The sequence below is a fragment of the Tympanuchus pallidicinctus genome, unplaced genomic scaffold, assembly GCF_026119805.1.
Source record: "Tympanuchus pallidicinctus isolate F22 unplaced genomic scaffold, pur_lepc_1.0 scaffold5, whole genome shotgun sequence".
NCBI lineage: Eukaryota > Metazoa > Chordata > Aves > Galliformes > Phasianidae > Tympanuchus > Tympanuchus pallidicinctus.
This window is the reverse complement of record NW_026294769.1, coordinates 66,397,517-66,541,695: the sequence shown is the minus strand read 5'-3', so window position 1 is coordinate 66,541,695 and position 144,179 is coordinate 66,397,517. Positions and strand designations below refer to the sequence as shown.

The following is a 144,179-nucleotide window of genomic DNA, read 5'->3' as shown; positions in this document are numbered from 1 at the left end:
ACACTAACCCAGTAGGAACCTCAGAGGGGGAGGATGTGAGAGGAAGAGGATGCTCAGATACCACAGGGATGGGCATTGCGTAAGAGCAGGAGTCAAATAATGAGTCCTACACCAGCAAGTGAAAGTGGCAGAGAACTAGGGAGAGACTGAGGTTGTGAAATCTGTCTCAGTTGGATGGGTGGAGAGAGAGTGAAGAGGTAAAGACCATGCACTGGGACTCCTCAGCTCTGACTGGCTGCTCCTAAAATGTTTCAAAAAACATTTTGAGAAGCAGAGGGAATGATTCTTGGGGTGAAAAAGAGATCTTTGGCTCTCTGTAATTCTCTCACTCCTGCAATGAAAACAAAAGAAATCTTGGGCAGATCTTGAGAGAGTGAAATCAGATACTGGAGATTGCTTTAAAGCATCTCCAAAAGAACTAGCTGACACCACACGCTGCAATGAAAACCTGATAAGCATCAAGTACTCAACCTTCAAATAGAAATAACGCGCTTCTTTGCACCCAAGGAGTGAGTCTCTGCCCACATCTCCAGAGCCTGAGGTGCCTCGGGTGCTGGTCGTGCCACACAAGCACTGCACACAAACACCCCAGTTTGCCAGGGCCCCAAGCCACACTCAAGGTGATGTGTGCACATGTAGGTGGTGAGGACGTGTGAACACATCCCGTCTCCGCTGGTCATGGGGACAGCATGTTCTACCCTGCTTCTCTTCTTGCAGACCCCACCCTGGCATAGGCAGGTGTTACCCTCAAACAAAGCTGAGAGCAATTTTTCAAGTCAATACAAAACTGTTCTTTGTCCATACCAAAAAAGTAACTGTTTTAAAAAGAACTCTTCATGTTTGTCAGTAGTCTCATGTGCTATTCTCAGTATGTGCAAGTGCAAGAAATTGGACTACATATATGTTTTACTAAAATTACTCTGTCGGGGAAGGTGTGTTTTCTGGGTTTTCTGGTGAAAAATGGTATTGCTTTTGAAAAGACACTTTAAACTGCATTTTTACTTCCCAGGTCAAGTTGTAATATGCATTGGATCCAACCTGGGCTACCAAAGTTTGGTCAAGTACACGCAGATGTGTGGAAGTATCATGGGCATAAATAAATTTGTGCAGATAAAACTAGATGGTACTGATGGAAATTATAAAAAACTCATCAGAAGGATTGTTGGTGTGATTGGTGCTTTCACAGTGAAGGAGAATAGCTGCTATTCATGTCACAAAACATTTTGGGCTGAGGTTAATAACTGTCCCTCACTAAACAAAACACTGCAATGATATAAGACAGTCCTATGATGAGTTCTATGGGTGTAAATACACTAGCACAATTTTTAGTGTAAATTTTACTCTGCAAACAGTGAAGTTGTGAGGAGGTGTCTGCACCATTTCTTCCTTTCAACAGATTTCAAATGGCTTAACTCCTCTGTCCCATACAGTGGTGAGGAATCCATGGTACGTAAGGCTGCAGCAACATTCTGTGTGGAGTGAGTAGACAGTCCTCCTTCATCTGGAGCTGGTTTTGCTGATTGTCCTTGCCTAGCAACTGCAGGTGACCACCTTCAGCTCTTCTGCCACAGCAAAATGTTTTGATTTTCCCTTCTCCAACCCAAATCTGCTTCAGTTCAATTATTTGCATTTTTTTAATTGACCAGGTGCAAGGGGACAGCATCTTTCCTAAAGACCGCTCCACCAGCGGCCCGTTGAAGGCTACTTTTGGCAGAGGGATAATGACAAACTGGCAGAAGGCACTAATGAGTTTGATCATGTATTTTTGCAGCCAGAAGGTTCTGTAGTTGGAAGGATGCTTGCAGCTAAGCTGTGTTCTTAGTGACAGCACAGAAAATCTGTGGAAACTCATCAAGCAGTGGCTTGCCCTCATGTTCACTTCAGTGTTCAGCATTAGAGGTCTCACCTCTGAACCACCCACGGGGACTGTTTCCAAGTGGGTAGGAGTAAAAAGGCAGTATGAGCATAGACATAGCTTAGTAACAGTCCAGTGAAAGAGTTACAAAAGGCAAAGACCTAATCAAAATCTGGAGGAATTTCAAAATGTAGGGAAAATTACAATGTAACATTTCAGAAGAAAAATAAGGGCATAGAAAATTTCTGAAGTGCAGAGAAACAAAAAAAAAAAAAAAAAAAAAAAACAAAAAAAAAAAACACCACTGAAATAATTATGTTTGACTATTCCTTACTACTTACAATGCTTCCTAATGCTTTTTCACAAGGAGATCCTGTAATCTTTGAAAGCCTGACCAAATCTGGATTTTTAGAATTGGAAAAAGCAGCTACTGATGTTTGGTACCTGTGAAGCATAGTCTGGTGTCAGTGCCCCAGAAAAAGCAGAGATGGTCAGATATTCTAAATTCCTGGGAGCATAGTGGTGACATGAGCAGAGGCTCCTGCACCTGGAGGCACACCAGCTACATTTCACTGTGTCTGCTATGACTTGATGTTGTTGATAGAAACTGTGTTTCTTTGGACTTTCTCCTTTATGTATGTGCTCTAGAACAGTATTTCCTGGGAGCTTAGTCTTCCCTAATCATTCGAAAAGCAGAGAGGCGAATAAACAGATTTTGACATGCCTCCTTGGTCAACTCCTGGGAAGTGGATAACTAATTACAGCTGATCATTCCTTCTGCATTTTTTTCCTCTGAAGACCGGGAGGAAGCAAGAAGTATCACACCGCAAACTTCTGCTCCAAAGGAACACTAAGACTCGTGCTGGGAAGACTGGGGTAAAATCTCATGCTACTGTAGTTTTGTTGCATGGCCTTGGGATGATGATGACATGGCCTTGCCTAAGACTCCACAGAACATGAACATGTCTGATTTACTATATGTAAAACAGTTTGACAACATAAAGTACCATATCAGCATGAAGAATAACTCCTATGAGTTAAGCTTTGCAGTTCCAAGCTTCCAGGCAATAGATTGAAAGTGTCCTACGAATTTTACAATAAACCTTTGCAACTGTCCACTGACAATGAAATTGCATTACACTTCAGTGGGCATTTCTCCTGCTAGAGAAGTGTGAAGGAAATACCTTTTGTTCTCTGCTGAGGCATTAATTTATGTGCAAATGTTTTTTTGCATTTCCTGTGAATGGGAAACCAAACACCAAGGGGAAAAAATCAAGCTCACACTTAAAAGAGGCATGAACTTTGATTTTTATCGAAGCATCTCACATTCCTGGTGCTTTACCGCAGTGCATATTTGATGAAATAACTCATCAAATGGGAGTGAAAGGCAACTTATGTAAATAAAACAGTTCACAAAAATGTATTGCATCTGGAATGGCAGGAAAGAGTATCCCAGTGTGGGCCTAAAGTTTCGTAAGTAACTATTAATTTCAATTAATTAAGGGGTAATGCCTGAAAGTCCTTCACTTTCAAAAACTAATAAGTTGTCAGGGATTGCTGGAAGATTAACCATTTTCCCAGGTAGATTTGCTCTGGACATCAAAAGGAAAATTAGAGGTTATTAGAATTAGATACGCAAATAATTTGGGAGACCTAGGTCTTAACTGCTCCAGGCCTCCGTGTCTCAGTGTTTAGGGGGCAAAATCTAGGCTGCCTCTCATAGAAATACTTCAGGAAATACAGCCAAGAGGCTCTGAAAACATCATGATACTCCTGCTTCTGGAAGAGATATTTAGGACTAATTGAATATGATTTTATGATTCTCAAGCAGAAGAGTGAAATTAGCAAACCAATAATATTTAATGATTTATTTCAATAGCAAAGATCATTTCATTTCATGAATAATAGTAATCATTACAGTATATTAATATCTAAAGACTGAAATGGAGTTAAAATGGAGAGTACAGATGCATTGTCATCAGTAGTCCTTGATAGTGTAGTAAGGTAAGTACTATTATTACCAGTTACATGAAAAGGGGCAAGGGTTGTATGGAGTACCCAGTTTATAGGCATAGTTCATAAAGCACATATAATTTGGATTATATGGGAATTTTAACGAAAAAAAATATATGTGTGCTTTTTATTACTTAGAGGAAAAGGTAAAAAGACCTGTAATAGCACTATAGGTCTTGTTCTTTAGTCTGATAACAAACTGTTAAAACTTCCATCTGTTTCTGTTAAGGTTGCACTGAAGAGCAATGAAGGGCATTTAACTTGTCATTTATACTAGATGAGCAAACAATACTTCTACGATTTTCAGAAGAGCCTTCATATGAATTCAGAAAGCTAAATCTTACCAGAGTGTTTATGTCCATCTTTATTAACAGCATACAATATAAAAAAGTTTTACAGTAATATCCATAGCACTGCTGATAACTACATCAGAATATATAGTCCAGCCATCATATGTATTTTCAAAAAGAATTGTAATAAGTGCCAGTTCAGAAAAAAAAACAAGGATAATGTGCTTTATCAACTAGATCTATTAGAAGCATGGTTGCAGTATAAGCAGAGAGTTTGAATTAGTTTTAGGGATTAATTCAGGTATCAATGTTGATGCTTAAGCTAAAAGATAATTCTTGCCTGTGCTCATGCTTGCCTGATTACAGACAGCTTGAGTGTCTCTGCAGATACCCACAGCTGCACTCTAGACTGCCACAGTGACTTTTTAAACCAAAGCCAGGAAGAGATTCAGCAATTTGACCTTAGTTCTATTGAGCATGTCAACTCTGCAGACGTTAAGGTCAATGGCACTAGAGAAGTGAAAAATTAAAAATTCACTTCACAGAATCAAGGCTTATAAAATGTACTAGCACTATCAAATGGTCTGTAGATGACCAGAAGTCCATAGACATTTTGAGAACTGACTCTTCGAGGGTCTGTCATTACAGCTGAAAAAGACCTGGGCATGTAATAACTCTTCTGAGTTTTGCATCTGTCAGAAGGGAACCATATTGCCCCAAGTGTTCATGCTGCAAAGCTGCTTGCACTCTCACACTCCGAGGTACACCAACCTTATGCCACTAATCATGTAGGACCTTGATGTCTGAACACTTAAGTGTTTACATACTAGAAACTCAGCCACACTGACTGAATCTCATCTAGAAAGGTGTGAGGAGTTCATTTGTTAAGATATGACTACTATTAGCAGAGTGCCTCTAACTGACATAAGCAATTAATTAAATTAAAATTAAAAATATTCTTAACTGCCTCCCATAGACAGAATACATGTTTGGCGGGCGGTTCTAGGTAAATCCACGTTTCTCCTACCAGCAGATGGTAGTGGAATCCTGTTACTGGAGGACCACATTCCCTCTCCACTAATTCACACCTATGTGGTTCTGCTCTGAAAAATGAGAATTGCTGCTGTATAAAAATGAAGCATTTGTCCTTTGGTAATGTATTCCTTACAAAGTGCTGGTTCGGCACAGGAGAAGAAACAGAGGACTTGACTATTGCTAAGACAGTACTTCCTCTTGAATTTCCAGTAAAAATTCGGGATTAAAAACTAGTTCCTCTATACAGTAGTTTGATTTAGCAGAATTACACATATGCAAAAGTTCCGAAAGTAGAGCAATTCCATTGAGGATGAAAAGCTGCTCCTAAGTCATAGGTTTGCTGGAAAAAAAAAAAAAAGAAAAAAAAATTGTACTTGTTTAGAACGTGGATTAAGTTCATGTTGATTCTTTGCTTCACAGTTGAATCTGGAGACCTTAATTGTGTTATATCCTTTATTTTACAGTGTGCCAAATGAATGAAGAGGTGTAGGGATTTGGCTATGGTGAAATAGTTATTTGGTAGTAGTGTTGACAAGAAACCTGTGCTGATACATGCCAACTAGCATGGCCATTCTTTGTTAGCAATACCAGGTTCTGGATCAGCATGAATACCCTTCCACTACTGCAGCATCTTCTTTTGACAAAACTTATTTATTTGAGGCAAACAAATCCATACTTTGAAAAATATCATAGAATCATAGAATGGCTAGGGTTGAATCAGAGAATGTCTTGTGTTTGATTTTATGAAAGAAAACTTAAAAACAAGTCCCAATCTCCATGCCTTGGGCAGAGTTTGCCTAGAATACCTAAAGCGATGGGGCATCCACAGCTTCTCTGGGCAACTTGTTACTGCATCTCACCATGTGAATAAAGAATTTCCTACTAATGTCAACTGTATCTTCAGAGGGACAAGTTGTTACTGTACTCAGCCCCAAAATAGTTTCCAAATTCTAGAAATTGTTGTAAATCTCAGAAAGAATCTGCAGTCTTGACTATAGGAATAACTTCCACCAAGTTCTGAAGATTTGGCTCTACAGGTTTTTAACTTACCAAGTTGTACAGTAGAAGTTATAATCTTTACCTTCTTCATTCAAGGAATACAATTTGTTACTTAGTGCAGTAGTAGTAATTATACAAAATCAAGAACTTGCTGGGATCTTTCAGGCAATATTTGTGTCAATAAATGAAACAAATCCAAGATTTATTTCCCAGGCAAGGGAGCTTGATCACTATTTATGTTCCCTGACATAGTTTGGGTTTGTTCATTCTCTGGAAAAAAAAAATCCCTAGGTACATTTTAGAGGTTACCATTGGCCAAAGATCATTCCCAATAGGCAATTTGGATGTAGTCAACCATTCTGATATGATAAAACAGATTAACCATAGGAGATGGGACATGTGGACCCAATGCCAGAAAATGGTCCTACATACTATTACTCGTGTGGACACATATTCAAAGAGCTGTTTGAGCTCTAATTGCTATTTGAGGAAAGAACAAGGCAATTTGTTAGAGGTTTTAAAACCATATTTATCACTGCCCTAGTCAGACACATAAATAAACGCACAGGATGTTGCTATCATTAAGTAACCTGATGCCAAGTCTCTGTGGCTATGTCTATACTAAGTAAAAAGGCCAGAGGCTGTCTCAGGATGGGATGGCTGATGCCCAGACAGCTGGATTCCCCCTTCTCCTAGCAGCACCACTGAGTCAGCCTGCCTGTTGCAAAGCTGTTGGCTTGGTCTGCCCCTGAACCGTGCCAGAATACTGCCTAGGAGAGCTATCTGGGGTAGGCTTTTTGGATGAAGATGTGACTGGGATTGACCTCATGCCTTTACAATAACAGTTTATACATAGCTGTGTTCTCTGGAGCTCTCTGAAAACACAGACCGTACAGCAGGATGAACAACTATTAACTTCTGCTGAATATTTGCAGCACAGTAGATTTTCATTCCTATTTTCTTTACGTTCATAGCATCAACTAAGCAGCCCTCCATGAGTTCTGTGTATCTCTTCCTCATAATGAAATTCCTCAGCTAGTGAAAGGTGTGATAGAAACAGTCCAGGGCTCCAAAGGAAAATCCCTTCTGCGGAAAGCAGGAGGCAGAGGTGCCCAGCCGTGGATCGTTTTTGTGTTGATTCAGCACTATGAAAGCTATTTCTGTCCTCATTCTAGAGACTCAGAATTTTTTTAGCATCTATAAGCGCAGAGCTGAAAAGTAGGTCAGGTAGAATAAGCGTAACAAGACAGGCCATTCCTGGGGAAGTGGAAAGTTCAGCTATTATAAGGACAGTTGTGACAAGTTTAGCTTTGGCATTCGCTGATCAGGATCTCTCAAACAGCTAATAACTTCAGCCTTCTCCCAAAAGGACAATGGGGCTGTGCTTGTCCTTAAGCATTTTGTGAAGTTAACAGCAGAACGGTGAGGATATATTTTAGGGACTGAATATTCAATTAAATAAGCAATTTCAAGTTACTTAGGACAGGATAATAAAGTAGCTTCAGAAATTACTCTTTGCATTACACAGTCAGTTACAGGGCATTTCATTTTTAACTACAATATGTTAATGTGAGGGATCTGATTAACAATGAACCTAACAACTGTGTGTGACATGATCCATGCCTATTCAGATGTATTAATATAATGTAATGAAATATTTTCCAATCGTAACACTATTAATTATGTGTAAACTATCTAAACTCAGTTTTTGGTATGAAAAAAGAGCAATAGTGTTGTTACTTGTTATTTTACTTACAAAATAGTTGCCAGCTTTCAGAAACATCTCAGTAAATATGAAACTCTAATTTAAAGCTTCATACCAGCAAAGCTGGAAATCTTATGTAATTTATTATATAAGGATATCTACAAAAGCAAAAAAAAACCCTCCAAATTCCAACCATAACATTTACAAGCTTGACCAGTTAAAAGTTAATAGATATTAACATAGAGGCTGTTCAAATATTTTTGCAGTATTCATGCCAGACCCCTCCCACATTCAGCGCCACACACATCTGGCTCAGCTCTCAGTCGTGGCATAGATCAGCTCTGGTAAGACAGACACAATCTGATGATCCCATTAGAAGGCAAAAGTCTGTAGCATCATAGCCAGAAAGACTAACAATAGGAGGATTGTTGACTCAATGGGGCACTAGTGAAGAATTTTGGAGATATCAGTTCTCACTTCACCTGAGTCACAGGTTCTACGTCATGGTTCATCTGTATTTAAGACTCCCTCCGGAGAGTGTGAAGAGTAACATATGAGGTGTGTCAGTGACAAGGGTCCCACGAACATGTTCAGTGGTTCAATTCCTTCTTTTCAACCTTCTTGCACTTAAGATGTACCTGAATGCTAACTAACTAGGATGTTGATCTTCGGATGGCCTCTAAACAACCTGAAAATTCACTTGAAATACATAAAATTTTCTACTTTATATATGAAAAGTCTACAAATTACTGGCTGATTTTTCTTCTTTCCCACAAATACCAAAAGCCAGATGTGTTTTAAAGTAGAGTCAGAGATTCTTGCGTTAGTGAAATACCAGAACAGTTTGCCCAGAGAGGTGGTGGATGCTTTCATCCCTGGAGACATTAAAGGTCAGGATGAATGGGGTTCTGAACAACCTGATCTAATTGTAGCTGTCCCTGATCATTGCAGAGGAGTTCAACCAGATGACCTTAAAGGGTCCCTTCCAACTCAAATGATTTTGTGATTCTATAACTCCCTGCTAGTACCATCATGCTGTAGAAAATCCTTATCCAGCATCCCACCACCACCTCTAGCTTACACCACCACTCACTTCCCTAGAGCAAAAAGGACTGGTAGCACTTGTTTTGGCTATGCCCAAACCTGGCTAATTTTTGGAGATCAAAACAAGCTTTCAATCTCACTTACACATCTACAGGCATATTGTACACAGCTTTAGGTGATGCTCAGAGCCAAGAGACTCTCTTGGGAATAGTTTTTTTTCAATTAATTTTCTCACACATGCATTGCCTGCACAGGAAACACAGAAAACATGATAAACTGTGTAGTTAATAAAATTACCAAATGTCATAGAATTTTTTGTGATTTGCTTTGCAGGCTTTTCAGCTGAAGAAAGTCATCGACAGCTGGGTAGCTCCAAAATACTTTTCAAATTAGAAAAGTTACATTTAACATTTCACAGTCACTCAAAGATCATTAACCATTGCACTTCACATTCTTCGTACTTAATAGCATCTATTAATAACAATCTGATATTCTGAGTTCCCTTTCACAAGGAAAATATGACACATCTCTCCTACAGCCATGAAAACTTGTGAGATACCGTAACATTTGGAATTTCCTAACTTTTCAATGCTTCATCTCACATGAATCAAATGCAGGAAATACTGGGCAATTTTAAGACTGGCAGGAGATTAGGGGGTTCCGCTTTTGTTTTAGACTTTTCTTTTGAGGTAGGAATTTGTTAATTTTTGTTTTGCATATAATTTCATAAGTATTTTTAAGCACAAAATAAGGAAACAAGAAAATTTGGTTCAGTGTCTAAATTGTACTTCTCAGAGTTTTAATAGGCTTTTTCTGTACTAACTCAGTGGGTAAATTTCTCTTCTCATACATGGAGAGTTTTATATTTGTTCTGTTAAAACTGTATCCTCAAATGATGATCTTATCTGATTTTCCCAGAATTTTGATTCTATTGTGAAAGAAATGGTGTAACAATAAGACCTGCACACAAGTGACTGCACACGTGTTAAGATTTTGGTGGAGTTCTCACATGAAATAGCAGTGAAGCCCACATGATATAAATTGGCACAGTGCCCTAATTTGATGGGGCTTCACAAGCACAGGCACATATTTATCTCCAAGGGCTGCTTTTACAGTAATATCTCCTATTTTATTATGGTGGCCTCCAGCATCAGAGGCAAATGTTGGTGGTATGGCAGTAGGAGTTGAACCTTCCCACCAATACTGTTACATGTTTTTTGCAGAGGGACAGTCTGACAGAATGGCAACTGATATGGAAGTTCAGATGAAGCAAACAGGATGCCATTGAATCCCTCCATGTGGAAAAAATGGAACCCATTGACATTCATCAATGCTTGATGAACATTTTGGAGATCAAGCTGTGGATGTCAGCATAGTGAGGTGATGGGTGATGCATTTCAATAGTGGCAATATTGACAGCGGGTGGATTTTTGCAGGTGTAGCATGAAGGCTCTTGTTTATTGCTGGTGATAATAGTGGTGACTGCATTGAAAAATGGTGTTTTCTAGGTCAGAGTTTGTTCTATCAAACAGTGTTATCATGCTCTCTGCTGTAGTATCTATGGAAATAAGAAGAAGGCATTACTCTTCAGTGACCTACGTAAGTAAGCATGTGTTTACCAGTGTGTAAGATCCAGTTCTTCCCCAGCAAAGTGGAAATGTTTACTGCTGCTGTACCTATCACTTAATTGCCATTCATCATTCATCAGCATTCAAACATACACACTAGACACATCCACAACATGAGATAAACAACAGTATAGAGATACCTGAATCAGGAGAGACATCAAACAGCATTTGCCTGTTCACAGATAAACTTATCTCCAAAGACATACTAGACATTTGCAACCACATACAATGTTCATAAGGCATATATGTTGACCTCATTCCTCATCACAGAGCTCACAGAAACGTAGAATTGAGTTGAAAGGAACCTTTAAAGGTCATCCAGTCCAACTCCTCTGCAGTGAACAGGGACATGTACAGCAACAGCTGGTCAGTTAGAACCCCAGTCAGTCTGACCTTGCATGTCTTCAGGAATGGGACATGCTCCACCTCACTGGGCAACCTGTTCCTGTGCTTCACTACCCTCTCCAAAGAAAACATTTCCCTTTTATCCAACCTAAATCTCCTCTCTTTTAGTTTGAAAAAATTCCTTTTGTTCTGTCACAACAGACACGCTGAAGAGTCTCTCTCCTTTCTTGTAGTCACCCTTTAGATACTGGAAGGCCTCTATCAGGTCTCCTTGGAGCCTTCTCTTCTCCAGGCTGAAAAGCCCCAGCTCTCTCAGCCTGTTCTCCTAGGAGAAGTGTTCCATCTCTTGTATCATTTTTGTGGCCCTGCCCTGGATGCAATCCAACAGGTCTATGTCTCTCCTGTACTGAGGACTCCATGTCTGGACGCAGTACTCCAGGTGAGGTCTCACCAGAGTAGAGGGCCGGATCACTTCCTTCAACCTGCAGACCATTTTTATTTTGATGTACAACCTACACATGGTTGTACCACATCAAGAAGATATGTTGGCTTGTTCTGTATATGTTCATACAAACACATCCAGATACATATGAGCAAGGGTTACCAAAACAAGTTTACAACTGATGAGGTGTGAGCTACTCTGACTTGTGCTGTAGTATGTCACAGAGCCAGAAGAAGCCACAGCAATATTGCCTGTGCATGGCAGAACTTTGGAATCCTCTGTTTTATAGACTCCAGAAATAAGCTCATCTTCTGGTCAAGTCCCATCCCGGGAAATTTCATGCCCAGACAGGAATTCACTTGATAGCTATGTGGTTATGAATAAACAAGGGTCCTTGAAGGATCTCCCTGAAGGTCTCTCTCAGACATACATAGGGACTTCTTTCAAGTAACGTGGTTTTGTTTCTGTTTTTCTCTGTTTAGGACACTAAAACTGTAAGTTTTGTGTCTTCCCCCTGTGAACTCCCCTCCCACCTTCCCCATTTCTTCCGAGAAAGAGAAGCTGAAAATGGCTGCTTGAGATTTTCCTTTCCGTCGAACTGAAAATGAGAGAAAAGCTAAGACTTTCTGGGTGCAACTGTACTTTCCCAATCAATAGCAACTGATCGAGAGCCTGAAATGTTCTGCACAGAGCAGTGCATTTCCTGTCACAGCCCGAGGTGAAACCTTCCACTGCCTAGTGTGATGATTCATTTCCAAAACTTCAGTTATCACAATGCAGGTGACCTCCGATTTTCACCCATGTCTTTTCCCCACCCTTGCTTTCTTTTATTCTGTTTCTATTAAAATGTGACTCACTGTGATGGAATTTTGTCAGAGTCCATTAAACCTGATTCTCTTCCTCTCTAAACCCTGTTTCTAATACATCTGTCACAAACACATACTTTAAACCTTGTTATTTGGCTCTGTCATTTCACTGGATATGTCTGCACCTTTCAGAAGCTGAATTCATAAGGAAATTTGAAATTCTATGTGATAGTACCTGCTGTAAGATATTTTAATTACTAATTAGCTATGTTGTGCATTTGTTATGTTATATTCGTCCCTGTTTTCAGCTGGGATTTCAGCTGGAGGGGAAACCTTGGAAAAAAGCCAGAAGACTGCAGTAGATGTCAGCAATGCACTTTTCATGGCAGAACTGGACTGTTGACCCCATTTGATGGTAGTTATCCCACTGTGATTCTGTCTTGGATAGCATCCTGAGAAGGTGACACTGCTTGTGCTCATCAGAGCCTGGAAGTCCTAACAGCAAACTGCAATGTATTAATTCAGGCGTCTAAGTGAAAAGGAAAATTTTAAAGAAAATTTAATGGAAAAGAAAATATATTTTCTCATTAAACTGACATACCTATTGAAGAGGCTACCAGGAAACCTTTGGCTTAAGCACTCTTGGGTGAACACTTTCACAAAAGAAAAAGCTTATCACTTTCCCAATCTATAATGGTCTTCACTTCAAGTGATAATAGCCAGCAGCCTGATACATAGGCTACCACATACTCGTGGAGCTAATTGATGCAAATGGCTTTCAGGAAGATCCTCACTGTCCTCATAGTACATGCTATGGCACAGCTTTGTTAAACAGGTTACCTTCACAAGACTTTCCTGAAGGAGAGATGAAATATGGCTGAGAAACTGCTAACAAAGCCAAGTACTCAGTATTTGAAAAATAAAGTTAGGTGTTGTGTATTAACTATTCTATTGCTATTCTCTTAAGCACCTAAGAATAGTTTTTCCCACATAAATAAATAAATAATCAATCTTGTGCCTCTGATGCTATGTCTTCATTTCCAAAATTACTCAGGTGAAGCTGTTGTCTCTTCCAGTTCATAGAGAAACCCAAATCTGGGTGTGTGCTTTTCATTCACAGCAGGATTACCAATTGAAGCTCAGACTCTGTTTTCACATGGACATACACTATTTCACTACTGAAAAAGTAGTTACTGCATTTGAATACTGTGTTCCCCAACACTTTCCCAGACCTCTCTGTGCCCCTCAATTTGCATGTACCGACCTGGGTGGGATGCTTACATCATCATCTCACTTTCTAACTCACCCTTGGTCTTGATTCTGATTCTCTGATTCTCTGTACTGCATGATTAATTCACCCCCATGCCACTTTTGGAGTGTTCTTATAAGCAAAATTGAAGTGTTTTTTCCTAGATATTCTACTCTGAAAATATTTCCCAGCAGATTCTACAGATAAGAATGAACTAGAATTGTTTTGTTCTGCTCTGCATAGTCCAACGTCTTTCCTTCAGGCTTTGAATACTCAGGCATTTCCAATTTTATCATTACACTCATAATAAATAAAATACAGAATTATATTATATATAGGATGTTGCTCTGATGAGTTAAATGACACACAGAAGTGCATAAGTTGTAAAAAATGTGCATAGAATATGACCAAGATTTGCAAATTTGAGATTAGCTCTATGATGAAGTCTCCTACATTTTTGCAACAATTATCTTCCTGCATGATTGGAAATGGTTCTACCAAAGTATGCAGTGGCCCCCACATTGAAACTGTGTCATGAGTATGACAGCTTCCTTAGATGAAGATTCTGATGAGGGGAAAGGCCAGGAGCACAACCTCAGAAGATTTTACGACGCAGACTTCAGCTGTGAAGTTTTCTGAGTGACAAACTTTGCAGGCAGTACAGTGACGGAGTCCTGTTACATGGACTATTTAACTTAGTCCTGATTTGAACATGGACTTCCTTTCATGATACTCTTCTGCACATGTTGCTTAATTAACATTTGAGACTAACCATAATTGGGAATCTCTTACCTGCAGAGAAAACACAAACAGCAAAGCTGTCAATCTGCTGTTTGAAAAATGACTTTTCCACTAGCTTGGATCAGACTCTTTGTCAAAATTTTTCCCACACCCATAAGATCCCAAACTGATGCTGAGATTCGGATTCCACAAGACCTGAGTGTTCCAAAACTTGGAAAAATCTGATTGGGTTACTGTGGTCTGTACTGTGACAGAGGTTAACACTCACTTGCAAGCTAAGGTGAAGAAATTGTCATCATTACCATACCTTACTAATGCAGAAAAGTGTCCTGATGTCAGTGCAGGTGGGAAGAGGTGGAAGATCCCTTCTATCCTGACTCCAACTGACAGTCCTGTAGGCAAAGTTGTGTGCCTTTAGTGCAAGACATTTATGTTTGGCTGAACCATTTCTATTTATTTTTGTACAGGACTTTATCTGTAGTGTTTCGAGCTTTGAGAGAAATAACTCATTGTGCTTTTATCTCTATTTTCTGAAACCCTTAGATCTTCACATTTGTCTTGGACATTGTCAAGCACATGTGCATGAAATATCTTCTTATTTTTTACTTTAAAAAAAAAAACAAAACAACAAAAAAACAACAAAAAAACCAGAAGTACTATAAGAATATAAAAAACAGCTTCCTTACTTCTGCTTTAGGCTCCCAATAGGAGGAATTACAATTCTCCCAATATGATCTGTCCAATAGCCAGCTTTTCTTGTTCTTTTTGTCAGTTTCTCCAACTTTAGCTGAGAAGTTAAAAATGCTGTAATGGAAGAGCAAAGATACACAGAGAAGTTTGGTGGAAAAACAGTAATTCAGCTATGCTATGCTCATACAGAGAGAGCATAATATAGGTGGAAGACTCAAGAGTTTCTCGTACTCCATATTTGGTACACTGCACTAATGCACAGATCTATTAATTACAGGGTATTTCAATACAAAAGAGGGAGACAAAAAAATCTCTTCCTGAGCCTGCCCAGGGCCTTGTTTCAATAGCAAAATATTGGCAGGTTTTAGATCTTTGTAATCATTTTGTTTAAATAAAATTTCTCCCAAACCACCTCAAGCCATCTGGAAGAAAACACTGCTGTAATTGGCAGCACGGCACATCCCCAGTGCCTGAACACACACAAAAGGTGCCAGGCAGCTTCATTTAGGACAAAGAAACATCTGCAGCTTCTTCAGCGGTGGGGCTCTGCTCTCTCATGTAATGTCAGTGGCATTTTTTTCCTTCTCATCAGAAAATTAGTTCAAACTACATCAAAAATGAATGTGACTTTTAGTTGTGGAGGCATTGTAATCACAGGTAGCTGGAAATCTGCACTGCAATAAGGCAGGAGATAAGGAGCTCCTTCACATCTGGGGTAGCCTGCATATCTCCTTCTCACTTTCAAACTAAGCAAATGTCTTTGCTAAATGACAGCTATAGAATTCAACAAACCATTGGCTCCATGTCTTCTTGCATACTGTAAATATCCATATCAGAAAGCCCACAAACACCCACATATATTGGAATCTGTGCAGATAAAAATCAAAGGAGAGATACTAAAGTCTGGTGTCTTCATCCAAAGCTGACTGAAGGCAATCTCTTAAATGACTTGGTATTTATAGCTATCCCTAAATTACCCTTCATTCTTGGGGGAGTGTAGTAGAGGCTGAAATCTCTCCAAAACAGGCTGAAGAAGCATTCATGCAATACATATATACCAAGTTTGTGTCACCTTCCTCATACTATGCTCAGAAAATCTGTAAGACAAGCTGAAGCCTACACGTATATCATCAGCCCTAGAATTCCAAGCTTATTATAAAATAAATAAATAAAAATAAAAGCTTGCCTAGTTAAACTACCCCTTTTCAAATCCACGCTGCTGACAGAAACCCTATTACCAGTCCCGCACTAAGTGTGCTGATGTGAGCACTGCATATCATTTCTAACATGAGTTACTGCCCATTTTCAATGGTTTGTTCAATCAGTGGGTTTTCTAATTGCTTTGGGGATTAATAACCCAATGGGAGGCCATTTCACATTGGTTGACAATTATTTTATCCAACTGTATAAAGAACAGGTGATAAATTAATAAATTATAATCAGTCAGTTATTAAAGCTTAATGGCAGATGGCTGTAACAAGAATAAAGAGAGCCTGAGCCTCACAAAATGGTATTTTGATAGTATTTTTCAATGTATTTTTAATGAGAGGCATATAAAATGCATAAAACTTATAAATCATTTATAGAAGAACAAACTACGGAGTAGAATGGTCCAGTTATAATGCTGTGATATTATTAATATCACAAGATCACACAGCAGCCGGCAAATCTGCTGGAAGCACATCGTACCAGGCACTACACAAACAAGCAGCACTGTCCAGGAGCCATACAGCTGCAACTGGAAGGAGGCAGAGATGGAAAGTGACCTGCGAATGTCACAGCAGATCCCAGGGCTTAAACTCACTTATCTATAGATATCTTGCACTCCAGCTCTTAGCAACTGCTGGACCTCGTCTAGGACTCTGGGATTTTAACACTGATATGGGCTAAACACAAATTTCGTATGGATTTTGGTGTGTAAAATGTGCTGACCTGTGAGACCAGAAAACATCCCATATTCAGATGGGGAAATGGATGTTCAATAATTTTTTCTTTCGTTGTTGGTAGGCATATGCTTTTTCACAGCACAAATGTATGTGCTTGTACTCTTTTTGGTATAACATTCTGAAGATGTGGTCAAGCAATTCAGTCTAGAAAGTCTACTGCTTTCCCAATTTTCTTTGAGGCAATGTGTAACTCATGTATAGACTTTATCAGTTTTGTATTTTTGAAAGAAATTTTGGCCCATCTTAGGCTGATAGTACAACACTTTTTCACTATAGCTAAGTAGATTGGCTCTACTTTCAGCTTTAGAACCTACAGAGTATGATTTTGTCCAATGAATTCACACAGCACCTGCACAAATAACACCTTGGAATCCCAGTCCAATGAATATGTTAAGAACAGATAATAGTCTCTGACATGCTTGCTAATGTCTGGCTCGGTCACTTAAAATTTAGGATATTCCCCATGGGCAATTTGATGCTAGGAGAACAGGGGAACTTAAACATATCTGTGCACAGGACCTTAAGCTCCTCCACCTCAAAACTCATTTAACACAAAATTTGACCTAATTTCTCACCAGTAAAGTGATTTAGCCAACATTAACTTAATATTCCATTTCCCCAAAGCCAGATGCATTCCTCACAGAGCAGTCATTGCAGGTAATAACCAAATGTTCATATTAAGCCACAGATCAAGAACTAAATAACCTCTGGAAACTCAAGTATGCTTCTTGTCTTGGAGGTAAATACTTTGGCTCTACAAAACGTTAAAACTGTGAATGACAGCTGAGTAGGTATCCAAGAACGTGTTCTGTCACACTCACTGTCTCTATTTTTGTGCCTTCTCACAATGTTCTCCCTCCTATTTCTGGCCAGCATTGCTGGCTGCTTGCTCCTATCTCTAGCCCACATCTAAAGCTCTGCAGGAGGCAGCTGTCTTTGTTTTCAGTTCTTGTACAATCATGGGGAGAATCTGGTCCTTGAGAACAGCCCTTCCCATGGCACAAACCATAAAACAAGGATAAATACTCAAGAAGTTGCTTGGCAACATCTCCCTCACTTTCTACACCTAGTCCATGGATAAATACAGGAGCATCAGTCAAGCACCTTTTGCAAGAAATGGCATTTATGCTGCATCTTACCATTACATGGCCTTGACGGGCAGAGCAGTCCTAGCAATGTACTGGGCCCAACTGCAAGCTGGCCCTGTGGAGCTGAGTGGATGAGGTAATCATAGAATCATAGAATCATAGAATTACAAGGTTGGAAACGACCTATAAGATCGTCTAGTCCAACCGTCTCCTCAACACCATTGCTACCACAAGCACTAAACCACATCACACAGCACGTCATCCAGACGCCTCTTGAACACTGCCAGGGACGGTGAATCCACCACCTTCCTGGGCAGCCATTCCAGTGCCTGACCACTCTCTGAGAGAAAAAGTTCTTCCTTATGTCCAACCTAAACCTCCTCTGATACAGCTTGCGGCCATTGCCCCGTGACCTGCTCATTGCCTGGGAGAAGAGGCCAAATCCCTCTTCACCACAACCTCCCTTCAGGAAGTTGCAGAGTGCAATGAGGTCTCCCCTGAGCCTCCTCTTCTCCACACTGAACAATCCCAGCTCCCTCAGCCGCTCCTCATAAGGTTTGTGCTCCAGACCCCTCACCAGTTTTGTTGCCCTTCTCTGGACATGCTCCAGGACCTCAACGTCTTTCCTGTAGTGAGGGGTTCAAAACTGAACACGGTACTCGAGGTGCAGCCTCACCAGTGCTGAGTAGAGGGGGATGATCACCTCCCTGCTCCTGCTGGCCACACTATTTCTAATGCAGGCAAGGATGCCGTTGGCTCTCTTGGCCACCTGGGCACATTGCTGGCTCATGTTCAGCTGAGCATCAACCAAACTTTCCTCTTCACACTCATCCAGCCACTCATCCCCAAGCCTATAGTGCTGCATGGGGTTGTTGTGGCCAAAGTGCAGGCCCTGACACTTGGCCTTGTTGAACCTCATCCCATTCACCTCAGCCCAGAGGTCCAGCCTGTCTAAATCCCTCTGCAGGGTCTCCCCACCCTCAGGCAGATCAACACCACCTCCCAGCTTGGTGTCATCTGCAAACTTACTGATGCTCAATGTGAGCTTTACACAGACCTCATCTGTGATCGATCTCCCTCCAGCACAGCTAGACTCCTTCTCCTACATGCTGTCTACTTCACAGGCATAATATCAGCTCCAGGTGCCCATCCTCTTATGTCTGAAGAGTGATATGGACCCAAGCTTGTGCCGAACTGCAAAAGGACATTGTTGAAAGAAACATGTATATGAGGTACCTTCAAAGCTCATTAACTTTCATACGTATTAAAAGAAAATAAAAGAGTATTTTCTTCTCTGTAGTACCTGCTTTCGTCTTTGTTCAGGAGGGAACAAAACCTAACATAAGTCACAAGGAAGCTTCTGTTTTCTCACATGAGCTCTCAGAGTCCAGACTGTTTCTTGCAACCATAAGAACATGGTGCAAGGTTTTAGCAATCAACATGGAATTTCCGGTTATGTAGAAAATTGAGGGACTGGATCTTCTGCAACCAATGAAGAGCATAGCTAGGTCGAAAACATGAATTTTCCCAGGCTGTGAAGGAATCTCCAAGTGGCTGAGAATTTGTAAGAACACCCTTCCTCCCAGAAGAATACTCTGCATCTCAGAGACCTGACGGAAAAGTCTGACATCGCTGACAAGTCACTCTCAATGATAACTGAAAAGTCAAGGAAGCTCAGGTGAAGTCTCTGGTGACCGGAAAAAAAGGCAATAAAGGACTCATTTTTAAGAAGGGTAGAAAGGATGACTTGGTGACAGGGAAGATCATGGTGCAGATCCTCCTGGAAGTTATGTTAAGGCATATGAAAGAGAGGGAGGTGATATGGGATAATTAGCATGACTTCACCAATGGCAAATGCTGCCTGACCAACAGTGCTGCTTTTTATGATGGCATAACTGTGTACTGTCAGTGTATAAGAGAAGAGACATTGATGCCATCTATCTGGATTTCAGTAAAGACGTGGTCTCCCATACCATACTTCTCTCCAATCTGGAAAGATATGCATTTGATAGGTGGACTATTTGATGGATGAGGAAATGGTTGTGAGATCACACGCACAGGGTGGAGATCAATGGCTTCATGTTGGATGGAGATCTGTGATGAGTGGTGTCCCTCAGAGGTCACTACTGGGACTGGTGCTCTATCATCTTCGTCAGTTATATTGACAGTGGGATGGAGTGTACCCTCAGCAAGTTTGCAGATGACAAAAGCTTGTTGACACACACAAGGGACCAAGTGCCATCCAGACAGACCTAGACAAGCTTGAGCAGTGGGCCCAGGAGAACTTCATGATTTTTAACAAATCCAAGTGCAAGGTCTTGCACCTGGATCAAGGCATCCCCACTATCAGTAAAAGCTGGGGGATATAAGGATAGAGCATAGCTCTGCTGAAAAGGATTTGATGTGAGCCACCAATGGGCCCACACAGCCCAGGAAGCCAACCATATCCTGGGCTGCATCAAAAGTCTGGCCTTCAGGGTTAGGGAAGTGATCCTGCCCCTCTGTTCTGTGCTGGTGAGGCCTCACCTGTATTACTGTGTCCAGATATGGAGTGCTCAGTTGTAGCACATCCAGAGAAGAGCCACAAAAATGATACACAAGACGGAACACGTCTCCTACAAGGACAGGCTGAGAGAGCTGGGGCTGTTCATCCTGGGGAAGAGAAGGCTCTGGGAAAACCTGATAGCACCCTTTCAGTATCTAGAGGGGGACTATAAGAAAGAAGGGCACAGCAGTGTCTGTTGTGACAGGACAAGGGGAAATGGTTTCAAACTAAAAGAGGGGAGATTTAAACTGGATATAAGGCAGAAGTTTCCTATGGGGAGAGTAGTGAGGCATAGGAACAGGTTGCCCAGAGAGGTGGTGAATGACCCATCCCTGGATACATTCAAGATCATACTGAACGGGGCTCTGAGCAACCTGTTCTGGCAATACATGTCCTTGTTCATTGCAGAGCATTAGAACCAAATGAATTTTAAGGGTCTCTTCTAACTTAAAAGGTCCTATGATCCTAAGATTTAAAATGAACATTCATTGTAGATTCTTAGGGATTTGCAGGTGGAGATCATGCTCAGATGGTCTTTCAGCCCCTGGGATTATCAGGCAACCAAGCTAGCAGCCCCATGTCTTCCACTGGGGAAAAAATACTGGTCCTGTGCCATCCCCTTGCTCCCTCGAGCAAGATTAGCCAAGATGATTAATTTGCCTCCACATCCCCAGCAGCCCCATGGTCACATCTCAGTACTGGCTCCCCTGAGAGCTCTCATCCTCCCTGCACTGACCAGCTTCACATGAAATTCTGCACTTCCCAAGACAAAATGTGTGTTAATCTCCTCTTCATATCACTCCTCTCAAGAATAATGAAGCATTTAAAACTCTATTTCTGCAAAGATCTGGGAACTGCAGCTCCCACAACTCCAACATTAAAGCTGCCAATACACAAAGAAACCCCTTCTCCTGGTTCAAGGGTCTTTGGCTTATTGTCATGATGCTGCATTTATCTGACCTTTATTGAATATACCATCTGCTGTGCTAGAAACTTTAAAAATCATTTAACTCCACTTGTATCTAATAGCAATTTTCCTCATTGCCCTCCAAATGTAGCACAATATCATCTGCAAGTGCTGTGGATTCAGCTGAATCACAAAAGCCAATTACACCAATAATAAAAATTTAATTTCTTTTAAAGAAAAGATTAAAAGGCAAGTATGTACCCTGGATTTCAAGAACTAAGAAATAGCTCCACTCCCTTCAGGTTTAACTAACAGTTAATTTCACCTTATATTTTTACCCACTCTGTAATGCAGGCATCAACCCCGGTCTTTCTTAACAGCTTTATTCCCCCAGCCCACTGAGGTGCACAATGCCCACAGTGAGTGGCCTTTTTTTTTGTCTCCCTCGGCAGCAATATCCTCAAAGAATTCCAGCCAGTTAATGAGGCATGCCCTTCCCTTCCTGAAACCATATTAGATATCCTTAATTAGGCCATGCTTTTCTAACTGTTCCTCCCTTAGTATCTCAAAAGAGGAGCTGAAGACTTTCAACTGCACAGATCTACAGCTTCCCAGTGCATCCCCAGGCCCTTTATAAAAATAGAAAAAGAGATCACATTACCTCCCCCTCCACCCTAAGATATCTCTCCCCTGAAGGAAGCAAACTTGTAAAAATAGCAACTATGGCTTCTCCAGTTTCCTAACCAGAGAAATAGCTGCCTCAGTAGATGTGTATTTTCCTTTCCTCTGAGAATGAGCCTCAGAAAGGTTGAAATGTATTTCAGATGAGGATGGGAAAGCAAAGGAGCACATGTCTCTGTTTGTCCCAAGCACGTCTTCATATTGTTTACTCTGATCACCTGAAACTTTGTAAGATAATTTTATGGTTTTCTAAGACAGAAGTTTCTTCTGTTTTTCTTGTTCAGAGTTCTTATTGCTAACCAGAACTGAAACATAGCTCTTCAGGCATGTAAAGCTTTGACTTTGCACCGGAAATAACCAAAGTTTCTGGAATTTCTTCTATTTTTCTAGAGATGGGCCCAACACACACTCAAAATTCTCTTGATTTCTAGAACCTGATTTATAAATAAGGTTTTCAGATCATAACCTAATTGACAAATCTCACCCAACTGCTACCATAGTTTTCTCTCCAGGTTGCCTCTTGGAATTGCTAGCAGTAGAGAGCAATTTGGGGATTGGTTTTGCGAAAGTAACCCAAATTTTACCCTTCTCTACCTGCAATTACAGTACTATTCAGTTCTTCCTCTTCACTTTTTTTTTTCCATGTTTATCCAGCAGGGAAAACAATTTTCTGCGATGATCTCTTCCTTGTCTCTCCTGTATCACCACAGATTTCAGTGATGAGTTGATAGGAGGGGTGACTTGTTCAACAAACATGGTTCTCTTCTCTTCTCTTCTCTTCTCTTCTCTTCTCTTCTCTTCTCTTCTCTTCTCTTCTCTTCTCTTCTCTTCTCTTCTCTTCTCTTCTCTTCTCTTCTCTTCTCTTCTCTTCTCTTCTCTTCTCTTCTCTTCTCTTCTCTTCTCTTCTCTTCTCTTCTCTTCTCTTCCCTTCTCTTCCCTTCTCTTCTCTTCTCTTCCCTTCATCCCTCCTCTCCTCTCCTCTCCTCTCCTCTCCTCTCCTCTCCTCTCCTCTCCTCTCCTCTCCTCTCCTCTCCTCTCCTCTCCTCTCCTCTCCTCTCCTCTCCTCTCCTCTCCTCTCCTCTCCTCTCCTCTCCTCTCCTCTCCTCTCCTCTCCTCTCCTCTCCTCTCCTCTCCTCTCCTCTCCTCTCCTCTTCTCTTCCCTTCTCTTCTCTTCCCTTCCCTTCTCTTCCCTTCTCTTCTCTTCTCTTCCCTTCATCCCTCCTCTCCTCTCCTCTCCTCTCCTCTCCTCTCCTCTCCTCTCCTCTCCTCTCCTCTCCTCTCCTCTCCTCTCCTCTCCTCTCCTCTCCTCTCCTCTCCTCTCCTCTCCTCTCCTCTCCTCTCCTCTCCTCTCCTCTGCTCTCCTCTGCTCTCCTCTCCTCTCCTCTCCTCTCCTCTCCTCTCCTCTCCTCTCCTCTCCTCTCCTCTTCTCTTCTCTTCTCTTCCCTTCTCTTCTCTTCCCTTCCCTTCTCTTCCCTTCTCTTCTCTTCTCTTCCCTTCATCCCTCCTCTCCTCTCCTCTCTTCTCCTCTCCTCTCCTCTCCTCTCCTCTCCTCTCCTCTCCTCTCCTCTCCTCTCCTCTCCTCTCCTCTCCTCTCCTCTCCTCTCCTCTCCTCTCCTCTCCTCTCCTCTCCTCTCCTCTCCTCTCCTCTCCTCTCCTCTCCTCTCCTCTCCTTCCCTCTCCTCTCCTCTTCTCTCCTCTCCTCTCCTCTCCTCTCCATCCTCCCTTCCCTTCCCTTTTCTTTATTTAAGATTTACTTTTTTCCTGTTTAATAAGAATGATATTTACCAACCCAAAACACAAAATAATACTGAGGTCCACCATCAGGCAACCCTGGCAGATGTGTGCAGGACCCAAGCAGAGCCTAAGTCTCGCACTGTTGTCAGACAGACTGAGCTCAGCCTTCCCCGAGGTGCAGGAGGTAGTTCATCTGATTTTAGGAGTATTTGAACTCCAAAGCGGTTGCAGAAATGAACATCTGGTGCTCAGGTAAGGCCACACAGACATGTAGGACTGGGGATAAGAAGGTGTGAAAGCAGCTCAGATGTGATGCTGTAGATAGGAAAAGATGAGTTCACCACTGAGGCTGTGACACTGGGAATCAGTGCAAGCAGTACAGATGTTTCAGCAGCAGGGTAGGGTTTCTGCCAAAAGAAGCTTCCTGTTTACTGATGCCTGACATTTCCTTATGCAAATGGCACCAATAGAACTCAGGAGTAATTTTTGTGACCAATACCTGCACCACAGAAAGTATTGTCATGAGGAGCTCCAGATTCTGCTGTTGCAGCTCGATAGGCTGGTAACAATGATTACCTGATGAAATTACTGAATTTAGCTCAGCTCAAGAACTCATTGAACTCAGGTAAAAAAGCTACTTTCAGTACAGTGAAAACTTTAAGAAATTATTTACTCTTTTAAAATAAACTTGCATTTGCCCTTGATCCCATTGAACATTGTTGATATTCCTATTCCAAGTAGGAGGTGAAATGGGAACTATCCAGAGGTCACAGATTTCCAGCATTTTTATAGGCCTCTGAAGTACAAGCAGACATCTGAAATCTCATGAAAAATATATTTTGTTGGGTAAATTTAAGACATAAAAACCACTAGCTAGAAATTGATTTCATAATGATGGTCTACTAAGAAAAGATATTATTTATGACCTTTGAGAAATAACCAGAGTGTTTGAAGCCAACGAATATATACCACAGTCAAAGGCAGCCATATATGTGTGTACTGTTTCTATGTGGGAGACGTTCACATTTACCTCAATGTGTTACAATCAGTCGCTACCATCAAAAATGTCTCAGCTGTGCTCCTACACCAAGAAAAACATTTCTTTCCCCACCCTGTGTCATTTCTTGTTATTAGCGTGAGAGAAATTTAAAAACTTTCTGTAAACAAACCATACATCGCATTTCTATCATGCTTGATTCTGTGCATCTTATTTAGTTGAGGGCAGTGCTGAGCTTATCTTCCTATCTCTGTGGCTAATAATCATTTCTGTTTTTCTTTAGGGAAATACATTCAAGGCATCATGCTGTAAAAACACAGCACAGAGAAAGCATTTCAGTTTTACCTCACGGTAAAATCATAAAGGTCAGCATTAAATGTGGGTATGAACCTGACTCTAAGTAAGCCAATCTTACATTTAAGTTGAAGTGCCTTTAGTTTCTTTTATGTGTATGCATCCTGCATGCCTGAGAGGTGCTGGGTACCCAAATCTATGTGCCAGAGAAGCATTGGTTATCCATCTCTGTATGCTCGAGAAGAGCTGGGTACCCAATTCTACACTATCACCTGCTCTCCAACCTGTTATTCATTCACTCCAATGAAACACAAAACTTAGCAGAGGACTTTCCCTGGGTTTCTATGTCAGAGAAAGCCCCTATGGCAATATCCAGAAGCTTTAAGTCAGTATACACAGCAGAGGTTGACATGAGGTGTAGAAATGTATTTTGGACTCGATGATTTCTGGAGGTCCCTTCCAACCCCTACAATTCTGTGATTCTGTGATTCTGTGATTTGCTTGACAGTTTTATTTCCAGATCATGGTTTCCCCTCTGTTTCTGGATTGATGGGTGCACACAGAGAGCTCTGGATGTGCTGCTTAGGCTTGTCTGTAGTCTGCGGAAAGATTTTTAGCTCCCCTTTTCTGTTCTGCACTTTAACTTTTGTCACTGTTCATTTTCCTTTCATTGCTGTGGAAGGATGTTTCTTGCAGTGCCACAAAGGCTGCATCAGAAGCAGATAACACCCTGCTGGAGGCATGACTCCTTGGAGGTAACCCTGCTCTGCAGAGAGAGGGCATTACTGCATCACCTTCCTTCTTGAGCCAAGCCACCCACAGTGCTGAGCAGCCACCCTGTCAGTCTGCCTGCCTTCCTGCCACCACTGGTTCTTGCTACCCTCATTCCAAGGTATCAGAGGTCAAAGGGATCATCCAAACCAAAATCAAAGCAGGGCTCTCTTAGGTGCACTTGTGCCCAGCTGGCTGGCCTCACAGTGCTTGTTACACTGAAGCCTGATATTTCTATCCATCTACATTTTAAGTCTAAGTATTGGTAGCACTCTCATCATCTCAGTACCAACTGATTCACCATGACTGTACTTCACAATATTAAGGAAGAACTAATTGCCCTTTGTTATTAATGAAAACAGAGAGTGCCCTAATCCTAATTCAGACCTCCTAAATCCAACACAAATTGTTGGATCTACTACATCTCACTGATTTGTTCTATTCTACAGAGGTAGCTATTGAATCACAGAATCACAAAGTTGTAGAGGTTGGAAGGGACCTCTACAGATCATTTAGTCCAACCCCCCTGCAAAGCAGGCTACCTAGACCAGGTTGCTCAGATAGGTGTCCACGCAGGTCTTGAATATCTCCAGAAAAGGAGACTCCACAACCCCCCTGGGCAACTTGTTCCAATGCTCTGTCACCTTCACTCCAAAGTTCTTACGCACATTTGCGCAGAACATCCTACGCTTCAGTTTGTGGCCATTTCCCCTTATCCTATCACTGTGTACCTCTCACTTGTCCCTTTGCCTCCCACAGATGGAGAGCTCCAAAGACAGATTCAGCACTGGTTGAATACACTCCTGGACAAACAAGAAATTAATTCATAGAAGAGCACGCATACCACTCCAGCCTCTACATGACTTCCTTCCCATCCCATTCTTCCGCTCCACCTCAACTGTTAAAAGTGTTGCAATAGCAGAAGTAGTAAAAAATAACCAATTTAGAGGAGTCACCATGGCACATGACAAGCCTTTTTTTCTTTTTCTTTTTTTTTTTTTCTGGAGCCCTCAAAAGCCCCATAAGCTATTCATTAGGTGAGAGTGAGTAAGCACTTAAGAAAATGTCACCCTAAAATCAAGTTAGAAAAAACATTTTGCTTCTCTTTCTGTTTTACACTGGAAATACAAACGTTTCCTTTAATATGCCACAAACACCTATTTGGAAAAAAAATTAAGTGACATTTAGCAATTCCCAGGAATATTTCAATTCAGACTGAAAATGTACTGGAATAAATAGACTTCTAAGGGCAGTTTACATCATGAAACACACCATGGAGCTATCTGAATATTGGATAAAATCTGGATGTGTTCCCTGAGTACATCAATGATTCAGAAACTCTGATGTGTACCCTGAAAAAAGTGTTTGCATTAAAAAATAAATAAATCCTTATATGCAATGTTATTAATATTAAATGTGCAGAATATTAAAAGTAAAATGCATCCTTCTAAGCAACTGTAAAATAGAAGTAATTCCATGGAATTAAATTACCAAGTGTTGGAAATTAGGGTAGGAATGAGACAGAGGTTGTCAAACCACTGTTATCAAATCGTTTGTGTTGTGAAGACATCGTTTTGAGACATGTAAACATATGGAGACGACCTCATAAGAATTTAAACTGTCATACCCACACATACTTAAGCACTGCTGCAAGGGCCTAAGTATGTAGGATGACTGTGCAATAGCCTAAGCCTAACTGTAGAAATGAGGATGTGTCATTTATGTCACATGTGAACTTATGGTATCACTCCTGCTGCAAAACTGGCCCTTATAATTTTGCAAAAAGGGGGAACAGACAGACAACATAAGGAAAAACTACACCAAGGCAGACAACCTGCCCCCTAAAAGCAATCCTGATGTCTGTAAACTCAGTGGCTGAAGTTGGAGGCTAAGATGGGAACTGGGACTCAGCTTTGGTTGGGATCACATCTGTTGCAGCCTAAGCCTCACCATTCTGACTGTGGTTGTGGAGACACAGAAAACAGTCAGAGCTACTAAAGCAAATGCGAAGTCTCCCTTATGAATTAGCAGCATCATGCTTTGTACAGCTTTTACAGATTTAGGCTTGCTACTAAGGGTCCCAACCTCTTTACATGAGTTCTTACTCCTTGAATGTTAAGCCACAATAAAGCTATAATCACGAGGTAGAATCACAAAGATGTATGAACACAGTAACAGAACTGTAAAATCAGACCCTGTAACGTTATGTTTTCTTATAAAATTGCTTGGATAACATAAGAAAAGGGGACACATTTTCATTTCTGTGAAGAAGAATAAAATTCCTTTAAAGTGACCAGGAATTCACATGCAAAAAAAGCACACCAAAAAATAATAATAATTTTATAGATTAATTAAAAATGAACTTTCTTAAATTTTCCTGTTTCCTTTTTAACCATAGAACTTCCCATACAAAACACATCCAGCCACAGCATAACTAAGCCCGTGACGTTATTCTAATTGCAAAAACAAAACAACAGTTGCACTTTGTCTCCCATGGTATGAAATCCAGAGCGCAACAGAAACAAACCAATGAGGTAATCCTTTTTCCTGTTTTGTGCTTCAAATCTCCTGTAGCTACACACATTACAGCCTAAAGAGTTGCTGCTCATTTACGCTTTTTCTTCTTGCAAACCATAAACTGCACTTTAATTGGTTCAAAAGGCATACAGGCAGGTAGGGATTAGCAGAATCAAAGTCAGATAAGACAGGGAGATTTTTTAAGACTTCCAGTGGCAAATACAGGCAAGAGGGTAATGCAAACACAATTAAACTCTTTTGATGCAAAGGAAGCAAATGCTCGCATTGTGTCTTTGAACAGAATGAGTCAAGAAATTAAGACAATTGGGCTATGTCATGTTTTAGCTCACAGTCACTATAAAGTCTGGGGTTATAAACTCTTTCCTTTCAGACAAGCAAACAGTGAGAGCTCTGTTCTGTTTTCAAGGAATGGATGCTATCACTCAAACAAGATCCAAACTCCCAGTGAGTGATAAAAGCTTATCACTCCCGCGAACAACATAGCCCAGTAACTGGTGGGTGCCTCTATCTCACAGTCCCAGCTGCTGGTTTCCTCTGCCTTGAAGTGAGGGGAACATAAATAAAACAATCACCATATGGATATTGCATTATGTAAATGGCAGCGGTTGTAAGAAATGCAGTTTCATACAGTATTAGCAAAGGGCTGAATTCATCACCAGCAGTTTTGGGGCTGATTGAACCAAGTGAAACATTTCTCAGGCACGATTCTCCAGCAGCAAGGGACATCTTAGCATTATCTTTAGGACACAGTCTTCCTGGCTAGCTGACACAGATACAGGGCTGGAAATTAATAGGAGGAGTGGCTGAGGATGGATGACTCAAAGAAACATCTTGAAAGGACTTGGTACCAGAGGATGAAGTGTTGCAGCTTGCTTCTCGCTACCCTTCCAAGTAGCACCAGTCTACAATATGCTTATGAAGCAAAGTGTGGTTTTGGACTAAGAGCTAAAGAAAACATCACCCTAGGCCTGATTCTCTCTCCAAGTTAAAATCAGTGATAACAGCACAGAAAGATGAAAGATAACTATGTGTTTTGACTCTCAGACTGCAGCAGAAAGATCTTTTTTAAGTTGTTCTTTACAATGACCCAAAAGGTGGATGTAGTAAGGTGGGGGTCAGCCTCTTCTCCCAGATAACAGCAATAGAATGAGAAGTAATGGACTTAAGTTGTGCCAGGAGAAGTTCAGGTTGGATATTAGGAAAAAAATTCTTCTCTGAAAGAGTGGTGAGGTGCTGGAACAGGCTGCCCAGGGAAGTAGTGGAGTCACCGTCCTCAAAGCTATTCAGGGTCGATGTCACACTGAGTGACATGGTCTAAAATGGTGGCAGACATGGGCTGATGGTTGGACTAGATGATCTGAGTTGTCTTTCCAACCTTAACAATTCTATTATTCTAATGTCTTCCTCAGCCTATCTCCATTTCAGCCTTTTCTGTGCTGGAGCTGATTTGCTGCTCATCTCCATTTCCAGCCAAAGTCTGTTATTCAGTTAAACCAATGCAAATCAGGAGAACCCCCAGCAACAGTGATGAGCCCTCTGACTGACATGAGTGTAGGAGCCAACAGCTTTCTGCCTGCTGTGGCCAGTGTTTATTACCATAAGCAGAGAGTTGCTCAGCTCAGGACAGAAGGCTGCGACCATGCTGGTTTACATGTTACTCACAAGCAAAAATCAATTTAGGATTTAGGAATCTAGAACTGGACTTAAGCTGAACTTGGGAACCTAGATCCCAAACTGAGAGCAGCACTCACCTGCACATTCTGTAAGTGCAACTTCTTTGAAAAATCTGTGGGCACTCACGTGCCCAGCACTGTCCCAGGTTGATTCATGCAGGGTCAGGGCTCACCTCCACCACAGCCCAGGGCTCTGCTCCATGAGCACATCCAAAGTATGCACAACATGTCTTCAGAGGTAAATAGCTGAGCAATTGTAAATTCTATTCCAGGGCCTACAACCAGGGGATTGCAGAGCCTGTTATCAGACCCAGCCCCTATCTTTGTGCCTGGCTGCCAGCACAGGTGTGAATTTCACCCTTAAACAACTTGGGCGACTTCATTTAAATAAGCAGCTAGTCTGAGTCCCCTTTGAACTCTGAGATAGGGGATTTTTGTTACTTGTATGTTCTGTGGTTATAAGAATGAAAAATGAGTGGTCAGACCGGTAGTTTGCAGTTATATTGGCTGTTTCCTTTTCCAGAGATAATTTTTTACTCAATGAGTTGGTTTTCTTAATGACTTGCAGTGAGGCGCTGTTTTTTTTTTAATCTTTCATTGTAAGTAATAACTCTGCACACATTTTTACATAAGTGTGAACGTTCAGCTGTGAACTTCATGCAAACACATCACAGCCCATGGAGGAGACATGCAAGTCTTAAAACTGACAGAGCAAAATGAACAAACCTGCTTACATAACTCCTGCATAAAGTAGGAGGCAGCAATTGCTTGCTATTCCTTTCATTACAATTAAAGAAAAAAGTATAATACAGAGCAATGGATCTCTGGAATCTCCAATCAGGTACAAAGCTTAGAGAAATCCATCCCCACCATTCAGTGAAGGAAATCCATTCCACAACTGAGGGAAATTATCTTCTAATAAATTTAGAAAGTACATAGCAGTATTGGTGACCATCCACGGTTTTAGAAACAAATTACTGGGGTTCTTCCCTTCTGTTACAAGCCAGTGTAACTAATAACACCCTTATCCACTACGGGTGATTTTTGGACCTCCACTTTCCTTTCTTCTGCAACAAAGTCAATACTATAACAAATTGGAGATCAGAGGCAGCGGGGCCTCAGCTATCAATGTGATCCTAATGCCTATTATTCTTTCTAGAGGATATGTTGCCTGAAAACTGGGAATAGGAAGGGAAAAAAGATCCTGTGATCCTTGGGTTACACCTAACACAAGTTAATAGCTTGGAACAACCTTTAGATGAAAAGTTGAAAGATGCAAAGATCTTGCATCACTTTCTGCATTATCCGTGGCCCTTTGAGGTGATGCCTATCCAGGCCCTTCAGACACACCCACAAAAGAACTACTTTCTTCTTCTACTGGCCTATTTTCTCTTGCCAACACTTGCACTTTCTCTTCCATAAGTAGGAACGTGGTTCCTGGATTACTCACAAGGTATGTAGAAGACATAGTCATTACTGGTAGCTCAGATTCACAGACAAGGAATTCATTTCAGGTTTCAGAGCAGCTTGTGAAGAGTAAACGCCCATGCAGTTAGTCTGCACAGAGATGCTTGTTGCAGTATCTACTTCATGTAGAGTCCAAGAACTAGCTTCAATCTGGCTAACTTATAGGTGCTAACATGGTCCTGCAAATAAACAAATAGTTTCCTGGAATGTTTATACTAAATTCTGTTTTACTGACGAGAGCCATGTTATTTTCATTTCAGTGCTCTTGAACTAAATACAATAAGCCCAGCAAATTTTCAGTCCTGAATAACATTTGTAGCACAGGGAAGAGCATCAGAGCCGTAAGAAGTGTAGATTTAACCACCACACTAGTGGAAGCACTCACATCTCCCTGTAGTGCTCTTTAGCTTGATTTCAAATTTAGAAGCCTGTAATGACTGCCGTGCTTTTGCATGCATTTCAAACTGAGGATTTCCTGAAAACTCCATGAGCTACCCATCTTCATTACTGCCACAAGCTGCTGAGAACACAAAACCTTGCGCTTACTGTTTTCAGTCTGATAAGAGTTCTTTTACTTTAATCCATCAGCAGCAGAATGAATTACGACAACTCATGCATTTTCTTCCCATATATAGATTTAGGCTGAATGCTTTTCATTCTCTATATGATGAGGCCAATGTGAAACTGTGAGTGGCAAGGAGTAGATGAGTAGGGAATGATTATTCATTCTTTCCCCCCAAAACCAGAACTAGAAGACAGTAATGAATTATCAGATAGAATATTTAAACCAATGGAAGTACCTTCTCATGCAAAGAAAACTTTAATAAATAGAGTCCTCTGCTGCAGGATCATGTAAGTGAATTCTCCAAGGTGAATTCAAAAAGCTGTTAGGCAAATTTATGAAATGGAATGTTACTAGTGACAATGAAAAATACACATACACCTTTTTTATCAGAAGTAGCTGGGAAGAGATGTCAGTGGGAGTGAAACTGGATGCTTGGCATGTTATTATACCTTAGACATCACAGCAAATGAATGTTAAAGGAAGAAATCCTGGGGTAGATGAATCCTAAATTTCTGTGCTTAAGTTATTAATATTCATTCCTCAACTAATGTCAACCCAACTTCTTGAGCCAATTCTGCTAACAAATGTCTTTACAACTTCTTATAGGTAATTACTGATTCCTTAAAGGTAATCTTGTGTGTTTTAACATTTGTTATTACATTAGACCACAGCCCAGGAGTAGAAGCTGCCCACAAGATGAAGCCTTGTACACTTGAAAACTGTCCTCAGAGTTTTTAATTTTTTTCTTTGTTTTCCAAATCTGCTCCAGCAGTACTTGGAACTGGCAAGAGAATGCACTTGTAGAGAGAAGTATGTGCTAACTGCAGCCACAACTCCCACATCACAGCCCCTGGCAAAGGTAAAGCTGCACGTTACTTTGGGCGTGTCCCTAGAAACTGATGTTCACCTGTGGGACATACTGGAAAAATCTGCCTCTGAGCTTTTCTTCTGTTCAAAAAACAGCCTGAGGTTAAGCATCAGCTTTATGTTCATTTAAGCACGAAGAATAAAAGAATAAATCAGAAGAGGGGATTAGCTACACTGGTATAGAGTACACTTACTTTTTGGCTGTGAAGGAGGGTAAAATTTCCCATAAAGGAGAAAATATTAATAACAAAGGAAACAAAACAAAATACGGTAGACAGAGGACTTCAGCTTGCAGTTGCCCTCTGCCTGGCAGCACATTCTCCCTGTAGGATATTCTCTGGAGAGATGGGTACAAGTCAGCAGTGCTTGAAGTCCTGTGGATTGCTGATCTAACTCTGGAGCTGTTCTGCACAGGTGCAATTTTTGCCTTTGGCAAATGCAAGCAACGTAAGTGACACAGAAGCAATGACTTTGGTGACCTCTCTCAGATGATTTGCATCTGAAAAGACACATTTTTGGAAACAGAACTATTTTGTCTCAATGTCTCCAAAATAAAATTATTTGACTTTTAGATTCAAGTTGACTTATAATTCTGAAACCTCCTTCAGAGCTCAGCTATTAAAGTCCAAGGCTTTCTTAAAGGTTAAACTCCAGAAGGATTTTTTCTTTTTTGTCTTTTGATTTTTTCAACCAGCTTTGCCTTAAAAGCAAATTGCCAGAAGGGAATCAATCAAAATGAGTTATTAACAGTTGTGTCAAAGTGAAACAAGGGGGAGCTTATCACAGAAGGTGTTGCCCACAAAGTTTCCAGAGCTTTGCTCAAAACACAGGGTCATTTTTGCACATTTTGGTGCTATTTTTTAAATGTGTGGACAGCAATAGTGACATATTAAGAATTAGCAGCTAAGCCTACAAAGAGAGCTGTGTGCCTGCAGAATTCCGTCCCAGGGAACTCACTGTAGCACTGTGCCTTTGATATCCATGGAAATGTGGATTCCCAGGAATTGTAAGTAATCCTGTGGGGGCACATTTATCTTACAACACTTGGGAAAAATAAAAGGCATCCAGCATGAGGTCATCACTTCCTACTGGGGAAACAATTGGCAAGATGTGGTTTAAGAGACAGAATTCACTTGAAATCCCTCTACATCTGGAGCTTGCTTCTCATGTTACAGAAGTCCCAAATGTTCGAAACAGCAAGCCATTAGTGACTGAAGGAACAGGAAAACATCTGTATAATGCATGAAATGTCTGGAAGTGTCTGACTCTCTGGGAATCAGCTGAAGCTTTCAATTGATGCTTTAATGGTGGTAATTGAAGTTTGCAGCACTGGCACATCCTCGCTGGGTAATTAGATGGATTACAATCTTTCTAGTTTGGCAGCATTCTTTAAACAAGCTTCAGCTTTTCATACAGTCAACACTCTTGCAGAGATAAATGTCACATCAGTTCGGAGTGAAAAGTAATTTAAGGAAAGACTCGAATTTATCTTCTCTGAGTACCAAACAGGAGATATTTCAAAGACAGGACAATGGCCCTTTCTATCTTAAAAGAATGGCCCATTTCTCACATATAAAGGCTAGATTGTGAGTGGGAATCTATGGGTGTGCCTTCCCTGAAACCACTGAAGCTAAACTTGCTTATAATATTTCAGGATTCAGTCTACATGTTAATGAATGGATGAAATTCTGATAAATAGAAGTGTGTAGGAAAGGGAGAAAGGGAGAATCCCAAAGGAAAAAAAATATACTGCCTATCACTTAGTAAGACAGGATTTGTCACTGTGATTGATAACTATGGCCAATCTGAAAAAAAAAAAAAAAAAAAAAAGGAAGCTGTGAAAAAAAGCTCTGTGATGGAATTAGTTGAATTGAAATTAAATAAAGGCAGTGGAGATCAGGAACCAGCCTCCACCCACAGGGGATTGGGAGACATGATTTTCAGTTACTTACATCCAAACACTGCTTTTAAAATAACGTTCACTCTTAGTCTTGAAATGGCAGGATCTAAATTGTGCTTGCTTTACAGCTGCTGATAGTTGTACTTATGTTATCTTGTTCTATTGGTGCTCTTCGAAATTTCAGAAAAAAAAGGTTTTGAAACCAGCTTTGTTCCTAATGTTTATGTCTAGATTTCTTCTCCCTGAATATTTTAATTGAATGACATGAGAACTTCTAAACATCAGCGGATCCATTTATCTGTAGCACTGAGCAGCTTGAGGGTTTCACTGAACAAACCCACATAGTTATGCTCTTCCAACTGGATGTCATATTTCAGTTATCACTGTGATGGAAGAAGACCTCCAAAGCAGAACAGACTGCCATGGCTGATCTTGCGGTCACATCATCAACTAAGTTTCCTCTTGGGAAAGAATGGGTGCACCTCCCATCCTTTTCCATGTGTTTAAATAAAACCAATCTTTGAACTTCACCTGGAAGAAATTTAGTAGCTGCCACCATCTCTATTCCCTTATTACAGATCTCACGTCATTCTTGGTTCCCACACAACACTTCTACAGTAAAACATCTCTCCACACTTTTGCAAGTGTGAAGCAAGGCCTCCCCGTGTGAACAAGTGAGGCCTATTTGAGGAGAAATTGTTAAGCACACAGAAATGAAACGTGAATCCCTGAAGCCTCAACATAGTACCCACTGCCATCAGCAAAGGGCTCCACTGATAGCAATAGCCAGGCTGTCACTCGGAGTTGAGCAAAAAATTTCCAGGAGAAAGAATCTTGCAGAACATGCTTCATTTTCACTACAATTTGCAAGATAGTCAATTACTTCAGTGATTAACCCAGAACAAATAAAAAGAAAAAAAAATAAAAGAGACAGAGGCAGATGAGTGGTAGAAACTTTGTCTGGCAGCAACAAATTACTTAAAGTCTGGGTTACATTTCCAGCTTTACTACAAGATGCCATCTGATCTTAGGAAAGTCCCCTGAAGGCCATTTCCAGTCTGAAAACTGTCTATCTGCAAATCGCACCAACTCACTCAGCAGACCTCCTTCTTGAGTAGTCACAGTCATCATATCTTCATTCATGAAATAACAGTAAAAAGAAGGGCTCTTGTTTTTTCTTCTGTTCAGGACTGAAAAGCAAGTAAAATTCAAGCTTTGCACCTTCCTGTATTTGTTCAATAGAAAAAGAGTTGTATCCCTGCAACCTCCGTATCACAGGGCGTCAAGTCTGGTCCTTGAAGACCCACCATCTTGCACAACGTCCAGTCAAAGTGTGCCTGTGCTTCCAAGAACAAAAGAATCTAAACTCATTGTCACAGACTGCAACACCTATAAACACCAGGGCAGTGGTTTAACAGAAAAAAAAAAAAAAAAAAAAAAAAGCTCCAAGTAAGAACATTTGTGTGTAAAACATATTAACTATAAGACAGAATTTAATCAGTTCATAAAAGGGATTGTATAATGTGATTGCCTGCACATATGAGACCCCTCCAGGCCTGCACTCCTTAACTGCAGAATACATCTTAAGGATAAGAGATCAATAGATGGTAAGGACCCTTCAGAGATTTGTCTTTGTATGGAAGGTATATTTTAAATGTAAGTGCTTCAGCTGTACATTGCTTCCCATCTTCTAACACATTCAGTAATGTAGCATTTAGGAGGATTATGATAAATGGCCTGTATAATGATGGGGCTGGGATATCCCGAGGGAAAGGATACCCTGGATAATGCTGGTAGCAGTGGTCTGAGTACCACAGTCCTTAAACATTTCAAATGTCTCCAATGCAATATGTGCAAAAGAAGAGAACCTTCTGAAGTAGAGATACAACAGAGAGAATTGAACCAAAACCAGCCACTCTCCACGAACCAGGAGATGATGGACAGAGCCACCTACAAGGGCCTTGCAGGAGCAGCCCCACATTCAGCAAGGGGTGTTTAAATCCTCTGACTGACATGTGGATTTCCACATACCTCACAGAATCATAGAATTATTTGAATTGAAAGGAATCCTTAAAAGCCATCTAGTCCAACTTTCCTGCAATGAACAGGAACATCTACAACTACATCAAGCCCCATCCAGCCTGACCTTGAGTGTCTCCAGGGATGAGGTATACACCACCACTTTGGGCAACCTGTTCCTGAGCCTCACTACCCTTACTGTAAAAAACTTCTTCCTTATATCCAATCTAAATCTCCCCTCTTTTAGTTTGAAACCATTTTCCCTCATCCTATCATAACAGACCCTGCTGAAGAATTTGCTCCCTTCTTTCTTATAGCCCCCCATTACATGCTGAAAGGACCTGGCTCTGAGAACAACATCAATGCATGCACTTGGCACCATGCCTACACTAATAAATGATGATATGAGTGGTTCAGGGCTGGATCTCTCAGCACCTACTGCATGGTTTATGAGAAAAACCCACCCATGGATAATGGTGAATTGACTATAATGCTGAATAATTTCTGCTCCCACACGCACTTTATCAAATGAATGGCCACACATAAAGAAACTGAAATCTCCACACAGAGTCAAGATTGAATTGCAGTGGCTGCAGAAGTCAGTGTTGCCCCATGCAGAAGAATCACATGCGGCAACCATTCACAGTCATCTGTCGCTCAGCTTTACAAAGGGGAACCCTATGTCCTTACTGACAGCTTGACTCTATAGTTCACAATTACACTTTCCCCTTGCTCCAGGCTGTACCTTTGAGCAACACAATATGTGAACACACTATTTTAAAATTCCTCTTCAAAACACAGGATCTCACCACTCGGGAATGCTGCCAGGGGTTGTTCAGGGTAACAGTGACTGGCTGCAGAATACAACAGTTTAACAACTCCTGCATCAAGTGCAGAAAGTAGACTGGATGTTGAATGGTTACCATTCCCCTAGATATAGGAGATTAAGCAAAAGAGAGATATACCATCTGACAAATGTGATTTAAAGAAGCTCTTCATAGAAGAATATTTCAGATTATATTCTACAAAGCACTCAGCTTCCTATTCCTCATTCAGGTGACACAAAAACTGTACAAACTGGTGGTAGTCTGGGGGTCAGACCTGCAGTCTTTAGGTCTGCAAACTGCACAGAACAGATACATCAAGATTGCATAAAGAACAGGTGATACTCCCTTCCTATGGGACAACTGCCAGTTGGCTCATATCTGTTGAAGGGCGGCTGGAGGTCAGACTGCTGTAATTCCTGTACAACATTATACTTTCTTTATATCCAACGGAAGCACGCTGCAGGAGTTTTTTCTTCTTCAGAGCCTGCCCTGTGGCATCACAAAAGTTAACTGGTTTGCTATTTGCATATACATGAATATATTATTTCTTTGTGAATATGTTAATATCCATGTACCTCGTCCACACCTGTGTAACATAGCTACGAATATGATTAAGGTAGGAAAAAGAACATGCAATAGTACCTTCAGTTTTAGTCCCCAAAAAAGTGTAAGAAAAGAAAAGAAAAAAAAACTGTTAGAGAGAATAGTTTCAGCTTGACACAATTGGATTTGTTGCTGTCTGTGGAATTCAAGTGGAAAAGGTCAAGAGCATAGTAGAGAAACTAATCACAATAAGCAGAATTAATTTTATTTTATTATTTATTATTTTATCTGAGATTAGCCATCTAAAAGCTAAGAATCCAATACAAGGCTGTTCTCTAGGCTCCAAACTCAATGGAGAACAAAGGTAATGTCCATTACAGGCAGGATCAGTGACCTTCTGAAGACATCTGTTTCTGATGACTACGTAGGGAGTTTGGACTTCTATCATGCTTAAAATGTCCGGCTTTTATTTGGTTCTAAGAAGCAAATACCCTCTAAACATTTTGTGTCTGCAGTAACCAGAAATTGTGTATGGCATGCCATTTCACTTGGATCCTCTCTACAATTTCATACATTTTCTGCCAAGGTTAAAATATAGCAGATCATAGAGATATAAACAGGACATCACTTTGTTTCTCTGCATAAAATATGCATACTGTGGGCCTTTTCTCTTAATATGTAAGAAAATTATTAATCATTAAAGTGTTCAAGAGGGGAACCAATCCTGAATTTCAATGGAATGTTCCCCAGTACCTGTCACTTCAATGGGAAAGAAATGCCTATTGTTTGGTAAAAGCCCTGCTTAAGAGACCCGGGATAAGAACCGTGAAGCAAGCGGACACTGCTGGACTTCTGTATCCTCAGAAGTGTGACTGAAAAACAGTGACTGGTTCAATGCACTATTGTTCAAAGATTAAGGCAAACAGAACAAAAAAGCAGCGAGGTCACCCAGTCCATCAGAGAAGACACACTTTCCACAGTGTTTTTTGAGTGTTTTGTCCAAACTCATTTTAAAAGTCTCATGCTGTGGGGGCCGTACCAGCCCTTCTGGAACCTTGCGCTAGTCTAATAATAGATCTCCCTCTCAGGAAGAGTGCCTTGGTATTTGCTCTGTTATTCTTTGTACAGTATTAAATTGCTACAGATGAGGCCTTACTAATCCTAATTCAGACCTCCTAAATCCAACACAAATTGTTGGATCTACTATATCTCACTGATTTGTTCTATTCTACAGAGGTAGCTATTGAATCACAGAATCACAGAGTTGTAGAGGTTTGAATGGACCTCTACAGATCATCTAGTCCAACCCCCCTGCAAAGCACACTACCTAGATCAGGTTGCTCAGGTACGTGTCCAGGCAGGTCTTGAACATCTCCAGAGGAGACTCCACAACCTCCCTTGGCAGCCTGTTCCAGTGCTCCGTCACCTCACTGTAAAGAAGTTCTTGCGCACATTTGTGCGGAACTTCCTATGCTGCAGTTACTGTCTGTTTCCCCTTGTCCTGTCTCCACACACTGCTGAAAACAGTCTGGCCTCGCCATTCTGCCCCCCACACCTTAGATATTTATAGACCTGGATCAGGTCCCCTCTCAGTCTTCTTTTCTCAAGGCTGAACAGACCCAGTTCACTCAGCCTTTCCTCATAGGTGAGATGCCCCAGGCCCTTCACCATCTTTGTGGCCCTCCGCTGGACTCTTTCCAAGAGATCCCTGTCTTTTTTGTACTGGGGAGCCCAGAACTGCACGCAGTACTCCAGATGAGGCCTCACAAGGGCAGAGTAGAGGGGGAGGATCACCTCCCTCGACCTGCTGGCCACGCTCTTTTTAATGCATCCCAGGATGCCATTGGCCTTTTTGGTCACAAGGGCACACTGCTGGCTCATGGCCAACCTGTCGTCCACCAGAACAGCCAGGTCCCTCTCCGCAGAGCTCCTCTCCAGCAGGTCATCCCCCAACCTGTACCGGTGCATGCAATTATTCCTCCCCAGATGCAAGACTCTACACTTGCTCTTGTTAAACCTCATCTGTTTTTTTTCTGCCCAGCTCTCCAGCCAGTCCAGGTCTCGCTGAATGGCAGCACGGCCTTCAGGCTTGTCAGCCAATCCTCCCAACTTCGTATCATCAGCAAACTTGCTGAGGGTGGCCACTATCCCCTCATAAAGGTCATTGATGAAGATGTTGAACAAGACCAGAGCCAGCACTGAACCCTGAGGAACACCGCTGGTTACAGGACTCCAACGGGACTTTGCACTGCCAACAACGACTCTCTGCGCTCTGCCAGTCAGCCAGTTTTCAACCCACCTCACTGTCCACTCATCTATCCCATACTTCCTCAGCTTTGTTTTAAGGATGTCGTGGGGGACAGTATCAAATGCCTTGCTGAAATCAAGATAGACTACATCCACTGCTCTCCCCCCATCCACCCAGCCAGTGACAGCATCGTAGAAGGCTACCAGGTTGGTCAAGCACAACCTCCCCCTGGTGAACCCATGCTGACTACTCCTGATAACCTCCTTCTGTTCCAGTTGTCTGGAGATAGCATCCAGCACAAGCTGTTCCGTCACCTTTCCAAGGACAGAGGTGAGGCTGACTGGCCTGTAATTACCTGGACCTTCCTTCTTGCCCTTTTTGAAGATCGGAGTAACAGAGTAACATTGGCTATCCTCCAGCCTTCAAGCATGTCCCCCATTGTCCAAGACCTATCAAAGATGACAAAGAGCAGTTCAGCAATTGCCTCCACCAGCTCCCTCAGCACCCATGGATGCATCCCATAGGGTCCCATGGATTTGTGAACATTGGTGTTGCCTAGGCGCTCCTGGACCACCTCTTCCCTGACTAAAGGGAAGTTTTCCATTTCCCAGACCCTCCCACTGACCTCCAGGGTCTGGGATTCCTGAGGGAGAGCTTTTTCACTGAAGACAGAAGCAAAGAAGGCATTCAGTTTCTCCACCTTCTCAGCATCCCCCATTACCAGAACACCCCCCTCACTTAGTAGGGGAGCCACATTCTCCCTAGTCTTCCTTTTACTGTTAACATACTTTAAAAAGCCTTTTTTATTATCCTTTATCACCTTTGCCAGATACAATTCCAGGCAGGCTTTTGCCTTCCTCGTCGCATCCCTGCAGACCCTGACAACATTCCTATATTCTTTCCAAGCAGTCAGACCCTTTTTTCCACATTTCATGGGCCTTCTTCTTCCCTTTGAGTTTGCGCATGATCTCCTTGCTCATCCACACAGGTCTCCTGCCACCCTTTCCTGATTTCTTGCTCACAGGGCTGCACTGATCTGAGCTTGGAAGAAGAGCTGTTTAAATGCTGACCAGCTCTCACAGGCCCCCTTATCTTCTAACACCCAAGCCCTCAGGATAGCTCCAAGTAGGTCCTGGAAGAGATCAAAGTGGCTCTCATAAAGTCCAGGGTAGCAATCCTACTTTTCGCTTTGCTTCTTCCACTCAAGATCTTGAACTCCACCATCTCGTGGTCACTACAACCCACGCTGCCCCCAGCCTTTACTTCCTTGACAAGCCCTTCCTTATTAGTGAAAACAAGGTCCAGCAACAGCCCTCTCCTTGTCGGTTCCTCCACCACCTGCATCAGAAAGCTGTCTTCAACACATTGCAGGAACTGTCTGGACTGTGTGTACCTGTCCATGTTGCTTATCCAGCAAATACCTGGATAATTGAATATTGAATAATTGAATTGGATAATCAGCCTTCTTCTCAACCACCAAGCTACACATGAATATTAGGTGGAGGAGTCAAGGGCACTTTCTGAAGTACTTTCAGCTACAGAAACATCACATGATATTTTAGATGATGCTGGTCTACTGCACTCAGGATCTTTTTTTTTTCCATATTAGCTCAGCTCCACACTTTATTGACGCTCTTCCTGCTTTGCCAAAATTGTTTTGAAGTAACGAGTGTCCAGCATTGAATATCCTATCATATATTTATGGTAAGAGGAAAATATCATTCCCTTGGGTATAATTAATGTTGTAGCACATAGAGGTTTTGATGCCATCATGCAATGTTCTGTAAATAAAGAACTTGGTCCCTGTATTATGACTAAATGATCCAATTGTACAACATATCATACTCATTTTCATTAACTCTTTGATGACTCCTCCATTTTGGCTATACTTGCTTACCAGCCATGGATTATCACAACGTTTTGAAAAGTGTCCAAACTTTGATTCAAATATTCAATACCAATCTAAAGAAAAACAGGAAAACACCTGCCATCTCAAAGCAACGTTCCAGGAGTGGTGAAAGATCTTTTTTTTTAATACTATACCTGCAATTAAGAACAGAGGCAATATTTCAGGTGGAAATTAAAAAAAAAAAAAAAAAAGTGTTGTTCATTATAACAATATTTTCTTGTAAGTAGAAACAGTGGAAAGCAAACTTGAAAAGCAGGTTGAGAGAGCTTCTAAGTAACAAAATACAATGGGACAGAAATAGAAATGTGAGTAGGGAAACAAAATCAGAACACTTATTTTGAGGTTAGTATTCATGTAAATGTATTTAGCACAATTCTTTGCATCATAAAAAGCCTCAGTTACAAAAAAAAAAAAGTTACCACTATCAGGGAAAATAACAGGAGGAAGTATATGGTATATTGAAAAATTCACACACCCACATGTTCTTCCTCCGTCTCTCCAACCCAGTTGTGACTGTCATTTTTTTCATATAACTTAATTTATTTTACTTTCTTGACCTGTATCTGATCATGATTTTGACTGGGGTAAGTCTCATGATTTGACTTCACTGTAGTGCATTCCCTGTGTTGAGAGCGGATGTGTCCCACTCAGGAGCTCACAAGGATGAATGAGTTGATCAGTGTTTAACTTATCCTAAATTCTTTGACCTTTCTCATGTTGGACTTTTTTTTTTTTTTTTCCCACAAACCACTATATCTTACTTTCCAGTTGCACCACATGACCTTTTACTACTCTTCCTTATTCTAGTATCTCAGAGAAACTATGTCTTCTTTGTATACTTATTTTATTGACAGTTTAGCCTGGTGCCACTCTTCCTGTGATATGAGGGGGAGATAAGGCCCTTGATGCCAATCAGTTACTCTACATAAAAGATACAACATTCCTCTGACAAATATTTAACTAACCTTTCCCTTGGCCTACTCCTAGCCATATATCTCAATGAACCACCATGAAATCCTGCAGCCTACCAGGTAAGCTTGATATTTCAAGGAAAAGATTTACAGGAAATTTTAAGTGGAAGGATGGACAGACAGAAGAAGAGAAAACCAAATTACGTGGTAGATTTTAGCTGGTTTGAATTAACAAAGCTTCCCTGAAACCGAGATCTGTATCATTTTACTTTGAGTAAGGATTAAGTCACAGAAGTTTATATCCCCAAAATCTCTCTTGGTATAAAATTTTAGTATTGAGAATTGTTTCAATTACACAACAATTTGGCACCAAGTTTAGCCACTTAATGGGCTCAGTATTGAAAAACTTTTGTATAAAATGCCAAATGAAACCAACAAAAACCAGTATTTCCTATAGATGAAGTGTGACTCATCTTTTGCAAAGTCCTGAGTTTTATACAGATCACAGAGGGGCTGGAGCACCTCTCCTATGAGGAAAGGTTGAAGGAATTGGGCTTGTTTAGCTTGGAGAAGTGAAGACTCCAGGGAGATCTCGTTGCGGCCTTCTAATACTTGAAGGGAGCATACAAACAGGAGAGGGAACGGCTGTTTACAAGGGTGGATAGTGATAGGACAAGGGGAAATGGTTTTAAACTGAGACAGGAGGTTTAGGTTAGGTATTAGGAGGAAGTTTTTCACACAGAGGGCGGTGACGCACTGGAACAGGTTGCCCAAGGAGGCTGTGGATGCCCCATCCCTGGAGGCATTCAAGGCCAGGCTGGATGTGGCTCTGGCAGCCTGGTCTGGTGGTTGGCGACCCTGCACATAGCAGGGAGATTGAAACTAGATGATCACTGTGGTCCTTTTTAACCCAGGCCTTTCTATGATTCACTCAATTCATATGAATATCGTAGTCACAGTTTGATCAGAAATCTTTTTACAAAAGGTAACTCTTGAAGGATGAAAGCAAATGAAACATTTATTCATAAGTCAAAAGAAGTGAGCAGGGATCCAGCTGATGGGAAAAGCTGAACAGATAAATGAAGTGGATGTGCCTTCAGTGAGGATCAGTGAACAGCCCAAGTTATCATCTGGGATAGTGCTACTTCATACCTACCCAACTTAAACTTTGACCAGAGTGAAGAACTTCGGCACATTTCCAGAATATTAACATTATGATAATGACCAAAGCTTGAGAATTAGGCAATCAGGAGCTAAGGTCTTCAATGAATGTTGACAGCCTGAAACCAGAGATCAGACAGAAAGTACGAAACACACAGGCGCGACTCAGAAACACAAGTACAGCTGCCTTCATTGTTCCTCAGCTGTGGTGCGTGCCAGCAGCTGAATGCAGTGACCATGCAAATCCAAAACGAGAGACAGTAGCCTAAAAGTGCAGAGAAGGAACTGACTAACAGGGAGGGCTATAGACAATATTTTTGGAGTTCCTCAAGGATGGATTTCACGACTGATGTTACTTAATAACTTCATTAAGAACCTTACCACAAAAATAAATACATAAAGACTGCTATAAATGGAATTTGCTGATGAGAAATTTAAAATATGTTGTACTGCCACTGAGGAAGTCACACAGAAATCACCAGATAATGTCAGAGGTGGGAGTATGAGAAAAGGATGACTTTTCAACAGGGAGAGCAAGTTTTGGAGCTTCTCTTACAAGTCAATAAAAAAAGGATGTGTGGATCGATTGTGTGAGTATATTAACACAAGCCTGTAGCAATGTGGATTCTGTGAAGTTGCTTGCTCCCCACCCCAAAGGAATGGATGATCTGATCAGATGAGCTGGGCTCAGCACCAGCACAGATATCCGCACAGATAAAGGTTGACCTTGACTTGAAAAACCATTCATATAGAAAAGAATTTGGGATAATGGTGCACACTATGTATATCCAAGCACTTCTGAACCAGCTTTCAGAGACATTTTAAGGAAAGTTTCATATGGAAAAACACTCTCAGTGGCATAAAGTATAAGTAATTACTGGACTCATCTCTTTTGTGCTCATGAATTTCTGTAATATTTCTTTTTTAATTATTGCTTCAGTGAAATGTGCACAACAGGCACAGAGCAAGGCCTGCTGGGGAGGGTACTGTTACCTGAGCACTTCAGAAAGACATTGCAGCAGGTGGCTTCCACTCCTCAGGCAGCCCGGGACAGGCTCACAAGTTCAGGGGAAAGAACAAATTGCTTTCGGACAGACAGATGAACCTCTGTCTCCATAATGGTCTCATCAAGATACCACAGCACTGCTGAGGAGTCATAACGGAGAAGGGGATGCTTCAGAGGTGGGGATGCAAATCAGAGTACTAGTGTATCTCCAAAAAGCACTGCTAGGCCTGCAAAGAGGCCAAATTCCAGAAACGTTGCCTAGATGCCCCCTGCAAAACCCCTCTGTATGTGCTGCTACATAGCCACTGGCAGCCTCATGGTATTAGAAAATCAAAAGCACAGCCCAGAGCAAACTACCCGACCAACACGTGCTGCAGGGATAGGTATGTTTTAGATGCTGATATCACCCAGCAACTTTGTTTAGAGTGCAAGAGGCACATCCTCAGATGAATATGCTATCTGGGAGAAATGCAGCCCTGCCAGGTGTATGCAGTCTCTGTCCAAGGACAGACATGCAACCATGCCTGCAGTCTCCCATGGGGCAGAAAGTGTTGCAGTTTGGGAACTTGGCCATTAGTACAAGCCAGCAGATTTAATCCCTGAGTGTTTCCCTTAAAAGTTACAAAACACAAAGGGGTTGGCTTTTGCTCTACAGACTGATTTTCGACCTAGCATTGATGCCCTCTTCAAGGAGATTGTTTAAATGTGATTTTTGGGGGGAGTAACTGACATCAGGCTTTTCAGAGCCTTTGTGCTAAAACCTCTTAAGACAGAAATTGCAGGCATTGAGACATGCAGGCTGAATTTTGCAAAGTGAAAAAGAGAAAAAGGTTAAATCAAGACAGTCATTTAAACTCCAGGCGAATTAAGCCAAGGTCTGTAGATCTCCCACTCCCCACTGCTTCTCACAACAGAGAAAATACGCCTGATCAGTTAGCATCCCCGTGTCTGAATAACAGAAATTGACCCTTATAAACTTAAAGCTTTCACTAAGGGACAGAATGAGTTTTGTTGTTTTGTTGGGTTTTTTTGTTGGGTTTATTGTTTTTTTTTTATGTTTTTTTAAGGTAGGAAAAAAAAAAAGAAGAAGAAGAAATAAAAAAGGAACATTTGAAACCACTGCTAGACACAAACACTAAGACTTCTTTGGCTCAGGATTTCCAGTCAATCGAGTGTCAATATAAAAACACTTGCAAATTTCAATTTAGCTATACACCCTCAATCTTATGATTTTCAAACATAGAAGTTGGGTTCAGGCCATTCCCAGTAAAGATGCTATCAAAACTAAAAATGTCTTACTCTGCTGGTAAATTTATTACTCAGAGAGACTACTTGTCTAGTTTCTTGTCAGCCTACAGAGGTTTTTTTGTTGGTTTTATTTTTTGACAGCATAGTAACATTTTCTTTCTTCAATGCTTCATTACCTTGTCTTACTCATACAATTTTCCCCATTTTATTTCATGTAAATCAAATTACTCATCAGCTCTGTAATGTCATCAATGTACAAAGAGCCTTCTGTAGAAAAAATCGCCTATTAAAATTGCAAATCCAATACTTACGGAAGTAGTTTAATTGGTTGGAGAAATTTTCATGAAACAGTTTTATAAAGTTCAGTGCTCTTATAAGGGCACAAGGACTTGGGAAAAATTTTAACAAGATTAGGTTCTCCACTGTGTAGCTGAGGTAAGGCAGTCAGGAAATATTTTCCAAACCTTACTGCTTTTTTTTTTTTTTTAATTATTTCATATTTTTCTTTTTGGTAAGTGTGGCTAACGGTGCTCAGACTTCAAAGTCTTAATTCATATTCCCTTTTGCAGAGCTGGCCATAAGCAGAGCATGTTCTTATTCATCAACATAGGCAGCTAAACTGCAAAAAGTTTACAACTTTGCATGCAATTATTTCTCTGAGATCAAAAATGATAGCAGAAGCAAGTAGCAGTTTGTATTTGATTGTGTTTGGGAGGTTTTTCTGAGGGATGTGTGCACGCTCATGGCTATGGGCAATGGGAACAGAAGCCCACATGCGTGCAGATCTTTATTTTAAAATGTCTCATTTTACCAAAACTTTATGTTCCAGGTTTACAGTAGAACCAAGCAAACGAACTGCTGCAACTGACAGCATCAAAGCAATGAAAAAACAAATGTCTGAATGTTGAGTGAGAAGGCAAGAGAAAACTGTAAGTTATACCTAATAAATGGCCTCAAGGGTCTTACCTAACCATGCTCAATGACTATCTTCTGGTCACAAGAAATTCCTTCCAGCACAGACAGACAGCATCATGTGACATTTGTCACTCTTAGAGCATATAGGAAAATGTTTCCATAAGACATAGAAACCAGCCAAAGTGGCAACTTGGAGAATTGTCTCATATATACTGAAAGTGACAAAAGAAGGGCCTTGTTATGTGCAGGCCAACCGAGGAAGAAAACGTTGAAGAGATATCAGTGTGATGAGATATGAGAAGGTACATCTGTGAGAAAGTAAAAAACAAAATAGAAAAAGGAGCTGATCAAAATCTCAGGGAAAAACTTGGTTCCAATTTCATTAAAAAGAAGATTTCACCTGCAACTAACGACCTTGCTTGCAAAAACCTTTCAGTTTTCACAAAGAAGGCAAAGTGGACAGAGAAAAGATCGCTGCTCGTGGCAGGGAAAGAGCTAATTAGTCCATAGAGACCCTGGGGAGTAAATCTGTGTATGACTGTGTATGACTTTCTTCTTGAGAAATTTTTTGTTTGGCTGAAGTGAAAAAGGATGCATTGCCAGGAGCGATCTCGTTGCACAGTGTCACTGCTTTCCATTCTGGTTGGAATTGAGAAGTAGAGTGGTTTGTGAGAGTTAACAATTATCTTCCTGTTTTTCACCACAATGTTGAATTTCCCCTCTCATTCTGGGATGTAATTCCAATAACAATTTAGTGGGCAATGAAACCAGCTGGGGATAAAGCACCAGCTAGGGCTAGCGAGCCTTCAGCTTGCTTCAACTCTTCAGCCTCTGCTACCAAGGACTTTACTGAGGGAAAAATGATGGGGAGATTTCAACATCCTCTACCCAAGTTCTTGCCTGTGATTTGTCCTTGAAATGCATTATACCAACATAACACTAATTCAGAGCCAAGCACCTGTCACATCTCTAATTAGCATTGTTCTTGCTGTTTTGCTTTGGATTTTTTTCCCCTGTGAAATCATTATTTTTGAGTCCAAACACTCTTTGCATCTTAAAACTATTTCAGCTGAGTTTATTCAAGATGGTTTGTTCCTACCTAATCACATCCAAAAAGCTTGGCAATGAATGGTAGTATATGAAAGAATGTTCATTTCAGATCAAACATTCAGGTAACCAGGAATTTACTGCAAAATACTGCCCTTCATTTCTCTTACTCATTCTTTTACATGACTGCAGCTGACTGGGGTGGAAATTTGCAGTAGGTAAATGCTGAGCAAAGCTGTCTCCTTGGACTAAACCTCATTTTCACAAGATGAACATTTCTGTACTTTTAGCAGACCTATATTAAGATTTGGTATAATCTTTCAACTTCTTCTACACCAGCAAGTCAGAACTTCCTCTCAAAGAACCTGATCCTGAAGCAGTATGAGCCCTTGAGCAGCTGTGGATGCCCCATCCCTGGAGGTGTTCCAAGCCAGGTTGGATGGGGCCCCTGGCAGCCTGAGCTGGTGCCTGATTTAGTGGGTGGCAACCCTCATCCCTAGCAGGGTAATTGGAACTGGTTGATCTTTAATCTCTCTTCCCAACCAAGCAACTCTATGATTCCATTATTCCATCTGTATTCTAAATTCTCATTTTTACTGGGATTTGAACAAAATGAAGCTACTGTTCCCAACAACTCAGTGAAAAACAAGTACCTTGTAACAGGTACCTTGTAAGCATGAGACATGGATTACTCTTTAAAAAGGTTTTTGGAGCTCTGGCAGCTCCAGGGTCTCCATGCAGACAGAGGAAGTCCTGGTTTCAGCATCATTGCCATACTGGGAAGAAAATGGTGACATGGGATGAAGATATGACCAATTTGTTATTAAAAGACTGGCTATAAAGAGAGCTGGAAGCTGCCCACGATGATATGCTAATGCCATAACATGCTCCTGGCACAGAGACCTCTCCACTAGACTCTGCTGAGATGTTTTTGAGCTACCTCATCACACCAAAGGAAAGCAAGCTTATTTCCTCTAGGTTTTAACTTCCTACACAGGGATATTCACTCCACTGGAAAAATGAAAGGAATGATTGTGTGAAAATGAACTGAAAGCTGCAGAGACATCCTGTCACATCAGATATTGGACTAGATGATCTTAGTGGTCTCTTCCAACCTTAATGATAATTCAGTAATTTTATGTAGGACAGGGAATTTTTGAGTTTCCAGTGCTTGTCCCACTGAAGAGATCTAGTATTTTTCACGGTATTTTACAGAGCCTCAGCTAGAGTTTCACTCTTGGTTTCCATTTACTCTTCCTTTCCACTTCTTTGACATCACCTCCAGCTGTGTCTGCTGCACTTCCCTCACCACTGTGCTTTGCATCACACTCACAGCAAAAAGCAGCAAGAGGCCAAGCGCAGCACCTCTTTCTGAGTATAGATTACATGGCTGAAGATACAAGGTGAGGTTGATACAGGCAACCCTCCTGCATCAGGAGACTTGGGAGGCTGTATGAGGGGCCAAGTAGAACAGTGGACTCAGGCTCTTCTCCTGAGACAGTGCTATTTTGGCTTTGTGCAGCCGTGGCTAACAAAGTTCTTGGAAGAGATGAGTGCAGAGCTATTGCAAAAGAACCCACAGTTCCTTCTTCCTGGGGGAGGGCTGTTTGCTTTTTTCTGCCTCTCCATGATCTTCTGGGTTCCCTAGCTCTTAAAAGGAATCAAGAGCACTGTAGGTCAATTTCTTTGTGCTTCTGCTACTACTGTGAAGTAAGCTTCCCAAGGACTTCCCAGAGGCGGGAGGATATTCACCAACCCAAAAGATCCCTGGCCTCAGGAATGCACTGGGACTGTGCCCTGACTATTCCATGCTGGTACAAAAGCTCCTTGAGGGTCACTGACCTGAGGTTGCTCTGATTTGTTTCAGCATGTCAAATTATCTGAGACGCTGGCAGGGGCTGCCTAGAGAAGCTGCGGGTGTCCCATCCCTGGAGGTGTTCAAGGCCAGGCTGGATGGGGCCCTGGGCAGCCTGTCCTATTGCCTGATTTCGTGGGTAGCAAATATGTTAGATCAGCCTGTCCTTTTCATTTCTGTGGCCAGATTCTTTCTTTCCAGACACTGTACATTACTTCTTTAACTGATTTTTAATTAGCAAATTAAAGATGAATTTCTCAATTAGTGTCAGTCTTGGGACTATCCTGGACCACGCTTCTGTTAAACCTCTATCGCTGCCCCCATATCTCAATTAACTTTCTCATTCATTCATCTCAACCTACTGTAATTACCTTCTTTCCTAGGCATTTGCCACCTTCATATGTTTGTAGATTGCTCTGATTTTGTTACCACTTTTGCCATCTTCATAGCATATCCAACCCTCCACTCATTTACCTCTACTTAAAACATGGGGAAAATGTACCATTTAATACCTCTTTCTTTAGTAGACTGGATCATTTATCTGATATCTAGAAAGGCTGATGAACAGAAAGAAGAAATAACTCCTTTAGCCACATTGTCAATAACATTCAGATCTGATGTGAATTTTAATTACTCACATTTCCTTGACTCACATAATATCTTTGGCATCAGGAGGCTCAGAGCAGCATGATGTTTGCTTGGCTCACACTCACCTTTGCCAGGTAGGGATGGCTTGTCAAGTCTGTAACCTCTGCCAAAGTGTGAAGAGTCACAAGGTCATTAGTAAGACTTTGCCAGCACACCACATAGCAAGTCATATTTAATAGCCCATCTGCTGTCACATTTCATAAAATACTTTCCCTTTGTTTCTCCTTTCTCTTCTACACCTAAAAAGCAAAGCAATCCTCAGCAGATGAGTAACTTCCAGAACCCATTTTTTGCAAATAAAAGTCCAAAAACAGAGTTGTTGCCTTTCCAATTACCCCAAAGTCTGATATCTCTTATCATTCTTGCTGACATTTTAACAATGCCAGCTACTGCTGGGGATCAGCATTAGGATTCCTACTCACAAGCCAAGACCTTATTTTACTAGGCACTGTAAAGACACATCACAGAAGCTGTGCCCCGAATTGCTGCAGACTAAGTACATCGATAGGGCAATTCCCTTCTCACTCAAAATTACCCTTAGGGACCAGCCTTACAGTTCTCACCACTGCCTTTAACTAGCCTTTACGGTGACTTTCCCTTTCTAAATACCTAAGTCTAATTGTTTTCCTTTATTTGCATACTCAAAGCTAATTTAAAGTAATGTCATTTCAGTAACTGGGTTACTTTATATCTGTCTATGTTTCTACCATCTTTATTTTTTCTTTTCCTGCATTTTTAAAGATGTCTAAACAGCAAAATCTTCAATAAACTCTGCCTTCATCCTATCCTCTTCATGCAATGTGAGTCACATTAATCATCTTGAAGTTTAGTATCTCCATTTTGTTGTCTGATACTTTTTTCTAAGATAACCTGGAAGGGGGCAGGCCCAAGAGGTTATTATGAATGAACTGATCATTTTATGTACTCATTAAATATGCCAGCAGTTATTAACTATTAATAGCAATGGGAGTACATTCTCCCCTCCCCAAGAAGCCAAGAATGCTCTTTAATAGCTGTAAAGCAATCTTTTGAAAATAGACAATGAATCTGTTCCTTGGAAGTAGTAGTAAATGATCTGGATTGATGTTTTCCATTTCTCTTGTCTGAATTTGATTTCTAGACAGTTAATACTACGCTTACTTCATCTCTGCAAATGCCTTGAAGTCTAAGTGGCAGGTGTCACACACAGCATCCTCTCTAGAAAACTTTTTACTCATGTCAGCTCCATGATGAAGTTGTATTGCAAATGACAACAGCTTTCCACCAACAAAGTCTTTGGGGACGTGAGCCCTGAAGCCTTCTCTCAGCAAGAAAGCACCCTTTCCTTGCTACAGAGGAAAAAAATGAAGCAGGAGGTGCAGCTTGCATGAAACTTTGGGAGTCTGAATGCCAGAAGACAAGAAGAAAGATGAGGGAGACCAGACTCCTGACATGAGCGGCTCAGATATCCTCCAGGTAGTCACGTAACATCAGTTCTGGTGGCAGTGGTCATGTACTCTACACCTCCTTCTTCTATGCTTGTTCAATTCTATCCATCATGCCATGCTGCTGAGATAAACACAGTCAACTTTTGATCATCAGTGGCTCATATAGGCACAGCAGAGGAAAAATCTGAAGTACAGAATGAAGCAATCTCACTTTGACCAAATGAGACTTGCAAGTTGTGGGTATACATTCATTACAGGGAATTATGTTTGTTTCAATCTTAAACAACTTAGCTGTTTACCTACAGAAAAGCAACTAAATTCTGTGGCCATGAAAACAAATAAATTTAAAATGAATGAGAGAACAAAAAATCAAAACATAAATTATCTTTCCTTATTCCTGTGCAAAAGAAATATAAAACCGGACCATTATAGCCATACAGAGGAGAAAAACATGATTTAAAGACAAAATAGTATTTGGTGAATTGACAGAAAAGTTTATGGCTTCATCTACAAGTAAACAGGAAGAAAAGGCTGCTTTTCTTTGACTAATAACTCATTGTGTTTCAATATTTCCAACTATAACATCAATTCATTTCTGGTGAATGGCGAAAACAGGTCTTCTATATTCATTTATGTATAATTTTATTTTACTTCTAAGAGACAGACTGGTGGAATTGCCTAGAAGTGTCCTTCAAAAGATGTATTTCTGAGAGTAAAAGCCTATTTACTCTATTGCATAAACCAACAAAGAGGAAGGAAATGATCATCTAAAGAAGTAACAGCAACAAAAGATAGAGAATCTGCCTTGAGTTTATAATATGGAGAATTAAAGATGTCTTGTGAAAAAGAGAAGTGAAGGAAATTGTGGTCCTCTATATCAAGGCAAACTGGAAGTTGTACCAATTCTCAGCTCTGCAGGAACACAATAAAGCTATGTTTTTCTAAAGAATGAACAAGAAGGAAAATCTCTTTTCAGAATTTGGTGTCCATATTCAGGAGAGCAGATTAGAAAAAGGCCTCAGGTTACCAATAACACTATTGGTCAGGAACCTGAGGTCCAGGTGTCCTGCTGCTCCTGTTGAAAAGCTGGAGAATTTTTAAATTAGCAGCTAAGCAGCCCAACCCTTGAGACAAGCATACAAAGCAGAGGATACGATTCCTGTGGCAGCTCTGTAGGAAATGGTCTTCCCAAACAACTTCCACTTCTGAGATTTCTTCTGTTTCACATCTGGATGAATCTGTGACCTCTGAATGATTTTCTCAGACTTCTGAGAGCCACCCATCTGACAAGGGCAAATGGACTGATTGGTGGGCAGGGATTTGTGATGGACAAAGATGACCAATGTTCAAGTCCCTTGTCAATGCAAGTCAGGGGCTGGATCTCAGATTTCTCGTATGCCAAGCAAGTCCCATAAATATCAAACTGATGCCTGTTCTGAGCAAGACAAAATTAGCTAATTAAAGAAAATGACCTCAAATTTAGACTTCATGTGAAAAGCACAGGATAGAAACCCTAGGAAGCCAGTAGGAAAACTAGTGCAGCTAGGAGAGATCTTAGTCTGGGGAGACTTTCTTTTATGGATTAATGAAACAAATTGTGTTTGTACAATCTGCATGAGCTTCAGGGGGAGCAAATAATTATATGTGACCAAAAAAAATTCCAACCTGACTGAGAGAAAAGGACACCTACATATGTAGGAGGCATCTCCAGGAAAACAGGAACAAAGGAAAAGAATATGAGATATATATTCTAGAGATATAATTTCTAGAGAGTGAAGGGGTACATCATGAGAAGAAATTAAAAATAAATAAATAATATATGCATATTATATATGCACATAAATTAATGGGGGGTAAAAAGAAAAATTATGAAAAACATCTCCAACTGCAAATGGACAGAGAAGGTGACTTAGAAGAAGCTCAGAAGTTTTTGTCTGTAAACAAATTTAAGAGATTTCAGAAAGTGAATAAGGAACTAGTAGTAACAGCAAGAGAGACATAGGCAGAATATTTCAACATCACAGATGTACCCAAATCAGAGCAAGGAAGTGAAAGTCAGGAAGAATGGGTGATCAGGCAGGGGAGAGATGCAATACCAAATGACACAAGTATTGAGATTTGTGCCTAGCAAAACTGAGACATTGAGTCCCTGCTGAAAAAAAAAAAGTGTTCATCTCCTGTCATGATTTCAAATGCAATATGATAAGGAGGCCCCTTTCTCCACTTCTGGGGAGAAGGAAAGAAAAACAACCAAATTAAGATAAGAAGAGAGAACAAATTTACTACAAATGGCAAAAGAATGTAAGATAATAAGAAGAAAAGAGTTACAATTAATAAATCAAATGGGAATGAGAGAAAGGCTGTAACCATGCTGATGCTCACTGCACAGTTGAAACCTGGAAAAAACGCTCACCCTCAACACTTGGAATCAGAGATCATGAGAATCCTGGGAAATGTAGTACATCTCAGTGTATCTTCCTCTTGAAGAGTCAGAACTTACATGAAACTGCTAGAAAAACAGGAAGTACAGCTCCACAGTGCACTGTACCTCTGCACCCAACAGCTTGTTGCATGACATCATGATATGGACTACTGATATCACCAGGACATCTCTACACCAGATCTGCTCTGTGCAGGCACCTCTTTCATTGTTACCAAAACCTGAGAATATCAGAGAGTCAGAGAATCATAGAATCACTGAGGCTGGAAAAGACCTCTAAGATCATGTAGTCCAACTGTCCATCTACCACCAATGTTGCCCACTAAACCATGTTACTTAATACCACGACTAAACATTTCCTGAATTCTTCCAGGGATGGTGACTCCACCACCTCCCTGGTCAGCCTGTTCCAGCATCTGACAACTCTTTTAGAGAAGTTGTTTTTCCTAATGTCCAATGTGAATCTCCCCTGGCACAACTTAAGGCCATTCCTTCTAGTCCTATTGCTAGTTGCCTGGGAAAAGAGGCTGTCTCCCACCTTGTGACAACTACCTTTCAGGTAGTTGCAGAGAGCAATAAGGTCTCTCCTGAGCCTCTTCTCCAGGCTAAACAATGCTAGTTCCCTCAGCAGCTCCTCATAAGACTGGTGCTCTAGTCCTCTCTTCAGCTACTCTGAACACACTCCAGAGCCTTCTAGTGAGGGGCCCAAAACAGAACACAAGTACTCAAGGTGCAGCCTTACAAGAACTGAGTAGAGGGGGCTGATTACCTTCCTGCTCCTGCTGGCTGCACTGTTTCTGACACAAGCTAGGATGCCATTGGCCTTCTTGGCCACCTGGACACACTGATGGCTCGTGTTCAGTCAAGCGTCGATCAAGAACCCCACATCCTTTTCCTCTGCACAGCCTTCCAGTCACTCTGTTCCAAGATGTAGCATTGCCTGGGGTTGTAAGCAAAAATCTGTCCCCACGTTATCAGGGCTTGTGTTCAAGTGCCCCACTGTGCAAAATTTCTGCCAACTTATAAGAACAGTATACCACTGAAAACAGAGTTGGAAGGAGTCTTAGAAGATTACCTAGCTCATCCTTATGAACAAGAGTAAGTTTTTAGCACATTGATAACTCCTAACATATGTTTATCTTACATATTTGCATCCAAACTAAAACATTGCAATCATGAGAGTGCATCCATTTTTTAATAAATAAATCTGTTCAAAGCCTACATCTACATCTGCCTGGAAAGTTGTCATTGCTAAAGGCTGATTGGGAAGTCAAATCATTCACTACGCTGCAGGTGACAGACCCTATTTCTTTGTGGATGTGAGTCAAGTTCTATTTACTGAACAGTGTTAAGTACAGTTTGGTTCCTTGCAGCATACATGTAATTCACAAATACACACATACAGTATGCAAGGAAAGAATTGAAGGTCTTTGTGCTGTAAAAATAAAATAAAATAAAATAAAAATAAAATAAAATAAAATAAAATAAAATAAAATAAAATAAAATGTAAATATTTACTTGAGAGTAATCAAACTTAACTTGAACATAAGTGTGAATGTTGCCACATATCTCAGTGCTAGAGAAAACTGGCAGCTAAAAACCACAGCGTTGGGCACGATCATGGCATCTTGAAGCTTCTCCTACAAACTCTAGCAGATGCACTGTCCATACCTGTCATGCTTTGGCCCATTGGCACTTTCTACACTTTCCAAATCCTCTGTTTACACACTTACGAGGATTGTGGGACATATTTCTAGAGGATGCCACAAATGATGTGAGTCTGCATAATGTCAGTATGGACTCAGGCAAGGATTCATGAGATGAGTCAGCCTTCACTGGTGTGGCTGCCCAAGCTCACCGCAGTTTCACCAGCACTGTCCCATAGCAGGAGTTCTTCAACTGACCCAGTGTTGGGTCTTGTGCAACCAGCCACAAAACTAAAAGTTCATGCTGAGCAATACCACACTGACAGTTTCCAAATGTTTATCGTACAAGCGTAGAGTAATCATAATGGGAACCCAGTTCGACCAAAGCTGAACTAAAAATACGCGAGGCTTCAGATGGAAGTCAAGTCAATTATTCTGTAAACAAGCTTAGTAGTATTCCTAAAAATAGAGTTCAGATCCACATTTGATATAAACTAGTACAGCTTAAAGAACAGGTCAGGTTAAACAGCCAGGCTAACCACAACTGCCATAATCTCTTTGCCTTTGGTGATCACAGGACCAACTCTGTACTGGGACAGTGGCATTTTCATTCCTGATATTAACTGTTATAGTAAGATTTCAATTGCAGTATGAGCAGTTAGTAGAATCATAGAATCATAGAATGCCTTAAGTTGGAAGGGACTGTAAGGCCCATCCAGTCCCATCCCCCCACTATGGGCAGAGTTGTCAGCTCAAGCTGCCCATCCAATATGGCCTTGAACTCTCCAGGAATTGAGCAACCACAGCTTCTCTGGGCAGCCTGTGCCAATGCCTCACAACCCTGTGAGTAAAGAATTTCTTCCTAACATCTAAAGTAAATCTCCCTTCTTCTGGTTTCAAGCCATTCCCCCTTGTCTTATCACTAACAAACCATGTAAAATTTCGGTCCCCCTCCTGTTTACAAGCTCCATTCAAGTACCAAAAGGGCATAATGAGGTCTCCCTGGAGCCTTCTCCAGTCTGAACAAGCCCAACTCCCTCAACCTTCCTTCACAGGAAAGATGCTCCAGCTCTTTGAGCATAAAAGCAGAACACCTTAAAACAGCCCAAGATTTCTGCCACAGGAGGAATGACCCAGTAGGTGATTAACAGCTCTCTGTTCTATGCAGTTTGCTTTACTCACAGCAGGAGGAAAAACTAAGATAGGCAAGTGAACATCAGATAAGTTGATCCTCCTCAGGCTGCTCCTGAAGGCCACCAAAGAGGTGGCAGCAGCTGGAAAGAGCCTCAGATGCCCAGTGGGTGACAGGCAGGGGAAGGAGGCAGTGGTGACAAGATGTTGTTCTGATGTGACTCATTTGTTTTCCACTTGAGACTGCAATTGTTCTTACAGAAGAAGGGAAAAAAAATGTAGGACTCCTGCTTTGGAGCTTTATTTTAAAAGTTACTGAAAGAAACAGAGCTCCTCTCCATCTTTTCTTATTCTTCATCTGATATTTCATGTCTTAGTATGGGAAAGATGAGATTTCTGTTTTTACCCCATCTAATAGCTACAGACAGTGACATTTGTTCACATTTATGTAACAAATAAATGTTTTCTACTTATGTAAAACATAATGACCAAGAACACAGTGATTTTTAATTCTATTATACCACAAATCTGGAATTTGAACTAAACCACGCTGTGGGTGGAAGACATTGTTTTAACGGCTTGCCTTTCTTACTCACATTTAGAGAATTTTAGTACATTTACCCACATTCAAGTAGTTTTCTAAGTCCTCCGTGAGCTTTTTTTTTTTTTTTTTTTTTTTTTAAATTAAATGGTATCAGTGAGATAGGAAGTTATGTATTATGTTAAAAAAATAAAAAATATTCTGCTAATCGGCTTCAACTACTGTCTTTGACATTTCGTTAAGACTTAGTTGGTTATCAGGAAAAATGCTATACTGAAGTCCATCTTTTACTTTCTTTGTAGAAAGCAGTATTTTATATACCTTTATTACATCCATCCATCTTCACCTCCTCTTAAAGCCAAGCAGCCCTGCTCTGCTGGCTCTCTCTCCTCCTTCAGGTCTTGCCTGGTTTTCAGAGTTTGCCATTCCCCTCTATGGAGCCATTCTGCTTCTACAACATTTGAGAGAGTGCCTGGCAAATGCCTGCTACTTTTATTAAATTCTCACCCCTTCTTGACTAAAGATTTATATGCTTTTTTCTTTACTCCATCCATACAAAATAGCCCTTTATATGCGTTTTTCTCAGACACATGGAGAAAGGCTGTGTTTATTTCTGAAAGTGGAGTTCTGAGCCTCTGTCAAAGGGAAAAAAAATGCAAAGAAACACTCCCCCCATACACACACATACAATCAAAGGATTAATTTCTGCAAGAGCAGAGGGAAAACCTGGCAGATGGAGTTTTCCTCCCTCTGAGGCATTTTAGCTAATTTACATCCTCATTTTGGAGCTAAAGGCTCCCTCTGAAAGGCAGCCATGTGTTCCTTTTAAACAGGTAGATTTGATTAAGGGCTGGACTTCTGGGGCATGATCCTCCCGCCTCTGTACAATCAGCCCTACCAAGGATAATGAGATTACTTGCAGGAATAAAGCACTGCAGAACCGAACCCTAGAGTCTCACCGATTAATAGGAGAACGTTCTCCTCTTTTCCCTTCCACCCCTTTCTTTATTGCCTTCATAATGCCAGGGGAGCTTCAGAGTTATAGCAATTATTGTTATGGAGAACAGGGCATAAAATGAACTGTTATTGCCTTTAAAAGAGCTAGAATCTCTTTACCTTTCAAGAGCAGGGCATAAGAATCTGTATGCAAATGAATAAATATAAATGCAAATATAATCTACACCAGGAAAAGCTGTTTTTCCCTGAGCTAAGGAAGCAGAACGATAATCATGCTCCCAACTGTAAATGGTGCTCAGTGTTTTGCTGTGGAGGTCTGTGGAACAATGAGGTCAGGGCTTAATTCACTTTCTCCTCTAGTTGGAGGAAACAGGTGTGGCTCTATTTGTAGGTAGCTTATTATTTTTCATGAAGATATTACAAGATATTTTACACATTTTGGGAGGTGGCAAATTTTGCTTTTTCTGATAACAGCAGAAGCAGTCGCTGGCTACTGAACAACATGGACTGACTGAGAAGTTTAACTGCTGCTTTGCTCAACTTTAATGGCTTCTGTAGATTTAAAGAGGCAGTAAAACATCCTTTGGCAAACAAAGGGTTCCAAGTGCATGGAAGACGACTGCATCCTTTGTTTGCCAGTGGGCAAATAAGAGAGAATCTAAAAGATAGGATTTGTTGTCAAAGTACCCACCACAGAAGTTCCAATAGTTCCAATGTGGAGGGCTTCCAGGAGACACCTGGACTCACATGTGAGGTAAGTGAAGTTCACATGGTTGGACTCACGATAGGTCCTTTGCCAACTGTGGAGCTCCCTGAAGTAACATTTGCATCAATTAAGTTTGGCACTGAGGTAAATTGTGAATTCATAGGGAGAGCATCTAGTATGTAGCTGGGCTCAGGCATGCGGGCAGAAGAACAGGCACTCAAGTGTATGCTGGTCCATGGAGAACAACTTTAACCCAACAAAACTGGAGCAAAATGTTTAGGACAAGAACTACATTTTTGTGTACTCTTGGCTCCTGTGACTGGGAGTAACTGTGCTGGTTCAGATCAAGTTGAAACAGACTCTGAGCAACGTGTTCTATCTGTAGATGTAGATGTAGATCTGTAGATGTCCCTGTTCATTTTGAGGGAATTGGACCAGATGACCTTTAAAGGTCCCTTCCAACTCTAATGATTCTATGAGTCTATGAATAATACTGAATACTGCTGATAACCATGACTGTAATATATTGCGAAAAAAGAAATAAGTTATGGTGTACTCTGACCTGGGGCAGAATGGGAGCACATGGACCATTCTGCAGAAAAGTTGATGATGGAAAAACAGACAGGGGAGGAAAGTGTTAATGGACTCCAAATGTAGGTGTAGATGTAGATGTGCTTTGTCCCAAAGTTCACCTGTGGCAAGTTGATGAGAGTGAAGTAAGCCTGATGAACAAGAAAATGAAGAGAGCAAGAGATGTGAAAAATAAAGACAATAGGTCATGGCAAAGGAAGGTAATCAAAATGACTCAGAGGACACCAAACTTCTTAAAATGAAAAGACCAGTAAAATTCAGTTGCAGACAACTGTCTGGGAGAAACTAAGAGTTCACTGAAGGAGACAGGTTGCAATTCTCCCAGGATGTGACACAATTTATTGGTAGAAGACATTAAAAAGTCCCTAGTGGAACAAAAATTAAAGAGAGAGGATTATTTTGCTGCAGTGTTCACAAAAGGACAACAGGGAAACAAACAAACATTTCCCACGGGGTGCAAAGGTCAGAAAAGAGACATGAACAGATGAACAAGAAATCGAAACTGCAAGTGACTTGATTGTAGTGATGGGATTGTTGCCAGCACTGAGAAGAATGGCGAATTTCTAAGAAAAATTTGGCAATAAATTAACAAGTCAGGAGAGAACAGCAGAAGTAGGACACAATGATGACCTTGACTTCAGTCAGATAAGTGGAAAAAGAAAGAACAAAGTATTTTAATCTGAAATAACTGGAATATACCAGCAGACTAACATTTAAGATGGGTAGAGATGAAAACATTACATAAAATGAGTCAAGAAAGCAACACAGAAAATTTCTTCAAATTTAATGGATATGTTAGCAGAAGCATAGAATGAGGGAGGGAGAACAATGCATAAAATTGAATGTTCATAACCCTCACAGACTCTACCATGTCCCAGCTAGAGGAGTGGCAGGGAACCAAGAGGTAGAATAGCCAAGAAAAGCACGCTATCAGGGACAAGAGTGCCCAGAGACTGAAAAAACAACTGTGGATGAGTGGGAAGGATACCAGGAGCATGAAAAGAGCATCTGTAAAGAATGCTTTGAGAGCATATGTAAGGGTGAAATGTCCAGGGAACTGAAATGTCTCAGTATGGCTCTGTGCACACATTGATAAGCACACATCCAAAGCAGGTGGAGAACAGTGCATATCCCCAGTGAGGAAACCAGCTGGGACAAAACAGGCAGGGAGTGTTGGCAAAGGTTATCATCCCAAGGCACACAGGAAATCATTGCAAAGACACACACAGCAGGGAACAACTGCCGTATGAAACTGCCTAGAAACTTGGAAGAAACAATCGATAAATTGGGGTAAATGAGACCAATACGATCATTACTGAAAATGGGCCCTAATGTTTTGAGTTAATGTTCTGCCTGGGCTCAAAACCCTTTTGATTTCACTAATGGTCCTTATCTAAAACAGAGGAAATTTAGGTTGGCTATAAGAAAAAAGATTTTTATGATAAAGGTGATGAAGTGCTGGAACAGGTGGCCCAGACAGGTGGTAGATGCACCGTTCCTGGAGACGTTCAAGGTCAGACTGGACTGAGCTCTGAGAAACCTGATCTAGCTGCAGGCATCCCTGTTCACTGTAGTGAAGTTGCAATAGATGACCTCAAGGGTCTCTTCTGACTCAAATGATTCTACTGTTCTATATACTCTGCCATTATCAGTCACAAATAAGAAGGATGAAACTTCCTTGTGACACTCTCCAGTTCATCTACTTTTCCTGCAGCAGGCCAAAATCCAAAATAAGAAGAGCAGTCTCCCTATGCGCTGTCATTTAGAGTCCTGACTAGGGCAAAGATGAATGATTAGAGATGGGGGAAATCATAGTGAAAGCCCCAAAATTGTCAGCAGAGTTTTCAACATTATCTGGAGAAATTACTCACTGGTGATTCATAAATTCTATGGTCAGAAGGGGACAATGATCATCCTGTCTGACTTCCTGCAAAACAGACAACTAAAGCCTCACTTTGAATTAGGTTCTTCATCTCTGGCTGTTGTAGAGCATGGTATTTAGGTTGAGTTCAGAACCTGCAGGGATAGAAATAATCCATCTGCATTTGGGTGTCTGCATTCAGCATTTCCTCTACTGACTGGAATGTTCACCAGATGGGAACTAGACACAGAGCTGAGACATAAATGTATTGCTGGCACCAAAAGCTGGTTGGGAGAAATCCTGGCCAAGGATTGTGGAGTCCAAATCATCTTTAAATTTGCTCTGATTGGTGATATCCTTCAATCTGTATGTAGATAAATCAGACTACAAATGAAGTACAATTCTTCTGTCTTCATCTTCCAACCACTGGTTTTGTAATCTCATTGCCTACTTAACTGGAGAGCTGTATGCAATTAAATTCTTCTGCTTTTTCTCTTGCTTTTCCTCTGAATCATGGATTTATTATATATATTATATTTATTAGATATATGATATTGTATTATAGAAATGTTGATACTGATACAAAAAACAGCAGTTTCTGTCACAGGGGAAGGAATGTGTATGAAGCAAATACTATGACAAAAGAATTGCCATTACTTCTTTATCCTGGTGTGCTTCCTTTTGGATAGCACAAAAGGAGTCCTGATCACAGTGCAGTGGAGACTTTGTGCTTTCAAAAATACTTCAAACCATCAGGTGCTAGCTTTCTGGGTTTTTTTTCAAACTTAGAACACAGATTCATCCAAAAGATTACCCTTAAATGAACCAAATCACTTGCATCTGGATCACAGAAGAAGTCTTTGAGGAATAAGTTGGGAAATCCATCTCTGAAAGTTCATATTCTACTATCACACAAACCTACTGCACATTCAAGAAGAAAACTACCATTGTGAGTGTTGTATTCATGCATAACTTATGTGGAATGGTGCAGCTTTCTGTTCTATTCATGCACAGTCGTTCTTTTTCACGAAAACTATTTTTATTTTAAAAATACATTTTCTAAATTTTATCTCCGAAGTAGAATCCCAAGCCAGGGATAGGTGAACCATAGAGCTGCTGGAAAAATGATACTGGTGAAGGATAAAACGAGCAGCTCAGAAAACACAAAGTTAGGCTTAGTGCATCTGCATAGTTTGTTTAATAAAGATGTTGTTTGCTTTGCAGTATCACTTCTCCCATCCTAGCTAACTGGAACACAGACCAGCATTTCTCAGAGCAGGATCCTGCTGTTAATGATAATCACTGAAACACAGTGCTGTCAGAGTCTTCAGGAGACCATCCAGATCAGTCTCTGGGAGGATCTGCATAAACTGTTTCTGATGAATTACAATAGCAAATGCGTTATCAGGGTTTTGATGCTGAAGGCTGTGGTAGAACTGCGAGGACATCGGGAGACTGAATTGCACAAGTGTCTGGAAGATAACTTCATGTCAACCCTGAGGACTCCAGGAACTGTGTATTATACTAACAGCCTAAGGGCTTTCCTTACCACCACCACCTGACCTGCTCCAGGATCTCAAAAGTAAAGGGAAGCCAACTACATCTCCCCAGAGGGATTTCCCAGCATGTACAAAGACTTCATAGCAAAGGATAGCCAAACTGCTCCATAGACCCTTGAAGACGCATTGCTGCAGATAGTTTGGATGTCAGGTAGAGTATATGCCTGTGTGGCCACTGGCTGGGTAAATGTTTTTGTTATGCCCTTTTAAGTTATTTCCAGTGTTTGCTGTGGATTCTTTACTGTTTTAGGCCCTAGGAGGGAAATTAGTCATTATAAAATCAAAGCAAGAATCCAGCACCTTCAAAACATAGTTGTGCCCTGGAGGCCTGAAATATCCCTGAAACCTCCTTTCTGTCTCCCTGGCAAATCCCTTCTACACAGAACTATTTTCAGGCATGCCCAGGATTTTCACATGAGCCTCCCAAGCAGCAGCAGGTTAACTCTGGTGAAAAATTCTTTATAACATAATGTCTTCAATCTGCACCAATTGAATACACAGGACTTCTAGGACGTAGGGCACTTCATGCACTAAAGGATCCTTTAAAGCCAAGGTAGATAGGTTGCCATCCTAAACTTTAATACTCCGTACAAGCAGATATCTGACAGATAGAATAAGTAGAAAACATTTTATTTCTACCACAAATAGTACAGACATAAAGACTGGAAATTGAAAGTCATGAGAAAAAAGAAATAAATTTTTCAGTTAATAGCAGTATGGCTTAATTGCATGATATTTTCATCAGAATTACTCACAGAATCACAGAACTGTAGGGTTGGAAGGGACCTCCAGAGATCATCGAGTCCAACCCCCCTGCCAAAGCAGGTTCCCTACACCAGGTAGGGAACTTTTCTTACTCCCATAAGAAAATGACATACCAACGCTTTTGCACTTTAGATTTGACTTTTACAATATACATTAAGGAAAAAAAAAAAAAAAAAAAAAGGAAAAGAAAGTATTCTCCCAATAAGTAATAACAAGTAAATAACAAGTAATAAGTAATAATCCCATAAGTAATAACAAGTAATAACAAGAAAAAAAAATCAAAAGCTAAGATCTGGACAAAAAATAACTTCAGAATAATGACTTTGAACAATTTGGATGGATTTAAATGTAAGAGCACAATGAGCTCTTCCAGTTCTGTTTTTTTTTCTTAATCATCAGCATGGAAAGATGAGTCCTCTTCTTCTTCGTGCATGCCACTTCCATTCTCTCTTCTCTTGGAAAAGCAATCTATTTGACTTTCTCTGTGAGCTGCTCTCATACACTATGCTTTCCAGTTCTCTGTCAGAACCAAACTAGTTTTTCAAACAGGAAGACTAAGACACCCATTTTTGTAGTGAGCTTCCACTAAAATGTCTTTTAGAAACCATCTATAAGTAATTCCTGCTCTACTTTCATTTCAACAACTCACGTGCCGCTGCTCAAGCTAAGACATTCCCTGAATCATTTGAATCATTCTTCTGCCTCTAAAAAATACTCTTGCCCATTTGCAATTTCTTTTTGTCCCAGTATAAGACTTCAGTTATTGCCATCATCTGTCTTTAGAATAACACAAAACTTACCACAAGAAAAAAAGTCTCAGATCTATAAGTATGAAGACTGGCTTGGAAAGCAGACAGGCATTCAATTTACATGTAAGCAGGTAGAATTACCTTTCCGATTAGCGATGTCTTAAACTTCCTGAGCAATGCAGGGCCCTTCTCTGATTATAAGCCAACATTATTTTAATTCAGTTATTTGCATTCGGTTATAGCCTTTGTTCTGGGAACACAGCCAGCTGGAGTACTGAATACTTAGTGAGTATAATTAGAGAGGTAAGCAGCTCCAAAAAGGAAATAAATAAACAAACACACACAGAGTCATTACACAGGATGCATGAGGAGAAAGTTGAGGAGTAGAGGGCAGAGACTTGGACACACACAATAAAACCCCCACACCCGAGGTGATCCATCTCTACAAAACTGATGTCTCTGTCAAATGAACTCCATTCCCCTGATAATTTGGAGAAATGTTTGTTTGTGGAGTGGGTGGGTTGGACTCATGACCTGTTTGCTGAAGCAACAAAAGCTCTTGAAAAAGAGCCTTCCTAAGATCTGACAGGCTCTGGCCTTCAGCAAACAACATGTTCAAAATAAGCAAATAATGAGCAACCTTCATCGATGAACTGCCAGCACAGAATGCCTTCAGATCTTGCAGAATAGCTCTTGCTTGGTTGTTCTTCAGGTCTTTCCTCATGGATTCAAATAACTGTGGATTTTTTTTGCTATTTATTTATTTATTTGGCTTTCCAGTATTCCATTCAGCATCTGAGCTGTTGAGAAAATTATTGGGAATCAGGAACTTAAATATTTTTGGAGATGTCCACCAGTTTTCCTCCTGAAACATCTGTCCATCTGCTCCTACACTGGATTAAAAACACTATTTTTCTCTAGTTTTATAACACAAGCTTCTTGTTCACTCACAAAGAAAGACCTCTGAGAAGTAGAGATTTTGCACATAACTGAAGCAGGTTAGTGACTAAAACTGGGATAACATGGTCAAAGTTATAAATGGCTGCAACCACCCCACTTCTAGGTGCTTTACTTAAGAGGGATTACTCAGATCAGCCTTTTGGAACAGCCGCTAGGCTCTGCATGACCACATCAGTTCAGACAGAGCTAAAAGGAAGAAATTCAGTTGAGGTCTGCTGCAGAATCCACCCGAGGCTTTACAAAGATTTGCACAAACTTTGGTATACCCATTAGCTCCTAAATGATCTTTTTGTCTCCTTTTTGTCTCAATGATTTCAAGCAGTGACCAAGTGTTACTCATTTAAAAGAAAAAAAACAACCACCTTTCCCTCCAGAAGTCAGGGCTGAAAACTGCTGGGTAGGGATTACAATATGAAGATATTTGCATTACTGTAGCATAAAAGTGATCCAAGACTGTAGTCTCCAAGCCCCATCCGTGCAAGATATAAACCAAACCCATGCACCTGCTTGAGGTTGCCATGTCTCCAGAGCTGTGAGAAGCCATTTTGCAGTGCACAGAGCAAGCTGTCTTCCTCTAACAAGCAGCAAAATCTGTAATTCTGGGTCCATCCACTGTTTCCATCTAAAATCTTACATCTGATTTTACAGTCAGGAGGTTTCAGCCTCCTACAAAGTACAGAGGATGAGGGGGTGTAACTTAAGTCCAGGCACCATTGAAACAGACAATAGAATTTTTGCTAATGATCAGAGGGTGGAGGGAAGAGGAATAAATCAACCAAAGAAGAGCTAAACTGTATAAAGTGTGCACACAGTAGTAGACCTCTGTCATAAGTATCACACCTGTAACATCTTCCAGGCCAGATCTGGACAGAGTGTTTTAAAGGAATCCAGGTATTGGCTTTACCAGTGCTGCAGGGTTTTTTTCCCTGCCTCAGGGCTCACTCTCTAGAATTCTCTCTCCATGGCTTCAAGTGTCATTAAACCACTTTTTGTGTCATGGCCTCTCAGTAGCTTTTCTTGTTTCATTCCATTATGCATGTTTGATTTGACCTCCACCCACAGCTTTGAAAAAAATGAAGCTCTCCCATCTCTTTTCTAGTATTAGCTTTTATTTTTTGCTCTTAGAAACGAAGTATTACTTCCAACCCAAGCCATTCTGTGATTATATGATTGAATTCATGTGTATTTCCAGCAAGCCCATGGAAGCTTCATTCAGTTTGGTGACCTTCCTAGTATCTGAAGATTAAACCCAGGAATGATTTTATGTTCAAGTCACTCCTCAACAACTACACATTTTCAGTGTGTGCCTTCACAGCACCCTTCCCTTCAAATCCATGGTGTGTTAGGAGGGAGATGTGTTTCATCTCCTTAAGTATCTGGGGTACAGATGCAGTAAGTTCTACCAGCACACTTGGGACAAAGATTTCCATGCAAGCACGTAATCAATACACTTGTAACATTTTACATACCATTTTCACCCTCAGCCTTTCCATTTGATTGATCTGGATCAAGAGCTAGTCTCAGAATCAATACATCACCCTTGTCCCATTGCACCACACCATGCAAGTCAAACCTGCCAGCCCTTCCAAGAGGATTTCACTCACTGCTGATTTGGACCTATTGCTTTTAATTGCATACAATGTTAACATTTGCAATACAAGACACTGGCAAAGCTAGTTTTGTTATGTCAGTCTCCTGGCTGATATTTTAATTACTTAACCATCCCTCTGCTTTTCAACTGGAAGGAGAAGTCCTGTTATTTCGGCATATTTCTACTTCCTGCTTCATTTCCATTTCAGAGAGGGTTGGTCTACAGCTATGGACAGAACGATATTTGAATATCTATCCATTAAGAGATTTGAGATTTCTGGCTGAAAGTGACTGTGCATATCTGCCATCACTACCAATACTCTAATTTAAGCCAGGATTTAACTTTATTATGAAAATTTAAAAAAAAAGAAAAAAGAAAAAAAGAAGAAGATGAAAAAAAAAATCATTTGTGTCTGAATGCCATGCCTAGATTATGTAGAACAGCACACCTAAATTCACTGCATCCTTGTCACATGGCATTACTGCACTTCATTGCCATTCTGCATGCTCCTTCACGTCTTTCTGATTAATTGAAATTTCCGTGGTACTTTTCTAGTTATAAAGATGCTCTTTCTTGGGCTAAGGTCAGGTTATTATCTCTTTCAATAAATCCATTTAGACCAAAGAGTACAGTGTGTTTTGTCCTCATTGTGTAGATGATATCTCCCTGATGTAAACCAACTCACCGATCTGCAGATCCCAATAACTTACTTGCAGTTTTGGCCTTCTCTGTGTTGTCTACAAAATGCATTTTTCATACAGGGACTAAGGCACATTAGTCATCTTTTAAGAGCCAGGGACAGGGCAATATAGTGCTACAGTATGTCTTCTTAAATGCATGGCAAAACTATGTTACAGAAAGAACTGGCTGAACCTTATTTCCTGTGGAGGGAGTCTCACGAGCTCTCATTTCATTTATCTTCCAGAAAAGTTCATTTTCTGAGCAATGAAGATACAGACTGAATTTTTTTCTTTCTTTCCAGTAATAGGGTATGAAGCTGGTAAAATATGGGTGTACAGTGAAGTCACTGTAGTTTTGTATAGTGTTAGCATTATATGTGATGTTATACCAATCCTATCACATATGACACCACAGCTCTGCTGGGGGGCAGATGGCTTTAGATCTGAGTGATTGATTGCTTTCTCAAACAAGACAACTTAGGACGTCTGATGGAAGTAATTTGTTAAATACCACTGAAATTATAGGTAAGAAAAGCAACTCCATGGATAGGAAAAAAACACCATGCAGACAGTCTAAAACAAGGAGTGGTTGCAAAATGGAAAAGTCCCTAAGCAGAATAACTCAGACTTGAACTGATGAAGGAAGAGTACTCAGCAACAAAGGAAGTTCAGGAGGTAGAGAGGAACCAGATGACTCAGGCACTTAGCAGAAGATAGCTTGTGAGACCAGGCAGGAAAGAAAAATGTCTGCTTGGTAAAGAGAGAGGCTTTGTGATTTGGATCAGACTTCATATGCAGGAAAAGAGGATGTTTTCCTAAGACGGCTCTAACCGTCAAATTTCGGGGGGAGGGGAAGTGAAAATGAAGATGTACAGAGCATTGGAAAATATGAAGAGATTGTGCTATTTTCTGTAGGGTTTGTGGGAAATAAATCCAACAGCTTGATACAAAACTATTTTATTATCCATAGATCTTCTAAAGAGCCAACTTTTCTTGCCACATTAAGGGCTCCTTCAAATGCTGACTACTGGAGGAAGAACAGTTTTTTTGGATGTACCGAAGAGATGAGATGGCACAGGAAAGAGACAAACTAGCTGGCTTAAAGAATCCAAACACAAACCCAGTAATTTAACAGAGAAGAACTCTTGGTTTTATCTGTTTGAAATACATAATCCCAACTTGTACCTCCAGCTTCTGCCTCTAAACAATGTATTTTGTGGATTTTACAAATGTGCCTGATTTTCTTAGAAAGAGTCCTTGGAACTCGATCAACTTACCACTTCAGATGTGTAGCACTCACTAACTTATAAATATGGAAAACTAATATAAAACAGGAACAGTACGGTGGTGATGGCTGAAAATTTATCTGTACTCAAGGGTCATTCAATATACATTCATTGCTTCTGCAGGAAGGATCTGTTTGTTGCACGTTTTCCATGTTTGCAGTAACTTCTTGGAAACTGAAAATGAATTGCTATCAAACAAAGATGACTTCTTGGCAAAGTTGGCCAGTTTAGCTGTGATCATCAACAAAGCAAAAAACTAGTGACCCTCCATGTACCTACACTAATGCAAAATTAATTATAACAGCGCTGTTTAGGTGGTGTCTACAGCACAGTCTTTGGAAAGCATCAGACATGAATGTTCTGGACTGCGCTGTGTGACAGCCACATCTGAGTTGGCAAGTTTACCCAGCCTAAGTTGATTTCCAGATGGCTGTGCTGTAACCTACACAGTTTTCTTTATTAAGCTACACAGGTGAGAGAATTTTTGTCCATATAACCTGCACTCCCTTTTCTTTGTCTGATCAAGATGCTAGACTGAAAAACCCTGGGGAATCCTTTCTACCTGAACCATACTATGATTCAGTTATCATTAGACACTGGAGGGTCCACACAAAAAAATTCAACTTCAAAATATAGATCTATAGAAAATGAAACTTCCTTGGCTTTGCTACTCATGGAGCCATCTGAGCTTTTCAGTAGTGGTTTTCTCTTTGTTTGCCTTTGTTAAGAGGAAGTTGTATTAAAGCAGTAGTGTTGAAAATTAAGAATGGAAATGTGTACAGATTCTTCTTCAATAGGCAAAAAAAGAAAATGCACCTTTCATAATTGTAAAAATGTGTTCCTTAAAAGGTGAAAGGATTTTTATTGTACAGCTTTGTGTTCTGGGAGAACTAGGAAAACCTATGGAAGCTGAGATGCAAAGCCTTCACTTTCAGTGTAGCAAAGGAAACACCACAACAGCAAGGAAACTCACTGCTGGTGATCTATGACCAGTTTGTTTGGTTTTTTTCTTTGTCTCATCAGACGGGCGCACTGCCTCAGTTATGCCTCTGAAAACATTGCCTTTAACTTTAAGTGACCTGAAATATGATGCCATAACTGGCTCTGGACAAACTCTATGATGTTTATTCTGCTCCATAAAATCAGTTGTTGTACAAAAACATTAAGCAGAAACTCTGACTCTACTTTTTCCCAACTACAAAGAGGCTGTCAGGCCCTGACCTGTGATGGCGCAGAACAGAAGTGGAGCAAACTTGCAGCCCTCTTTTGTCACTCCCAGGTGAAAACAATGGCACACAGCATGTGAGTGTTCTTGGAGTATCCAAATACTTGCCAGCGTAGAAAGAACAGGGTCTCCATTTTAGGAGACTTTCAAAAGCTCACTTGATAAAAGACCCCAAGTAGCCTAATTTGATCAAGGGATGGAACATCTGCCCTATGAGGACAGGGTGAGAGAGCTGGAGCTGTTCAGCCTGGAGAAGAGAAAGCTCTGGGGTGAGTTGAGAGCAGCCTTTCAGTATCAATAAGGATGAGCACGGACTCCTTTGCAGGGTTAGCTGTGACAGAACAAGGTAAATGATTTCAAATTAAAAGAGGGGAGAGTTCGATTGGACAGAAGGAAAAAGTTTGCTACAATAAGGGCAGTGAAGCACTGCAATAGGTTGCTCGGGGAGGTAGTGGATGCCCCCAACCCTGGAGACATTCCAGGTCAGGCCAGATGGAACTCTGAGCAACCTGATCAAGCTGTAGGTGTCCCTGTTCTTTGCAGAGGAGCTGAACTACAGAATCTTTAAGGGCCCCTCTCATTTCAAACAGTTCTGTGATTCTATGACCTAAGTACTCTCCTTGCTTTCAGCAAGAGTCTGGACCACAGATCACCTGAAGTCTCTTCCAACCTATACTGTCTTACAACCATTCAGATATTTATTAAAGAGCTTTAATGCTAATATGGTTATCCTGCACACTTCTACTCCTCTGCATACACCAGTCTCAAAGGAAAAGATGAATAAAAATTTTAAGACGTATTTGCTTTTTTTTTTTTTTTAAATTTCAGCAGCCAAAAATATAATGAAGGATTAGAAATCCTTCCTTCCTTCCTTCCTTCCTTCCTTCCTTCCTTCCTTCCTTCCTTCCTTCCTTCCTTCCTTCCTTCCTTCCTTCCTTCCTTCCTTCCTTCCTTCCTTCCTTCCTTCCTTCCTTCCTTCCTTCCTTCCTTCCTTCCTTCCTTCCTTCCTTCCTTCCTTCCTTCCTTCCTTCCTTCCTTCCTTCCTTCCTTCCTTCCTTCCTTTCCTTCCTTTCCTTCCTTTCCTTCCTTTCCTTCCTTTCCTTCCTTTTTTCCTTCCTTTCCTTCCTTCCAAGTTTACAGTTTTAGCACTGAACTTCTTTAGTTTAAAAAGAATTCCCACTCTGGAACAATTTAATTTCAGCATTTTTATTCTGAAAACACATCATCTTTAGGCACGATTTTCAACACCCTTTAATTATTTTTAATTGAGAATGATTCAAAATTACTTTATTTCACTTGTTTGGCTCTAACAAGATGTTTTTAGCCCTCTTCCAAGCTATGTTTATTTTGAGATGAGAAAAGCAGTCTTGACTTTTTAAGGTGTTCATCGGGAGTTGCTTGTTGGTTCAATGAAAATACAGATTAGCATAATTTTAGTCAATTTGAAACAAATGTTAGTTTGTTTCCAAATGCCAGAATTTGGGGATCGTGAACTGGTTCTTTCTGTGACCTAAGCAGCACAATCTCCCTGTGTCTCTTTACCCTCTTGTCATTTTACCAAGAGTCCTTCTCCCCACTTTAGCCATTTCACCAGTGAAAATGCTCCTAGGTCTCTGTCCTCCCAGCTTTCTTGTGAAGCCTTCCTCCAGATAATTCAACTGAAGCAATCCAACAGTCTCTGCTAAGATTCCAGGTTTCCTCTTCCAGAAAGCTGCCTTGCCAGCACCTCCCTTGCAAGGGGGAAGAAGGAGGCTGCTGCTATTGCACATCATGGCCATGTTACTAATGATGGGACCAGACCATGCTGGGTTTAATATTATTTTGGAAGGGTTTAAATGTTGAAATCTTGGCATAATTACTAAATTAGGATGGCTACATAACACACTGCAATAATATCAGCAGTCTTCTAAGATGCTGCCTGCACTCAGTATACTTCCTTTGCGTCCCCAGATAGCAACATATGTCAGTCTGGGAGAAGGCAAGTATTCATAGGCCAAGAAGACTAAGTCTGTGCTGTTAGCTAAGACTGGAAATTGCTCAAAGAAAGTCCCTTGTGATATTTTTTATGCCTTGAGTAAGCACTAGCTGAGGTTGACCATAGCTATGCAGTTTGCAAAGAACAACAACTCCTGGGCAAGTGACTTGACTCCTTAAAATCTTGCTGAAAAAGCCACACATTGAAACCTGGTCAGCTGCTGTGCCTTCCCACCTAGAAAATAAACGTGAGCAATCTCACATAATTAGGATAATTAGCATTTGCAGTACGATGATGCTTTGAGGCAACCCATTTATGTGGCTTTTTATCATTGTTCTTTAATTAAAAAGATCTCCAGCTATTGAGATCAGCACAAGTGTGTCACGCCCAAATGAGTGAGAAGCAACTTTATCCCAGATTCTAAAAATAAGAGTTATTTAGAATTTGGATACCCTGAAGGTGGCAGTGACAGTAGCTGAAATTTTGGTTCATAGTTGTATTTCTAAGTACTAGCCTATGCATGGCAGATAAGGAAAAGGAGCAAAGCCAGTAAGTTTCCTAAAGCCATCAGCGGAGTTGCAATCCCCATGCTGGGTCTCAGTGTCCTGCCAGATCTAAAATACTGTGCACTTTTCCTGCTGTAGCAGGTGCAGGTGTAAAGGACTGTAAAACTATTTATTGTTTACTTTTTGCCTTAACCTATCTTTAAAAAAAAAAAAGAAAATATTTTATGGGAATTGCTATGCACTGTGTTCTCAAATATATGGATTTTATGGCAGTTTGTGAAGTACAATCATGGGACTGAAGCCCGCAACAAGTGTTTGAAGGTGCTTAACACTCATTCCATCTTTGTTCTGATTTAATTAGTAAACATCTTCAAAGGGAACTGGCTGACTGCTCAGGCAAAGGGCACAAGCACCGCAACAGGCAAATGTTTAAAGGAAGACATTTGAAACATACAAGAGCCTGGGGTTTGTCCATGCAGAAATGAGAACCAAAACCTTCCTGTGACTCACAACCTTAGTTAAAGACAAGGCAAATCTATGCATTACTCTGAAAGAAGCCTGCTATGGAAATAAGGCTTTCCTTTACAAAGAATTGTGTTTATATGCAGATTTGCACTGAAATGCACTTGGGATTTGCAACTGCATTAGCTACTGTCAATAGCGTTTTCCATGTAAACAGGCTTTTTGTCATCGGTTGTCATAACAATCTATGAAATATTGACCCATTGGAAAATAGTGCCCTGAGGCTCATGAGCAGTGAGCTCTTCTCAGGCTTCTGCAGAATACTTATGTGCACATGAAGTCATTAGTCTAGGTGCAGAGAAAGTCATGATTATGTATTGCAAAAACCTCCTGAAAATGAAGAGTTTCTAAATGGACATTGATATCTGCCAATAGGAAGGCAGGTTAGGTTTTGATATGTAAACTAACTCTTCTCAGCCCCAGACGACTTGAGCAGTCTGTTTTGCAGCAATGATGGCTTAGCCACAAATGTTCACCGAAATCTGTGGAAGTCAGAATCATTAAGGTTGGAAAAGACATCTAAGATCATCTAGGCTGTCAGTCACTTAAACATCTTCATAGATCCCGTTCTTGGCATCTGCAAGTGTACAACAACAGCATGGATCATCTGCTCAGGACTGGAGCAGGCTGCTATGAGGCCAGACTAGAGAAGGTGAATCTGAGCTGGGAACCGAAGCAGCAGAAATGCTGGTGGTGCCTATTCTCCTCCATCTGCTTGCGCTGGGTAGGGGCCATCTGACTTTTCCGTAAACCATCCCAGAGACATTCAGCAGGATCCTTTCAATCACAGCACCAAAAGAAGGCATTGCCTAAACAATCATTGCCAAACTGAGGTAAAAATCCTTTCCTGTAAATGTCGTAATTTGACAAAGCGAATCATGACAAAATACCAAAGTGGAAAGAAAAGGAAGTATTTTTATTATGTTGTCGGACTGTCACAGTAAATTCAGTTTTTGATGACCACAAATTTTCCCATGGCTTTTAAATTCTCTCAATGCAAACTGAATTCACTTTGCAATTCATACTCTGTAATCCTTCTTCTTTGCCACCTGTCAGTCACATCTGTTTTGAATGTGAGTGAGATCTTCTTGGCAAAGACAATATTACTACATAGAAGAGTACAGACCTGCCACAACGGAGTTACTGCCCCAGCTGGAATGCCTGTATACCCTCAAAATGAAGTTTTATAAATCAGTGGGTTTGTAAACGCTGTAAAAAGAACATTTAACCAACCACAAAGCATTTTAAGACTGTGAGACACTGATGACTCAAGAATTATTCACTGCTGATGAAGAACATTTCAGAAGACAAAATAATGGAGTAATAAAAATCCAAAGATTCTTTCCTTTAAAATTATTTCATGATCATATTAACATGGAGCACATAAGTAGTATGGAATTTGAAAGTAGGCTTATGTCTGTAATGAAATACTATGAGTGAAAGTGAGTCAGGAATTTTTGTGTCTCAAATGAAAAGGCACAAACAGTTGTAGGGGATTTTTCAGTACCTCCTCCCCTGACATACACCCATGGCAAAACAAAAATTTTTTAATATTAAAAATGTGAAAAAAATGGGGATTTTTTTTTTCTTTTAGGCTTTGTACTTCTAACAGAACTTTCCCACGATTAAAGGAAAAAGCACAACTGTTAGAACTCTTTCCATAGGAGATACTTATCACTTCCCAGACTGCTCTCATCTTCTTTCTCTTGATTCATGCTTTAGACAGAAGTTGACTAAACTCTGAATCCCAAAAATTTACTCAAGCATCATGACAAAAATGAAGATAATAAACAAAATAGTGTTTGATGGAGTATATGTAACAAAATGAGACATATTATCTAAAATCTGTCTTTCTATTGTATTGCTTTATAGTTAAGCAGGCAACCTCATGACAGTAGGGTATTCACTAAAATAATCTTTTCTCTCCATGAGTTAAAAAAAAAAAAAAAAACACCACTTCTTGAACATATGAACCAGAAACCAATTCAACCTTTGCAGCCTTCTCTTTGCCATAAAAGGACTCCTCTCTCAGGAGCCACCAGAGTCCATTAGTTGGGAAAGCAGGCAGGTGTAAAAGAAGTTCATGTTTAACCTCACTGGGTTTGAAAGCCAGCGTTGAAGTTTATCAGCTCACAGGCCCGTGAAGGGAGGAAGAAAGGCAGAGAATGGGTTTTAGTCAAAGACTTACTCAGAGTTAACACAGGCCACTGGCGCTAATAAACAAACATTGCCAGACATCAAAAGGAAGTAAGTAAATCTGGGAAGGTTTAGTCCAAACAATGGCAGGACAAGCTATGCCTGTTGCAGGGTGGGCAATGGGACGGGTGACATTGAGATGTTAACCCTTGCTTGGGCCACAATGGCATCAAAAAGAGTGGGTCAAACCCAAATTTGTTCTAGGAAAGCAAGAAATTGTTCCCATCAACATTAATGGGAAAAAAAAATTGCAATTAAAATTCAAACTTCTCTGGTTCTTCATTCTGAATTCATTTGACTGTATAAATTCAGGAATCAGCCCAGTGCAACCAAGAAGTTGCTCCATGAGTAATTTGCCAAAGGATTTGCAAAGAGTGAACTCAACCTGATTTCTAGGGTTGAAATGTGGCAAGTTTCGCACAGAACCTGGATAAGAGTTGGGTGATGGCCTTATAGCAGAACCTGTGGCTGGTCAGTGCACTAGACAACTGGCAGAGATTTCTGTATTTGAGACACAACCTCTACTGTCATCAGATAGCTTTACTGCAGTGCATGGATCCTGAGGGTGGAAAAATCCTACAGCAGTATTGCCTTGTGCAAACAGGTTTGTGAGGTCTTCAACAGCAATTTGAGAAGTTCACAGGCAAGCACGAGTGCCACATCTTCCTTCTTTAAGTCTCTCTGCCCTAAGTGGGATTGATTCAGCACAACAAATAATGTACCAATGTGCATAATTCAGAAGATGGGGCACCTAAGGCTTCCTGATCTGCGTATCCCCCTTTCTCTCCTTTTTCTTCTTTCAGTTTCTTTTCAATTCTCAGTTTTAGCACAGCACATTTTGAGTACAGCTCCAAATGTGTTTCCATGGAGGAATACTTATGGACAATAACTGTCCCGGAAAGGGTTTGAGGAAGCAGCAAGGAACTGGAAGAAAGCAAATCTTCTCAGGTGGTGGCACTCAAAATGTTTGGAGGGAGATAGTTCAGAGATGGTTTCTAACTGATCCATTAACTGCAGGATCTCCTGAACCACCAGAATTTGGGATGGGCTCTACCATCCTCAGCCAAGAATCTTATTTCAGGCTGGATGAGCAGGACAGCCACCTTCCATGGGATTCCCTAAGATTGACTGCCACTCTGCAAAGCCAGATCTCTTCCTGAACACTTTGAAAAGCTGGGAGCTGCTGCTTCTCACTGAGAAGGAGGTATCAGCTCTTCCTGGGGAAGAACCAGGAAGTACAAGGGTGAATAAATCATGTGGTGAGTATTGCTGCTCTTTGAAAAGGAGGACACCTCCATGGGCTCTGGGTGCAGGATCCTCATCTGACATAGATCTCTCATGGGCTTCTGCTGTGCATCTCCCCAAAGGCTTTTTGAATCATCTTATTCCAGAAAAAAATGGATCTGTATGATGATAACCTCTATGGTCACTTGTCTCTCATACCTGTATTTCAAGTAGATGAGTAAAGAACTGAACCAGGAGTGTTACACAGCTTATCTTTCTTTGCTTTGAAAGATAAAAGAGTAGGGAAAATCTAGAGCTCCTTTCCAGCAGCTGGAGGCCTTGGACACAAACTCTTCCTCCCAGAGGGTCTTCCTCTGGCTGGATGTAGAGACGGCATCCTGCAGGCTGCCAGCAGCTTCATTCCTCACAAAGACCGAGTGTGTGAAAGGGAAAATGATGGAAAGAGTTTGGAGTGTCCAAGGAACACAGAAGTCCCAAGAAGGTCCTACAGCCAGGCAGAATCAAGTAGGTTGTGCTGATCACCATGTATCTGCAGAGCTCCTCTAACTTTGCCCCCTGTGCGTGAAACAGCAGTGTGCTGCTTCAAAAATCAGTGATGTGTGAAAACAACAACAAAAAGTCCCATAGCAACTACAATCAAAATAGAGGTTTAAATAACATCATGCATAATACATCTCAAACTCCCACCTCCAAGCAAGGGAAGGATGGCTGAAAAGGAGTGTAAAGGAGTGAGCCAAAAACAAAGCAAAGCTTTTTTTCCGAAAGCTGGCAAATCTGTAAAATTCTGCAATCTGCTGTAGTGCAGGTTGTGTGAAGCACGGCAAGCCACAAAGGCCCCAGTGCCTGAAGAATATTAACTTTCTTTTTTGTTGTTGCTCCTGATTAATCAAAGCTCAGCTTGACACCTCATGAACGCCCATCTGGTGCTGGGAGTGTAGATCTGGACCCTCTGAAACAAAACACGCACAGATCCTCATGCCAAGGCCCAGTGCTGTTCTGGCCCAGCTCTGTTCCTCATGCTCCCCTGCTTCCCGGCTGTCCCTTGGGCCACCATGCAGTGGTGCCCAGCCTATTGTCACCTCAGCATTCCCCAGGCTCCAGAGCCAAACTTCGTGTCACTTTAGCTTTTTCCCAACCTTGCCCTCTGTTAGACAAGGGAATGTGATGACAGGCTGATGGGCTGTGCGTTGATACTGTTTGCACTGGCATCTTGTACCTGCTATCCTTTTCAAGTGGTTCTCTGTGAAGTCAGCAGAGCTGTGTTTCTCCAAGAGGTCAAGAGAATTATCTGGAAGCACTGAGTGTGTCTACTCAGACTTCTATCCTTCTTATTTCACGATCATGTCAGGTACAGAGGCATCTAAAGCAGTCCCAAGCTTCAGATCCAAAGCGCAGAAGCATATATTTGACTTTGAGTGAAAGGATTCCTCTAGACTCCAGTTTTATTACCACTGCGCTTAAAGCTAAGCACTTGTCTTTTGTGGATCCTAACAGCATCAATAATTTACACTGTGAAAGCAGCTAGAGGCCCCATTTAAGCTGAGACTTTGTACAAACAAAATAATTGACAGTCTCTAAAAATCTTTCAGACTGGAATGTAAATCTGCAATTCCCTTTGTAGCTTGCTCTTCCCTGATTTATTTTTTGCTCATATTTAATCCAACTTAAACATTTCCATTCAGCTACATCAGCATGTTATTTTTATATTCAGTTCTTAATGACTAATGAGAAGACTTGACCCTTGTCTTTGCTGTTTGAAGAGGGCAGCAGCAGTGAGGCTCAAATGCTGAAAGATTTACTGTAGAGTGACCGGTTCTGCTGAGACACCAACTGAGATATGAGCCTTGGATTAAGATGCTTCTGAAATATTTGTGCAAGCTTTCAGCACCAGCATAGACTTCTTGTCAGATCAGATGTTTGCCAGTCAACAGCAAAAATACTCCTTCCGAATTAACTCTCCCCCAAGGAGTTTGGGCTTAAACCATTCATGATGTTTTCTGACTGCATATGGCTACTGATGAATCAGTGTCAGTCCTCTTGTAATCTGGAGCAGATGCAAAAGCAAGATAATGAATGGAACCAAACTCGTTTTCTGATACTGCTTCATATATCTGGTGTAGTTTAGCAGATGTCACCCAACATAGAGCTCCTGAAGACAGAGCACCTCTGATCATCAGGCGACTTGTTGCTGTCTGAGTGTTTTTGTTTGTAATTGTCATGAGCTGTCCTTGCTCACTTCTCTTCCCTTCTGTCCAGAATCAATTCTTTGCAAAAACACTGATTCTCATTTTCCACATGCTGCTACGGTCTCCTCTCCTGGCTGTCACTTGTCCTCTCCCACAGCATGAAGCTCCAACCTGAACTCTGTGGTCCAGTCACTGCTGAGGATAGCAGAAAATTGAGTGCCTGGGTACTTTTTATTTGGTTTTTGAAACACACCCTGCACTGCCAGCAGCCCAGTAGAGCTTCCTTTAGCACCGTGGTGCCCCACTGACTCATAGTCAATTTAACATCCTCTAAAATCCCCCAATACAATTCCATGATAGGAAAATACTGGTTAGAAAACAGCTCATTTCCTCTTTTTTAAGGAGATTGATGGAACTATTTAAAGTCTTTTACAGTAGTAATTGTTTTTTTATAACACCCTTAGCATGCACAAAGTTGATTATGTTCAGTATTCTTACTAAATGCCTCTGTAGCTGTAACATAATAAGGACTAAATGAGAGACAGAATAAAACAATAAACAAATATTTTGAAAATACTTCAGGTTTTTGGATTTTTTTTTGGAGGGCAATGACAGCAGCAGAAGTTGAGTTTGCAGCTTTCCCAGCTTTGCCTTTTCCAGTGTGGAATGCTCAGGATGCTCCAGAAGCCCCATCTGATTCTCAGATCAGAATCACCATTTATGCAAGACACATTTGGCACCAAGAGGTACAGTTCGGACAGAGAACAGTTGAAGTTCAAGCTGTCCCTAAGCAGCTGAGTCCATCCATCTGGGCCAGTGAGAAGCAGTTACCACTTCTGCAAACCACCATGGCCAGGAGCTCCTCACAAACCCTCCTCCTTGCTAGCTGCTCCAGTGATGCTTTGCTCCAAAGTGGGGATCAGTGATACATAGGACCCATATACAAATCTTGACATGGAGGAAACACCTTGGTCTCCCACAAGCTTCCTGTGTGCTTCCTTCTTACCTACAAAACCAACATGCGCTCTCTGCCCTTCTAATCTTCCATGCCTTTGGGACTGACCAAGAACAGCTGTTCTTCTAATTTAGACCACTGACCAGCAGAATAAAAACAATAAAAACTTCTTATCCATAAAATACACCTTCTCAGTAATAAAGCTATCAATAAAAACAAAAATAAAATCCACTTTTGTTTTGGAGCAAGATTTGAAGCCTGTTTCCTTAGCTAGAGGTTTCAGGATTCACAAAGATTTTTTCCAGTACTCCTTCGAACTTTTGGCCCGTTCAGCCTACTGGGGATGTATTTAATGGTGAGGCTTGGCTAGTCTATAGTTTTTTTTTATTGCAGCAAGAATCACTAAAATAGGAGTATAGCAAGTCAGTCCACTGTCATTTTGAAATCTGACTGTGGGACAAAGGGAGCACACTTCATAAAAAAAAACTAAATCTATCTTCTATGCTTTTCTATTAAAATGTATTTGACAGAAAAGACTAAAAATCACATTATATCCCACAGAAATTTTTTCCTTTTTTATTTCTTTCTTCTGAGAGAAGCAACCCTCTGACAGATCTGTTTCAAGCAGAGCATCCAGATGAACTTATTTGATTGCTAGCTTTCTGAAATCAGCTTTCTAGGAATAAGTTAAATAAATGCCTTCTAGGTGTGTAAAGAAGGTGTGTAAGCTAAGGGGACAATGCAAAGCTTGCTGACAGCATTAGAAAAACTCTTCTCATCTGAACAGATCTTGGATTAGACCCAAAGCCAGCTGGTCTGAAAGAAAAGGAGGGCAGAATTAGAGTATTCCCCAAGTGTTAAGAGACATAAGCAAGGCTGCATGTAATGGAAATAAGGAAAGATTTGTTGATAAAGATAGTATAGCAGAAATTCCTTTCAGGTTTTTCTTTGTTCCTATAATTTTGGATATGACAGTTTCTGACAGATTAGGCAAGCATCCACTTTCCTTCCAGGAGAAGATGTGGTGAGCAGAAGCAAAGGCTGAATACACCACACAGCATAGCAACCCCACTGTTTGAAGTAATAGCCTTAAGCAAGGAGACCTGCCAGATGGTATGAACAAGAGGTAGGCACACAGGCAGCACACTGCAAGACGCACAATTGTATTTGAAATACATAGTTACCTGCAGTACCAAACAGGAGGCACATGGAAATTTCTCTTGTCCAAATGCTGAGCAAAGGACATTGAAGTACACCAGGCCCAGGGAGAGATAATTCAGTTGACAATACATTCCCTATTGGTACTATTGGTACAGAAGCAGTAACCCCCCCCTGCAATCCACAGATGACCTCACTGGTGGTGCTTTACATCCAACCTGTACCAACCCGTAAAAAATCCCGTAGCCCTTTCGTAAGCCTGAACATAGACAAAATCCCAGTTTTGATAAATACATGTTGCCTACCAACTTCTTCCTCGTTGTTATCCCCTGTAAAAACAGTACAGACCTCATCCTTTGGTGGTGGTTGCATTTGTGTGCAAACCAGGCATGAATCAATTACTGTTTATAAAATGCTTCTGGCTCCTAAAAGACTAGAAGTACCTCTATAAACATACCACACTTTCATAAGCTTTCCATTGGGCTCCGATGATTGATGAACTTTCAGGCCAGAAATGCCATTTTGATCAACTAAGTCAACCCTGGGCACAACAGAGGCCAGAGAATTTCCTGTAGCAGTTCTCATAATCAGATTAAAACACATGGTTTTAGCTTGTGGCAAAAGAGGTAGAAAACAAACAGGAATGTTTCTGTTTTTCCCAAAGAAAGAATAGTGAATCTGCAAAAAGTGTTTTAGCATCAGTGATTTTCATGCTGAAGAACATTTTAAGTGTTTCACATTAAGCTTTTATTTAGGGAACATCGGTTTGCACTGTACATTGTAACTTTTTCTACTTAGGGCAGAGAGTTTTTATCTTTTTTCCCTTGCACAAGAACCACAAAATATCTTTTCCCAGAATGGTTCGATTGAGTATAACTATAAATTAAAGATGAACTATCTCTATACTGAAGCTCTGTTCAAGACTCACATCAAAATATGTCTATGTCCCATACTTTCCTCATGCTAAGAAAAACTGACACTTGGAGTGGCTGTGTGTTCTGTATTTCAATGCAAAGGCAGGCTTTAGCTGTGGTTTGTGAAAAGTGGGATTCACTAATCAGACAAAGGGAAGGATTGGTCTCATTAACATCCCGTTGAGGAGGAACTGCCCTGCTAGAAGGAATACATTGCAAGTTATTTATCTAAAAAACAATGAGGAACACAGAGTACCCAAAATAATAAGACACGTCCTTCATGCATGAGTTTAACCTGGAAAGCTGAAGCAGGGTAGGTAGGAAGAATGAAAAATAGAAGTACTAGACAAAACTTTAGTCGTGTTTTCTGATAATGGCATCTGCTCACCTCTTGCCACAATAGGAAGGGTGTCTCAATCATATCAATGTTTTTCACAAGTCCTCTATGCCTGTATAGCAAAAGCAATAGGAAAAAGTACAGAAAAAAAAAAAAAAAAAAAAAAAAAAGTAATGTACATAGCATAACAGGGATAAAATTCAGCTCTCCTAAAATCAATTGCAATTTTGCTGCTGGTTTCAGCATAGACAGATTTCTCATATACCTAACAGAGAAGATCACTGGTTTTTACATCAGAACAATTTCAGATTTCATGCAAGAAGACTCTCTTTGCAAAAGCAGCTTTCACTTAACTTCCTAAATTCCTAATTCCTTAAAATCCTAGAGAGAAAGATTATTCATAACTTTAAGTAAGTGCTTATCTTGTCCAACTGCGGCACAAGATTACAGTCTTTTGGGAAAACACACATGTGGAAAGGAAGGAATGTGTTCTCACCAGGAAGATGACAGGTCTGAGTTCTCCCTAACCCTTGCTCTTGAAAATACACTTCTTTGAGTGACTAAAGAAAACATTTTTAGTTTTCTCTCATTTCAGGGAAAAGTAGTGTTCGTGAATCCTAGATAATGGCAGGAAATGTCTCCATGTTCTCTGCTCAGTGTTACATTTTTATTAGCCATGACACCCACAAGTCTTGGCAGGAGTCCTCATGCTCTGCGATTCCCAAAGGCTTGGCAAATTCTTTGAAACCAGAGGCCAACTGGGTGTGACCAGATGCCACAGTAAGATGCAGAGTGGCCTTTTTCAGTCTTGCCAACCCCAATGATTCTGAAGGAGCTGTCACTGGTGGATTAGTTGCTAAGGACACCTCCCTTTCCATTGAGGCTTGAAAGACTTGAAACCTGTCTTTTCTCTGCTTATCTCCTTTCTTCAAAAGGAAAAAGAACAACCATCCACAAACACATTCTTCTTATTGAAAACACCTTGCTGCATAAGACAGCACATACACTACCTTTCAAGCAAAGGTGATGTAGAAAAGGTCAGTCAACACCTGAAAGAACTGTTGTGTTTTTTTTTGGTATTTCCAGTTTTAGAAAGCCTCAGCCAAAGCTGGACAAAGCACATTTTTAAGAAATTGGTCCAGACAGTCCTTTACAGATGAGTCACAGCAACCGAATATCAGAACAGAACAACGGAACTGCTGTCCTATCAGGGCCCAGTCAAAAAAAGTTGTTTTGATAAGTCCTTCTTTTACCTGATTCTTATCCTCACTGAGTCCAGTGGGGATGGGAGAACTAGTTTTATACCAGCTCTAAAACCTAAAGATCTAAAATCTAGATTTGTAGCAGATATATGTTACAGAAAAGAACATAGCAAATGGAATTGCTTGCAAATAACTAAAAACTTGTCAAAAGTGTCAAAAAAGCTGGTAAGCAGGACATGGCATAATTACAGGTTTCTTCCTATTCAATAAAATGCTTTTATGTGCATCAATCCTCTTTCAACATAAAATTCCATCACTTGTTTATTAGCATAAATGACAAGTGGGTCCACTCCAGGTATTGCTGCTGCCCCTAGCAGTCACCTCACTCCTGAAGTACACAGTCAAAATGAGGGCAGACTTGCCCTCAGCTGTCTTTACTTAAGGCTTACACAGGCCTTTCATAAAGAGCAAAAGCCACTGTCTTCGAGGAACACAGGAGACTCCTGTAACTATAGGACAAAACTTTCTTTCAGCCAAGATAGGTAACATCCCATCTTTTCATCACTCTCACCTCTACACTGATCTGTGCTGGGTTAGGTTATGTGTCCAACCAAGACAAATCTGTGTCATGCCATGGCAGGGGTGTTTGGCCTAATTTCTAAATGGGACATGTTTTTAAGTGCCTGATTTGAGATCTATTAAATCAAATAGATTTTTGGAAGTCTTAAACATCTGCCCATAGAGAAAGAAAAAAAGAGGGCTGTAGGGAAAGAGGGAACACTTTTTTTTTAGTTTGAATAACAAAAAAATCACTAATGTCTACTTTAAATTGTCAAGATAAGGAGTCCTTACGTAAGACACGCAACACTCAAGAGATATAAGAGAGACAGTACAGTATTACAGATCAACTATCTAGCACAGAGAAATCAAATGATTTTTAAAAAACTTTTGTGGAGATGGGGGAAGAGACAGAAGTTAGATATTTCAAGTGGTGACCACACATCCTTTCCTGAAAGCTGACAGCTAACTCCCCATACATTTTTTAAAAACCATTATGGAAGTTGTCAAGTTCTATGACATGTTGATCAAGGTTTGCCATTCAAGCAAGGAGCTTTACTTAACCTCAGACCTGCTTTAGATTTGTGCACACATCCAAGCAAAAACACACATGCAAGTCAACAGATCCATACTGTCATGGAGACAAATGATATTCTTTCAGGGTTTCAGGCTGAGAGAAGGGGCCAAAAGCCTTTGGCAGTACTCAGACCTCCCAGACTGCGAAGACAGGCTTCCAGGCTGTTCTGTGGCTGCATGCTTTTCACTGATTTTCAGGCCACAGGAACATGACAAGAGGTTTATAACCTCCTCCATCTTTTCTAGTCAAAAGACAAGATGTGGGAGGTGACAGGGCAAGGAGATGGGGAATTTTTCCCCCACCCCCATAGTTGATCCTTTTTGAATACTTCAGAGCTGCCAGTGTATTTCTCTGGATCTTCTTTCGGCTTAAATATGTTGCTAACCACTGGACAGATCCACTGGCTTGAGTGGTTCAGCTACATTTAGATGCCTGAGTCAAGTCTCATGTCCCCTCCTTCAGGACTATTTTTGTTAAAAAGCGTAAGATGCAAAAGACCAGATGGATATAAAACAATGTGGAGAACTTTCAGGATCAAACAGTACCTTAATCCCTCTGAGATACCAAATCTCTTCTGCCTTTAGACCTTGTCACATACTTTCTCTTGACAATGTGACTTTTGATATCGGACCCCAAACAACAGGTCATGCAGATGCACCAGCATATACAAAGAGGACTGAGGCCCACCATCTATTTTTCAAGTGAGACACATTTATAGTCTGACCAACCAGGGTACCTTCTATGGTGAGACAACTGTAAGTTAAAATAAGTAATTGCTCCCATTTGTCTGACACTTGTGAGATTGTGTTTGGAGCAGTGTGTCCAGTCTTGGCTTCCTCAATACAAGCAGTACATTGATGTACTAGACCAAAATGCATTTTATCTGTAATTCAGCTGTGCTGGCTTTCAAGACTAATGGTTTGTAAAGAATCTGGTTTGCAGTATTGATTAAGATCTCGATACAGGTTTTTTCCCCAGGAACATCAGGTGAGGCTACTTATTCAGTTGTATAAATTCCTTTTGGGATTTTAAGGGCAGAAAAATGAGTCATTTTTTCAACAGAAACTGCAGGTATGACCAATCTGAGAATAGCAGATGCATTTTACAATGAAATTATGAGTAATCAAACGTAGACACTATTTATCTGCATGTGAAGCTTACACATAATTACATTGAGAGTAAACCTCTGTACATGGAATTGTATATCACTTCTTTGGATTATATCAATGCTTTTGAGCTGTCTTACCTTCTGTTTCTGCTTTACTCGCAAGAGAAGATACCAACTGCTTTTTAAATGTATCAGCACCAATCCATGAATCATCTTGATTTCTCTGCTAACTGGAGAAAAACTTCTCACCAGACATTTCACATTATTTTATGTCTGCTATCTGAAAAGGAGTGTTTCCTCCCTTCCTGTATTGCAGTATGGGAGTAATAGTAGATATACAACAAGTACAAGTTTTCAAGACTACATGAAAAGCAGTACGTGAAAATCCAACAGAAATACATATTTCAAAAATGCAGCTAGAATTGCAGAAATAACGAATGTTGTACTTCATTACTGAGACTCCTGTATCCCTCAAGCCTTCATCTTGTCCATACAAGAAAATAAAACAAGTCAAGGACTGTGCTTTGGCACAGGAGCCAGCTGCCCAGCAGCTCGTATCCAGACAGCTAAGCCCTTTCACCTCCCCAGAACAAGATGCCTGTGGCCAAATTACCTACTGGTGATGGCCGCTGGCCAGCCAAGTCCCCAGACAGTGCCCAGGCGCTGTCTGGAGAAGCACTAGCTGGTGTGGGCTGGAGCTGTGCTAACAGCTTTATAGTATGGACAGGTATAAACCAGTGCTCAGGGCTATGCCTTGTCCCTGTTTAACCTGTTAGGATAGATGTAGCTATAACATCCTAAGGCTCTTGTATTTGCCGGCATTTCCTCTCTCTGTCATCACAGAATAATGGCCTATGTTAAACCAGAGCTCAACTGTAGTTGAATACTCATGTCAGCAAGGGCATAAGACAGAGACAGAACAGAAATTCTTAGAATTTATCACCTATGAGAACTGACTACTTAAGTTGTCTTTAAGGGGCTGAGACAACTGTTGTTTTTCTGGAAGCCTACAGGTAGTCAGATGAGGAGGAACTGGGGGTAAAACCCAAAGTATCTGTCAAGTTCTGGAAGCACAGTATTAACAAGAGGAGACAGATCAAACACAGCGTGCCTGCCACTTACAGCCTGACTTCTAAAATGGCAAAAGACATAGCTCTTATTTTCAGGTCATGTTTCCGCATCCTTCTACAGTATCTTTGCACAACTTGATGGAGACACATCCCTGAGGGGCCACCATGTACGCACTGGCTATGCCTGTCATTTATCATCACTCTGGAAGTGTTCATGAATTACTCTCCACATATACTATTTATTTAGAGATAATTCGAGTTGCTGCATGTGTGAACAGGGCCTTTCATTGAAAATCTGTAAGCAGCCAGACTGAAGGAGGGCTTGTGGGGAACTGTGATAAAGTGTTGCAAGCAAATGACACCCCAAACAGTTCTACCTCTGCAATGCCAGCATGCTGCCCGCAAATGAGGGAAACATCACAGCAAACAGCTGTCACTTTTTTGCTAAGCCAAAAACAGAAGTTTACATATTTATTTAAAGTCAGCTGGCTGTTGAAGTATACACATGTAATACTAACCATAGAAGCAGCAATGGCATGTTTCAATGGTATCTTGTTTTCCATTAACCTTCCCAGTGAGACCAGAAATGGGTAATTCCAGTGGAGAAGAAAAAAAGAGAAAGGAGAAATGACAATAAAATAGATAAGTCCACTTTCTATCTCCATATCTTGAAATAACTTGGGGTTTATGTTAACAGAACCTGTGTGGATGCCAGGTTTCCACTTTCCTAGAAGGTGGAAGGTTTGAGGATACGCTTCATTAGTCAAGATTTAAAAAACCTAACACAACTTCCCACTCTCTGAGTATTAATAAAACTGCTGAGCAATGTCATGTCAATCACCTTACAACTACAATTCTAATTGCAATTACAATTACTTCTTACAGTTTGAATAAATAGTTCTGCACTGGCAAATCACTTGTCTAGGAGGGTAATACCATTCAAGGTCTCAAATGAACCTCCTGCTCTTTTCAGAAGATGTATTACAACAGCTGATATTTAAAAGCCCTGGTAACCTGTTGAGCTGGAACAGAAAAAAAAAACACCTTTCCGTAATGGGGAACACAGACTTCCTAATTTTAGCCAATACAAAAATATTTTCTAAGAGCATGTTCCGATGCAGTTACTACAGTATCATAGAATAACCCCTGGTATTTCAAAGCTGGAAAAGGGAATGTATAGCTTAATTTGCAACATGAAAGAAATATACAGGTTTGAGAGTGAATGCTAATGCATTTTGTTGGTGGCCCTGCCTGCAGCAGGAGGTTGGAGCTTGATCCTTCCAACCCAAGCTATTCTATATAGGATTCTATGATTCTGATGTAATTGCCCCAGTTGTGATGATTAAATGCATATTGACACCAGTAATTACTGATACCAGCATCAGTCCGAAACTAGGCCACCCACTACACTGGTCTGCACAAAATGGTAGAGGCCTTTCTGTTAAGAAGTGATCTTCAGAAGAACTCTATTTACCTCTCAAAAGCTGTAAACACCATCTAATAACCCCCGTCTTTGTTTCAGACACCAACACTCAATCTCATAGCATGCAAGCAACTTATGAAACCAAGCTCATTCCTTCTTGCAGAGATCTGGCTTCCAGTGCTAGCAGAGAAGTCAAAATCTTGACTGTTGAATCCATTCTATACAAAAAAGTTGTCCCTGCTAAAGAAATTCTGCAAGGACAATATTAATGATAGTCCATGGTACACCATACTGTATTTTACTTAACCTTGATCTGCAAACTGGATTATCACACCATGAACAAGAGCACCTGCAGTAAGTAATGACTAGATGTCACCATGGACCACTGTTATTTCTAAATCACAATTTGTCCTGTTCAGCTAATTTAGGCCAAATCAACATATACATGGACCTTCCACTCTTTGCATGTTGTCATTCACATGGCTTCATGTGTAGGCCAAGTTATCCTTTCCTTGCAGTGGAGCTGAAATGCTGAGAGTTGACAGTTTTATCAGTTTTATCTGAAGAAGAGTATTTTAGGCGGATTTTATATATATATATATATATAATATATATACACACACACAAATTTACATGCATATATCTACATATACACACATATATATATACACACTATGTGCATATCTGCATCTACAGAAAGGGTAAAAAAGGAAGATCCAAGGAAATGCAGAGCAGTTGGCTGCATTTTAGTCCCTGGGAAAACTATGGAAGAGGTCCTTGCAAAAGCAATTTCTAAGCACAAAAATGACAAGAAACTCTCTGTTTTCTGCTGAAGGGTAAATCATGCTTGGCCAAACAATTTGCTCAGTTGAGAAGAGGAAAGCTGTGGATATCATCTACCTTTATTTTAGCAAAATGTTTGACAGTATCCCACAGAATCCTCTTTGGCAAGCTGCTAAGATATGGACTGGACAGATAAAAAATCCACATTAAAAAAATGATAGAACTGTTGAACTCAGAAGTTGCTGGTTAAAGGTTCAAAGTTATGATGGCAGGTGGTTGCAAATGAAGTTTCTTGAGTCAATGTGATTCAACTTTACAGATGATCTGGTTGACAGGATTGAATGCACCCTCAGCAAGATTTAGGGTGAACTAGAAGAGGAGGTAGATATGCTAGAAGGAAAAACCATACAGTCAGATTTCAACAGACTTGGCCAATAAGAATGAGTTTTACCGTGAGGTTCTACAAAGACAAATGTCAAGTCCTGAACCCAAGATGCAGTAATCCCAAGCAGTAGCACCAGCTGGGCACTGCCTGGCTGGGCAGTAACACTACTGAAAAAATCCCTGGGTGTCCTGGCAGACAGAAAACTGAACATGAGCCAATGGTGTATCCTGGCAGCAGTAAAGGCCAGCAGCATCCTGGGCTGGATTAGCAAAACTATAGCTGGCAGATCAAGGGATGTGATTTCTCTATTCTATTTGGCACATGTTAGGGCACAGCTGGAACATTATCCTGTTTTTCTTTCCCCATTTGAAGAAAGACATTGAGACCCTGAGATGGTCCAGCAGGGGCTGGAGAACTTCACAACTGAGGAAATGCTGACTGAATTGTCCCTGCTTAGCCTTTGGATATGAAGATTCAGTGGGGGAATCAAATAACTGCCTTCCAGTACCTAAGGAGTGCTTGTGGAGAAGATGCTGGGATTCCCTCCAGCGTGATGGGAAAAGAAATAACAGGAACAAGTGGCTTCAAAGGAAATTCCACCTAGATATTAAGAAAAAATGTTGCTGTGAGAACAACTAAAGATTAGGATCAGTTGCTTGGAGAAGAGTTGAATCTTTCTCATCAGAAATATTAAAGATGTGGCTTGACTCAGCCTTGAACAACTTAATCTGCTGCCCTGCTTTCAACATAAAATTGGCCTAGATGATCTTGAGAGGTCTTTTCTAGACTTCATGTTTCTGTGATTCTCTTCCTCTTAGTATGTACTTTGCTGCATGTGAATTCAGGGGAAAAACAGTCCTGAACTATTGTATTTGGAGCAGAAAGCAGTAAGGATGCAAGAGTACTTGTTTTGTATGAGTACATAACATAGAAAGAGTTAAAGATCTTTTGCTAGCTCAGACAGCAGCTCCAGCTCCTGCATATCCAGACTTTTAATGGCCTGGGCTGCACCCTCACCTGGCAGACAGCCTCCATGCCAGGTTTCTGTACAGTCTAACCCTGCCCAGAGGGGCAGAGAGCCTCCTGCTTCTCACTGTCTAGGTTTCCTCTTATTGCTGACTTGTTTGATGCTCCACATCATGCACCAGTGCAAAGCACAGGCACTTCCATCTTCCATCTCTGACATGAGTGGGCATGCAAGGTTTGGCCTCCAAGTGGGTGCAGCAATTTCCCATGAAAGTGAGGAAAAGAGGTGATTCACTGTTAGAGACAAAACTGGTTACAGACAAAGGTCTCAGCCCACCAGAAGCCCATCATGGCATGAGCTACAAGACCAAGAGGTGACCAGATCCCACAGATAAGATATCCCAGAGTCATCAGCTATAGAGTTAACCACTCCAGCAATAACACATGCATGAGGCAAACAGATCACACTAACTAATTTTTGGCTGGGTGCCTTAAAATTCAAAACCCTGCCTAGCAACAAAGGGTTGTTTCTCTGTAAGGATGAACACTGAGATGGACACAATAAAGGGGATGGATTTATCAGTCACACTGCAGATTTCCTGACCTCCACATGGAGAAAGAAAGGGAGCTGGGCTGGTGGGAGATGGAAATCAAAAGCAGGCTGAGGAAAAAGATGGCTGGGGAGGAGTTGGGGACAACCAATCACCACGGCATACCTTCAGGATGTCTTCTACCTGAAGTATTGTACCTGAAATACCTCTCCAAATCTGCTTCAGATAAGTAGCAATTCTTACCCTGAGGAGCTGGAGAAGTATCTTATCCCACACTCCTCCCTTCCCTGATCCTGGCTCCTAATTTGCTACATGTGAGAATAATGCAGACACCTCCGTAGCTATTAAACACGAGATGTTTGAGACAATGAGAATCCACTGGGCGCAGCAATCCTGGGGGTGCTTGGGGTGATGCCTGGATGTATTTTGCTTGGCTCCACTTGGAGGTTGCCAGTAGACTGTACGTCACTGTTCTCTGTCCCAACAACATACTAGTGCAGCTTCGCCAGCCAGGCAGGGAAACAAGAGCACTTGTAGTGGGTCAGGCAGCAGTCAAGCAGCCACCATGGAGCCATTTGGAAATAAGGAAGTGAGCAGAATAAGCACCTATTTTTGCAGAAATGATCTGCAATTAAACTGATTTTAGCTGTTCTAGGCCACCCACAGGAAGACATCTTAAGGCTTGAGAACAGGCATTAAGTACAGCTTCACAAAGGCAGGAAAACTGATGCGTTCATGTTTTTATACCCATTTCCCACATGACAGGGTCTAGGAGATCACTGCCTGTCCATCTTTGCTCTGTTTAATACAGTTGCTGAAAGCAATTAAACATGTCACAGAACTGAAAGATAATGAGATTTCTACCCATTGTGTAAAAGCAGCTGAGCGGAGGAGAGAAACCCTAAAATTGCCTGACCAGCTTGGGGATGAGTTTGCACGCTGCTGGAGATGAGCAGTTTCAGATGGGGACCAGCTGTGGCTCTGGGCTATGTGCGCCAGGAAGGCACAGATTCTGCCTGGGGATGTGAAGCAGGGATGGGCAGGTGACTGACTGGAAAGGGAAGTGGGACACGGACCTTCTATGTCTATGTTAAAGAGGAATCACTGGGTGCTGGTCTCTGAAGCTTGGGAAAATATGGTGTACCCAAAGTGACAGCAAAGTTAGGTAGAAATTGCATTTCAGTTTCTTCTTTGTATCTACTTAGGCACTCAGTGGGATTTACTGGGAAGCATTCTGAAATCACTGAATTCTTGACACCTCAAATAATCTGATATTTAAAAGGTTTCCTCTGTTCCTTCATATCATACACAAGTGAAGTGAAATGTGGGGTGGCCAAGATGTCTCTTGGACTCTGCTCCTCCCCCTGCAAGCACTGAAGTGGCCAAGGCTGCAAGGAAGAGATTGGGCTACTCAAGAAAAGTGTAGCAGCAGCTCCTGACTTCTCTCCTCCCTGAACAAAAGCAGCTGTAAATGCTGAAACACTGGGGTATGCAGTTGAAGCATTTTTAGATAAATTGATAAGGATTTGGAAGTTTTTCTAAAACACCTAGCTAGCAGCTAGAGATTTGGCAATGGCTGACCTACTCTTGTATGTATGAATTTGGATCACAGCTCCCTGGAACTAGATGATCTCTTCCAACCCAAACTATTCTGTAATTCCTTGCTACACTGAAGCATTTCAGGATCTTCACCATGAACCTTAGAGTCCTTCTGAGTGCTCATCCAGCACCTGCTAACTCTAGACAGATCACTCTGATTTGCATTAGAAATCCCATCCTGACATACAGAACTTCTCACAAATGATGTCCCAGGTCCCAGAATATCCAAGTGTTATGCCATGGGTAACGGTAAGAATGACAAATACTACAGTTCTGGTTAGTAACAAAATATAGTTGGCTCTCAGCTGGTTCAAGGCTCAGTCATAACAACCAAAGCTTGATGGTGACACACAGTAATGAAGACAGACAGTGGGGTGATGTGGGAGTGATAAGAAGTGGTTAGATTCTTCTTACACAAGCAAATCTTGCTATGTCTTGTCTTAGGAAACTATTTCAACTATCTCTCCTATGATAAAAGGGGCATACCCAAATTGAGGGTTAAAAATGGAAAATCCTGCAGCTGAAAGAATATCCATCACAAGGAGACATACTGGAGATGGCTGAGAGAGACATCAAGGGTTTCATGAGAGTTACAGACTATTCAGAAAGGGCTGAATTTTAAAGCTTATAAAGCTTTTTTTTTTTTCCCCCTCTAACCTGGGATGCTTTCTTCTTAAGCTTAGCAGACCCTGAGGTCCTAATCAGCACTGGATGTTTAGATGACTTGGCAATCTTCCTGAACATTTTCTTTAAAATGAATACACTTTACAAGCACTAAGCAAGTCACAAACTGCCTTGACTTCCAGGAATAAGAAGAAGGTTCAGAGAATGCAACCCTGGAGTCCCTGATGGAAATTCAGCATATCTAACGGCAGAACCTTCCCATCTACACCCTCCTTTTCATTCAATTTTCTACCCTGTGCACATTTGCTACAAGGCAGTCGAGATGTCTCTGTGCAGCCAGGCTCATTCCAACTGGCAGCTCTGGATCAAAGAGCACTGGAAACATTAATCACCAGTGTGCCTAATCACTTCCAATCACAAGAAGCTTTTCTCTGTGACCTGGCATATAAACATGGAGTCATTTCATTCACTGGTTGACAGACCAGAAACCAAACAATCCTTATCATACCTAATTCATCTTACTCCTCTGGGTTATAGGTGGATCAGCCTGCGATTCTCCAGCAGCCGTGGCAAACTTTAGGCGCTTTACTTAATCAAACTAATTAGCACCCTGTCTGTAGCGCCTTTTATCTGTTGGTGCCAAAGTAGTTTACAAGCATTAAGTGCATCTAATTTCATGATAGCAGAGCAAGATGTGGTTAATATTTTTAAAAGCACCTCCAGTAATGAGGGAGAGTTCTTGGTTTAAAGCCGGGAAGGGGCTCAAAGTGGCAAGTTTAGCTGATGCATGAAAACCACTTTGAAAATTAAGCGAGCAAATGGTGAAGTCAGGGAGGGAGCCCAGGAATTTTGATTGCCAGCTATCTGTGCTGCCCGCACTGCCATATGGTTTGTAGCAAAAGGCAAGAAATAATCAAAGCAGACATCTGTGCCCAGAGCCTTATCTATTTGGGCACCATCCTCCGGACAGCCGCGCTTTGAGCACAAACAAAGCATGATGAGATCTCCTCTCCCATCAGTGGGTCGGAAGGAGATGTTGTACCTCCTGCTCCAGTTCAAGAATATGTGTGTGTGTCTGCCACCTGTTTGGGAGTTTGCTCCCTCAGTAACATTGATTTCTCACTTAATGCCAGGAGCACAACAGCACTGTCACTGTTGCAAGGACAGCTGACAGAAACTAAGGGTGTTTTAGCTTTCCTTGGCTTGGGGGGGGGAAAAGAAAGAATTATGCTAAAGGTCAGTCTGTTCCAGGGCAGCTTGTTCCTGCTTTGAAGGAGAACCAAGGGGTGGTACAGGAACCTGCTGCTACACCTGATAGGATTCCATAGATAAGAGCCAGTGATGGGGCTGTGCAGGAGCAGTTTGCAAACATGCATTACCTGCTTTGAGCCTCTCTTAAAACTGCCTGGTATACATTTTGTACCTTCTTCTCCCCAGTGCATGGTAACAGAGATGTCAACACAGAACAGTATTTCAGTGTCTTTTCCCTGGGAGCAGATACCTTTGGGAAGAGGTGAGGGGAGACTGGAAGTGGTGCATGAGTACACAGAAACTTCCTTCCTACCTGATTCACTGCAGTGGGTTAGTTTTTAGTTAAATGAAGGATTTCCCGGCAGAAAGGCTGCCAATCCAAAGCTTGGGAGAGCTGGATTTCAACACCTGCTTAGCCACAGGCTCACTGCCTGATCATGCACAAGGTACTCAGAAGCCTCTTGTTTAATGGTACTGACCTATCTGGCTCCTGGTAGGAAGTCCACAACACTGAGCTGGTGGGATGCAGAAGATTAGGCATCTATGAATAGGTTTGGCAAGTGGCAGGACATCCAGTAATGGCTGCCAACCAGGGTAGAATGAAGTGCCAAAAGGCAGGAGCAAATTTCCCCCAAATCTCTGCTATTTGAAGCACATGGCTCCATGAAAATTGACCGTTGGGTGGGCTGTGAGGGGCTGCTTCACCCCCCCCTGCACCAGTATCTGTGGAGGTTTAGCTCATTATCCTCCTCACTCTCATCTTCCCACACCAGGTTTCTACAGCGCTGTGCAGACCCCACACTGAACCTTATCCTTTCGATTCCCAGTACCAATCTGCTGCAGAAGTTAAAAAATCAACTGGGAAGAAGGGGCTGATCACAGGTGCTGGGGCCCTTCTCTTGCCTTGAACAGGGAGCAGGAACCAGACAGGGCAGCTGGAAGCAGCACCACCCTCATCAGCTTCAGGGAGAGGTGCCAGAGCCAGTCCCTGGGTATTACTTTCTCTCTGCAAATGGCTGGGTATGGGGAATTCATACCTCTGCCTGCTGGTCAGGTACAGGGAGGAGGTAGGGGAGGCTTTGTCTGTGGAGTCGCACAAATTCTAGGCGGTAAAATGGTAAAGCGTAGCTGCATCTCCCTCCAGTTGTGAACAGTATTGTTTTGGTTGCTGACCTGGCAGAGGCAGCATCTCAGTGCCATCTCAGTACTGTGAGCCTACAGGGTCCCAAGAGGGCAGGAGACAAAGCAGCCTGAGGTGTCATGGCCAGCAGTGCCAGCAGGATCGCTCTGGGCACCTGGCAGTTGTACCAGTGTCTTAGAATCATGGAATCATCAACTATCCAGAGTTGGAAGGGACTCAAGAGAATCACTGAGTCCAACTCCTGGCTCCACACAGGACCACCTAAAATTCAAACCTTGTGTCTGAGAGTGTTCTCCACACTCTCCTTGAACTCCAGCAGCTCGGGGCTGTGCCCACTGCCCTGGGGATCCCGTTCCATGCCCACTGCACTTTGGTGCAGACCCTGTCCCTGACTCCCACCTGAACGCAGCTCCATGCCGTTCCCTGGGCCCTGTCGCTGTCACACAGCAGAGCTCAGCGCTGCCCTCCGCTCCCTGTGAGGAGCTGCAGCCGCCATCAGGCCTCCCCTCAGCTCCTCTGCTCTGGGCCAAACAAACCTGGAAACTTCCGTTGCTGCTCACACATCTTGCCTTCCAGACTCCTCCTCATCTTCGTAGCCCTCCTTTGGACACTCTCTAATATTATGTCCTCACGTTGTGGCACCCAAATGTGCACCCAGTGCTCAAGGCGAGGTCGCACAGTGCTGAGCAGAGTGGGACAACCCCTTCCCTTGCCTGGTGGCAGTGCTGGCCGGGTGCACCCCAGGGTGAGGTGGGGATTTGGGCCTGGTGCCCGAGACTTTTCTATAGCTGCTTTATTTCCTATCATCAGAGAGGGAACAAGGACAGAACACTACCAGATATCTCAGTCCCACAGGGAGAAGAAGCAGAACACTTCAAGATATGAAGCATTCAAAGAAACCCTCTTTTGTCACAGGTGACCAGCTAGCATTGAGACTGTTCCAGACACCGGCCATGGGTGCCTGTGAGGAAGATCTCAGGAGCTGCAACACCAGCTTAGCCCTTCCTTGTTCCTGAGAGGACAAGAAAAAAAGGAAGGACACATGAGAGGAAGGAAAGGAGCTGGTGCTGACACTGTACAATGAAGAATGAAACTAGAAATGCCAAAGTCATAGGAAAGTGAACTGTTCTCATAATGATCATTTTCTGGTGTGGAAAAATGAGTTTGAAACAATTAACTTTTCCCAAGCTCTAAACAGTTGAAAGCAAGGTCTAGCTGGATGCATCAGGCAGCCAGTGACCAGCTGCCTCTGACACACTCAGCAGGTCAGCTTCTTGGCTGGCAAAAAGCAATCCAAATCCATCAGTCAATGGAGTAGCACTGATTTCTTTAGGTAAATAAAACATGGTTCTCCTGCTGCTTCTTCAGGAAGCAGCTATGGGGGTGAATTTTCCAAATCTGTCTGAAGCTTCTTCCCTGCCAGTAGAAAGACAGAGTTGCTGTGGAGAATGGCTTAGCAAAATCTTGGATTAATCACAGACAGCCAGACGTTCATCTTCCCAGAGCCAAGAAAGCTGTTGGTAACCTTGTTCTTCCCTGGGAGTTTTGCAACTGTGCTATGACACTGCTAACTGAAGTTAATATACCCTTCCTCTGAGCAAAGCTTTTTAGTTGAGCCTTGGCACTAATAGAAGGCCCCAGAGCTCAGGGACCACAACAAGCACCCATCTGTCTATCCCCACATATCTGCATGGATGTGCCCTACATAAAAACAAAGCACCAGATGCAACCATGACAACTGTAGAGATGCACACTGCTGTCACCTGAAGGAGAGTCAAGGAAAAATGTGAGAGCTGTGCTAGTGGTGCCTTTGTCATCGTCTCCTTCCTCTCATTTGAAATTTGCTACTAGTAACAAAAAAATGGTAAGATAAGACAAGCTGTAAGACGCTCAACTCTGAGCGTACCATCAGAGCAGGATTGCTACTAGCCTCTCCTGTCTTGACCTGCTGCATTTTTGAAGTTCAAATGAGCACAGCTTCTCTCTTCATTCTTCTCCATTCTCTGTTCATTCACTAATTAGATTTGAAAGTGGGTCAAAGTGAAACCCATGCCATCTTGCTTAAATAAAAAGGAAACTAGAACAAAATCAGCAATAATCAAAACTCAGCTTTTGGCTTCCGCTCATCTTCTCCTTTGATTTACCATCCACTAGTTTATAAAAAAATATTCGCTGTTATGAAAATCTGCATGTGTGAATAAACATTTTGAGAACAGAACACTGCAGCAAGCAAGGGGGAAAAATCACAGCTTTTTAAGTTATGTGAAATATATTTATTCAAAACTAAGAATGAAATTGAAGGATAAAAATCTTCTTTCAGAGAGGCCACCATTTTCATATGTTCTCCGTAATGACAGGATTTTCAGGGAGCTTGAATATACTCCATGTTTGTTGTTTTCTAAGAGCACTGTTATCCTGTAAATGCAGAAACAAACACAAAACCTTTGGCCACCCATCAGCAAATGAATGACAAATAGGTAAAAGAAGGTTGTACTTCTGTTACTCTCTCAGATGAAAGAAAAAATCGAAATAAAAAAAATCAAGGAGTGCACAAGGATGAGGACCATCAGGCTACGGTTTTCTCTAGCTTTGCTGAAGCCCTGGAGCATCATCTTCCCAACAAAATCTCTGGGAAGGTGTCACTGCTTATGGTTTTATGTAAATAATCTGTGCTATCATATTCTCAATGCCCATGGATTTAGGACTTTATTCCTACTCACTGTAAAACAGTATTTCTTTGTTAATGTAAATAATTTTGCCGGCACCTCCATCCGAAGCCACTGCAAAGTGGGTGCATCACCTTCAAGCTTCATTGGGAGCCTCCACTGCTGATAGTCCTGCTTGCAAATGGGACATTTGTGAGAAGAATCATGCTGCTGCTAGCTGATAGCAAGAGCCCTCCCTCCACCACCAGGAAGACAGGGACGAAAGCCTTGACACCAGGCCACTAATGATGTTGGAGCTTAGCCACAAGGACATCCACTCACAGCAGCTTTGCAACATAGCATGGATAGAGAGACTGAGATGCAGGGAGGGACCTGGCAATCAGAGTTCATTACAGAAACTCAGCAAAATCTATCTATTCAAAAACACTTGCAAGAGTTACATCTCAACAGCCTGACTGCATTTTCCCCCTCTCATAGCCAATCAATCAGCCTGAAAAAATCTCTCCAAATGCATTACTCCTCTCTGAGCATCTTCCAAAAGGAAAAGCTACAGAAAGCAAGCTTGCCTTTAAGGGTGATCAAAATATTCCAAAGTCCTGATGCTTTCTGCCTTCCCCTATGTTTGTCTACTTTTAGATCTCTGTCCTTTAATTTCTCTGACAGGTGGACGGAGTGCCTGGTGAAACATCAGTGGAGCCCAGCAAGTGGGTCAGGTTCAACATGGGACCTCCAGGGACCACTCAGCTTGTGAGAGCTGACTGCAGTTTCTGTATTATTTGCAGCATAGACAGCGTCAGACAGATCACCATTGGGTGCTTTGTTCTGATAGCTCCTTCTGACTCATACAGGCAGATGCAGCAGCAAGGGGATTAATCTTATTCAGCTTCAGACAATGAGTGTAGGAATAGACATCTCAACCAGCTGTCTGTCCTCCACTCATACTTTCTGGAGGGAAACAGACATTATCACAGGGCAGCTCACCTGTTTTAGACAATTGCCTTAAATCAAGATGGCTCAATGGCTTTTGATCCAATAGTTTAAACTGTGCCATGTACTGGAGGATCTCCCTATATCTGGGATGGATGGAGGAAGGTGCTGAGCATTGTCAGGACTCTGAATGTAAAGACAGAATGACAGACATTATCTACCCTGCATTCAGTATCTTGCAGATCACTCCCCTTCACCCAACATCTCTACATAATAAGCTCAATATTTTAGAGTAAAGCTGCAAAGCACATAGATGACCCAAGGCAGACAATGGGATTTTCTCCAAAATCCGGAAAGCCATAAGGCTTCCAAGGGTTCCTTCTGCACATCAAGCCACTGACCAAAGTTTCTTCCATCAGATCTGGGAGTCAAGTCACCCTTTCCCAGCCTTCTTCCCAAATAGCCAAATAAATAACCGAGCTCCTTAAGCCTCACATCAAGGAGTTTTGGTTTTGCAATCTCAAGTCACTTCATGGCTCTCCTTGAAATACTTCTTGGCATTTTCCCATCTCTCTTCAAGTGCAGACACCTGCAACTCTGTCTTCAAAAGGCAGCATCCCTTCCCTGAATATACTTACCCTTCAGAATTAGGGAAATCCTTTCTGTCTCATTGCTCCATCAAGAGCTTGGATTCTGTTACTATGCATGAAGACCTATTAAACTTCTCTGACACTGTGTTGTGAAGATAGCCCCACTTAGGCTTGAGACTGAACCTGAATTCATTTCCAACCACACCACAATATATTTAAATACCACAAGTGCATGATTTTGTGTTTTGTTATTTGTTGGTTTGCATAGTGCTATTTATCAGAGACAGCCCTTAGAGGGTTCATTATATCATTAGTAGTAAACAGTTCAAAGGAATATTCCCAGTCACTGCTGATTAAATTCTTACTGCTGTTACACTGCTCCTTCACATGCTCTTGGCTCATGACAATTAGCACCATCCTGAATACAGAGCAACAGTCAAGACAGACCATTCCCAACGATCAGCTGACTGTGGGCACCGAGTATGGAAAGATGGAAAGTTGATGCTATGTGGATACAGGCTGTCCTGTGACATTTGGCAAAGTGACAGAATCATGGAATAGTTAAGGTTGGAAGAGGACTCTGGAGGTGAAGAAAGCAGCCTCAGGAGTGTCAAACCGACTCATCATACACCCCATGCCTTTGCTTCAAAACTCGTTTCTGCCACATTATTTTTTCTTTTCTCCAACTAGAGCACTGCTTTGGGCTTTCCCCAGTTTCTCTGTTGCAACAAGGTAGGGTACAGGACTGGAATTCAGGGACTCCTACACAGGCAACTAAGCTGCCTCTTACTTTCCTGCTGGCTTCTGTAGCCCCAGCTTTGGTAGCATGCAAACAAAGTATGTGGTCATTAGCATGGTGCTTTTCAATCTGTCTTTGCCTTGCTTCAGGATCACACAGTGCACAACTCCCACTGGGAACACAGATGAGACCATTGTTAGCTGTTCTACAGTGATGAGTTGGTGCTCAGATGTTTGATAAATCAGGGCTGTCACTGGGCATCACTCATTCCTGCAGTTGTGGGATGTCTATAATAATCAAGGTGGATTTACTTTTTGCCACCCATACTGAAATGTGAGTAACAAGTCCAAGTTCATCTTTCTTACAGGACAATTCAAAAGCAAAATAAGATGAAAAGATGACAGAACAGGTCAGTTTTGTTGTCTGCATATTACCAATGCAAATTTTTTCATGGAAACTCAAAAAACCCCAAACCCTGACTGTATGATTCATAAATACTAAAGGCTGAGGGAAACCAGTAAAATGATTTTGTCTGACCTCCTGCCTCATAAAGACCACAGAATTTCATCCAGTGATTTCTGCCTGAAGCCCAATAATTTGTGGTTCTAACGGAACATCTCGACCGGCCTACTGTCCAGCTTTGATGTGAGGATGTCAAATGAGGTGCTGACCACTTCCTGTGCTGTCAAAAACTGGCTCTTCTACAGGTTGTCAGCAGTTCTTCAGCACTGCATAACTTGCCGTAGCCTTCTTGAGGACACATAACTTTTCATGTGTTTTTGCCCTTTCAATCAAAACTCTCAAATCATCATAATGAAGTAAAATAGGGATTCTGAAGCACAAAATACTGAATAAGGACATGCCAAGAGAAAGAAAACAGAGCATCTCAAAATAATCTTTTGTAGCTGTTAAATGGGTGAAATCAACTTTAAAATGCAATTCAAGGTCCACTTGTTTTCCCACTTGAGATAACACAGTGCAGAAGTTATTTTGGTTAGAAACAAAAATTTTCCAAACATACATTTATCTGTCTGTATGACTTGCTAGGAAAACACATTTATTTGGTTATAAAAGCAATTTTTTTTTCTACCACTTGTAAAGCTTGCTACAGTTTCACAACAACAAATATTTCCAAAGCAGAGACCTTGAAGAGCTGGAGCAAAATCCACTTCAGAACCATTTACCTAAGACAGGCTCAGTAAAAACACAGCTTGCTGTTAACTGCACCTTCCAACCTTTTGTTTCCATTTTTTTTGTGGTTGGAAGCACTGATGGAGTAGTGAGGACTTTTCCATTTTTTTAAGGAAACAAATCCAAAATGGCAAGAAGAAGGCTGCAAAGCCAGACCCCTCTCAAGTGAAAAGAATTAGGTTGAATATCAACTTAATACAAGCTCTTCCTTCATTGTGCCTTGCAAGTGCAGCATTTGATGACAGTCCTAGTGATAAAAGTTCCTGCACTCACTGACCTTCAAGATGACTCCCACCCCTGGAACTCCAGTATGTGTTTGAGAGTGGGAAAGGATTTCAGGCACCACACCTCAACTCCTGCTCCTGCAAGTAGCCATTCATCACTAAATAACCATATTCATGTTTAATAAAATCAAGCCAGAAGGTTCATTCCAACAGTGTCTCTTTCATTCCACTTTCAAAGAGATACTTTCTCACCTTTTGCATCTTACCGTCTACCTGCACTTGTGCTGTGGTCAAACATGGGCTGAAAAGCAAAAGCTTGGGGTGGTCGGTGTGGTGCCATTGATAACAGTGCCCAGGGCTTATGCAGGGTGTCTCCAGGGGGCTGAGATCCACACCACATGCTTATAGCCATACTCCTTGTTCAGTTCAGTTAGTGAGGTGATTGCTGCACAAGTGCAAGAGCACCTCTGGCTGTGGCCTTCTCAGCCACCCACAGGCTACTGCTACCCACGTGGCACATAGGAGTATGGCATCACACAGAGCTAAAAAAGCATGACATGATGACTTATGAGTGAGACAATCATTTAACAGTCCAGGTCTACATAAAATATCTAGTGTTTCACCACATGTGAGGCTTCAGTTAAGGCAGACTCCTCAGTGAAGCTGTGGATGCCCCATCCTTGGAAGCATTCAAGGCCAGGTTAGATGGGGCCCTGGTGATGGGGCCTAATCTGGTGGTGGGTGGCAACCCTGCCCACAGCAGCTGGTTGAAGCTGGAAGGATTTGAGGGTCTCTTTGAACTCGAATAATTCTGTGATTCTATGATTTTATCATTCAAGGTTTACGGCACAGTCGTTCTGCTTGTGGGAACTCATTAAATCCATTTAAATCCTGTTTGTATCTAAGTGTACAGGTGCAAGCCAAACTGATGCAGCCTGTCTGAAACCAGAACACCTGAAGCATTTCTGTACTCGGAGATCTGTGGAAATGAAGGCTGCTGTCATGATGCAAAGATGCTGTATGTTCACATACCTGCACTGGCACTAAGTGGATTCACTGAACAGTGGCTTAGCTGAAAAGAAATTCCTTTTGTACGTACAAAAAGTCTGTGGCACCCCATCTGTCCAAGTTTTGGATAACCAACAGTTACAGCTCTGCTTTTAAAGCATCCATCTTGAAGTATATTAACAGGCAAAAGTGCTGCTTCAATCCCAATAACACAGCAGTGTAGACAACAGGGTGAAACTCTGCAGCCAGCGTAACTATAAGCCTCATAGTTTCCACTGATGATACCGTAATGATTTTGTAACTCTCATTTATTTTACACTATTTCAGATGCCAGTTTGTGGCAAATATTTTGCACAAGGAAAAAAAAACCCAAACCCCATCCTTGACAGAAACAGTCCTGGCATGTTTGGAATGTGCAAAACCAGAAAAGAGCCATTTCTGTTCACATTACTCCTCATGAAAACCCTTTTCAAAGATTCAGTTTCAGAACCCCTTCAGGATTGTGTTTCACTTTGAGATGCCACTTATCAGCCAAAGCCCAGGTGGGTTTGTGCATCTGACTGTTGTGCATTTTGCTTTGAACTCCTGGACTGTTACAGGCATGGCTACTGAACTGGCTGAGCCATTTTCCCCTCCTCCTTTGTCCCCAGGTTCTGGGTAGATAAAAGCCACACCAGGCTTGCTGCCCTACCAATGCAATTTGACTGTTAATTTTACACTGAAGAAAAACCAAACAACAAAACTCATCACCACACACAACGATTATCGCCATTACCCACATGAATGCCAGAGCACCCACAAAACCAAACCCAGCTGCAGTATGTATCTCTGGACGTATACAGCAGTAGTTTCTAGTTTTGCAGTTCCCTGTTGCTCTGAAGTGTCCTTTTATCTCTTCATTGTTTCTACAGTTTTTTTCATCCCTGTGACTTGTACTGCTGCTGTGAACGCAGCATGCAGACTCTTGTTCACTGCTGGCAAAAATGCATAGCTAATGACAATGTCTGTGTTGAAAAATAGTGTTTTGTAGTTGAGAATTTGTTCTATCAAAGAGTGTTATTGTGCTCTTTGCATCTGCTGCAGTTTCCATGGAAACAAATAGGAGGCATTATTTTCAGAGCAAACTACGTAGCTAAACTCTTGCCAGCATCTTCTTGTTTTCCATCTCTTTCTTTTCCTGAGCTCCCTGAAGATTTCTGGGCTCATCTTCCCAGACAGAACATCACCATGGACACATGGCAGTGTATGGTGTGAGGTTCAGATCTAGCCCAAACACCAGAAAACAGTCCAGGGCAAACCTGAAACACAAGGATGTCACCTCCAGTTTCCAGCTATTGCTGATTTTTTTTTCGCATAGCTTGACATAGAGCTTTACAGAATGCGAAGAGACAACAAGAACTCTGGTGGGAAAAACATTAAACACAGTAAATAACAGAAATAAAATAGGTATCTTGCAAGGAACTGAAGAAAGAAAAGGTGAACAGCTAAGCAGGAATTCCCCGGTGGTCTGAGTTTATCTGTGCAATTGAGTTCAAGGCTTTTTTTTTTAGTATGACCTTGATGTGCATACAAAGGATCTTTAACCACAAATACCCTGTTTTGGAAGACAAAAATAAAATAAAATAAAATAAAATAAAAAAGGACTTTTGCTGTGAAGGGTGAAATGAATGGTTTTTGACACTATATGGCATGTCAGAAAGCCTCTCTCCTCGATAATGCAACTCACAAAGGCACACCGTAGCTCCTACTTACTCCCCACCCTGGGGTCAGCAGCGCACGGTGCAGCTCCTCTGTAGTGCTTCCATAGTTAGAAAACCTGAAACTGAAAGAAAAACAAGCAGGTGAGTTTATTTGCATTCCAGAATCACAATTAGCACAACACCAAATTAGCTGGTAGGAAGCGGAAGAGTAAAAAGGAAAACCGCCAACTTTAAAATGCAAATCTTCACACTACAATGGCAAGCCACAACCAGGACTCCTATGGGTGACGAAGGCAAGAACACATTTTTCACTATTTTTTCAATGTGGCCATCTCATGAACTTGACAGAGGCTTGTGATGTGTGGTTTCATTCCTATCCCATATATAGTCACATCTTATTTCCTGAATAGAGGACTAACAGAAAAGCAAAAAACCTTCAAAATCATTGTACAGGTCTTTCTGCCTTTCCTTTTTTTTTTTTTTTTTGGTAACTTTGCTGCGCTAAAACCCATCATCTTTGAAATTAGTACAATATAAAAAAATGGATATTAGGCTCTTAGATCTTAGGCTCTTAGATCTTAAAGAATATAGGTAGCTGGTGTCCTCTCAAGCTCTCACATACTATCTGCAGCATAAAATGAAATTTTATGTATTGTGTTTCAGTATGGCATATGTACATATATATACACATACAATTCCTGTATACCAAGAATGGTGCTTCCTCCAATGAACACAGTAAGCAATGTTTGATCATGCTTTGCATTTGTAGCACTCATCTTAGTACTCCAGAACCATCATCAGTCAGAACTCCACAGAAAGATCAGAGGCAAGTAAAAGCTTGCTTTACAGATGAGTAAGTGAGACAATCATAATTCTAAAAATGCACATCTTTGCATTTTTCTGCAGAACTCACTTCACCATTTTATCTGCCAGGGTTAGACCTGTGCCTCTGAAAAAGTCATGTCATTAGAAGCCAGAAAAAAAAAAGACGGACAAATTAGAGTTCAGTTGAGAAGCACCAGGCTGTCTCATGTAGGCAGACTTGCCCAAAGAGGCTGAGTTCATTTATCCAGGAGAAGGGACACCTTTGAGGAATCCAGCAGCAGCTCCCAGAGCTTCTGGGATGGGACTGAGAAGGCAGAGCTAGGCTCTTCACTGTAGTGTCGAGCAGAAAAATGAGAGACAATACACTTGAAAGAAGTTCAGACTGGAAGTTGGGAAAAGTTTTTTTTATGTGGAACTTGCTATGACTTCCCATTTCTGGAGGTTTTCAAGACTGGACTGAAGTCATACGTAATTTGGCCTAATGTCACATCCAACCCTGCTCTGCACTGGTATGGCTAGAAACCTCCTAGATCCCTTTCAGACTTATCCTGCAGTCCTACAATCTGTCTTAGAAATGCTACCAGTGCAGAGACTTTGGAAGAAAGGATGGGGATCATTCAGTACTCAAGTACTAAGATATCATCCAAGCAAAACAGTTGAGAAAAACAACCATAACTCAAGTCCAGGAGGTCCATCAGGAAGACAGACCAGCTCATTTTACAGACTGTTAACCAAAGGGCATGATAATCACTTTCTGTCTGCTCTTTCCTCAGACTTTCTCTGGACATAAGCTATAAGATCTTCAGGATAGATCAGGTTTCTTGAAGGCCCTAAAAGGTACATTGTCAGCATCACAACTTACATTCCTCTCAGGACATAATAAATGCCACTTCTGCCTCCAGTCCCACCATGACCAGCAAACTGTCCATCTCCATTTGAAAGGAACAGTTTGGGAAGCAGTAGTCAAGGAACCTCTGTTGGTGTCCAATCTGTAGCACACAAAAAGCGGTGTTAGAGAGCAGTCACAGCTCCTCCTACTCCCACAAACACACATATTTACAGAATAAACAGGATTTCCTAAGCTCAGTATACAGCATCAGCTGTAAAAAGACTCTCAGTAATTCCTGAGGCTGCAATTTCTAATACACATAATCAAGACGTCTCAAAAACCCTTCCCACTGGTCCACCAGTTGCAATATTCTGGTGCGCAATGAGCCAGCTACACCACCAGCATGACCCTCCCCCATTCTCCAGCTCTTGTGTCGTGAAAGGTGTTGGAGCAATCCTTTGCTTCCAGTCAAAATAATGCACGTGGCTAAGGGACAGGAAATGTCACAACCAAGGAGATGAAAAGGAACCTTACAGACAGGGCTGCTGAGCTCTCACTTAGAGGAATTCATACCAACAATGAAGCAACCATCACATGGAGGGGTAGGCAAGAGAGGAAGGAATGGATGAGGAAAGGTTCATTTGCTTGCCAGAGGTCATCCACGAGGTCTGCAACAAAGTCAAGCTTCCCTTTTTTCCCAGTGTCTTGATGCTCCCTGCCCTCTTCATGCCTTCTGTGTTAGGGGGCAAAGCTGCTCTACTAACACTGCACGTAACCACGCTTCCTTTGAGAGACCAAAGCTGAAGGGATGCCAGTTCCCCACCAGAAGTCATTCATGACCAAATAATACCTTTTAACAATGCAAAACTGCATCTACATTGACACTAATCTGACTTTGAAAATACATTTGCTAACTTGCCTTGTGAGGCGGTCTATTCTCACAAGGCCTTAGATGGCTCTAAGGGTTCCACATATAGGTTTTTATACTTGGAAGTGAGACCAATAAGCATTTTTATACTTATCTGCTCAGAGATTTTTATTTTTAGTACAGAAAAGGGTATCAGATCACTCAGTTTCAACTTCTGTCGAAACTCCTGTGTAACCCAGGCTAGCTAATTTAAAGCAGTTCCTACATATTGAGCCCCCATAGTGACTTGTGCTGGCCTAAATTTCTGCAACTGTACCCATACGGACGTCTGTATAAAACAGCAAGAGAAACCACAGCTTAAGTCAAAATTAGTACCTTGGTACAAAAATAAGATTAAAACCCCTACCTCCTCTTCCTCCTGGAGAAGCGAGGTCTTGGAGCCAGATGTGCCTTTGGAAACAATCTCCCCCTCCTCCTCCCACCCCGTCCTCCTTCGTTGAAGCAATGTCTCTGGGCAATACTTTGCAGCCTTGTTTGATACAGAAGGATGATTTCTGTCTGGGAAACCAGGCAGACTGAGTCGGAGCAGAGCAGACCCTGGGCATGCAATTACCAAAGTAGCAGCAACAATATGTTAATTCACTGGATCCCTCTGAAATGAAGCACAGTGCGAGTCCCTGGAAAAAGTGAAAAGGAGCCTGTTAAGGAAACTCTGTGAAGGCCTTGTGCACAGCAGCCCCTTGGAGTCTCGACAAAGACAGACTTTGCACAGCCATCATTTTTAGAGCATCAGCAGCAGCCAGCATGCCTCCTCTTCCTGCTGCGGTGCATCATACATGGCCAGCAGGAGTGAAGGGAATCACCCCAAGGCCGACAGCTCACTCCTGCTGTGGCCCGTCAGGATGGAGACACATCAGCAAACGACGTCACATGCACCAGAAAAGGAGGGCTACGCATGGTGAGCTGATACATGGTGAGCTGATATGGTGCAGTGGGCATTGCAGTGATGGGTTGATGGCTGGACTAGATGATCTTACTGGTCTTCTCCAACCTTAATGATTTTATGATTCTATGATACATCCTTATTTTAAAGAACTGCAAACATGTGAAGTAGCCCTTGCAAGGAGTGCCTCATCTGTGGCAAGCTCATCCTGCCATGTGCCTTCTCTGCATATCCAGTTTTCTCACACTTCAGCACGCAACAGGGGTGCCTTGTTGCAGGCAACATTCCTTCCCATTTAGGGGGAAAGGGTTTAAGAAAATCTCTTCTGCCTCTGTCTGCTTGATGGACTATCCACTTGCCCACTTACATGCTTCCAGTGCTGCTTTAAGATGACTACAAATCTCCCTGAGGACTAAACAGTTATTTCCATCAACATGGCTCTAAATCTGTGCAGCCTCTTGTACAGAACTGTATTCTATAATCAATAAATTAAATCTGCCAAGTGAAAGAGCTGTATACTGAGGATCTTTCTGCAGGACACTAACCACTGAGCTGGTATATTGTGGTCAGCTGAACATCTGTGCCAACACAATTCTTCAGGGACATAAAAATAGCTTTCATGCACACATGTAAGTGTTACCCCAGGGAGGAGCAGGCAACCTGGTTAGCCACAAGAAGTGTGGCCCACAGGTTGCTCCAAAACCCCTGGGTTTTCTGCAGGGACAGGATCTAACAGTAGAAGACATCTGACATGCATTGGCCTTTTTTGGATATATATATATATATATATATATATATTTTTTTTTTAGTACAAGGCTATGAGAAATCATAGTTTGCTCTTTTTTAAAAACGTACCTATTTTGCATGGATTGACTTGTGGTGTCCAAGGAGAACACAGGGAAAGCAGAGCACCATAGCGAAACACAAAGATACCAGAAATCCTGTCCTTGTCTAGACTTGGTTTCTGGCCTTTCACAGTGCTCCTGCTGGCTGTCCCTGAAGCAGAGCACTTCACTGCCCAGTGATGTGTCTCAGACAAGGCAGTTTCCTGAAAAGCACTCACAACACACAGTTAAAAGCTTAGGTTGAGACAAGCAATAAAACAAGCCTGCTTCTGGTTTCTGAGTGTCTCACGCTGGGCTGAATATTCAACGCTTTCCATGTTTACTCACTCACAGGTTATCTGTGCTGCACAATCAGCAAAACTCCTGCAAAACACTTGCTGGGGCTCCGCTACCAGGAGGTCTGTAATGGAGTTGTTCTAGAGAAAAATAGAACTGTTATCGTACCTACGGCTGTCTCAACACAATTAGTCATACATGATGGAGAGATAGGAGTCCTCTCAAGGCTCTTACCGTCTCATCAGCAGCTGAAGTCAAAATGAAAACATCCTAACCATCAACAACCAACATGAAAGCTGAATCATGAATCCTGAAAGCAGCCTCAAAACTATCAAGAGATGCTTCTTCCCCAGAAGCAGACAGCTGGATTCCTTCTGTCTGTCCTGTGTTTCTTCTTCCCCTATCATTTCCTGACATTGCTCATCTCCTCACTAGAGCAATCCTTCTCTGCTCCAGCTGAAAGGACTGTGGGGTCAGGAGAAGAAACCACGCTCGGGTTAGGTAGAAAAGGCCAAAACTTCAGCATCGGAGAACGATGTCCCAGTTGTCTCTTCTGCATGACCTTGGACAAGTTTTCCAACACTGCCTGACCTCATTTCCCTATTGAAATAGCAAGTTGCTCATTTCACTGAATGACTACCATTAGGATGTGTGTGGTAGCCCTAGTATCACCATCTGAGGGCTAACACTGATAATGTAAAAACCAGAGACTGATGATGTGTCATCTCCTTGTCTAATAACATTAAAATCTTCATTGCAACCTAGACCAAAGTTCCATACAGCACTTTTAAGCCCTAGGACTTACAAAACTCTCTCTGGTCTCATGTAGCTCTGAACGTCTTGACCAACAACCTCTACAATAATTACACCACTGTCAAGCTCAGGAGATCTATGTTCTCTTCCCTACTTGGCAGGCAGTTCCAACTTCACAAGACGATGCATTCAGACTAACAGACAATGAATATGACTGCAAAACAAAAGGAAGGAATTGGGTTCATAACTGGTACGAGAGTCAGAACATGTGGATGCAGTATAGCTGCTGGACTTCTCAGAGGTCACTTGTCCAGGTGGTACAGTCCAGACTTCACCTGGATCTCCACGGCTACCTTCTGTGGGGAGGAATCTGGCACTTGGCAGGAACACACGCAGGAACAGGTGCTATGATGGGGACAGGAGCAGAAACCCAAGGTCTGTCTTTATAATCTTCATTAATCTTCTGTTTTAGAGGCCTTCCAACCAGTTCACAACAACTCCATACAATGCTATAGGCTTGGGTCAGAGTGGCTGGAAGGCTGTGCAGAGGGAAAAGACCTGGGGGTGTTGGTCAGTGCCCAGATGAATGTGAGACAGCAGTGAGTCCATGTGGCCAAAAAGGCTCATGGCATCCTGGCTTGTATCAGACCAGCAGGAGCAGGGAAGCAGTCATCCTTCTGTATTCAGCTCTGGTGAGGCCGCACCTTGAGTACTGCATTCAGTTTTGGGCCTCATTGCAAGAAAGACATCGTGGCCCTGGAACGTGTCCAGAGAAGGGCAGCAAAGCTGTGAGGCGTCTGCAGCACAAGTCTTACGGGGAGAGGCTGAGGGAACTGGAATTGTTCAGTCTGGAGAAGGGGAAGCTCAAGGTAGATCTTGTAGCTCTCTGAAGCTACAAGGAGGTCGGGGTGAGGTGGGGGTTGACCTTTTCTCCCAGATAACTAACAATAGGACAAGAAGTGGCTTCAAGTTCCACCAGGGAAGGTTCAGTTTGGCTATCAGGAAAACATTCTTCTTTGAAAGATTGGTCAGGCACTGGAACAGGCTCCTCAGGGAGGCGACGGACTCATCATCGTTGGAGGTGTTGAAGAACCACAGAGAAGTGGTACTTAGGGATACGGCCTAGTGGGGGAATATTGGTGGTAGATGGACAGTTGGACAAAATGATCTTAGAGATCTTTTTCAGCCTTAATAATTTTATGATTCATTATTTGATTCTACGATTCTAGCATTTCTTTCAAGAGGCAATCTCCAATACCACACCGTAACTCAAACTCAAAACCAGATCTCTCAGCTCTGAGCCCCAACAGTCTTTCTGAGGTGATAATTCCAAGGCAAGACCTTGCTGAAACCACACATCCATGCAATCATCAAAGAGCAGAGGAAAGATATGACTAGAGCAGAACAATTGCTGCAGGTTGCCATGGTAGTGTGCATGGCTGATTTTATCATCCTTATCAGCTGCAACAGCATTTAGGCCTATTATCAAAGAATACCAGCATATTTTTTTTAAAGGTGCAATAGGTGGGAGAAGCAGAAAACCAGCACCAGGCAGAAGTCAGCATCCAGCACACAAAGCCAGAGCTGAGCAAGCTGCCCACGGGCAGACAGCCATTGATCCAGCCCTGAATTTGTGCCAGAGCACAGGGGTGATGCAGGACACCCCAGCAGCTCCCAGCTCTTCCTGATGGATGTACCCAGGTCAGGCAGACAGAACGGAGGCACAGTGCTGGTGAGAGGAACGCGCTTGTCTGTGCTCCCCACAGAGCTGATGAAAGTAGGTCAATGTTTCTGCCTTGCTGAGCCTTTTGGCAGGTCGGTGCCACGCTGCCGCTGCCGCTCACAGCTGATAATTTGTGCTGCACAGCAGACATCTCGTTCAAAAGTTAACGTATTCAATACATCTAATTAAATCAACCTTGGCATTTATTCAAAACCTTTCTCATTGTTTCTTTTTTTTTTTTTTCCCTGTGTCATTTGGTTGTTGTGTGTGCAGGTTTTTTTTATTCCCTACTCTCAGTGGCAAAGAGATACAAGAGAAGAGAGATGAGAGAGGGTTGCTAAGGGGCGAGCTAGCTTTCATCTTTTGGTTGTTTCCCCGCTGCTTTCCTGACATCACGGAGATGCTTTGTCTTCCCCTCGAAAAAGTGACAAGCCCACATGGCATCAGTGCTTACGACCCTTCCTCCCGCCTCTCATCAGACAAAATGACCTTTTTCTGTCTTCTCACGAGCTTTGTAAGCAGAGACACGCTCTCATGAGAGAGCTTTTGGCTCTGCCACTGACATTCACTGCCCTGAACATGTGCCTGGTGGATGTGTCCTCTCTGTCCTCCTGCCCAGCACTGTCCCTTCCTGGGGACAGCTCCTGATCGCAGGATCAACCTGCACTGTATGAATTATTCTCAAGCTGGACTGTACTCCCCAGTTAGGGTCTTGCAAGGTACTGGAGCAATAGGCTCTAAAAGCAAGCAAAGGACATGGCTGGCAAAAGAAGGCACATCAAAGCCCAACCCGCTGCAGCTGGGCTGTGCTGGACACCTCAAGCTGTGATCATGATCTTCCACAACCACTATGAGCAAAGACAGAGGGATCGCTGCCTGGCCTGGGTATCCTCCAGATGCAGTCTTGTGCAGCTCCAGAGCACCTCCGCACACTGGCTCTGCATGATGGATGTGGTCACCAACAGAGTCCTGCCTCATTCACCAGCTCATCCTCAGGTGTAACTGCAGGAGCTTGGATCATCCCAGAAGAATGAACTGCCTTGCATCCTGACTCGTACCAGAAATAGTGCAGCCAGTAGGACCAGGTGATCCATCCTGCTGTACTCAGTACTGGTGGTTGAGTATTGTATTTAGTTTTGGGCCTCTCGCTACGAGAAAGACATTGAGGCCCTGAAGCATGCCCAGAGAAAGGCAATGACACTGTGAAGGGATTGGAGCACAAGTCTTACGGAGAGTGGCTGAGGGAACTGGGATTGTTCAGTCTAGAGTAAGAGGAGGCTCAGGGGATACCTTATTGATCTCCATAACTCCCTGAAAGGAGATTGTGGTGAGGTGGGAGTCAGCCTCTTCTCCCAGGTAACAGTGATAGGAAGAGAGCGGATGGCCTCAAGTTGCACTGGGGAAGGTTCAAGTTGGATACCAGGAAAAACTTCTCTGAAAGAAATTGGTTGGGCATTGGAACAGGCTGCCCAGGATGGTGGTGAAGTCACCATTTCTGGAGATGTACAAGAACCATGGGGATGTGGTACAAAGGGACACGGCTTAATGGGCAATTGTCTTTTCCAAATCCTTTAAGTCTTCTTTGTCCTTCCCAAGCTGGAGAATCAGGACTGGAGAATATTCCAGGTGTTCAAGAGCAAGGCTATGTTTGAAGTATTGTTTCTTCCTTAGTTTGATAGGAAAGACGTCACTAGCAAAGCAGAACAGTACATCTAGATGATGATGCTCAAGACATCTGTTGTCTCTTGGCTACCACCTCCAAGACATCCTTAGCCCCCCATTTCAAATGCAGTTGTTTACCTTTCCCTATCTGTGCTATTTCCTCTCTTTTAACCCAGCATCCCACTGAAACTCTATGAAAGGGTAGGACAAGGGGAAATGGTTTTAAGTTGAGGGAGGGAAGATTTAGGTTGGATGTCAGGGGGAAGTTCTTTACAGAGAGAGTGGTGAGGTGCTGGAACAGGCTGCTCAGAGAGGTTGTGGATGTCCCATCCCTAGAAGTGTTCAAAGCCAGACTGGATGGGGCCCTGGGCAGCCTGGTCTAGTATTAAATGGGGAGGTTGGTGGTCCTGCCTATGGCAGGGGGGTTGGAGATTCATGATCCTTGAGGTCCCTTCTAACCCTGGCCATTCTATGATTGTGTAATTCTGTGAAATCATTCTTAAAGCACTCATAACAGTTCTGGGCTGCTTGGGTTCCTCAAATCCTGTCACGCTGTGTCTCTGCTTTGTTGGCCAGCATTTAAGGAGCACTGGGTACCCAGCAGCAGACACTGCTCGCTGGGCAGAGGAGGGCATTTCACTCAAAACCTCTTGATCACCCCTTTTTCAGCAGTATGAAAGCAGTCTAAAAAGAACTAAGAACTCCTCTGGGATGAAGGACATCAGAAGAGTGTAGGAAATCACTATCTTTCATGTTACACAACTCCCTCTGTGAATGCAGAGAATGCAGAATTTCACTGCAAGCAGACTCCCCCTCCTCTCCTGCTGCTGCTGATGTTCACCAGGCACAGGACCATCTCTCCTTTTTGCTTCTTTCCCTTCTGCACATACACTTCAAACTGTACAACAGTCATGGAATATTCCTGGATCAGAGCAAAGAAATGGGGCTAACAGGTACCAATTTAAGGTAATTAACTTGCCTGCTGTGAGTCTCCCTTGACACCATTGCCAAGGCCTTCCTCACACTCTGGCCCACTCAGAAAAAAAAAAAAGAAAAAAAAAATCTGTGTTTTTCTTTATATTTCCTTACTAACCACTGATCAGATAGCATGAGCCACTTATATGCCATCCATTCTACACCAGCCTGTCCCAGCAGTGCTGGGTGCTGCATGAATATAATTTTGGTGGTCATGTTGGTGACCCCAAGAGCTGAGAGAGGTCAAATAGGCCTGCCTGCACATGCCGCTGAGATTCATACAGAGGTGGCTTGCAAAACTGAATTAAGCAAAGAGTAGTGAGAGAATCTGGTGGTTTTAGCACTAGGGTTGATATGGAGCTACTGTGGCTTTCTCAGAAGTACAAAGTGGCTTGCTAACTAGTATGAAAGTTCATGCAAGGTTATCAGAGATGGGACGTCCAGAGCAGGCAGCTCAGGACCATGTGGCTGCTGAGCATTTCCAAGGAGACCCTATAATCCTCTGGGCATTCTGTGTCAGAGGTCAGCCACTCGCATAGCACAGAAACTTCTCCTCATCTTCAGATGCAACTTCCTGTGTGCTGGATCACTGGACCTTCATTGCTGAAACACAAGGTTCAAACCTCTGTAGAGTAGACCTAGGAGTTGTTTCAGTACACAATGATTTGCACTTCCAGGGTGAGAAAGAAACCAGAAACTAACATCAGCCCCAGGACTCTCCAGACTTCACTGTGGCTGCTTCCAACCCTATGCGTCCTCCTTACCCTTCTAGCCTTCATACAAGGGATGTTAATCATACTATCATAGAATCATAGGATATCTCGAGTTGCAAGGGACCCACAAGGATCACAGAATCATCAAGGTTGGAAAAAGACATATATAATCATCTAATCCAACTGTCCACTTACCACCAATATTGCCCACTAAGCCATACCCCTAAATACTATGTACACCCTTCCCTTAAACACATCCAGGAACAATAAATCCACCACTTCCCTGGGCAGCCTGTTCCAAAGCCTTACCACTCTTCTGGAGAAGAAACTCTTCCTAATATTCAACCTGAACCTCCCCTGGCACAACTGGAAGCCATGTTCTCTCATCCTATTGCTGCTGCTCGGGAGAAGAGGCTGACCTCCACCTCGCCACAACCTCCTTTCAGGGAGTTGCTCCACACAGGTCCACCCAAAATTCCTTCCTTTGGACACCAATAGTATTTTTTTCCATCATATATTGCAGCACACTGGGGCCAGCACAGCATGCTTACCAGTGTCTGCACGGACTGCAGTAACTGAGCACAGAGGACAGCCCACCATGACTCAGCCACCCCAAGGACAGCACAAGGACCATTTCAGACCGCTGCTGTTGATGCCACCGATGACTCCACAGCCAGCAGGAGCCATACGAGGCTGCAACGGGAAATCGGTCTTAATCACCATCTCACTTTTCATTCTCCACTTCAGTTCTGCTATTTTAGCAGCTGCTGAGAGCTGGCTCCACACTTCCAGATGAGCAACGGTTACAACATGACATTTAGCTTGAGTGCTTTCAGACTGCAGCTCCAAAAAAAAAAAAGGAATGTGAGGGTTAGGAACTAAGGTGAGAAATATGTTGACTGTGGCTTGGAGACCAGGCTGACATCATACATCCATCTTTGCCTGTGTTTAGATTTCCTGAGGTCCCACCACAAGCTCATCAAGGAAAACACTGGTTATTCTTTGCTTTGTCATTCCTCTCTTCTTCAGAGAGCTGAAGTTCTCTGGGTGCAGCACAGAGGCGTCTGAGGGACATTCAGAAGCCAGCTTGTCCCTGTCTCATCCAAACCCAGCACCCATGCTGGAAGATGCGTGCAGGCAGGACATGGGCTCTGCATGAACTCACTGCCTCACCATGCAACACGGATGTGTTTCACAGATGTGTCTCCAGGTGCTTCCCCTACTCCTTGTTTGTGATACAGCTATAGACCTGTTGTAGTGAGGCCAAGCGCTATCGCTGTAACTGCTTAGCCTCTGCAGGGCCCAGCAAAATTCCCCTTGCAAAGGGGAAGTCTGCTGCCATCAAACCCATGCAGATGGCAGAGCTGCCCCTGGACACCTGCACTGTCAGAAAGGGACAGAGGGTGCTGGGATCCAGGAAGGAGCATAGCCACAGCACACTGACAAATCTAACCCTGTGCAGCAGGGCAGGCTCACTCACAATCACATGCGCTCTTGTCGCCCATTCACCTCCACAGGCAGCAGCCAACCCAGGAAACAGAGGCTGGATTACAGCACTCAACTTCAGCTGCCTTCGCCTTCTGCAGCCTCCCCACCATAGCACACCAGTGCTGCAGCAGCTGCAGGAAACAATACTTCTTGTGTGGTTGATTAGCTCTGGATGTCCAGAGCGGCTGTGGAATCATCTTGGAGATCTCCAAACCTTTCTGGAATGGTCCTGGGCATCCTGATCTGGGTGTCCTGCTTGAGCAGAGGTTGGCCAGAGGACCCAGAGTTCCCTGCCAACTTGGGATTCTAGCATTCTGTTTTCCAATGCACCCAAAAGCCTTGTCAAGACATGTAATGGACAGACTGAGCCAGGCAGTGCCAGCAGGGCGTACCAGCTCCCTCCTGGCTCCTTACTGAGCTGCTTGTTCCTGATGGTGTATTTCCTTTCATCAGTGCACACCAGCGGTGTCCAGCACTCTGTGGGCACCCAATATCCCCATGCCCAGGCCTGGTGTTGGCCCATGCCAGTTCGTCAAAGGTTATGACAGACTGGATATGATCTGGCTGCTTCCTATAACTGCTCTATACTTGCCCCAGAGAGACACATTGCCCAGTGAGGAGAAATTCATATCGGGATCATCGCTGTTGCTTTAGTGTCACCTCCCCCTGAGCTGGCTGCAATTAAATGCATCCCAGCCACGCAATTCTAGAAGTTGACAAAAGTCTTCCCTGTTAATTTTCACTAGCAGGATGGAGGTACAAGTTTATGCTTCCCTTCTGTTCATGTGTGCACACTTCAGAGCCCCAAACCAAGATGTCCTATTAGGGAACTACAAACTCCTCCAGGAAGCAACGGGAATTCCACCAATAACTTGTGAGGGCCCTTGAGTTTGTTCTACTAAGTGACCAAGTGTCTGAGAATGGTGGTTGACCTCCCAGGAGACTTGTGTCAAGGGTAGATCAGGGGGCTGGAGCACCAGCTGTCAAGGGTAGATTCAGGGTAGATTCAGGGCTGGAGCACCTCCCCTGTCATGACAGGCTGAGGGAGTTGGGCTTGTTCAGCCTGGAGAAGAGAAGGCTGCGGGGTGACCTCATTGCAGCCTATCAATACCTGAAGGGAACCTACACCCAGGAGGGGAGTAAACTCTTCAAAAGGGCTGACAATAGCAGGACTAGGGGAAATGGATCCAAGTTGAAGGAGGGAAGATTTAGGTTGGATGTTAGGGGGAAGTTCTTCACAAGGAGAGTAGTTAGGCCCTGGAACGGGCTGCCCAGGGAGGTTGTGGATGCCCCGTCCTTGGACGTGTTCAAGGCCAGGTTGGACGGGGTCCTGGGCAACCTGATCTGAATGTGTACGTTTGGTGGCCCTGCTAGGCAGGGGGGTTGGAACTACATGATCCTTGAGGTCCCTTCCAACCCGGGTGATTCTGTGATTCTGTGACTTTGAGCCTGTCACTTTTCTTTGAATACAGCGCCCAGTATTCCTCTGCTGCCTTTCTACATTGCAAGGTTTTCCAAGCTGACACTTAAAGATACACTTCAGGTGTATGTGGTCTGCTTCTCAAAGCAAATGGCCACCGAGCAGCTTGTTCACAGCACACCACTGTGGCTTCAACAAAGCATCTCGTGACACTTGAACAGCACGATTTGCCCAGACATGATAAAACACCCGGGAATCTATTCTTAGGTACTACCTGTCATTAAATCAGACAAAAATGACAACATTTTAAATTATGGAAGCATTGAGCCAAGATCCAAAGAAATCTTTGACTCAGATCTAATACAATCTTATGGAAACAGAGTGGTATTCACCTCTTCCCCCCCTATAATGCCTCAAGTAATATCTCTCTTTAGAAGCCCCTCACGATCCTTGTGCTCTGCATTCAGCCTCAGAGATGTCACTGTCCTCACTTGCTGTGTTGCCAGAGATCAATCCCCTATCCACAGCAAGGGGAGGAAGAGTAGACCTGTCAAATTTTGACATCCTCTCCTCATGCTTCAGCTCTTCTATCAACAGAAGATGGCTTTGTGCTAATAGGAAGCAATGGATAAGGTGTAAATGCCCATGTCTCTGAGGATAGCAGCTTTGTGCAGCAGGAAATAGGAGCAGAAGCATCTTACACCACCCCACTAAGATGCATTTCACCCAGGGAGGGTTATCAGAGCATGGAGGCAGGTGAGGTCAGTTCAGCAGAGCTGTGCTACAGCAACTCAGTTAAACACCCCAAGACTCATGCCACATGGGCAGCTGATTGTCTCCTAATAATGCACTTGCCACTTGGCAGAAGTTAGTGCTTCACGAGCCATTTGCGGTAACACTTGTAGACATTACTGAGTAACTCAGGAACTTAATGATCTTTCTTAAAAATTACCTGTGTGATTTAAAACCCTATTTGGACTAGAGGTGCCCTGGGATACGCACTTCCCAATCAAACTGCAGAGCTGGCATGATCTGGAAATTACCATGCAACTCACTCACATGCCATACCTACCTACCTACCTACCCACCCACAGGAAGACACCCCAAAATTTGCCTTCCTGATAAGAGAAAAAGGCAAAACTCCAGCAACAAACTCCTTATCCTCATCCACTGCCTGCCTGCGGTTATCAGACAAGAGCAAGAGAAGCATCCTCTTTGGAGTACAGCAAACACTCAGCACATATACACATATCTGAGAACATAAAGACGTAAAATAAATGTATTTAGGGAAGTTATTATGCTTCTCGGAAACTCTTTGCAAGTGTATTATTTACGAGGCTGAGCAGTAATTTTTAGAGCATGCAGGCAGCTCACAACTTGAATCAAGAGGCACATGCACAAACCCACTTACTAATATTGGCCTGTGTGGCTGGAAAGCCCCATGCACCTCCCAGCTCTGCTCACAGCTAGGCGACACGGCCGGGTGCTCACTTTGAATGCACACAGGCAAGGCTGCGTGGGGGAAACACCGGGTCCCACGGCTGAGCTGTGAGCCTCACCCCTGGGAGCAGCTCAAGGTGAGCAGGGCAGGGCTGGCACTTTCATTTCTCTGCCCCAGAAGTGTTTCCACTGAGCAATCAACAGAGTGGGGTTAAGAGCATTCGTCAGGGTGTTGGGGTTTTTTTCTATTTTTTTTTTTTTTTTTATGTTGTTTTTTTAAAGCATGGTATAGAAGGAGAACATGCCTCAAGTGGAAGACCGTGCTATGAAAACATCCACAGAACCTTCCCTGGGGGGTGGCACACAACCCCCGAGAGCCTAACTCCCATTCCTTCTCCAGAGAGTAATGCCAGGTTATCACTAAGGACAATTTTGTCATGAGATCAGTCCATGCCAAGCAAATATCTGATACAGAGTCTAAACGGAGAAGGTCTTCAGGGCATTTTCTGCTTTACTGGCAAGGGATCTAGCTGACCCTGTGATGATAGATAAGCTGTCAAACAAGGGCTTCTGCAACAGCAGTTGATCCCAGAGCCAGCTGCAACACAGTTTATTTTTGTTACATGTGCAGGACACAGCTCTTTACTGCAGCACGCACAAATGAAAGCTTCCATACAGACCTCAACGAAACTTACCTTGTAATGTGAATCCTGCATCAGTGCTCGCAACAAATATAAGACAGCATCAGAGTCATGTCATCAGGACACAAGAACAGATCCTCAAGCAAGACTTCTCTACACAGCATGCTCTGATTCTCGGTCACTGCCAAAACAACTTTAGCACCTGATTGTGCTATCACAACTTTGCTGCAGCTCCGGTCTCAGCCTGCTGATGGCAAAAGGGAACACTCTGCTTGTGCTGAGCTGCGCTGGGTCACTGCCCAGCATCCTCATGGAAAACGAGCTTCTTCGGCAGGCTGAGCCAAGAATACAGAAGTTGACGCAGGGCCTTGCACACTTTATCATCACAGGCACATCCCTCTCTGCAGCCCTCCCCATCCAGATGTTTCCTTCTGACTTCTCTTTGCACCCCTCCAAGTTGTCTACCCACCTCCAGCTAATGGAGACAGGCTACCTCCTGCCAAGTGCAACCTCCACAGAATTGCAGAATGGGTGAAGTTGACAGGGACCTGTGAATCCATCTGGTCTGACCTCTGCTCAAGCTAGGACACTCAGAACAAGGGGCCCAGGACCATGGCTGCTGCAAGCCTGCTCTTTGCGCCCCAAATACAGTCACTCCTCACGCTTGGATGGGGCCAAGCATGATGGGTGTTATTCTCACCACAGTCAAGCCAATGTATTTTTCATGCTGCCTACATGCAGCCAGCATTTTGTCTTTAATGAATCAAATGGAGCACCTCAAAGCAGCAGCTGTCTTACCTGCTCTGGACTTCTGGAGCTGTGATGCTGGAAAAGGAGTCAATGATTCTGAAAAGAAAACAAACAAAAACCACAAAGAATCGAGGAAAGCCATTAACTGCCTCTATTAAAAAGACAAACTGCAAGTTGTCCTAGAGAACAGCTACAACACTGAAGCCATTCATCACCAGCTTTCATTTTAAGATGACATCTTGTAATTTGGTTTCAAGTGACATGAGCTATCCTGTACCCTGTAACCCCTCAAGGAGGCAAAAACACTTCTGTGAGCTGTTTAGGTGTATAAATCAGGGGGTAAAATGTGCTAGAGAACCAAAGCGTGTTAGTGGGAAAGCACAGGGTGGGTTAAGGTTCCTGGCTCTTGGTACAAATATATTCATGTCAGCTGCACAGCTATTGATATTCTAGCATGAGTCATCTGTAATACTTATCTAATGGTGATTAAGCTGCTCTTGCTGCTCATACTTTCCAGATCTGTGAAGAAAACAGAAAGGGGAAAAAATATCAGAACATGTTATTAAAGAAGGAAGGGCACTGGGAGCACAGCTGGGATGGGACCTGCATAGCAAGACACTATACAAAGCAGCAAGGAGAAACTCAGCTGGAGTCTCGTTGAAGAACACAGGCACCAGAAGGAGCAAGACAGCTCTAAGACCTATCTGGGTCCTGGTGATGTACCACTAAAAATCCATACCGTGCCGTTTCCTGCTGGCAAATGCAACAACTAATGGCTGCAGCATACCCTGTATGTGACACCTGTTCTGTTTGGGATCAGGACTCAGATTTACACAGTTTTCACTTCACAAGTGGAAAGTTGACCTGAAGCATTGCCAAAGGATGGACAGGCAGCCTAGTGAAGAGGCCCTGGAGCCAGCTGGGGTCACTGACCATGAAATTCCCACCCAGCCCCTGTGAATGGTGTGCAAAGATCAAAACAGTGGCCATGCTTCCCTTCTATCCTTGTTCTTAGGAATGCTTAGATGGCAGCTAAACTGCAAACATTTTTAATTGGGCAAATAATGAAAGAAGAAAACAAGTCATCTTGTTTCAGGTCTCTACTTGATCAAAATAACTATGAACAAGTGCGTCGACTCAATCACACCCAGCAGGATGCAACCTTTACATTCTGGTGAGACACAAGAGCCAAGGCACAGCCTTGGAGGACTTTCTCACCAGAGAAGTCACTGATGGAAAGGTGGGGGAAATACCACCGGGGTCTCCCGAGGGGGCTGAGTCATCACATGGGCCCCATGTGGAGATTTCATAGGGGTGGCTGAGGACAAGGTGGGAAGTGGAGAGAAAACACCTCTGCAGCTTCACACAGCAAAAAGGAAGAGAAAAACCCAACTATGAATCACTTGCACTCTGTCTCAACATCTTTTACTAAGAACTACTAACGCATCTCACACAGGATGCCACCAGGTCTCCCAGCATGTCAGCTCTCCCAAAATGGTTTGCAGGGCAAGGAGCTCCTGAGCCAAATGCTTATCTGCTGAGCAGATATCTGCATGTGCACAGTCATAAACATTCCAGCTGCCCAGCAGAGTGGGCAATATGGATTAGGTGTCCCTCTTCCCATGAGCAAAGCTTGCTGCCAGCTCACACTACTCCTGCACAGGCCATGGGGACCAATTCAACAGGCAGAATCAAACCCTGAGACAGCCAGCTCCATCTCCTCCTGCTTGCTGGGAATGGAGAACAGAAGCTCCGCTGTTGTCAAGATTTATGAGATTCCTTGACCTACTTTCTACATAACCAAATCCAGCAGGCAAAAAAGTCAACACAATTTAAGTTTGCTTTGACTAGGGGATAATCCTGATGGGATGGATGTCAGGATCTTGGATCCAAGGATCTTTCTTTCTATCAAGAACTTCATGCACTTCAGGACTACAGGTAGGGTTATACCCCACCAACTCAGGCTGCCCAGGGCCCCATCCAACTTGGCCTTGAACACCTCCACGGTTGGGGCATCCACAGCTTCTTTGGACAGCCTGTGCCACAGCCTCATCTCCCTCTCAATAAAGAATTTCTTCCTAACATCTAACTTAAATCTCCTCTCTTTTACTTATAAAACATTATCCCTTATCCTATCACAAGAGGAAAGAGGCAGAAAAGTGGGACTTACTTCTGGCATCAGCATACACATGCCAGGTGAAAATGGCCATGTAACAACCTTAGACAGGTGCTCTCACCATCTAACCACCATCCTTTAACCAAAATTGATTCCTCCACATTACAGCAGGCTCTGTATTGTATGTGGACAGACACCTAGAAATAAAACCAGGACAAGCTGTTCTCTCCCAAATTCTCAAACTCTTTAGCATTATGTATGGTTCTTTGTTGTTCATTTGTCTGTTCTTTTACCATAGCACTGAAAAGAACTCTGCTATAACAGAATGTCCCTTCTAACTTTTCCCATTTAAAACATTGTGGATGTGACTCTAGGGACATGGTTTAGTGATGGATATGGTAGCGTCAGGTGGATGACTGGACCTGATGATCTTAAGTGTCTTTTCCAACCTAAATGACTCTGTGATTCTATCCTACCTGGAGGACACGAGACCTGAGCTTAGTCAACAACTCATCTCAGCAGCATGACCCATGTCCCCAGTCCTCTATGAAACCTCTCCAGCTTTTCTAGATACACATCTGCTGCTCTGAGATCTTTCTAGTGAAGACTTTTACTCTGGTTTTTGGACTTTTTTTTTTAGTGGTATACTAAAAATTGCATATGCTTCGTAAATGGCTAAAAATACAATTCATAGGAAATCAATATAGAGGGAAAGAGGAGAAAAACCACCACATCCTCCACATCCTTCTGTCAAGATGCAAATAAAGCTCTGAGTAGGAAATGAACTGGCCACAGTTGTCACCTAGCCCCAGCAATACGTGTGATACACAATTAGGCAAAGGTTAGGAGACTACTGAAAAATAAAAGAAGACCATTTCATCAGAAAAAAAAATATGAAAAATTAAGAGACAGAGGCCTACTAGACTCAGATAACTGGGAAACTTGGTCTATCAAAGCATGTAGTCAGGTCAGTTTTGCATGGGGAAAAAAGAAAAAAAAAAAGGAAATCAATGATTATCTATGTAGTTACCTATCACAGCTCTGCACATTTCTATCAGCAAATAAATGTAGTTGTGTTACAAGGATCACTCATCTGTATTACGATACAAAGGCAAACAAATGTGCACAACCAGCTTCGCACTGTGGCTCTGGAATTTACAGAAGCATAGAAAAATCAACAGGAGTTCTGTCTGAATAAAGACAGTGGGTTTAAGCATACACAACTCGTGCTGATGTGCGGTGAACCAGCTCGGTTTGCAGGCATGTGTGCGCAGCTAAAGATACCTATCTCTACATATTTATATCAAAGATGCATATTTATATCAAAGAGGGAGAGAAAAATTCTTGCATTCAAAACACAGTGATGCTTGCACAGATCTTGAAGATGAGGAGGAGAACACACATGCTCTCACCAGAGATCATGGCTCCAGAGATGACAATCTCTCTGACGCTGGCATTTTCTGAATGCTGAGCTATTTGGCTGCCCTACAACTTCTGCTTCACACATCCTGGGTTCAAAAGTCACACAGCAAGCATGCAGCGATGTGACACAGCATTGTGGTCACTTAGCTACTTCTTTCCTACAAACTGGAGAACATTTCTGGTTCTCTAATCTTACTCTCTTAAGTTTAAAGTCTGGATTGTTAAGAAAAACACACAAAAACAGTCTGTTCTGTCTGGCTTTAGAAGCCCAGAATTGACCATTTGTTTAGATTGCAACTTTAGCTTGCAATTGGTGAAGAGCCTGCGTTTTTCATGGGAGAAAATCACAGCCACCAGTGGCATCTGAAACAACTACAGCTTGGCATCACCTCTACAGTTATTCCACATCTGGATCCGCATCTGTTCTGGCTGTTCAGCACCATCCAGGTGCTCCAAGCACTACACTCAACCTCCACAGCGGTGTGTTGGGGGTGTAAACACAGCCATCATCTAAGATGTCTGCAGCCACTAATTAAACTTCCGCCTTGGGCTATGAGAAAGGCTATCTCTCCTCGAAAGCAGCAGCCTTGACTCAGCAAATGGAGCAGAGGGAGGGACTGTGCTCAGTTTCTTCAAAGGTCAGACAAGTAACGCCCCAGAAACAGAGCTGTAACACCTCATTCGATGAACGTGCAGGAGCTGTATTTATGCAGCTGCCTAATTGCAAGAGCTACAAGGACACACTTGCACAACAGCAATTAGAAATGTGGATGCCTTTTGTTAGCTCAATGTTTATTTTGCACAGCTTGGTTCAGAAGAGTGTACTCCTCTGTCAGTGGAAACCAAAGCCTGTAGAAAAGTGATTTTTAGTAAAGCAAATTGCAAACAATGTGACACTAAAAAGTGATAAAAATAGAAGTGGTGCATTGATAGATGGAGCACAAAACTGGGACACTGAAGATGAAGATTTTCATCTCAAGCACATCAACATCCTACGATCTCGGGTAAATCTCTTAATCTGCATGTTTCATTTTCACAAGCTACAAAGCAGTCAGAAAAATGACTTCTCAGCAAGGCTGCCAGGCTGAATTCCTAAAGGTCCAGGAGCACTCTGGCAGCCCCTGTGTCACCTCCACACGAGTAACCACATGACAGTGGTGGCTGAACTGGCTCAGTGACAATAACTTCACGCCGTTTATGTGCAACACAGGTGGCAGTTCTAGGAAAGCTGTGGCATCTACCTTAAGTAGATGAGGTCACTAATTGCTGATTTGAGAAGCAGCAGTTCTGAAGCCAGTTCCAGATGGCCAGGCACTGTTGGAGCAGAGCAGCAGGCAAAGCATTCCATGCACTGGCCCTCGCACTTCCCCCATGTGCAGGAAGAGCTCTGCAAGGGAAAAATGACCGACTCAATCACTCTGTGCAAACTACAATCCCTTTTAACATCTTCTGATTTGCATCTAGCTAATGACCAGAGGTACAAAGACTTTTAAAGACATCACAACAACCTCTGTTTCTCTACCAGACAAACATGTTCTCAGCCTAGAGTGGTGAGGTTGGCAGGGACCCAAAAGTCCGTCTCGTCCAACCCCAGCTCAAGCAGGGACATCTGGAGCAGGGTGCCCAACAAACGTGAGGACCCCCAGCTCCTGTTCCAAATTCATGGTATCCCAGAGAAGCTCCAATGGCCAATCTCTGACCAGACTGGCAGGGGTACCAATGCACCCTCTCACTTCAAAAATCCCACTGATGGCTACATGCAGCCACTGCAGTACATCCAGCTGTGAACAGCATTGGCCCACCCATGCAAGCAGAAGTTGCATGGATGCAGCCCTAGAGTTGCCATAGGGGTTTCTCTAGTTTTTCTCCCTCTGATGCAGCTGTGTGAACACTGCCACAGTACATAAAAAATTATCTTTAAAGATGATGCAAAATGCTGTGCTAAGAGACCTATGTTTTAAAAACTTTATTGTAATAGACTCTAATGAATGAGAAAAAGAGCAGAAAACTCATGCACTCCAGCAACTGCAGTGAGGCATTTATTTATTTTAAAAATTGAGAGACTGTGCCTGAAAATGAGATGATGCAAACCCACGGTGAGAAGTTATCCTTCCTCTGCACTGATATAAAAGAGATAAGAATCTGCCCTTGAATGTTTTGTTACCTTCTCCTCAAGAATTTAAGATAATACAAAAAAAAAAAAACAAAAAAAAAAAAAACAAAAAAAACCCCAAACCCATAGAAGCCATGAAAGCTACAAATCCTGCCAGTTACATTACAAACTAACGGGGATGTTTTTCTTCAGCCATTTTTACCATGTCAGGAGTAAAAAGCAGGCCATTCATGAGTACTGTGAAAATAGCTCCAGGAAGATAACAAAACATTGGAGTTACTGGTTAGCTGTAACTGTCAGCTACAACCATCTCAGGCTGCGGCTGTTCCCACATTTCATCTCTAACAGATGCCCCAAGATGGGCTTCAAAACACCGGCATATATTGGCCACATGAGCAGCTTTCTAACCTGAAGTGGTGGCGGCACCCTCCTCAAATGGGAGACTGAGGCTGGGGTGAGGGAGCAAGAGAGAGAGATGGACGTGGCACAGAAAGAACATCCTCCTTCTTCCCCCACATTTCTCCTCCCTATCCCTCATCATGCCAGGCTACCCAGTGCTCCTGCTGCCCATCATGCTTTCTAGAAGATGAGTAAAACCACCAAGGACACTCAGGTCACAGAATAAAGTTATCCCTCATGTTACAACTTAAGAAAATAAAAATTGGGAAGAGGTAGAAGAGAGCTCATTAGTAAGTGTCCCAGGACCACAGCCACGCTTCCAAGATAAAAGCCTTATATACAGCTTGAGCTTTCCTTCTTGGAGATATCCAAAAGCCACCTGGACATGGTCCTGGGCACTCCAGGTGTCCCTGCTTAAGGAGTGGTTGAGCCAGATGGACCAAGATGTCCCGGCCAACCTCAGCCATCCTCCTGGATTTCACAGAACCATAGATCATAGAACAAAACATGCTGAGTTTGAAGAGGTGTAAGCAGTTGAACATCTCCTAGAATTGTACAGCAGGAAGGGCAGTATTTCCTCTCTTCTGCACTTGTTCACTGCAATTCAGGTCAAGGATCGCAGCAGCCCAGGACCTTGGCAGGTGCATGAGGACTGCAGAGCAAAGCACCCAGGTCTATTTGAAGGTAGAATGACACCCTTCAAAGCAAACCACCTTTGAAAAAACAAGGAGACTGTAAAAAAAAACTAGAATCTTAAAGAACAATCACAGAACTCATAACAAAGTGAATTCCATTAAGAGAAGGGAAATTCAAGCTAGATGTCAGGAAGTCTTTAACAACCTCATGGCCCTTCCTGTGAGGGGTAGTGGGAGGCGAAGGACTTGGGTTCTTTGAGACCCCTTTGCTGTTTAAGAGACAGAGCAATGAGGAAACATTTCCAGATCCAAGCACCTGAAAGGCCACAGCCTCATTAACTTGCCTAAATGGATGCTTTGTTGAAAACAGAACAGAATCACAGAATGGCCAGGGTTGGAAGGGACCTCAAGGATCATGAATCTCCAACCCCCTTGCCCCATGCAGGGTCACCAACCTCCACATTTAATACTAGACCAGGCTGCCCAGGGCCCCATCCAGTCTGGCCTTGAACACCTCCAGGGACGGGGCATCCACAGCCTCTCTGGGCAGCCTGTTCCAGTACAGTTCACATAATTCTCACAGAAAAAAAAAAAAAAAGGAATGTGGAATCCCAGGAAATAGCAAGCATCCTGCTCTTATGAGTAATACAAAACTTGAGTCTACAATGTTGTTATTACAATACTTTGAAACGGTGATGTAACAGATATATTTACAATAGCACAAAAAAGAGACGGTGGCACTGTATCTCATGCAATGAAATACATATAATTTAAAGTCATATAATTGAGTTTAAAAACATACATAGCAGAAATTCATTTGCATGAGTGAGACCAGGAAGACTGACAAGTACTCTCCCAGCACAAGGATGAGCAACCACGCACTGAAATGAGCAAATACAGCAACAGACACCAAGAGAAAGCCCACATAAGATAAGCCAGAATAAACCACTTTTCTATGTAATGATGCTCAACCACCACCCTACTTTGCAGGCAGAGCAGTTTCCCAGCGATCTGTAGAAGAGGGATATTCCAAGGGAATTTCTGTTGGCTCAAGGACACTTGTACACACTTCAGTGTTGTAGATTGATCCTGTATTTTGTTTTTCCCCAATCCTCTGGAGCTCCTGCTCCAGTTGAGAAGTCTACAAAGCACTGGAGCAGCAGAACCAGAAAGATTTGGCTCTGCTTTCTGCAGCTCTCTGCAAAACACCTGAGCAGCAATCCTGGTTGAAAGCTGCACGAAGGTCAGCTCTCTCTAGGCCATGACCCACCACTTCCAGATGAGTTTTGTACTCCCTGGATACTAATATACAGAGAAACAGCTTCCCACCCATTGCAACCTGAAGCCACCCCTCCTCACACTTTCTGCAGCTTTTTTTCCTCTTCTACACTGGCAGGTGATTGTTCACTTCCAGGCTGAAACCAGGCCTTTACAGTGGTGACAGCACTCACTGCTGGGTTTCTACACAGTCAAAATAGCTGTGGCTCACATTACAGAGAACACTTGTACTGCCCAGCAGAAAGAGCTGTGAATGTTTCAAAAGCAGAACACAGCAGCAAACTTGGAGAAAGGAGAAAAACAGAAGGGAAAGTAAGAAGGGTGGGGGAGAATGGGAAATAAAATATGGAAAAAAGAAGAAAAGATCAAGGCTGGAAGGAAGAATAAGATTGTTGGTTGACTTTAGTAAAGCTCAGGCACCAATCCAGCCTGAAGGCACTGGTCACCTGGCACACTGCAGTTCCCCCACACCTCTGGCTCTGGGCTGTGGTCTGCCTTCTGCACAGACAGTCAGTGATTTAGTTTCAATCTTATAAATTATTTACATCGTATATGAGGAATTGGAGATGTTAGAGATGGAAAAGATGCACTAGCCCTTCCCCAGGGAACAGAGCTGGATCCATCCCTATGTCACACTAGCAAATCAGTGATGCTCAGTTTCTCTTTGGAAAGCTGTTTTGCTGCTCGGTGTCCTTCCCAGGCTGAATTTCTTCATGATAACTTTACATAAACTGCATTTGCTTTAACTCCTCATTACTTTTGCCTGGAATTACTGCCTTCTGCATGCGTCCTCTGCCATTGCACAGCATCACTGGCACGCTTCCCTCTTTAAAACTATTTAAAACTAAGGTTTTCAAAGGAAACTAATCATTCTGCAGACCCCATTCTGCAGAAAGACACATTAAAGGATAATTCAAAGATCACATATTAAAAAAAAAATCATGCTGATTTTGAAGACTGAGGACCTTGCAATAGAAATTCAATCTTCCTGCCTTTGCCTCCCAGAAGCAGAGGGCAACAGTTGGCTGGTGATGTGCTCAGCACACAAGTATTTCCTGTACTGGGGTGCGACCACTCTATGAAGTTACTTCTGCAACACCAAAGCAGAAGATTGACTCCAGCACAGCTCCATCCCACATCCCACCATGCTCTGTCGCCCGCAACCAGTGACTCTGGGGAGCTGCCAGACTGACTCAACCACCATTGGGCTGACTGTGCTGGTGGGTTACCTCTCCCTGAGCACAGTGCCTTCCATGATGGCCCATCACCTCCACCTGAGGCAGACCCACAGGGGCATGAGACCCAACTCCTCCACCATGTCCTAGGGTGCACCAGGCCCAGCACTGCCAACCGGCTGAGGGAAGGGGTTGTCCCACTCCGCTCTGAGCTGTGTGGCTGCACCTTGAGAACCAGATATAGGTTTGGGTGCCACAATATAAGGACATAAAATTAGGCAGCATCCAAAGACGACTACGAAAATGGTGAAGGGTATGAAGGGCAAGACGTATGGGGAGGAGCTGCGGTCCCTGGGTGCGCTTAGCACAGAGCAGAGGAGCTGAAGGGAGGCCTGATGGCGGCTGCAGCTCCTCACAGGGAGCGGAGGGCAGCGCTGAGCTCTGCTCTGTGTGACAGCGACAGGGCCCAGGGAACGGCATGGAGCTGCGTTCAGGTGGGGGTCAGGGACAGGGTCTGCACCAGGGGGTGGTAGGCACGGAACGGGCTGCACAGGGCGGTGGGCACAGACCCACGGTGCCAAAGTTCAAGAAATATTTGGATAATGCTTTCAGACATAGGGCTTCATTTCTGGATGGTTCCCTATGGAGCCAAGAGCTGGACTCGATGATCATGAGTCACAGCATCCCTTCCAGCTCAGGATATTCTGTGATTCTAGGATTCATGGCATGCCACAGGATGTCAGGTAATGGGGCAACACCTGACTGCACTGCGTGGACCTGACCCAGAGCAAAGTCCAAGGGCCAGATGGCCATCCACCACCACAAAGCCCTCTGTCCAACAGTGATCTCAGGGAACAGGCATCACATCATTGCTTAACCAGTGGCATGTGGCCAAGAAGTGACAGCCCTGGCCGAGGACTATGAGTGGGGCCAGGGTGACTCACCATGATACAGCAAGAAAAACAGAGTAGAAAGGAACTCTGTGTAGAAGGCAAGCCAGTCAGCAGGTGATGGCACAAAGGAGCTGGGACTTCCATGCTGCTTGCTGTGACTGAGTGCAGGACACAAAGTGGGAGGGTGGGAGACAGGACACAGAAATGTCTTCAAATCAGCCCATGAGTTATCCATAGTGTGAGACCACTTGGGAGAAAAAATCCACAGAGAACATTTAAATGGTCCTTGTCAGTAATGCGTGGTTTCATTTACTGCCCAGGAAGGTTCCAAGGGGTAAAACTTCCTTGGACCAGGCATAGAAAAGCTGGAGGAAAGATGCTGTAAAAGAAGAAGCCACAGGGAAGTGTAAGTTTCTGTTCTGGAATGAAAATTCACATGCTAACCTTCAATTTGAGAGTGAAATTCCCCCATTTAAAGGTGATGGGTAAAGGGAGAGTACAAGTTTCTTCCTGCTACACAGCTGGTGAATACCCTGAATCATTGGCAGCTAACAGATACTAAGCAACACAAGAGAGAAAAAGAAGAAGGAAAATAACTATTAATTAGAAGGAAGAAGGATGGAGAAACAAAGATGTATGCAAGCTTTAAGTATGGAGAAAAGCTTCTGGTAGAAGGAGATGGCTGTTTGCAACCTTCCAGGCACAGACAGTTCTCAGAGTATCCATCTGCAACCGAATCTTGACGCAAGCTCCTCTGACCTACAGACACAAATCCATTTATTGCCAGGCTGGGACAAGAAGGAGCGGTGTCTCTGAGCTGGGTGCCAGAGCCACTCTCTGATTCAGCAAAGCCCTTGATAAGAAATGTCATCCTCCATTGAGTAATTTTAGCCTGTGAGATAAGAATCTCTATCAGGCTCAAACATATGGCTGGCTGCAGAGCACGGAGCAAAATGAGACGGGTAATTTATTTGCTTGTGCTAAGAGCACTTCCAGGCTCAGAAAAGCTGATGCAATGAAATAATAAGTGCCAAATTACACTATGTTCTTCTTTGGAGACTTGAAAGAGGCTCCTGAGAGATACAAGAGGCTCATCTATGCTGTCCAAAGCATCCCTGTCTCTCTTCTGAGCATCAATCTATCACAGACACCAGTACCATGACCAATGAATGTGGATCTGCGTGGGATTTTCTAAGATTTGTTCCCCTCATTAAGTCCTACTCATTACACAGGAACATGAGCACCCTACAGACATGCTGGGTGCTCTGTATGAAATGTCAGTAATTACTGAGCAAGGAGGAAGATGAGAAGTTAAGTGACAACTACACAGCACCAGTAGAACCAGGGGCTGAACTCCAGTTTCAGGAGATATACCCTGGATGTTAGAGAAGTTTAAAATTTATGGCATGCAGCACTACTCATGCAGTCAGTATTTACCATATCCCACTTCAATTTAGCACCTATGATTAGGTGATTTGGGCTAATGTGCAGAACACAATACTGGGCAGGCATTGCCAGGCTTGGCTGCCTAACCTACACTGAGATAACAAACTGAATGGTTTCATTCTGTACAACCATTTCTATTCCCTCGCATTTTTATCAGTGCAGCTGTTACTCGACATGTAACGTACTCCCCCATCATTACCTTCAACTGGGGGATTTTCACTCTCAAACTGAAGATTAACATGTGAACCTCCATTCCAAAACAGAAACTAGCAGTTCAATGGCAAACATTCCAAGTTGGTTCTCCAAGGAATTGAGTGGCCCTAGACTTTCAAAGTGTCCTTCTCCCCTACAATTCAAAGCAGCTGCAGAAATATAGAGGCTATCTGTGACACGCTTGGTCAGATAGCCTATTCATTAATATGAAATCAATGTTGTCTTCCCATCACCAGATCTACCAATCATCACCATTCTCACTAGAATTATCACCAGTTAAGCCAGAGACTGAGTCATGAAGATTAACAGTTTCTCACTAATACTAAAAGATGGTCCTTCCAGCTCAGTTCTGAGACGCAGTGGTGAAGGGCAGTGGGGAAACTGATCTGCCAAGAATTAGGTTGTCATCTCAGGGGGGGTTCAATCCAACATCTTTCATTCCCATCGAATCAGACAATATTAACACAGTGATACACGTCTATATGCACTTGCTGACAAGGCTTTGACTGCAACATCACCTCAAAGGACACACAGCAACCTCAAAGGATGAGTCTGATAAAAAGCACGATTCATCTTTTTCTTATTTTGTGGGTTACATTGTCACTTGGAGCCTTAATGTCTTTCCATCCTTACTACTTCACAGCCTTCACATGAACCAGTTGGACCACCTAAAGCACATCAGAGGAGTCATGTGTCCACCCAGCCATAGAACTCTGCCAGCAGGACAGAGCAAGCCCAAGGCCCCACTGCAATCTCAGCCACCTCTAAGGATGCCTCTAAGGAGCCATCTCAGCACGCTGGACTCCAGGGCACAAAACAAGGAGACGCGTGTGTTTGTGAGGAGCAATGTTTGCAGCAGTATCAACTTCCTTTCCTGTAACCAACATTTTTCAGTCCTCCAGAACTGGTGAACAGGTAGCTGTGCTCTACTTTTCCCAGCTCAGTACTTCTCCTTATGAGGCTTTGGATGAAGCAGTGCAATAAAGCCCATTACTTCAACATTTGGAAAACATTTGGTTGTTTTGGGATTCTTCTACCTTTTGAAGCCTCAGTCCCACCGCAGAGGTGAGGATGCAGGTCTGCAGGATCACATCTTCTCTTTCCTCCTGTATCTTGTACAATCTTCTGAGTAAAAATCAATCTCTCCAAAATGAGAGCTACACTCCAGGCTTTTCTCCCTTTAAGCACTTCTGACAGCAACACAGTATTGATTTTTACTTCTTCTAGAAAGTATCCAACTCCACCCCCTCTCCTGGTGTGACTGGAAATAAACACTTAACACCAGCCAGTTCTGAAAGTCTGTGGCAGGGGCTGTCTGGAGAGTTCAGAATATTTTTCCAAATAATGTAAATCTGAGCCAAATCACAGCCCATCAAACTTCATAATCCAAATAGTGGATGAACCTACAAAGAAAACACAATTTTAATATCTACTTTCGGGATTCACACAATTTTTTTTCTTACTATTAAAAGAGCTGGAATGTTTACTCCCATACAAGTGTAATGTTTGGTCCACCTTCAAGGGATGTCCTGACCTTACAGCACTGAGAGTAGAACACCTTGTTCTTGCTCACACATTCAACCAACAGAGCTGAACATGAGATGTCAAATACAGCTGGAAAAAAAACAACAGAATAATTCCATAATCTTTGCAGGGTTTCAAGATTTTGGTTTTTTTCTTCTACTTTAAATGAGTGAGAAAAAAAAAACAACAAAAACTTTGAAATTCCGAAGGTTGCTAAAACACAAAATAATTTTGATAGGAAGTGTTTTGTTTCAACAGTTGGAAATTTTGCCTTGGCTATTATAAACTTCTACATTTTTCACTGTAACTTGCATTAGAAACAGTCACTTCAAACACAAAACAAAATATACATAAATTCAAATGAACAAATCAGTAGCCAACCTTCTCTAAAAGATCACTAAAGCTTTCCCCCAAAAATGTGAGGCTGCTGGAGCAGGTCCAGAGGAGAGCCACAGGGATGATCAGAGGGCTGGAGCACCTCTCCTATGAGGACACGCTAAAGGAGCTGGGTTTGTTCAGCCTGGTGAAGACAGGGCTCCAGGAGACCTCACTGTGGCCCTTCAGAATTTAAAGAGAGCTTATAAGCAGGAAGGAAACCAACTTTTTACATGCTCTGATAGTGCTAGGACAAGGGACAACAGTTTTAAACTAAGAGAAGAGATATAGATTAAATGTTAGGATGAAACTCTGTACTAAGACAGCTGTGAGGTACTGCTACAGAAGCTGAGGATGCCCCATCCCTGAAGGCATTCAAGGCCAGATTGGATGGGGCTTTGGGTAACTCGATCCAGTGGAAAATGAAACAGGGCTGAAACTAGGTGAGGTCCCTTCCAACCCAAACCACTCTTTGGTTCTATGATTCTATGACTAGTGTGCTGGAAGTGAACAGCTCTAGCACTTATTAGGATCACAGGGATCACAACTAGGAAGAGAGGAGCTAGAAAAAGCTTTATGAAAATATTCCTAGCATTTGTCTCCATCCTATGAATCACTGAACCAGGGTTCCTGCCATGTAACCAAAGCACCAGATGGCCCATCCTTGGCCAGGTCACGATGCTGTGTCACGCATTATAGAAAGAAACACGGACCTTCAGGCCATCCATCTCGCATGCATCTTCCACATGCATGCCTCCTCCTCACTGAAGAGTTTGTTACACATCAACCACAAGCTTCCACCTTCTTCTTCCACTTTAACTTGGACAATCTCCAGTGTCACCTCACCATCCCTGGAAGGAGATGACACACTAACTTAATTCTGAGTGATGGAGATTCTCTATTATTCAGACATTCGAGCTGCTGTGCACTTTTCAAGACTGGGTGTCTACATCTGTGCTTTTTGATGAGCTCCTCAAGCTGGTCTGCTCTGAAGACGTGCTGTAACACTGAAAATTATCTACAAGTCTTTAAGGAAAGCAGCGAAAGGGGAGTAGGAGCAATGCGGTGTAAGGAGATTCAATGAATACTAAGGCTGGGTGTATATCAAAAGAAATGTGACTGTAAATCCAGAGTTTGGAATATGGAGCCCATAAGGAGACTGTATGGCTTAGGGCATCTGGAATAATGGCGTGTTATCCTCCAGCTGCCAGGAATACTCCTGTCAGCAGGGCACAGAGCTGACCCAGTGACATGGAAAGCACAGCTTCCAGCAGTACCCCTGCAGGAACCCCAGCCAGGGGCTGCTGAGCTGTCCTGCAGTCGACTCTCCCCAGGGGGTACAGCGCATGCTGACAATCCTGGCAAGTGTGTGAGCAATGCAGTGCTGAAGTGCTAAACACAGATACAAGCCAGGGAGCCAAAGAATTTCCCACAAATAAGGAGACTGACGAGGATATCTACGAAAGCGGGGCTTGCCCTGTCTGAAGTGAAGTAAGTACTGCCACTTCAGACAGACACTTTACAAACATTGCTGAGCTGCAAAAGGTAGACAGTCACTCATAACCAAGCAAATCCACGGGCCACAGTGCTTACAACAGGCGACACTTACATGCAAGACCTACAAACATGCAACCCGAATGCTAAAAGCAAGAATAATTTGTGTTCTGATCTGTACTGCCTTCCCCACCCCAGTTTCCTCAGCACGTGGCTGTCTGAACCTCTGCCTCTTCCATTCCTTCATTACTAACAGACTAGCATCACACACAGCAACAGGTAGTAAAATGCAACAACAGGGATGCTAAATGCACTGTCTTCAACCAACTTAGCAGATGTGCTAAGGAAACATCTGGATATTATTTCCAAAAAGCTTTCCAGATTTCTCATCAGATCAACACCCTTGTTTCCACTGAGTTACTATACGTAAGAAACAAAATAAAACTGATAATAAAAGCATGCCAATTGGAAAGACTGTAAGCCCATTGTGTCTAATGCCTAGAAATAAACTAGCACTGACTGAGCACCCTCAGTGGGGCTGTCAGTCCACGACTCCAAGGCAAGGAGCCTGGTGCTGCAATGATGGATTACGCCGGCAAGGGGCTGGCAGGCTAACCCTCTCTATGGTTAATTTTCATAAGATAAAGTGATTCAACCAGAGATGATGTGGTAAGAGAAATCATTGGACTCTAGGGGTCATTGGTACATGGCTTCCTCTGCACCAGTGTGGTCTCCTGGTGATATAACTCTGTGAAATCCCTCTTGTTAACCAACTACCTTCCCTCTACTTTGTAAAATACATACCAGCAACTCTCAGCCATATATGTTTTTTGACATGAGGCTGGTACAGTGAGAAAGGCTGGACTACAACTTATTTTAGATTACAAATCAGGGGAAAAAAAATCAAAAAGACTAATGAGGTGCTTAGTGTATTAAAGAAATGGCTATATGGAAACTTTTCAAACGTGTGAGACCTACGGGACTGGCAGAGGCAAGAGGCATAATTAGCCCAACATGAGCTCACCAGGCAGGTCCACAACGCTTGGATGCACAAATGATGGATGTCACGTACCAGCAGAGAGGCCCTGTTATCTTTGGGCCATGGGTTGGCAGTCAATGGAGTGCAAGGTTTTATACTTATACCCACACTTCAAGAATAATTCTGGAAAAACTGGAGAGAGTTCAGAGAAAAGTTGCAAGAACAAAACCAGGCTTGTACCAAGGAGCTCAGGGAAGTCAATCAAAGGAAAAGTTAAAAGGTACCTCATAACCTGTAAGTACCTGTCAGTAAGAGTGCTCTCCAGTCTAACAGACAAAGGCAAGCAAGACCAAGGGTTGAAAGTTGAAGCTTGACAGAAAACAAACCAGGACCAAAGATATCACTTTTCAATGCTGCAGTGAATTAACAGATGGAAAAGTCCTCCAATAGGTATGGTCAAAGCTCCAGTACTGGCAATTTTTAAACTAAGATCAGACTCCACTTTCACCTCTCTTCCTCCCACAGAAATGCACACCTTGGTCCATCCCCACCTACTGAACCCAGAGTGGAAACCAATTCAAGGAAATGCTCCAATCTTTGCTGTTAGATTAAACAAATTCAACAACCTTAAAACCTCAAAGTCAGTGAACTACAGAGAATAAGCAGCCCAGTTATCGGCAGCTAGGACCCCACTAGCCCTGAGGAATCCCAATCCCACTTGCAGGTCCTCTGCACCCTTCCAGCACCACAGTAAGGGACTCTGCAGAAGTGCCAGATCTCCAACCTGAGTGATAAGGTAAGCCACAATTAAACCAAGAAAACCACAGTGATTTTTTCCAGTTCCAAGTAAACCTCCCAAAGAATTGGGAAAAACCACAACCAGGCAGAAACATGTGAAAAAACTGTACTGACCAGGCAGAAATAAAGCATGGTGAAAGGCACATAAAACAGAAAGGGCTTTTAGAGGTGAATTCGGGAAAAGATTGCCTCTCACAGTCAGGTTTCTTCCCGAATGGCTTCCCAGCAGACAAATTCCCTCCAGCTCTCAGGCAGGAGGTGATGAGACAAGCATGGCCCCCCCAGTGCCAGCTGTACTTCGGAGGGCTGTCCCTGTAATTAGCTTCTCAGCAAAGCTGACTGCAGATGTTTGGCAGCCAGATTAACCAGTGGACGAGGAAATGCAAATAAATTTGTGCAAGGAATCACCCTACTCAGGTGCTGATGTCAGAAGCCCTGTTTGCCAGAGCACAGCCCAATTGCCTCGGGTGGCAGGGACACCTCCGCGGGTGTTCCACCACTGCAGGCAGGAGGATGGACATTTAGCAGAGCGTGTGACTTTCTGAACTTGTCAGAGCAGCAGCTGAAACCAGCAGAGAGCAACTGCGTTTTGACATTGTTCCTTAATTCTTCCTTTTGAGATGTCACCATTTATTGTTATATCTTCACTGTTAGCCTGGAGAAGAGAAGTCTCTGGGGAGATTGCTTTGCAGCCTTTTAATTCTTAAAGGGGCTTATAATGTAGGAGAGGAGAGACTTTCTTACTGAGGCCTGTATTGTTAGGACAAGGACTGATGGTTTTAAAATGAAGGAGGGGAAATTTAGGTTAGGTGTTAGGTAGAAATTCTTTACTCATAGGGCAGTGAGTTGCTGGCACAGGCTGCCCAGAGAAGTGGATGTTCTTGAAAGCATTCAAGGCAGGTTGGATGGGGCCCTGAGCAGCTGATCTGGTGAACTGCAGCCCTGACCATGGTAGGGGGTTCAAACTTTGAGGCTGCAATCCAACCCATTCTATGACTGTTAGTTTGTCAGGACAAGCTGTTAGAGAGCTGCTGGGCCTCTCTGCTGTGGATGCAGCTGGCATGTTTTCCCAGACAAAGCTGTGATTTAGACTCAGGTTGTGATGCCTGCAGACTGGCCGTGTACAATAATACAATACAAAAATACAATACAGTAATACAAACTGGACAGGGAGCCCTTTTTTCGCTTCCCCCACAGTCCAGCTCACTGCAGTCACAATTCAATTAGGCTGTGCTCTGATGCCCCGTCTGCAGGTGGCTTGGTCTCACACAGCGGACATGAATATAAATATTGAGTCATGCCTCCAGGACAGCGACAATGTTTGGCAGGATCATATAGAAGAGCACAGCCCATGCTGTACATAACAAAGCAGGTTGCCTGACACTCAAAAACTGTTAATAGAACGTCTTCTTGGAAAATTCAAGGATGGCAGCAGGAAATACGGGCATTTCACCAAGACCTAAGTGCAGAGAGTCAAGGGAGCAGTGCCAGCCACAACCAAGACGTGAATCAGAGCTTGGTGCATTTCTAACAGCAGGAAACCTATTAATTCCTGCTGATCCATGCTCCTCAAAGCTAGTTTTACCTTATGTTAATACGGGTGTTTTGAAGTCACTCAGCTCAAACGATGTGAAGCCCACAGGATTACAGGAACTGTCTCTCCGGCATCTGGCATTAGAAAGGCTCTAAATATTTTAAGAAGGAGGATTACTTCTGACCACTCTTGGTCTTAATGGCTTAGGAAGAGGGTGGGGAAGAAAAGGTGGAAGTGGGAGGGCTAATTAGCTTCTATGAGGAATGGAGGCCTGCCAAAACTTTCACTAGTAGGAGCAAAACCAAAACATCATCAGCAAAAAGCAAATCATCGCAGCCCCCATCAGTGTCGTGATAAAGATGGCAGAGGCCAATCTGGGATGTGAACGATGCAGACAATCACGCTGACCTATCTCGCATGACTGTTTTTGAAAAGTGCTCACTTTCCCTCTGAGGAAGGACATGGCTGTACTTAAAAAGTGGTTATTAGCTATGTGTGATGGCACACAGAGCATCACGCTGGCCCAAGACAATTTCCCTTCACTCAGCATGGTCCAAGGCAAGTCAAAAAGGTTGGACGCTCATGGTTCAGACCATGCAACTCATCCAGACCCATACTGTCAAGTACACTCAGTCATTAAAGACTGGGTGCACTACTCAAAGGCTACAGCTTCTGGAATTTTGTGGAAATAGAAACTTCAAAATCCTGTCTTAGTTTCTAAGTGGAGAATATCTAAATTTTGTAGCTAGGGAAATGTCTGTAGATCACAAAAAGCATTTGAAAGTCACAGATACATGAAAGGACTCTTAAATATTTAACATTATGTATGCACAGAAAAGCACATTACGCATGCACAGTTATTTTAATCTGTTGTCTTTTTATGACTTACTGATGATTTTGGGCTATTGTCACATCTCAATTCTTCTGCCAGCCCACACTGAGAACGAATGAGGCCCATGTCCACAAACTTCGAGTGAAGTCTACCAAGCTCCCAGCTCTGATGTGCTGAAACACTCATAGACATTAATTACAGCTGGACATCCAGGCTCAAGTGCCTCTCCAGAGTGCAGGATTTTCACATCTCCCTAGTTCCCCTAAGCCTCCAAAGACTGTGGCCCACGTCCCTCCACAGAAACTGAACTGAAAAGCCCTACGGATACATATGCCCCATCCAGTCCTGCTTCCTGCAGACAGAAAGCAAATCTCCACTCCTAGCCGGCTTTATGTGAGGTTTTCAACATCATCTGCACAAGGTGTTGTTTTGTGGCTGTTGTACACACCTAGCTACTGCAAACCTGGGCAGGACACAGCTGGTACAGCTGGCACATCCTGCTCATGAGAGGCAGAATCAGGGAACAGTAGAGACCTGGGCAAGCCATGCGGCTTCCCAAAGCACCTCAAGGACCATTGTGTCAGTGGGTCTGACTTTGTGTAACTCAGGTCACAAGCTCCATTCGCTCCCTTTGATTTGAGCCCCATTGCCAGTGTTTGCCTAAGCCCCACCTCCCCGAGAGGCGTGTAGGCTCCACGCAGAGATTTCAAGATAGGGAGAACCTAACACACCTTTTTGATGGCTGGCTCAAATACTTGAAAGCCTTTGGTATTTAAAAAAGGCACTTTAACTTTGATTTATCTCTATTTCATTTGCAGATAGGGGTTCCTGTGATATAGCTGCTGGCAGTGGGAGGTGCTCTGCCTTGTGATTTCCTCAGCTGTTCACAAAACACATCCTCAGGAGAAACCATGGGGCCCCCAGCTCTCCTCCCCTGGAGACAGCCTGTCTTTTGCCCCCACCCTTTTATTTATTTCTAATTGCTAAAGGAGAAGATGTGCTTTCAAAGGTTTTAGCACCAGTGCCTCAGAGGAAAGGGCTGACAAGATAACACTGACATTAGAAGTAGTGGGACCAAAAGGAAGAAGGGCAACACAGACGTTTCATTCCCATTTTTTCTATCCCAAGATGAACCCACTCATTTCTCCACTCCACTTTTATTTCCCCGGTTTCCACTTTCTCTCCCAAGGACTCATACAAAGATGCCATTCCCCAAACATCCTCAGCAGGGTCTCACAACCATTACAGCCACAAGCTCCACTGAACTGTGCTGTTCATGCTCTTTTGGCCTCTTGTTAACAATAATTACCTTAGTTACTAAACCTTCTCCTTGCTGCTCACATCTCAAAGGGTAACTTTACCCAGGCTAGCTGAGGTGTGCTCACCGTGAAGCTAGGAAATCTGGTCTAAAGGAGATGTTCACAGCCACACAAAGTAGAAAGTAGCACGAATGATTTCTTTGAAGCTCCCCAAGAATGGCAAGCTTTGCTCGCCTGCAGCCCCCTCATAGAATCACAGAACTGTTTCAATTGGAAGGGACCTTTAAAGGCCAACTGGTCCAACTCCCCTGAAATGATCAGAGACACCTACAGCTAAAGCAGATTGCTCAGAGCCCCAGCCAGCCTGACCTTGAGTGTTTCCAAGGACGGGACATCTATCACCTCTCCAGGTAAGCTATTCCAGTGTCTCACCATTCTTTCTTTCTGTAAAAAACAACTTATTTATATCCAGTCTACATCTCCCTTTATTTAGTTTGAAACCATTTCTCCTCGTCCTATCACAACAGACATTGCTAGAGAGTCTATCCCCTTTGTTCTTATATCCCCCTTTTATACTGCTTGCAACCAGGTCTCCCCAGGGCCTTCTTCAAGCTGAACAGCCCCAGCTTTCTCATCTCATCCCACGTGCAAGGACGTAAGCTTTTAAGGCACTGTACCAACATTTCAGCGTTTCCATACAAAACAATCTTCAGTATTCAAAAGTTTTATTTAAAAAACATTTTTGTTTATCTCTAAGCACGGATTAATTTCCAATTTCTGTCAACAAAATAAAAAGAAAACACGAAACAAAGAAAGAAAAAAGAGTCCTCCTGATGGCAAAGCCTAAAAATAGACGTGCGTATTGTAAATAGTGAACTGTCAAGTAAAGGCTTTGGATTGAAGGTTCAGATGAATAATGTGTTTGCTTTTCCTGCTTCAATACTTTCCTGCCGTTATCACTGTACAAATAAGTCAGCACAGACTAATTATTCCAATGGCAATTTCCTGGGAGCTGGTACTTAAGCACCAGCCCAGATTTATCCCCAGGAAAGCAAGGAGTCCCTGTGTCCTCCCCTGAGCCAACCGTGGTCCCAATACTTGTACAAGGCAGCCTACAGGATCCTAGTGCTGTGTTTAACTCTTCCAAATGGCAGATTCCGTGTGGGATTTGTGCAGCAAAACCAGATTTACTCTTGGGAGCCTTGAATAAAGGTGCTTCTTGTGCACGAACCCCTACTTGCATGCATGAAGAGACAAAAGACGGGTAGGGAAAATTCTATGAAGTATTTTACAGTGCATCAACAAACCAGTCTGAAGCCCCTGTTCAGACTTCCGAGCCAAAACCACCCCACATGGCTCAGGGAGCTTTTATTTATGCACAACTACATCAAAGAGCAACCTAAACAATGCCTGTGGTTTCTGCCTTTTTTTTTTTTCCCACTTGGTATTTATACAGCCACGGATTTGCACCATAATGCAGTCAAGCACATTAAAACAAAGATGAAGGAGGAGAGAAGAGGGGAAAAAAAATGTGTTGTTACCTGTGTTACATACAAAGCAGCAATGAATTTCTGTACAAACCTTTGGTGCGACAAAATCACAGGCAGGCTGGCCGCTAGCACACTGCTTTTGCAGTACAAAACCATCATCGTCCCTTTTTCAGCCTTTCATGGTCTTTTTATAGGTGGTTGGTTTGCCCTGGATTTATTGTATTATCATTCCTTTCTTCCTTCACTGCAAAGGGTTAAGTGACCTTTTAGATCCTCCCTGGATGCAACCCCATGCGTAACAAGAAAGCTTCTAGCCCAGTGAAAACAACTTGAAAGAAGGGCAGTGACCCAGGCACAGGCTTAAGTTTCAGGTCACAAAATCCCTGCTCAGAACCATCCGCCTTTCTCCGGCCACAAGTTTGCAGCGAGTCGCCTCCCATTAAAGTGATTTGTCTGCAGGGCTTACAGGGAAACATATTTTTGGGACCTGTTACCATCTTGTCTTGAAC

At 42.5% G+C, this 144,179-nt stretch overlaps 1 long non-coding RNA gene across 2 annotated transcripts; it reads right to left on the bottom strand.

The window, feature by feature from the left end:
- Positions 1-97,422: 97,422 nt before the first annotated feature.
- LOC128091571 (uncharacterized) lies at positions 97,423-134,413 on the bottom strand. 2 transcript variants are annotated; one of them, XR_008211464.1, is made up of 3 exons: positions 131,778-134,413; positions 100,147-105,660; positions 97,423-98,914 (listed from the first exon to the last, which is right to left on the bottom strand). It is a non-coding gene; the product is annotated as an uncharacterized LOC128091571 (long non-coding RNA). The 2 variants fall into 2 exon arrangements; XR_008211463.1 differs by lacking the exon at positions 131,778-134,413 and adding an exon at positions 107,232-108,465.
- Positions 134,414-144,179: the final 9,766 nt, after the last annotated feature.